General features: G+C 38.0%; 2 protein-coding genes and 1 long non-coding RNA gene across 12 annotated transcripts; 2 read left to right on the forward strand and 1 right to left on the reverse strand.

The window, feature by feature from the left end:
* Positions 1 to 1,698: 1,698 nt before the first annotated feature.
* On the forward strand, positions 1,699 to 30,789 carry usp25 (ubiquitin specific peptidase 25). 9 transcript variants are annotated; one of them, XM_065260757.1, is made up of 26 exons: positions 1,699 to 1,945; positions 4,378 to 4,455; positions 4,970 to 5,114; positions 9,475 to 9,598; positions 10,391 to 10,553; positions 11,148 to 11,234; positions 13,192 to 13,329; positions 13,603 to 13,679; positions 14,755 to 14,828; positions 15,199 to 15,350; positions 17,117 to 17,244; positions 17,329 to 17,424; positions 17,504 to 17,668; positions 17,762 to 17,964; positions 18,221 to 18,291; positions 18,558 to 18,786; positions 20,255 to 20,515; positions 20,588 to 20,730; positions 21,210 to 21,383; positions 21,921 to 22,016; positions 24,553 to 24,731; positions 26,184 to 26,262; positions 27,957 to 28,036; positions 28,232 to 28,355; positions 29,176 to 29,371; positions 29,489 to 30,789. In XM_065260757.1, the coding sequence occupies exons 1-26, from the start codon at positions 1,904 to 1,906 to the stop codon at positions 29,665 to 29,667; spliced, it is 3,483 nt and encodes a 1,160-aa protein (XP_065116829.1). In that variant the 5' UTR covers positions 1,699 to 1,903; the 3' UTR covers positions 29,668 to 30,789. The 9 variants fall into 9 exon arrangements, with proteins under 9 accessions (XP_065116829.1, XP_065116841.1, XP_065116834.1 ...); XM_065260769.1 differs by having other exon boundaries at positions 21,237 to 21,383; XM_065260762.1 differs by having other exon boundaries at positions 20,591 to 20,730.
* A 14,059-nt stretch (positions 30,790 to 44,848) lies between these two features.
* Positions 44,849 to 101,586, forward strand: LOC135743171 (uncharacterized). Of its 2 annotated transcripts, XR_010530490.2 has the most exons (5): positions 44,855 to 45,521; positions 82,298 to 82,348; positions 96,131 to 96,352; positions 96,486 to 96,523; positions 96,735 to 101,586. It is a non-coding gene; the product is annotated as an uncharacterized lncRNA (long non-coding RNA). The 2 variants fall into 2 exon arrangements; XR_010530489.2 differs by having other exon boundaries at positions 44,849 to 45,521; positions 96,131 to 96,523.
* A 20,787-nt stretch (positions 101,587 to 122,373) lies between these two features.
* wscd1b (WSC domain containing 1b) lies at positions 122,374 to 134,130 on the reverse strand. The gene is made up of 9 exons (XM_065260735.2): positions 133,597 to 134,130; positions 131,161 to 131,722; positions 130,819 to 130,933; positions 128,841 to 129,025; positions 128,149 to 128,270; positions 127,833 to 128,004; positions 127,597 to 127,761; positions 126,981 to 127,181; positions 122,374 to 122,999 (listed from the first exon to the last, which is right to left on the reverse strand). Exons 2-9 carry the CDS (start codon positions 131,570 to 131,572, stop codon positions 122,647 to 122,649), a joined length of 1,725 nt encoding a protein of 574 aa, XP_065116807.1. The 5' UTR covers positions 131,573 to 131,722; positions 133,597 to 134,130; the 3' UTR covers positions 122,374 to 122,646.
* Between the last annotated feature and the right edge of the window lie 10,049 nt (positions 134,131 to 144,179).

Raw genomic sequence — 144,179 nt, forward strand, 5'->3', positions numbered from 1 at the left:
ACCACCCCTAAATCTTTATAGGTGCAGTGTGTAGATTTTAGTGGAATCTAGCGGTGAAGTTGGGAATTGCAACCAATGGCTCATTCCACAGCTCATTCCTCCCTTTCGAAATGCCACCACAGGACAAACATGTCATAGTCTGAGACAACATAGTGACGAAACGCGTTCTGTGGAGCGATTTGTCCGTTTAGGGCTACTGTAGAAACATGACGCCGCAAAATGGCGACTTCCATGTAAGGGGACCCCATCGGTGTAAAAACCTCCTCATTCTAAGGTAATAATAACATAACAGTATATTATGTAATCTTTATTCTCCACTGATAATTATACACCACTGATAATATAGTTATCTAAATAATATTGCATTTCTGTCAAGAGATACTAACATTTACACACTGCATCTTTAATTTAGGGCTGAAAAATGGTTAATTGCAAATAATCGTTTGCAGAATAAAAAGGTTTTGTTTACATCATGTATGTGTGTTTGGGTGTATAATAATTATGTAAAAATAAATACACACAGATGCAAGTATATATTAAATTTTTTTATAAATACTTAAATCGATTTTGTGTGTGTGTGTGTGTGTGTGTATACATAATTAGTACACACACATGATGTTAACAAAAACTTTTATTCTGCAAATGATTAGTCGAGATTAATTGTTTTGCAGCCCTACTTTAATTTTTTATTATTATAAAAAATATTTCTTGTAATTCAAATTATCAAAGGCCATCCAAACCCTTATAAATGTCCAAACCCTGCCTGTCGTTTCATAGGTCAAAACACATAAATTATATGTAATTAGCTATTATTACAAAGAATGATAGCGATCAATCCAAAGCTAGCAAAACACAGTAGATTTACAACACATTTGCTTCATATTTGGTATGTGTAGGGTCAGACTTTCACTTTTACATAATAGAAAGAGAAACAGATATCACTGATCTGCAACTTTCACTTTCATTTTATTGATTTTACCAAAGACATTTAACTTTAGCCTGTGTACTGTTTGGGTTGTTGTTTCATGGGTGTGTTTGAAATTAAATAAATTTTTAAAACTGACCTGTGAAAACATCTGAATGCCCTTTATTATTTGAAAGGCTTATAATTGGTTTAGGTTGGCTTTATTATAGTAATTAAATCTTTGAGAGATCCTGACTAATAGCTTCTGAGGTCTTGTGTTTTCTTTGTGCATGCGTGTCATATATGGTGGTATTTATGTCACAGGTCTGTGTGTGTTTAATATTGTTTTGCATGTTGTGCAGGTTTCGATGTGTGTCATGTGAGGGCATTTTCATAATTTTAATATGGTGCACTTGGGCTAGTGTTTTTACAAATTTTCAGCCAATTGTCGAGTGGGCATCAAGGTGATTTTATTAAAAATAAAATAAACAATATGACAAAACAAGAATTCAAATAAGCTAAAAATCAAGAGATTAGCGTTTGGTTGTTCTTTAAACAAAATATATGTTTAGTCATACCGGGCTCTAAAATATTGCATTGAGCAAAAACTGCTTCAAATATTGTTGTAGACCATGGAGGGCTTTGAAATTATAAAGGTTAAGATCTATTGATTTAGATCATTTTGATTGAGCCTGACTTTATATTGCTTTGTTTGTGCGTGCGTGCGTGCGTGTGAGAGAGAGAGAGCGCGCGGTGTGTTTACGCTATCACTCTGACGTAGGCGTCCCTGTGTGTGTGTGATGTCAGACGCAGCTAATGGATGTCAGAGTTGTCAGATGAGCGTGTGCTGCTCGTGTTCGCTATGGCACCGTTGCAGCGCGAATGAACGCGGGTTTTTTTTTCTCATTTAACCTCTCCCATCTGAAACTCTTCTAACTCCCGTATGCTCTGTGTTGTACTTCCGAACCTGATTTTATTTCGCCTGGATCGGAACCGGCCATGACTGTGGAGCAGAATGTCCTGCAGCAGCACTCTCAGAAGGTAATGCGCGCTCACCGCCCGAACACGCACACCCGATCCGGTTCGGCCCAGTTCGGTTCGACTCGGTGTCATATGTGGGTTTGTGGGCGCGCGCAAAGTTTCTGCGGATCAGTTTGATTGCTGCGGCCTAGCGTTAGCATCACAGTAGCCGCGCCCCACGCTTCTGTGTTTGTTTTCATTAAGGGACGTTAACGTTTATAAACTTAAATTAGAGTAATACATCTATTAAAAGATTTTAAAGGTTTAATACAACAGATAACTGCAAATAAAACAGCAACATACTTAAAATAAACGCTCGAACTATCGAGATGTGTGCTAACAGCTATCAATGCTAAACTTTCATAACATGACACACTGAAATCTCAACCAAACTCGATTAAATCTGACTAAATGCTCAACAGAGTCTCTTTAAGTGTTCAAACGTGTTATGATAACTCCATGGTGAGTTTTTGTTTGGTTTAGTTGGGTTGTTTATGTTCTGAAACGTAATTTTTAGAAGATATAGTAGTCATGTTTTGTGCCCTTGTGTTTGTAAACATTAGCCTTATTACTGTTGGTTAGTGGCTTATATTTGAATTATTGTGGGTTTAAATATCTTCTAGTTGCAATTCCAAGTCTAGCTGATTTGTCATGTAGTATTATTTGTAAACATTATGATTTTTTGCTAATTTGTGTTTATGTAATCTCTAAACAAGCCTTCTTGTTAATGTGCGTCATGCAGCAGTGTTTTGTAGGTTGATTACATTTGTTTGTAAACATTAGACGTATTGTCTGTTATAATATGTGCCATGTATTAGTGTTTAATCTGTTTACTGCAGTATATATTACAGTTTAAACTAAAGGGTTGTTTTACATCTCATTAAAAACTCTGATCATGTATTTAGTTACATTTACGTATTATGTCACAGATTATTTTGGTCTCTATGTAGCAAATTAGAAACAGTTGAGTTACATACAGCAGGTGGTGGGAAATCCTAAACTGCGCATTTCGAATGAACTGAAACTAAACGGTCTTTAGCTTTTACTTCCAGCCCCCCTGATTTGGCACCGAGCTTGTGCGGCTTTATCATGTTACTGTTGAGAAATGTATGTTACTCTGCCCAGATCATCCATGCTACAGGAAGGTTGGGAGGGGTAGCCACCTTCAGCAGCGAGTGTCAGGACATGCACGCTCCGCACATACCACGCTTCATGTCATATCTTGAACAGAAAAGCTTGAAATGCGTTAGAAGGTCAATGCAGCATCCTTTAGCCCTTGGCATTGAGATTGTTATGCAACCATGTGACCCAGACATCGAACTGGCTATTTTTTTAGCTTTTAAGAGGAACGCTGGCACACCCCAGAAAAATGCCACGTATTGTGGTAGGAATAAGTGGATCTTTGATAGAGGTTGCAGAATTGTAGTTTCCCTGTATAAAGGCCAAACTTGAATAGTCTGATGAATAGAAGAATCAGTCACTCCTCATTTCAGTCTTGGGAGGAGTGCTGTTGTTTCTTCTCCAGGCTGACACAGGCCGTGTTTGACTCATGCCGTGTCTGATCACAGCCATTGCTGAGATAAAGGGTTGTGGCTGTACTTAGCCTAAGTCTCGATGTGTTTTCGGCCCCTGCTGATTGCCAAATATAGTGGGAAAATATTTTTTATCTGCTGATACCGATATATGCGATATCAATGCATCCTTAATATTAGGCTGCTTAGCTTTGACTTAAAGGTGACATATCATAAAAATCTGACTGTTTCCATGTTTAAGTACTATAATTGGGTCCCCAGTGCTTGTATCAACATAGAAAATGTGAAAAAGAACAACCCAGTAACTAAGTTTTGATAAACCATTCTCTGCAAGCATGTGAAAAAAATAGGTAATTGAAATTTGGCTCCCCTTGTGATGTCAGAAGGGGATAACACCACCCCTTAATCTGCACTATCTAACCACGGCACTGCCATTTGGTGCAGAGAGAGAGTTAGGGAAAATAATTGACAACACAACTGAGTTTTAATTTCAACAAACCACCGTCAGTGTTTGTATTTCATCAGCTCATTTGTATTTAAAAGGACACACCCAAAAACGGCACATTTTTGGTAACACCAACAAAGTGGCAATTTTAACATGTTATAGTAAATGATCTATATAGTATATGTGAGCTAAAACTTCACATATGTACCCCTGGGACACAAAAGTCTCCCCTCAGGGTTCCCACAGGTTCTTGAAATCCTTGAAAGTTTGTGAATCTGGGGGGAAATTCAAGGCCCTCGGAAGTTTTTGAAAATATACATAGATACAGGTCATTGAAAGTGCTTGAATCTATTTTATGCAAGAAGTTTTCTGGAAAAAAATCATTATTATATTAGGGAACCCTGTCCCTTTAAACACATTACAGTTCATAATGAATCTTGTGTTTAAAATGTAACCAACTTGTCCTTTCTTCTCAGCACCAGCAGACATTACTGAACCAGTTGAGGGAAGTTACTGGAACCACAGATGTTCAGCTGTTACAGCAAGCCCTACAGGTGGCTATCATATATCATATTATATCATATATCACATGTGTATTTCTCATATTGTTTACGTGAGGTCGGTTTGATCAGTGCCTTTTAAATTAAATTAGTTTCTTAGTAATAAAAGACATTCGGACTAGGGCTGTCACAATGATTAAAGATTTTCTTTTTCCGGGTGGATCATCAAGGCTATTGGTCCTCCTAGTTGTCAATCACTGCAATGATTGCACATATCTCTTAAAAAATATAAGGGGGAGCTGCAGCGCCTGTATAAACGAGACCAGATCAAATTATTTTAAAATATGTGTTAAGTTGTTTGTGTATTAATATGTACTGTCAGGTAAACCTTAAAAATGATTTAATTTAAATAATCACAAAAATATGTAAAAATCATTTCATAAACAAATAATTTTTTTGAGAATTAAATGTCAAAGCAATAAAGCAGACAATTAATCGCCATAACCGTCACAATTTATTAGACGGCCCTAATTCGGACATGACCTAACCTGTGCCTGTTTGTGTTTAGGTCAGCAATGGTGACCTAGCCGAGGCGGTTGCCTTCCTCACGGAAAAGAATGCCAAGGTACCGCAGCAAGATGAAGCCACATACTACCAGACAGCTCAAATCACCAATGATAGATACATCAGCGTGGGCAGCCAGGCTGACACAAGTACGTATTTAAATCGCAGAACAATGATTGGCTGGAATCCAGGGGAAGGTTACGTTGCTCTGTGATGGAGTGCCATAAAGTGCTATGACGCAGATGTAGAACCATCTGTAAGTGTTCGGTTCCCGAGGGCCTGCAAACTGTTTCATGTCATGAGGATTTGATAAGATTAATGCTTTCTTGACAACCTTATTCAAAGTCTTTTATTGAAAGTACTCAGATTTTACTTGCTGGAGTGCAAGTTTTGGGAAGCTATTGTTTGGTGTCTGACCTTTGATACAAAGGGACTTGAGGATTAATTCGATTAACATATAAATGCAACTGTAGGTTGTCAAATCACTACTGCGTTAAATCAGCTAGCTTACTAGATCGGCACAAGTGTTGTTAAATTTCCTCTTTTGGAAAGAGACTCATAAATGGAGCATTATGTAACCCGTAACAGTGGGTGTTCTGGCAGCACAATTTTTAACCACAGACTAACAAACCTCAATCTCAGAGATCCAGAGTTTTAAAGATTTATCTTGTCAGCTCCCCCCGTTTGTTTCAAACGATGATGAAACACACCGCTGTCCTAGTTTTGAGAAAATGCTGACGGTGAGTTTAAGTTTGGCATCCTGTCGTACCTTTTTATTTGTGCTCCTGGCATCGATTTACTCTGCCAGTGACACACAACAACAAAGCGACCTGAACCGCCGATAGCCTCACCAGGGCTCGCAAAATCGCTAGCCCGACGTCCCGGGGCTATTGTGAATTCCTGTCGGGCTACCGAAATCTCCGCCCTGCCCGTCGGGCTATCTTGGGGAGGAAATAATAATTTAATGTTTTTGCTTTGTCTCAGATTTAGTTAGGTAATTATATTGTATGTATTTTGGCCGCGCGTCCTCTTGTCAGTCATTATCTTCACGTAACAAGTGAAACTGTCAGGAAATGAAGTGAAAGCATAAATAAACCCATCCTTTAATGTGCACGTCTGAAATGCGCGCGACCCTCTGCCCGCGCTTCTCCCGGCTTCGCTCTTCACGAGCTCTTGTGGTCAGCGCAAACTCAAGTCATTTAAAAAAATAACATTATTTCATTATAACCTCATAGACTAACATTGTTTCAGCGTTTCTTTTTTCTTTCTTCAGTTAGTAACTTAAATATGTGAGAAGGAAAATATATTTGAGGGATTTCCGATCGATTTGACACGTCTACGCTATTAAGAGAATATAATGTTAGAAGCTTTTGATAGGTGACTAAACAGCAGTGGTAAGATATGTTTACCTAAAGCGAATAGAATGTTTATTTGTTAATTTCGTTTTACCTCAGAGTCTAACATTATTCTAGCGAAAATAAACGGCTATGGTAAGATCTGTTAACCTAAAGGGAATTAAATGTTTATTCCTTTTTAATAAATATCTGTTTTAAGTCTTCTATATTGTGTTAAAGTCACTGGTTGTTTATATATTTGATAAAATACCATGTTATCTAAATACAATGTGTGATGTGTTGAGGTATAATCTATTAAATTATATTAAAAACAACCTGTGTTATAATACATTCATATAATATTTCAGTAATATAACAATTAAATTATTCTAACGCTAGGGAAACGTTAAAATAACCTAAAAATAACATTAGGGGAATGTTTATTTTCTTTAAGAAAACATTCCTTGCTATTAAACAGTGTATTTTTTATTCGGGCTAGTTGTATTCATTTCGGGCTACCAAAAATAAGAGTGCCTGCCCGAAGGGCTACCAGGGATTTAAAAATTTTGCGAGCCCTGCTCACCAAGTGAACTTTTGAAGTCCCACTGTGGGGAAAATCAAGTTTTTATTGTTCTTTATTTGTCTGTGTGGTGTTTTTAATATGTTTTAAGACAAGCCATGTGCAAATGTATCATTCAATGTCATTGCGGAGTATTTTCTCCATTCAATTTGAGACCGGTTTAAAATCGCCTTGGTTTTCAACATCACACACATGTAATAATCAATCATATCAACACAGTTGAGTTACAGATATTATGCATGGATGCCGCATAGACTCGCGCTGAAATGATTGCAGCACAGCTGCTTGAGCTCTGCTTCTGTGCTGCTCGCACATTCAGGGTGAGTGCTGTAACCTGTTTACATCAACGCTTAAAGATTAGTGCTGCAAACGCACAGTTCACGCATGCATTGTGTGAAACTGAACTTAGCAGTTGGGTGATTCTTGTGAAATTAGACTTGCGAGGTGTCATGAAACATTTGAATAATAAAAGTAAATGCTATCAAAATAAGAAGCATACAGTTATAAACATCTCTTCATGCACTATTTTGCACATGATTTCAAATAACATCATAAAAAACAATTTTGTTGTTTTTTCCACATTTAAGGGAAACATTTTCATTACCGCAACGCGTCCATAACTGGATTTAGGTTCTTTGACATGGAAATATTTATAATTAAAAAAAATCTAAAATTAAAAGCTTCAGTGCATGTTATACTATAAACATTTAAAGTAAAGTAATGTGGTATTTGGTGATCATTGGTAAATGTAGTGACAATAATAAGGAATATAAATGTGTCCAAGACCAATTTTCTCATCCTCCGCAACAATTTTCAATCATTGTTTAAGCACTCAAGAAACTAACATTTTTAAAAAACATATATTTGGAAGGGACATAGTTGACTGTGACACTCAAGATGGCTACCAGGTAAACCGTTCTTATATTTTCTCTTCAAATAAAAGTTGAAATTTTGTTTGTCATAGTACCTAGACAACTTTTTAGTTCTCATTACCGAAACATGAGTTTGTAAATGCATATATTTAATGTAATATCGTGTTGCGGTAATGATAATTTTTGATAATGATAATCTAAAAATTGTAAATAATTCTAGGAAATATTTTTAAAATGCTCTAAAAATAATGATTATAGTAAGTTCATAAGAAGAAATCTTATATGTGCAAAAAAAAGTTGGCTTCAAGGGCTTTTAAACATTTTTGATGCTGGAAATCTGAATTTCGTGAGAATCACCCAATTATGTCTGAAACAGCTGAATGTGGCATCTATGTACCCTGTGGTCCAGGGTGCGAAAGAGTGGAGGCGGGGACTAATTCACATATTCATATTTATGGTCCGAGCTGTGCGATTGAGTAGAGGCAGGTACTAATTTGCATATTCATAACAATCAGTAACAACATAAACAAACAGCTTTCGTGGAACACACGTAACTTCCGGTAAACTCCTCTAAGAATGAATAACAATAAAGTCCTTTAAGAGTGGTTTATTTCTGATAACAAGCAAAATAAACAACAAGTAGATTATCTTAGTTCAAATCATAGCTAAAGCGTATCAAAAACTACACTAAGCTAATGTTACTGTGTAAAGTGTGTACTATATCAGTGGTTCCCAAACTTTTTCAGCGTGCGGCCCCCCTTGTGTACGTTGCATTCCTTCGCGGCCCCCCAAAGAAAATTTGTGACAAAAAGCTGTTCTAAAACTCAACATTTTAATAAAAAAAACATTAAATTATACAAAAAAGTAGTGCTTTTGGTTAGTAGCCTTATTTTTTTTAGGTTTAATTACTTAGAATTCATGATAAATTTATGTACTTCAGAAAATGTCATAAAACTGGGGCCCCCCCTTGCACCATCTCGCGGCCCCTCTGGGGGCCCCGGCCCCCAGTTTGAAAACCACTGGTTACTATATAACGTATACAATCTTCACTACATATCGGCTGCCAAACCTCCCATCAAATAGCGGTAATCCAGGATCGCAGTCTTCCCTCATTTTTAGGAAACCAAAACTTTTGTTATTTTTGACGAGGTATTTGTTTTAGAATTCAGTTTAGCAACTAACGTTAGTCAGACCATTAAACAAACAAGAGACAGGAAGTTAAGTTTCACCCAGACGCGTTACGGATTAAACCATCTATACTAAATAAGACAAGATAAATTCAAGCTGTTTTAAAGCATGAAGAAATGCTGTGACAGGTAAAACTTTTACATATGCTGTTATAATGCTCAAAGATGAGTTTGAAATAATACAATTCTTTACTAGAGGGAGACTTTAAATACACGTGAGGCTTTTTAAGAATTCAAAAAATTTTTAAGTCACCAAATTGCCCCAAAATGCTGTCTTTCGCACTTAAAAACAAAGGTGCTTAAAAGATTCTTCACAGGGATGCCATAGAAGAACCTTTCATCCCTTTCATCGCTACAAAGAAACTTTTTGAAACAATAAAGTTTTTGGATGTTAAAGGTTCTATATGGAACCATTCTTTGGTTCTTCTATGGCATCGTGAAGCATCACTAGGTTTAAAAACAAGCTCTCATGTGGTTATTGATGGGCACTCGTTGTTAGCAAGTAATATGATATTAAAACTGACTGATCATTTCAGATGTAATCGATCTCACTGGAGACGATAAAGATGACCTTCAGCGAGCCATCGCTCTCAGTCTGGAAGAGTCCAGCAGGGCCTTCAGAGAGACGGGCATCACCGATGAAGAGCAGGCCATCAGCAGGTGCGCTATCACAATTCTCTGCACTTTAAGTTCTGTGTTACACACACTTTAAGGGAATTACCCAATTAAAAATAATTAGCAATGTTTTACTTATTCTCATGGGTGTATATGCCTTTCTTTCTTCAGCCAAACAGAGTCTGAGTTATATTAAATATACTTGCTCTTCCTAGTTTTGAATGCATTGAATAGTGAACAGGTTTTTTAGTCACGTTTGAATGTAAACAACACTTTAAGGGGCTGGACACACCAAAACTTTTAAACGCGGCTGAAAATGCCTTGAGGACGCGGAATGCCAGCTGTTTTTCAGCTGAGTCCCAGCTTTCTTCAGCTGAGTGCTTTGGTAGCTGTGATACTTCAGCTGCGAGCCGGTTGGTTGCTGTGGTAATGTCCCGCCCCTCCTCCACTGTGATTGGGCGGCCGTGTGAGAACTGACATTGACGAGCGGAGCTTTTCTCCCAAAGTTGAATCTCTTTCAACTCTTGACGCTCAGCGCCGAGCGCGGAAAAACCGCCGAGCGCCGGTTTTCAGCGCGGAAGAAACCCGCTAGCTGCTGGCTTATTTGAAAAACGCCGAGCTTCCATTGGAAACAATTGAAAACATGCGCCGGCCGCGGGCGTAAAAGTTTTGGTGTACACAACCCCTAAGTTATGTAGGCGGCACACAGGTGCCATGCTAGTAATAATTGGTTCTTGTGTGTCTCGTGACTGCGTTAGTAAATTAAGGGCAAATTTTTATTTTTGGGTGAACTGTTTCTTGAACTGGTTCATAATTGTTTGCATTTTTGTGCACCAGAGTCTTGGAGGCCAGCATTGCAGAGAACAAAGCCAGCTTGAAGCGCACGCACACGGAGGTATGGAGCGATTCGCCCAATCCACACGACAGAAAGCGGCTGGAGAACTGTCCCGTAGGGCTGAAGAACGTCGGAAATACGTGCTGGTTCAGTGCGGTTATACAGGTCAGTGGCAGCTATAAGCCTTGCATTCAGTCAATGTCATCAGACACTGACTAACAAACTCGCATTTGCTTATTTAATGAACTGTGAAAACCATTTAGATAGAAACAAATGACAAATTAATCTATAATTAATTTATAATGATCATACTATTCTATTATAGCACACAACCCTAATGGGGTGCAAACTGGAATAGTAATTTTGCATTGTGATGACTCGATGTTTTACTGACAGCTGATTGTTCGTCTCTAACATGCTGTCAGAACATGAATCGTGTAGAGACCCGAGTAATGACTGCTGAGTGCTGTCACATGATGTTTACCTCTTCTGTGTAACCCGACTCCTGAAGAAGCCCCCGTTCTTGCGAGAACGGCAGGCAGCCTGGCGCGCACGGCTTTCTGGATTTATAGATCTCTATAGAAGCTCTAAATATCAGTCTATCGACCTGTCAGTCATTTTCAGTGATCAAACTTTAGTAACACTCTGATTGGGCACATAAAATGACAAAATTGTGTCAATAAATCATTCAAGGTTGTGTTGACACATTAAAAGCTGGTACATTCTGTTCTCAAATAGTGATGTTTATTTCTTTTTCAGTCTCTGTTCAACTTGCTGGAGTTCCAGAGGCTGGTGTTGCATTATTCACCCCCTGCACGGATGCAAGATTTGCCCCGTAATCAGAAGGTAAAATGTGCATGTACCAGAGGAGCTTTCTCATTGAAACACACTTTGAAGTCTGGTGATCATACTCGACTCGTTTGTTTGTTTATTTCCTAACGCCATTGCATCATCTATGCTTATATTCATAACGAGAACCAGTTAGTCTTTGCAATTTGTGATTTTCAATTCACCTGCATGTCTTTTGACTGTGGGAGGAAGCCTGGTTTACCCTGAGTAAACCCTTACTGACAGACAGAAACATGCAGACTTCACACAAAGACCCAGCCGAGGTCCGCCCGACCCACTTTGAATGTTGCTGTAGTAGTAGGTTTTCACCCAGGTGATTGGCTCGTGAACCAATGAAATGCTTTTAAAGTTACTTTGGCCGATATGCCCCATTGAGAGATTGTCCTATTATCAGCCTTTGAGATCGATGGTCCACGATAGTATCGGGAGGCGAGGCAGTAGTTTAATTATTAATTTGTTTATTTTTGACTCATTTATGACAAGCCACTTGATTGGTGGACAAAAAAAGAAGCTGGTTTCAGAGCCCCCACGGGTCCTTGAAATCCTTGAAAGTTTGTAAATCTTTGGGGAAAAATTCAAGCCCCTGGGAAGTTTTTGAAAAAGACATATATAGATACAGGTCATTGAAAGTGCTTGAATCTATTTTATGCAAGAAGTTTTCTGGAAAAAAATCCATATTATTCCCTGTGTAGTCAGTGTAGTATAATATCATAAAATTCTAGACTTTTTAAACACACGTGCTAAACTGTTTACTTTAAATGCTTAAATCTTCTGTATGCGAAAACGTCTCGGGTTACGTATGTAACTGTTGTTCCCTGAGAAGGGAACGAGACGCTGCGTCTCCCTTGCCATACTTCCTGCTTCCCTGTAACGCCGTCTTTGGCAATATTTCAGATAGCAATATACTTCCTGGCTTCTGCGTCACCCTGTCTTTGTCGTTAACCCTCACCATTGGTTAAATTTGATATACAAGTTCAGACGCACTTACCCTTGGAGGCGACCCTCAAAGTGTCACCGCAGTGACGCAGCGCAAGTTCCCTCGAAAGGGAACTGAAACAATGTATCTTAAAAGGTAACACGATGTAACCTTGCTCTCACATGAAATGTGTCCCCACATTTACTCCATGAATTTGAGGGTATTGGACCTGGAAAGTCCTTGTAAGGTCCTTGAATTTGAAGTTAACTAAGGTGTGGGAACTAAAAGGTGCTAAAAGGAGTCCATGTGGCGTGTGTTCAGATGCGTGCGAGAAAGAATCCGCGCACATTACAAGCACTGCAAAGTGATGATAATAATAATAATAATAATAACTTGCCAACTATCATTATGAAAGCCCACTATCGGCCATATGTCTGACTTTAGTCGATACATGATAGAATCGTCTATTGGCACAACCCTACTTTGTATTTCATTTGCTACATGGGTGCCAGTTGTCTCCTGCCGGCTGTTTAAGAGGAAGGGTAGTGTAAAGTGTCTGTCTCTGCAGCTGCTATCTTTGTAATTTCTTGCTGACTGCAAGCCCTGAGTTTGTGAACAGGGTCAGCAAACATGGCTGCTAATCTGAGCTTAGTTTTATCTCCTGTGAGGAGACCACAGCGCCTTGGATTAATGTGTTTCTCTTAATATCTGTGTTTTTCTTCATCTTCTGGATCAGTAGAGCGGGTCTTGTCTTTGCTAGACTTGCCAGACTAATCCTATTTTTAATGAAGGTTTGAGGAAACTCTAGTCATGATGAAGGTTTCTATCATCCTTTTGTGGGATTGAGAAGTTTTAGATTGTCTCATAAGCTGTAACACGGACATAGCCAGAAGTTTGGCTGTGGCTGCTTGTTTCACTCCGTATGGGAAATGATAGAAACGTTACACTTGTAATGTCAAATGCTTTTGTACAATATATCACATTCAATACAGTCCTGTTCCAATAGTTAAAAGTTCAATCTTTTCTGCCTTTGTGTAGGAACACAGGAACCTGCCGTTCATGCAGGAACTCAGACGACTGTTCTCCTTGTTGGTGGGCTCCAAACGGAAGTACGTGGACCCATCTAGAGCCGTGGAAATCCTCAAGGATGCCTTCAAGTCTAGTGAGTCTCAGCAGGTAAGCTTTGGCCATCACTATGTCCCTAATCGAACAAAATACATACTCTAAAAACATCCTTTATAGAGTAAGATCTGACCAATAACAGTATACGTTCAGTCTTAAAAAAATTAATAAAAAATATGTAATAAATAAATATAAAAATCGAGGCTATTAATTGATTGTGGTCTGGTGGGCAACATTACAGACTTTGTGTGGGCAACCTGGTGCATGTTGGAGACCACTGATGTAGGTTGTTCATGATTTTAAATTATTTGGTTTTTCTTTCTGCAGCAGGACGTGAGTGAGTTCACCCATAAACTTTTGGACTGGCTGGAGGATGCATTTCAGATAAAAGCAGAGGAGGACAGGTGAGACATTACATGTGCCACAAGGGGAGCTGCTGGTCGATATACAGTTTCACACGGCCTCCTTCTGTATCTCTCTCTATATATTTGTGTTCTCTCAGGCTGGATTTAAACTGCATTTATTGATGCCCATGATGATTTGTTGTCTGTATCCCATTTTTTGGGCGACCTGCTTACATCATCTTTTAAAAGGAACTCGTATCCAATATCTACATATACACTAAACACTTGGCAAAACAATTGAAGATAGGCATACTGACCCGGAACAGCTTAAGGGAACACAGCAACTGTTTGGGGCTTATTCACCATATCCCCCAGAGTTTGATAAGACTTTTTCATCTCTGTGCGTCCCGTAACTCTGTCTGACACACCCAACGCTAGCCTAGCTTAGCACAAAGACTGGAAGTAAATGGCTCCAGCTAGCATACTGCTTCCAATAAGTGACAAAATTATGCCAACGTTTTCCTAGTTATATGTTTTGATTTGTATAGACACAGCTTGTACAAATAATAAGGTCATATGAGACACAGCCATCTTATAACCGTTACCGTATACATATTGGGAACCATATTCTCAGAAGGCGAAGCACTGCTACTTGGGCGGAGGTGCCATTGTCCTCCATTGCGCTGCTAAGAAGAGTCATGTGATCGCGGAAGGTGTCCATCTGAGTTGACTTTGCCAGCGTTGCATTTTCAATGATGCACTACATCGATCTGTCGGGAATATCCGATATGTCCTCTTACGTTGAGGATGTGAATGCATGTATCTGATTCATATCCGATTTATTTCCACATATGAATAAGGCGTGAAACCGTTTTGAGAATATCAGAGTCATATACGATCTGTGCCACATGAGGAAAAAATCAGAATTGAGTCACTTCAAACATGCAATGTAAATGCAGTCATATTGGTCGAAATGATGTATGATCACACCAGATATTTGTCTGGAACCATTGGATATTAATGATGTTAAATGCGGGACATTAACCTGCATTACTTCTAATAGCACTGCTAAATTCCTACTGTAGACTCTCTGCGTGACCCGACTTCACTCCATGTTTGTTCTTGTTCTACACAGGGAGGGAGAGAAGCCGAAAAACCCAATGGTGGAGCTCTTTTATGGTCGTTTTCTGGCCGTTGGTGTTCTGGAAGGTGGGTGTATTGTGAAGGAATGTTATCTTCTTATTATCAAAGTCCTTGCTTCAGGTAATGAAAGGTGACCTTGTCTTTATTTGACTCTGAAAAGCGGGGTTGTGATTGATCTCCACGGACCTTGACGTATGAGTGACATTGTGCTTATTAAACATGACAGCACTGGTTAGATACCGATTGTATAGTTTAGGACCTGGTTCATGTTCGGATTATCGCTCTTTGGGGCACATGTGTTCCTGTAGCTCAGCTTGTAAAGCATGTGGGTTTGATCCCAGGGAACACACATGCTGAAAAAATGGATTAAAACGTCTATCATATGCATGAATAAATATGTGCATTATGGAGTGTATTTGCATGTGTGTTTCAACAGGAAAGAAGTTCGAGAACACGGAGATGTTTGGTCAGTACCCCCTCCAGGTGAATGGCTTCAAAGACCTGCACGAGTGTTTAGAAGCAGCCATGATAGAGGGAGAAATCGAATCTTTGCATTCTGCTGAGAACTCTGCCAAATCGGGGCAGGAGGTTTGTAATAATATCATGTCTTTATTTTTCACCCTGGCTCTTAGCAATGTCCCCGTGATCTCTTCAGATCTTACGTCTCTTTCAAATGCAATTCTGAGATGTTAAAGACATGTGACTTCTGACCGAGATGTTATATAATGGCTTTTCAGTCATCAGAGCCGCCCCAGGCAGATCCCTCCACAGCTGCTTCCTGCTAATTACTTCAGCCGAGTGCGAATAAAGGAGGAGATTCTCTTGTGTGTTATTCTGAGGAGCGCAGCAGTGCTTAGGCTGGGATTTTTAAAGCCCAAAGGACGATTTCTCTACTAGGGCTCAGAAAGTGGTCACCTCGGGTCAATGGTACTCATCCCATGAGGTGGAGCGAGGATGGGTCACATGAAGCAAGACTAGAAAGAATGAAATTTGGGAATTAAAACGATAAGAAAGAAAGACTAGAAATGAAAAATAATTTTAAATTTTAAATGCATTACTACACACTGCAAAAAATTATTTTCAAGAAAAAAAAGTCTTAGTATTTTCGTCTTGTTTTCAGTAAAAATATCTAAACATTCTTAAATTAAGATGATTTTTCTTGATGAGCAAAATGACCCAAGAAAATAAGTCTAGTTTTTAGACCAAAAATATCAAATTTAAGTGATTTTGTGCATAAAACAAGCAAAGAAATCTGCCAATGGGGTAAGCAAATTTTTCTTGAATTTTTCTTGAATTAAGTGTTTAAGAAAAATGTTCAAGATGTTTTTGAAAAAGCATCTTAATTTAAGAATTTTTAAAATATTTTTACTGAAAACAAGACAATCATTTTGAAATCATTTTTTGCAGTGCAGTATTTGTACTACTGGTCGCATGTAAAGACTGTAATTCTTTTTCTTCTGCATCTTTGTCAAGATGCAGTTACACTTGCAGACAGCTATTAGGCAGTGTCCACAGGCATGTTTTTGGGGTAACCTATAGTATCAAGGCAAAAGGCAAAGAAACAGCAGCTTGTTGTGTGTACGTTGTTGAAGTATCATCAGTGATGGCGGCAAATAGACAGCGACCTTCGTTACAGTCTTAAGTTATTAAATATCGCTCCATAAACATCTTTATTTTTACCATCGCAAGTGAAATGCATGAGAAAATGCAACACTATGGGTGCATCCTAATTCGAAGACTGCGTTCTCCGAAGGCCAGAGGCTGTCCCAATTCGGAGGCTCATTGGTCCTGTCCCAAATGGCACACTTCATGTGGACTTTCGGTCTTGTGGCCTTAAATTGCGCGTTCTCGCTTGTCCCTTTTTTTGTGCTTTGAAGTGTGCTCATCAGCGCCTCCTTTGCCCCCTTGATGCGGTCTTCAGCGAAGCCCACAATGCAGCAGGCTTCACGCACTTTACCAACCCAGAAGTCCTTGCAAAAGGGCAATCAGACGGCGGAAGGGAGGAGTTCACACTGACGGGCAACTTCTCTACCCATTTCCGGTGTGATGCTCGAGTCTGTCCCAAAATACGACTTCGGTGCACCCACGTGGACTCGCATCAAGGGTCCCTAAAGTCTAGACTATGTGATGTCATCAAAGTGTGGACTCTGACGAGGACCACAAGTCCGGAGTGTGCCATTTGGGACAGGGCCATTCAAAAGCCGCCATATGTGGCCTCCATATTCTCGTGAAATGAAGAATCCATCACAGCCTTGGCTATCCCAAGATTCAATGCGATGTGATGTCTGGGATATTTTTCCATGTTTAAGTGCTATAATTGGGTCCCAATAGTAATATATTGCTTTTAATTCCAGCACTGGTTTACTGAACTCCCACCCGTCTTGACCTTTGAACTATCGAGATTCGAGTTTAATCAAGCCTTGGGCCGACCTGAGAAGATCCATAACAAGCTGGAGTTTCCCTCCATGCTGTACATGGACAGGTAAGCGTAAGGTTCATCTTTCTTCTTCTTAATAGATGCTGGTGGTGCTTTTTGTGGATCTAAGTGTTACGTGGTTCATTTCAGATACATGGATAGGAACAGAGATGTTACACGAATAAAACGAGAAGAGATCAGAAGACTCAAGGAGCACCTGACAGTCCTCCAGCAGCGATTGGAGAGGTTTGTTAGCTCGATTTATTCTCGGCTAGAGCTAAACTAATATAGGAAAAAGCTAAAATGTACTTTCCTACTTGTGTAGATATCTGAGTTACGGCTCAGGGCCCAAGCGGTTCCCTTTGGCCGATGTTCTTCAGTATGCCATGGAGTTTGCATCTAGCAAGCCGGTGTGCACCTCACCTGTAGAAGACTTTGATACAACAGCACCACCTGGTGGCACAACTGCACAGGCGCCACCTGCAGCAAGGCAAGAACTAGCAGATGCTCCCTTAATAAATACCCACATTTCTCAGATTTTTTAAATATTTGTGTTCATTGAAAATGTTTTTTTTTTTTGCAGCGCAGGGGAGCAGCCTGATGCAGCTGAGGGTTCAGGTGCCGGTCCACAGGCCCAGCAGCGGGTACATAAACCTTTCACTCAGTCTCGTGTCCCTCCAGACCTACCCATGCACCCCGCCCCTCGACACATCACGGACGAGGAGCTACGGGTGCTGGAGGGCTGTCTGCACCGTTGGAGGAGCGAGGTGGAGAACGACACCAGGGGTACACATGCACATGTACACGTTTATACACGCATATGCTTTTGTTTACTTGTTGGAGATTGCACAAGCACATCGTCACACATGAATACTTGCACAGTGTACTTGCATACACAGGAATACATTCACATAAAACAAGTACTTTTGGAAAATGTGACATGTTTGTTAAGTTTTTTTATTTTTATTATCTGTTTTTTTATTGTGTACTGATTGTTCTGGGCTTTGCACATTGACTGACTTCCATCCTGTGTGTGTATCAGATCTGCAGGCTAGCATATCCAGAATCCACAGGACTATTGAGCTGATGTATTCGGACAAGTCCATGATGCAGGTGAGATCTGTAGTGCAGTTATGTGACACTGAAATGTACAATGCAGTACATTAACAGTTTTTGTGCTCTCTGGGAATCAAACCTGTGATCTTAGCATTGCAGGAGTTGTGCACTACCAGTTCAGTTACAGGAACAATCTGCAGTAGCTTCACATTCTTCTGCATAAAAGCTTTTCTAACTTTCTTAAAAACGATGAAACAAAAACATTTAAATTCTCTGCATTGTTTGTTTATTCCGCACATGTTTTTTTGTTGTTGTTGTTGTAGGTGCCATACCGGTTGCATGCAGTTCTCGTCCACGAGGGTCAGGCTAACGCTGGTCACTACTGGGCGTATATCTACGACCCACATCACCGGCGATGGATGAAGTACAATGACATCTCTGTGACAAAATCTTCCTGGGAGGAACTGGTCCGAGACTCATTTGGTGGATATCGCAATGCCAGCGCTTACTGCCTTATGTACATTGATGATAAAAAACCTTTCCTTATTGAAGGTAACACCATTTTCGTATGCTAATTATTGTTTTATTTTATTATTAGTTTGTGATGTGTGTTTGGGAATTTGATAAAAAGTTTAAAAGAGAAGTTATAAAGTAGTGCTGGGCATGCTGGGCAAAGATTAATCTCATACAAAATAAGTGATTTTTTGCATAATATATGTGTGTGTACTGTTTAATTATTTATTTAACCACACACACATACATATATTCATTTCGGAATTTTCATTTATATATATATATTTTATTTATTTATTTATATACCATATAGAATATATAGAATTATAAATAAATATATAAATAATTATATGTATATATGTATATTTATTTATTTATTTATATAATTTATTTATTTATATTATTTATTTATATTATTTATTTATTAATTTATTTATTTATTTATTTATATTATTTATTTATTTATTTATATAATTTTTTTTCTTTTTCTTTCTTTTTTTTAATATATATTTTTATTTATTTATATAAACATGTAAATGTTTCTTAAATACATACATGAATGTGTGTGTATTTATATATACATAATAATTACAGACAGCACACACTCATAAATTATGGAAATAAAATCTCTTTTATTTTGAATGCGATTAATCGTGATTAATCTTTGCCCAGCACTATTAAAAAGTATCTGCGTTTCCATTAAAGATTTGTGCAAAACTGTTAGTTATTTTTTTTTAAAAATTGACAAACTAAAATTACAAAACTATTGTGAAATGACAGTGATTAACCAATGTTATGAGACAAAAACGTAATTTTGTGGTCTTGCGATAAGTCATTACAAAAACCATGGCAAAGGTTTTTTTTAACTTCACACAGCGCCCTGAAGACCGATACGAAATTATGCGAAATTGTTTGCCGCGTTTAAGCGCATTTTCTAATCGCTATTTCAATGTACGCTATTTCAAGGCATAGTTCACCCAAAAATGAAAATTCTGTCATCATTTTCTCATCTTCATGTTGTTCTGTATGAATGTATTTTTTCTGATGAACACAATGATGAACAATCATAAATGATGGTAAGCACACAGCTGATTGTAACCTTTGACTTCCATAGTAGGAAAAACAAATATTATGGAAGTATTGTGATAAATGATGATGAAGATATTTTGATAAATGATGGTAAGAACACAGTTGAAGGTATGCATTGAATTTCATGGTATTTGTTTTTCCTACTATGGAAGTCAATGATTACCATCAGCTACTATCATTTATTAAAATATCTTCTTTTGTGTTTATTAGAAAAAGGAAATTCATGCAGGTTTAGAACAGAAAATGAAGACACAATTTTCATTTTTGGGTGAACTATCCTTTTAAAGGGTAATAAAAAATGGCAGTTTCGAAAAAGCTTTAGTTTAACATATACCTTATGAATTGAGCGAAATAAGATGTTTAAGAAATAAACATGGTCTGCTTGGATTTCATATTGACTTTATTTAACCCCTTTAAGTAATGTCTCCTGCTGCCAATGCTCTTATCTCAGAGGATTTTGATAAAGAGACTGGGCAGATGTTGAATGGTTTGGACAAGCTTCCTCCTGATCTGAAAGACTACGTGGAGGCAGATAACAAGCTCTTTGAGAAAGAAATGGAGGATTGGGACGCTCTACAAGCCCGCAAACTCCAGCAGGAGAAACTGGCTCTGGCTGCGGCCGCGGCGAACGTGGCCGTCCAGCCCATGAACACCGAACCCTGCCCTACAGATGACACCGGTGAGCCTTGTTTTTAAGCTTTGTACTTTTGGTTTAAAATGTCCAACCGTAACTCATTCTGTGATCCTCCAGCAGCTCCCCAGCAGGACCCGGAGTACATGGAGCAGCAGTCGCCCAGCGGAGACTCCAAACACCTGCAGGAAGAAACCGAAAGAGCCATCAGCAAAGCTGCTGCTGAACACGACGAGAAAAGCCCAGAAGTGCTGCTCAACACCGTAAGAAACGCACATAAGCTCTTTTAAGAAGGGTTAAACCTAAACACTTATTTTTTGGTTGGAGCATTAAAAGGTTCTGCTGTTGCGTAGTTTGGATTCAGAGCCAACTTTTGTTTTTATAAAGAAACTGCCAATTTTTATATTGCAGGACATTAAGTAAGCTGTAGATTCTCACGCTATGCTATTCATACTTTTATTTTTTTAAACACCATGGACTTTGGGTATTTGGTTCTGATTTGTCAGAAATATCCAAAGAAACTGTCAGTCCATGCTGTGATTCTTGCACTCCTGCATCTTTAAATCACATTGAAGAATATATGTAATGAATCAAAACAGTTTGTATCCATCATGTTGTCACTGAAATAATCATATTGAAAATATGAAAGATGATCTAGATTTATTTACCCATGAGGACACAAACTCGCTCCCTTGGTTCTCGCCAAGCTCCTCGTCTCTTCTTCTCTTTCTGTCTCTCTCAGTCTCAGTCATATCATCCTGACCACCAGGTGACCTCTGACCCCTGCCCTCCCTCTGACCCTGAGCAGGACGACTCCGCCTCCTCTCCGCCCGCGCCTCAGCGGGTGGTGGAGGTGGCCATTCCTAATGTAGGAACCTTCGTAATTCAGTCGAAGGAGGGAGGTTATGATGATGAGGTAGAGTTCCTGGAGGCCCAAACCCTCTGGGTGTTTGGACTTGAGTTTATGTGCACCCCTAAACTCCCAGCATCGCCCTCACAACCTGCTCTGACATGGCAAATCCATTTCAGAATAACATTGTTTGCAAGTTACTCCACGTTTCTGTTTTTCTCCCACGGTCGTGTGATGGCATAACTTGGAGATGATAATGCTCTAAAATGTTACATAACAGGAAACGCCTTTTCTGTCTGTCCTATGTTTTAGCATGTAGCATGGGCTTGTTCATGTTACGTTATCATGTTGCTTTGCAGGTTGCACAAACTAATTTTGGCTTAGTTGATTGGATAAAGATACAATAACAGCATGATACAATTTATTTCAAGTGCTGTGGGCATGATCATGATTTGGCGTTTATAAAAAGCTAATCTCAGTTAATTTTAGTGGGTTGGCCTGATGAATTCATTGGCTGGTGGCTGAGCTGTGGTGTGATTGGCATGCAGACTGGCCAATGAGTGTTTTGGAGGCGTGTAGTAATATCCTTCCCTCCTTGGGCAGGCGATGATGACCCCAAACATGCAGGGTGTCATAATGGCCATTGGCAAATCCAGGAGTGTTTATGACAAGGGTGGGCCTGAAGCAGCGTTCTTCAAGGTACATGACCTGCTGCATGCCACGCCCCCCCATGTGCATATTATTAGCTATTTGACCACACCCCCTCATCCCGAGCATCTCATTATCTCTGAGCTCAGTTTTGTTTACTTATTCTTTAGAGTCGAGCACAAATTTAATTTTTTGTTGATGTTATAGGTTTTGCTTATAAACACCAGAGATGGAGTTGGAGATGTACACTAGTCAGTTGTGATTGACTTGGTTAGTCTGATAACTGCAGGAAAACTTGACACGTTTTTCAATTCTCTGATGTTTAGTTGACTCTATTAACTCTTTCCCTGCCAGCATTTTTTTTTAAGTTGCCAGCCAGAGCCAGAATTTTTTGATTTTTACAAAAGTTGAATGCCTTCTAGAAAATGTTGTTGTTTAAATATATAAACATACAATATATCAAATTATTACACGGCTCTCTGGAATGCTTGATTCTGATTGGTCAGTTGAGACATTTGCAGGTTCGTTCTTTTCAAATAATAACCGCTCCAAAGTAATAACGCATAGCCGGTACTACTTGTACGAGTAAAATCGCTCCGCGCCAATAAAGATTACTGTTTGGCGCCATCTTGTGACAAACACTGGACAACTACAACATTTTGACATTAATTTAACATGTACGGAAAAAACAAAACATTTAAACAGTGGATAGAAGAACGAACAACGACAAGAAACAGAGAGACTGAACTTGACAAAATAGAGCATGACAGCTACGAAGCCAACACACAAAAAAATACAGAATGGGCATTAAAACTTCTCAAAGACTGGCTAAAAGAGAAAAAAATGGAGACAGACAAGTATGAGGCAGAGGATCTTAATAAGGTATTACGATCATGTTATGCATCTGTGCAAAGTTTCGCGGAAGGATAAAAATGTTAATTTAAAACAAATATGCCAATAAAATGTTTCAAATTCATATTCATGTCCAGTTTTTTTCTTATGTGGCAAGTAGCCGTGTAATAAGCGGGATAATGTAGAGGCAGCCGGTAGTTATTGGGAAATAAGCCCATTCAGTGTGATACACAGTCGGGGCTTATTTCCCGATAACTACCGGCTGCCTCTACATTATCCCTTACTTAAAAAAACAGACCCTCTGCTTTAAACAAAAAAGTTAAGTCCTACCTTTATTTGTTCCCTTTTTATCACCTCTCAAATATGGGTAGGTTTTTTTACAAAAATACAAAATTTTGAGCAAAAAGCTGAGATAATTGCATTTTTGTGAAGGACTTTTCAAAGATAATCCGATTCAGAGCGATGATCAAAACATACACAGGGCTCCAGAATGCCACCAAAATTTGAGAGAGTGCCACTAGATTTTTCATCCAGTCGCACATGTGCGACTAGTAAATTTGACCTTTTTTTGTGATGTGACACTGAATTTAAAACAGCACATTGTACTTTCTGCATCTATCATCAAAGTATTTATTAGTAATACAGTGTATTACTTAGTAGAAATGTGAACATTTGGTTAGCATGTTGATTTACGGTATGTGCCCCTAAATTTTCTGGTTGTGCCCCTAAGATTTTCAGTTGGGGGCCACTGTGCTCCTATTGAAAAAAGTTAGTCTGGAGCCCTGATAGACAGAGTTTGAACTGTTTGACCTAAGGGGTTGCTTCTGGGTTTTATTAGTTGTGTTAGAGCGCCACCTGGTGGATAATAGCAGAAAAACGAATTGCTGGAAAAACTTGTCATTGGCAGGAAAGCGTTTTCTCTTAATTGACGAGTTAACTCTTCAGTGGCGGGGAAAGAGTTAATGGGGCAGCTATCCCGAGACTGGGGTTTCTGCAGAAAAAAATAGGCTTTTCCCAATGTTGGGGTGTTTTCAAACTGAAGTAGTTGTTAAAAATAATGACGTATGGCTTGATTGGATGGTTAAAAACGCATAATCCCAGTTTGAAAATGCCCCAAAATTGGGAAACGCCCTTTTTATGTTCCGCAACAACCTATACTTCGCTATCCCAGCACCTGTTTGCTGATTCTAAGTTTATGGCAAGTTATCTTTAAACTTATCTGGCTAACCAGATCTGGCTAAAAAACAAGATGGAGCACTTTTATCTTAATTATGTTTTGTTTTGTAGTCTGCAGGTTGCATACAATCCTTCATGCTGTGTACTTTTATGTTAATGTTTTTGTTCTTGATCTGCACTAGTTAAAGGTGTGTGTTGTTGAGTAATGATATATATTGTTTTGCTGACCCTCCACATTGTGTTTTGCAATGATGTCGCCATCTACCTTCAGCTAAATGCAACTGCTGCCAAGCAAAGAGTATTTTTGATTAAAAACAAACACTGCTATGTTATTGTGGCATGAACAACATGTACTTTACGAACAATATATGAACAAACAAAAATAAGACCAATGTGCTGCATGCAGACTGTGGCTTCCGTAGCTAGCTAACGTTTGTACAGAGTTTTGTTTTTTTATGATCTTGTTTAGAAAATAAGTAAAATATCTTATTTTAAGTTGCTTTCCTCACCATCTCCCGATGTCTTTTATTTACTCTCTTTTTCTTCATCTCTATAACAGGCAATGAAAGTCGAGTACACACGATTATTGAGGCTTGCTCAGGAGGACACGCCCCCTGAGAGAGACTATAGGCTACAGCACATCATAGTTTACTTCATACAGAACCAGGCACCTAAGAAGATTTTGGAGAGAACTTTACTCATGCAGTTTGCAGACAGAAACCTGGGCTTTGATGAGAGGTACAAGTCAACCTTCTCTCTACATTTCAGGCCTTTAAGGGGCGGATCACATTTCGCATCTAAAACCGCACGGAAAAGGCGACCGTCGGTTGGTTCTTGTCACATGACCTGCGGTGCGCTTGCGGCATTCTGAAAGTTGAAATGTTTTTAACTCGATGCGGTTCGGACGCGCCTGGAAAAAACGAGCATGTCGCACCGCGTGCGCGTCATGACCGTATTGCTTCCATTATGAGCATTTTAAATAACGAACTTGAGCGCGCAAAAGACGCGAAATGTGAGTCGTCCCTAAAGCTACTTTTATTTATTTCAGCTATTAATTTTATTGGTTTGTTATAGTAATAGATTGTTGATTTTTGCGTACTGCAACGACATTGGAGTCCGCATTCACCATGGCTGTGTCCAAAATAGCCCCCTATACCCATATGATGTGTGCACACCAAAAGCGAAGCGAATATGTGCATCACGTCAATCGCACTAGATTACTTGTAGTATGCCTTGTTTTTCGCGCAACTCCCGAAAATGAAAACAATGCCGTATTTCATTTACTGATACAACCAGACGTATCAATAAGCTCTTCACTGATTGGCTTGTGCGACAGGGCATCATGCAAATTTTTTATGATCGAGTTATGAAGAAGATATGATTGAGGCAAGTACCCCGATCACACATGCATTATTTGAGGGTGATTTGTAGTGTTATCCGAAACCATAGTGGACATTGTTGAGTGCGCTCAATCCCATGATGCACTGCAATAACAAGTCTACAGCCGATTTATATTATTCACAGCTAACTGTCTAAATTCGCATTCACTCCTTCAAGTGCACTATGGTAAAGTAATATGGCATAGTGAATGAGGATATAGGGGGCAATTTGACCACATCCCATTTTATTAGAACCTCATGCTTGATGATGCTTATGAGAACCACCTGAACATAACATGGATGTACAAAAAGCACTAGTGTAAAAGCGCATTTAAATTGAACTTGTGACCGCATCAAACAGTCTGCACATTGACAAATATGAAAGACAATCATTAGCCACACACACAAACTGTATCCTGATGAAACTGCTTGCTGATAACCGATTGATTTTCGTTAAAAGGAACCCAGCTTCGTCTCTGAGCTTTTCAAGACTGACACAGACACGGCGATTATTAGCTTATCACAGCGGCCGCTGCCATTCCCAATCGTTGCGTAACCGAACAAGTTCAGCCTGCATGTCCGAAAGGCTTTTGCATTGTGCACAGCCCTCACACATCTCCAGAGTAGACGTGATCCATATTCATAAGAAAATCGATTTCCTTCTCGTTTTTAGCAGCGTAATTAGATTGATGCAGGAGCGGCCCCAGATGCATTTTGTTTTGTGAAATAAAGTATGATTCATGGTCCTTACAGTTTCCTGTCTTGTGCCACACACAAGCTCTAATGTGATGCCCGTGATCTTCCTCTGCAGGTGTAAGAACATCATGAAGGTTGCACGCGCTAAACTGGAACTTGTTAAGCCTGATGAGGTGAACATGGAGGAATACGAGGTGAGCAAAGCCATTTTATTTTATTATGAGCTGCAGGGATATGATATATTTTTTGTAGGCAAAACCTGGAAACCAAAAATTTGACAAATAATCAGTATCTTTAGGGAAAACGTATCAAAATGATCTTTTGGCTTCCACTGCTACCGCTTGTACATTGCATGCACTAAGTTTAGTTTTCTATATCATATCATATCATATACAACAGTTCTTTCTGGTTCTCGAATCTGATTGGCTAAGAGCTATGCAATATTCTACTGATAACGGCACTGTAACCGCTTCACCTTTCGTATCATTCCGCCACCTAGTGAATGGAGGTCCTTTAAACGGGCTCATCTCTGAATGGAAAAACTGCACGCACACACCGACAAACACAGAAGCGCTGTTTTTAAACACTCTCCGTGTGTCTCATTTCACTGGCTCATAAATCAGTCTGTGAATCCCAATTGGAAGCGACTATTACGTCAAAGATCAGCGCTCTTGGATGTTACGTTAAACTTAATGGGAGTAATGTCAAATGGATGATTAACACTTGGAAAGAGGAATGTAAACAAAAAATTTTTTCTGGAGCGATATCTCTTCTCAGAACGCGAAAACACCGTGGAACTGCAGGTAAGCACAGCAGCTTTTAAATGTGGACATTGATCATTTATTTAATCGTGACGTGACTATTAAAACATGTTATGAGATATCGCCACTGATATATTTATAAGCAGCATGCAAAAACATCTCTCTGACACTTATAAAAAACAGTTTATATAGTACTGACCAGAACAAAGTCTAATAATAATCGAGTGCTCGTATCGCGTTAAGATTAAATGGGAAAGCAATAGTAACATTATATAAGTATAGTTTTATTAACTTATTAACGTCAAAACAATAACAACACAAAAGTCACTAAATATGAATAAGAAACCAAGAATAGTTTCATTATGACACCAAATACTGCTGATTTGATCTCATTTTTGACCATCAAACACAGACAGGGCCAACATCAGAGCCAGGGAATCCCTTTCAGAGATGTAGCCCAGATAGGGCGGTGGTCAGCGGGGCGAGTGAACACTGACGTCCGCTCATGCTCTGGTTCTCGTACCGAATCTTACTAAGCAAACGTTTAAACAGGCGCTATCTTTACTAATCGACTGCAGATTTAAATATAATACATATACATTCTCGACTGAACTAATCTTAAAATTACATTTTGTGACCAAGAAAGGGTAATATAAAGAAACGGCGAATCCGTCCATTGACTTATTATGAGATTCAAAGCAGCCAAAATGTTACCTGTCATTCTGGCCCCCCTCAAATCCGTATTTTCTTATCTATGAACATGTTTTCAAATGTTTTTATAAAGTTTAAACATGTTTATAAAAGTTATGGTAACTAATTTGTAAAATTGTCTTGATGGACAAAGCGTGTTGATAAAAAAAATTGTTTTTTTGTGATATTCCAATTTTTCCCACCTTTTATCAAGGAACCAATGTGAAGCTAACTTCCAGGTTGCCCTACAAATACATCATCCCTGCAGCTCTCTATTTTATATTATATATTATATTAATATCAAAGAATCAAATTTGACAATATTATATAGTCAGTGGATTTAAATTATGCGATTAACTTTCATTTTAGTAAAGTTCTTATGATTAAAGATATGTGGGCAAAATGTTTTAATGAATGACTCATTTGTTTGGGAACAGATGTGGCATCAGGACTACAGGAATTTCCGTGAGACGACAGTGTTTTTGTTGATCGGCCTGGAAATGTTCCTTAAGAAAAGGTAAAGATCCTTAAGAGCCAGTTAAATAAAAGGGTATACTACACAATGTTACCAGTAGATGTCACCCTATTCATTTATATCAACTGTAGCTTTCAACAAAGCGGATGTTTACACACAACATAATGATTTCCATACATTTATTCATTCCATCAATGATCTTTGTGCAGTAAGTTCCTTTTATTCTTTTCATTGCAGTTACGTAGAAGCATTAATGTACCTGATCTACGCCTATCAATACAACAGAGTGCTTCTGGCGAAAGGGCCGTACAGAGGCCATAATGAGGACCTGATCGGCCATTACCGTAGAGAGTGCCTGCTGGTGAGTGAATGAACCAATCTGATCCTGCTCATACTGTGTACTGGGCTAAAGCTCATCCCTGCTCTCAAATCAGTGCTAAAACACAACATCTCAAATCTTCCCAGCGACAGTGCACGCTTTTCTGCTTGGAATAAATATGGTTAGCTTTGGAGTGCATTAAAGTGAGATATTTTGTTTGTGGTATGGAAAATGCAATTATGAGCCAGTGAAGTCTAAAAATGCATTTTTTCATTTAAAGGAGAGGCCGCGTTTCATAAGTTATGGCATTTGGATGCAAAAGGTCCATTTGGTGCTGTCATGAATCAGCTTCAATAAACATTGCTTGGATTGTAATTTACTGCAGTCCTCGCCTAGCTCCAGTACAGCTTCTCTGCACTCGGTGACCCCCGCACGGCCATTGTGCCCATAATGTAATCATCAGTACTGAAATAGGAAGCATACAGTGCTTGGAGTGTAAACACATTAGCGGGAAGCACGTCGCTGTCCTTGATTCACCTTTTCTGAAGGCCTTGGCTCCATCTCAAATCGTGCTGTTTACCCTCCGCTCCCTTTAATTGAAAACACTGCTAACATTGACATAGCTAATGCACTGCAGTGTTTTGGAGCATTATAGCTAGTTGCTAATTCCGGCGCGGGACGTCGGAAGCGGTCGTTAAGTTTCCGAAGCTCATTTAAGTGCCCTGGCGAGAACGTCAGCTTTTACGTCAATAAAAAGCACTCTCGGACGCTTTGTCGAACAGGCTTTCGTTGATTGATTTTTGTTTCGAGTTCCTCTACCCACGATATTGAAAGAAACAATGTGAACGTTTGTCCCATGCAGAGGCTGAACGAACACGCAGCCGCCCTGTTCGAGACCGGCGAGGAGAACGAGGTGAACAACGGTCTGAGCATCATGAATGAGCTCGTGGTGGCCTGTATTCCACTTCTGCTGGTGGACGAGATGGAGGAAAAGGACATGGTGGCCGTGGAGGACATGAGGAACCGGTGGTGCTCGTATCTTGGGCAGGAAATGGAACGTAAGTCCATCTTGCACACAACATTGACACCAGTTTTAAGGTGTATTAGGAGAGAAAGAGAGCAGGTGCTTGTTGTCCAGTCTGTGACGCCAACTTTCTTCTTCTTTTCCACTCCAGCTAATCTCCAGGAGAAACTGACCGACTTTCTTCCCAAGCTGCTTGACTGCTCGTCCGAGATCAAAAGCTTTCCCGACCCACCCAAGCTCCCATCCTACTCCACACTAGAGCTGTGCGAGCGCTACAGCCGGGTCATGACATTGCTCACCCAGAATCGAACCCCCGCAGACGGTAGATGAGCTGCGCAGACGTCATTTCTCCCCACTAATACACGCCTTCCTTAAAGCAGGGCTTTCCTGAATCTACTGACCCTCGCTTTCTCTTTTGCTGCTAGAGATTTTATCTTTATTGGTATTAATAATGTTATTTTGAGAATTTTTAAAGTGGAAAAGGTGTGGAAAGAAGCACAGAAGACGACGAAAGCATTTAAAGAGAATATCACGACTGTGCTTTAGACATTTTGCGCATGCAGCTTTAGCTTTGTGAAACGAGGTTGAGGATTCATTTCAATCATTTTGTTTTTATTTCACATCAGAAGCGGAACATCCTGCTGCTTCGCCCCGGTTTGTTACAGTGTTATCATACAGGTTTTTTTTTGTGTTTTTCTAAAGTATGGTGTAACAAAAACCCGGAGGATTTTGGACGGGCTCGCAGACCCGATAAGTGGGACTTTAACATGAGTTTTAAGTGCTGTGGTTGGCAGCCACGGTGCACACTGTGGCTTGTTAATACATTGAGAGAATAAAGTTTTATTTATGGCTCTTTTAGGCCAGATACATATTTTTTTAAACGCTCCTAATCTTTATTGAACTTGGCATTGAATGAATCTGTGCTGTGCTACTTTGGGTATCTCAAAGAGAACAGAGTATGTTTTCCTTAGGGACTTGCATAGATTTGAGTGCGCCTTTTTAGACTCGTCCTGAGTTCGGTTTACCATAAAAAGTTTCACAGATGCAGGAACAACCGAGTATTGAATATATACACTACTGCGTTCCCAAAGAAATGATTGGAGTACATTACTATGCTGAATTCGTCTCTAAACAGTCCATCGCTGCGCCGTCATAATATAACGTCCAGAGGTGAAATGCTGTGATGCATTGTTTCTAAGTTCACCCCAGTGTAATGGAAAATGTGGGATTTGATGCCGAGCATCGACTAGGACTGGAATTTTAGCATTCGTGCTGGTGGAAAACTTCCTGGATGGATGCACTCTACTCTGGAAGAGATTATCATTGTACATATTTACTCCATTATGTTTGTCGAAGAGTGTGATTATTTTTTTTTTCTTTTTGATCAGAGCAGCTTGTTCAGCGCTTCTATTAAAGCTGAAACAAATAAACAAAACGAAACCTACTCTAAAAGCATGATTTTCTTTGATTTATCACCTTACATGTAAACAAAATGGGGGACAGGGTGCACACTTGAGACCACACCCACTACTACACTTTCCCGGTGTCTGAAATCGCATACTGTTACAAAACGTACTAAATTAGATGAAGTGCCATTGACGTGCTATAAACTCTGTATAGTATGACTATGGGTACTGTAAATAAAATTTGGACATCTGCCATTTTGATACGACAACTCCAATGTAACAACTGTATTTACATTTGAATAGAGCCGTGTTTCCGCTTTCTGACATTTTTGAAAATGAGGACGCCTTTCTTTCTTCATAGTGGATAGTAAAATAGTAAAATGTCCATCGAATGCATACTTCAAAATCTATCTGGAAGTAATAGGTCATCCCGGTACTCTTCTTCTATTCTGTTTTTTGAATACTATATTTAGACATACTAGTCACCTAGCCTACAATATAGTATGGAAGTAGGATTTCGGAACACGGCTTTTTATTATTTTGAAAATAGTTCAGATACAAGTAGTAATTCTAAAAAAATAAATAAATAAATAAACATGTACACCGTAATGGTTTACATAAAATAGACTTTCTGAGAATAGTTTTATTGTATTTGATTTCTGCCAGAGCCATGTGCCCACTGAAAGGCACAGTACCACTTTTAGCATAGCTTAGCACAATCCATTGAATCTGATTAGACCATTAGCATCGCGCTAAAAAATAACCAAAGAGTTTCGATATTTTTCCCATGTTTAAAGCTTTACTCTTCTGTAGTTACATCATGTACTAAGACCGACGGCAAACTAAACGTTGCGATTTTCTAGGCCGATATGGCTAGGAACTATACTCTCATCCGGCGTAATAATCAAGGACTTTGCTGCTGTAACATGGCTGCAGCAGGCGTGGTGATATAACTGCCCGAAAATAGTCCCCTTAGTTACTTTTAATATTTTCAAGTGCTGCGTTATATCATTGTGAAAAATAGGTAAAATATCAAAAACTCTTTGGTTATTTTTTTGCGCAATGCTAATGGTCTAATCAGATTCAGTGAGTTATGCCAAGCTAAAAATGGTACCGCCAGACCCGGAGATCAGTTGATTCCAAAACGGTAAAAATCAAATGTTTAACTCTAGGGGAGCTGGAAAATTAGTATATTTAAAAAAAGTGGAGTGTCCATTTGTTACCCTTATACTGCACTAATATGACGGTAAGATCCAAACTACACTAAGACGCATGTTTGAGCCGTCTCAACTGAAAATAACTTGCATTGGCAGATCTTAAAATATGCCAGTCCCATTGATTTGTCTTAAGATACACATTGGTACCATTTTTTTTTTTTTTTAAGGCATGCTTAAACATCTTCATTCAACTAAGGCCTTGTCCTGGCTTTAGCAAAGCCTTGTCTGTGAAACCATGCCAAAGTGTGTTATTGGCATTATTACAATGGATATTCAGGTTTGCATTTCATTTCGAAAGATCTGTTTCGTGTGCAAATCATGTAGAATTACATTGTGATGTCATTTTGCACGAAACAAACTTTTATGTTGCCGTGATGGTGGTTATTTTGTTGAAATAAAAAGCTATTGTTTATTTTGTCTCAATATATGTAGAGGAAATGATCCTGCTTAGACACGAACATGGTTCGGTATGCTCTTTACATTATGATTTTATGTAGAAAACAGTAAAACACAAAAAATGACTTTAAACAGATTTGATAATACATTTGATTATTGAAGATTGTGATTTCTATTATGAAGTGCTACCATAATATTTTGTGAGTGTGACCCTTGTATATTAAATTCCTCAGCCGTGAATATGTTTTTTTTTTTTTTAAGAGCGACTATTGTCCGATTCACGTTTTTAAATTTCCTTTGGTGTGTAAGTGTGTATTATTACATGTTAACGATATGCAAAAGGTACAAATCCCAAAGTAAACGATGGCGCGAGTTATCGTCTCCAATGTAAATCTCTTTTCTTGGACTACAACAAACGCACGGATTGTAGGTAACAGTTTACTTCATGGGAATGGTGATGTGGACAAGACCGACTTTATCATAATTCCTCCCACTTTGGACTCACAGCCTGTAAGTTAACTCCTGTTAGCATTGCATTGTGAGCTAATCTTTCAAACATGGTAAGGAGCGTCACGTTTCCAGCTGATGTCAGAGGTATTCAGGCCAATCAGGGACACAGAGCTTTTCAAATCCGTGCGTTTCAGGAAGAGAGTGAAATCTGGAGCTACAAAAATATACGGTATGTGAAAAATTATGTGTTTATTTAACCATAAACCATGCAAACACATTGTATTATACAAAATAACGTCGTTTTTAGCAATGAATTAGGTGCTCTTTAAGCTTTAAATTAGTCTAAAGTTTAAATTTCCTACTATGACTATCTTAACCTGTGAAAGGACTGCTTATATCCCATTATCTAGCCATGCCCAGACGACCAGAACTATAACTTATCTTGTAATTGAGTTTTTGGCCTTTTCTTCAGAACAATGAATCGTTGCTTTCTGATTCCTTTTGGGCCTTTTTTTTATTAGTTTGTCTTCAGACAGAATACTTGTTAAACATGACTTGTCCCAACTGTTGACTGTCACACTCCACTGATAACAGCCTGCCTGTTTCCATGGTGATATTTCATTGTCTGACTGTCTAGACACCCAGTGACACCTGACACGACGGACCCGGGGGTCGCAGTTGGCCGTGCGAGTGAAAAATCGAAGGCTCAGCTGCCCTTTGCGTCTGGTCTCCTAATTGAAGTTGTAGGTCCACGGAGACAAACACAGAAGACATAGCGGGAGTCTTTTTAAATGACTGCTGCTTTTAATGTGGAGCCATTTATCACAACAGGGTTTTTCCTTTTAATAGAAATTGTATTATTTGCTCAAACTCATGTTGTTCAATGAAAGACAATTTTTAGAGATTTAAAAGATTATTTATACGCCTCTTTCCATTAAACCCTATTAATAGACAGAAAACACCTCAAAAAGGTGTCAAAATTAAAGGGGCCATGTCACAGGACTTTTAAAATGTCAAATAAATCTTTGGTGTCCCCAGAGCACATATGTGAAGTTTTAGCTCAAATATTATATAAATAATTTATTATAGCATGTTAAAATTGACACTTTGTAGGTGTGAGCAAAAATGTGCCGTTTTGGGTGTGTCCTTTAAAATGCACATGAGCGGGTGCAAACACTGATCACAATGATGGTGGTTTGTTGAAATTAAAACTCAATTGTTCCGTGAATTATTTTCTCTCTGCACTAAATGGCAGTGCTGTGGTTGGATAAAGGGGTGGTATTATTATAATAAGAGCTCCTTATGACATCATAAGGAGAGCCAAATTTAAACGACCTATTTTTTTCATATGCTTGTAGAGAATGGTTTACCAAACCTAAGTTACTGGGTTGAGCTTTTTCAAATTTTCTAGGTTGACAGCAGCACTAGGGACCCAATCATAATACTGAAACATGGAAAAGTCAGATTTTCATGCCATGGCCCCTTTAACATGGCCCCTTTTACAGTTACTTATATATAGTAACTGTAAAAATTTCTTTAGAAATTACAGTATTACTGGCAGCTGTTTGCCAGTAACTTATTGTAGATTTAAATTAAAGGTATTGTGGAGGATTTTCTTTTTCGGGGTGGATCATCAAGACTATTGGTCCTCCTAGTTGTCAATCAGGAGTGTTGCGCAATTGCATTTTTTTAAAAGTGGAGAAGGCAGTTCTTTTCTAAAATTCGAGAAAATCCTCCGCTACACCTTTAATGTTATTTACTGACAACAGTTTGTTCAAAGTTAAATAAAAATGAACAAGTCTTTATCTTTACAGAATAAAACTGTAAAAAACAGCCTCATGCAAAGCTTTCTGGTAACCAAAATCTGAAGGAAAAAAACTGAAAAAGGTTGATGAGGATTTCTGGTTCCCAGAATGACAGACTTGTTAATGTTTAATGTTTATTTAAGTTTTTAAAATCTACAGCAAGTTACAGGCAAAAAACGGCATACAACATTTTTTTAACAGTGATATGACTCAGCTAATGTATTCGTAAATCGTGACTATGAGTATTTATTTATAATAACAGCTTTAACTTTAAATTGGTTTACAATAGTCATAAAGATTCATCTATAAGGTTTCCTTTTATTACACTGTAAAAAAGTCTGTAAAAATAACAGTATTACTGAGTATTACTGGCAACTAGCTGCCAGTAACTTACTGTAGATTTGACATTTATGTTATTTACTGGCAACAGTTTGTTCAAAGTTAAATGAACATGAAACATTTCAGTCTTTATTTTCTACAGTAAGTTGCTGGCAACCAGCTGCATAATTACGTATGTAGGCTAAATATGGCTGCTTCTGTTTTCTTAATTTTTTGACTTCCAAATAATTTGTTATTGTATGCCGCAAAAAATCTGATTTATTGTAGATGTCATTTTTACTTAAAATATACGTGTCACTCTGTGTTATTTTATTTAGACATGTAGGAACCTGTCCAAAATGATCTTATTTGATGAAAGCAAAACCAGCAGCGGATAACCGGATACTAAAAAATCCACGGCCCCTCGAGGAAGACAGAGGCTGAGAAATCGGCAAGAGTGGGTTCAAAGCTGTTCAATAGAGAGATTTTTTGTACTTCAGAGTTTTAGTCTTCCTGAACTAAATATTGCCTCTTTAGTCTGCTAAACCTTGTGAAAGAATGACGCCACCTTCAGACTAAAATAATGAAAAAGCAAGGAAAGTGAGGTTTAATAGCCCGCCCGTCCATTTCCTCCACACTTTAATGATGCTCTGGTGGAGTTGTTGCTGTCTGGGTGTCAGAGACCGTGATTTTACCCCAGACGCTGTTGCCCAGCGGGGGCCCGGCTATATTGAGGCGGGTCAGTACGAGGGGTGCTTTTGGGACCCTTTCAAGGTGCCTCTTCCATGGAAACGCAGCTGGCTGAACAAGATTCCCATCAGTCGAAAAATAAGAGACAAGCTGGGCTCTGTCTCCACTGCTGCACAGGCCATACTGTTACCAGGAGCCCACAGCCAATCCCATTGTCTAAAATAACTATTTTCCTCAACCAATCACAGGGTTCAGTGTTGAGGAGCATTATGACATCACATGATAATGAATCGTAAAGCTTTTCAAGAGCTGATTGGCTCTGATACTGCCCCCGGAGTCAACATCTTTGATGGAGGGTCATCCTTCTTTACCATCCATCCATGTCTGGGTTTGGGATCGCAGATCATTGCGCAGTTCGGTCCCCTTGTTCCCTAGCTCTGCATTTGGTTTTATTGTGCATTAGTGCTGACCCTGACCGATCACTTTCAATCACCATAATTCTCTGATTACAGGAAATATGGCATGAGATGGATGAATAGCTATTAGGTCATTTCGACCCTGGACGTGTTCCAGTGTTTCACTTACCTCTGACGTCCCGTCAATCTCTCTCTCGCTTTCTCTCACTCTCCCTTTCAGATGCAAAGCTGGCAACTGATTCCTCACCAAATGCACTGTTTAATGAAAAACATTTGTGAAAGACCAATACACGACATGACAGATCTTGAAGAACCTCTCAAGCACAGAAAATCTGTCAAAAATTATTTGCTAAAGGATACTTTTAAATATTGAAGCTGGTGTAAAATGTTTGACAAATGGGTGTACTTGACATGTTGTTCAACTTGTGAATAGTAAATGAACGAGAATAAACATGTTTAAGAGTGTCAGCTATTATAAGAACAACCTCGAACATAAGTTACCTGAATAACCTGAACATTATAGCCAGTAATACATAAAAAAATGCTCATAATGTACGACATGGAGCTCTAAGGTTGATCTACCTTGTTTTTGCAATCCCAGCATGTCCTCAGTAAAGCATTCTAAAATGTTTTTATTTCTATGTTCTCAGACTGGCTTATATTACAAGTCCCACCCACTAAGAATAGAAGTACTGACAGACATGTAAACTATCCAATGATCGATAAGACTTTAGATGCGTAGCAGCCAATGAGATTGAGACGTTTAGATTTAATTACATCGATTCCCCTGCTTTAGGTTGTCCAGCGCCAATAAAACCTCTAAAACGAAGACATCTCACACAGGTGTGTAGTAAGAAAGAGCTGCTTTATTTGAATATTGAAAATGACTTTTTACGCGAAAAAATAAGCACTATGCGGCGTTATTAGGTACACGTACTTTATCTCTTTTTAAATGCGTTGTGAAGGCTCGTGCGATAAAGGTGTCGGACAAAGCATCGCGCAGGCGTAGTCTTCCCACAATACGCGCCAAAGTTAAATCATCCTTTCATAAAATATTGTGCGGTTAATTGAGATCTGGATGCTTTATGTAACTTGCAAGACGTTTTGCATTTTATTTTACGAGTATAATAACATTTGTGTTTTGTATGCGATTCATAATGGGACAACAACAGCTTGTTGTGATGATTTGTTGACCTAACGCCCTCACTTGACAATTAACGTACTTTAAATACTTCTAACGTTTAACTCAAATGACGTCAAACTGCAAGGATATCACCCGCGAAATCGTAGCTGACAGCTCAAATGATAATTTATCAGTGCGACGGTTTTCAACATTGGTATGTAAGTTACTTGCTCACTTACTTATGCAACAAATGAATCCTTTAAGTCCTTTTCGTTAATTCCTGATAGCAATTACTGACGAGCAAAATAAATAACAAGTAGATTACCTTAGTTCAAATCAAGGCTTAAACGTATCAAAAACTACAGTTAAACTGTGTAAAATTAATGTACAGATCGTCTACCAAAAATCCCTTCACATAGCGGTGATCCATGATCGCTGTTTCCCATCGTCTTTAGAAAAAAAAACATTTGTTATTTTTGACAGTATTTGTTTTTAGAGTTTAGTTTAGACACTAGCCAGACCATTAAATAAAGAGAAACAGGAAGTTAAGTTCCGTCCAGAAGCGTAACCATGACAACGCTAGTGCTTAGGATGAAGGCATCTATAGAAAAGAAATGGATAGATCAGGGGACCTCAACTACTCTTCTTCGAGGGACAGATTTTAAAATTGTAATGCGGGCCAAACTTTTGCCCCTTTTACTTTTACCTATTATTTACATATTATTATTAATATAACTTATGTTGTTTTTGTTAATTGTTGTTATAGGTCATATATTAAAATAGTTAAAATATGAACACTGCACAAAAAGTTCAAGTGTAAATAATCAACACATGTATTTTTATATAGCACTACCTGTAATGCAGAGCTCTTAAACTTGTTTATAACGATTTTTACTTTGATAACTAGTTAAATTTCAATTATTCACATCATATAGACAGTCCTCTCCTAATGGATGCGATGCGACTGTCGGTGTTCACACTATGAAATTTCAGTTTAATTGTGAAAAGTGAAGAATATATTTATACTTGATTTACTTCAGTAATCAGCCGTTTTAAAGTATTCAAGTGTTACTGATAAAGTTAAACAAAAAAGGATTAATAATTTTCACCTGGCACACAGTGTTTTGTTTGGAATACACTGAAATACATCACTTCCAGTCGGCATGTCACATAGGGATGCACCGATACCGATACTGGTATCGGGTATCGGCCTCGATACCACATTTTCTAAAGTACTCGTTAAAGGTCCCCCGATACCTGGAATCGATACCACGGTCTGAGAAATGTCTATGTTTGAGCGGCGTGTAAGGGGTTAATGTCTCTTGTGTTGTCCAAAGAGGCAGAGTTTACAACAAACTGGAAAACTAGTCCTTTGTTTTTTTGCTAAATTATATTACTAAAGCTGTTACCTGTAAATTTAAATCATGTTTTTTTATTAAGTACTCCGTATCGGTATCGGCAAGTACTGAAATGCAAGTACTCGTATTCCAAAAAAGTGGTATCGGTGCATCCCTAATGTCACATGCGGTGTAGTGGCACAAGTTTATTTTTTAAATGCAACCAAAGCTCAGATTGTATCCGATAATTATGCACCTGCAGATGGTTGGCACCCCACCCAGCCCTTTTCCAACTCTCCTTTCGGTTTATCATTTGTCACGTACATGTAGAAAGGTCAAAGTAACCACACTGATTTTTAATCAGACAAAGATTATTGGAGGGCTGACTTTGGCGTGCAGGCTGCCGGTTGACTAGCACTGGGATAGATCATGCCCATGTGAACCAATGTTTCAGTAGATAATTATGTATTTTGAACTTGATTTTGGAGCTGTTAAATTTTAACTTGTTAAGTATTTGAATGGCATGTGAAAAACCAAAATCTCATAGCTTATCAGTGAGTAAAAGCCACTTCAGGATGCATGATAAATGCTAACAGGGGAAAGTCATCACCATTGGTGAACTCAAAGAGTCACGTGCCTGTCAATTATACTTCATTATAAAGGTTTTGGATAATATCTATATCTAATATTTCTACTTGTTCCTTTAAAACATGTATTTTTTATATGTTTATACAGTTCAACCTTTCTGTCTCTTGTAAGAAACTGACCAATTTTTTAGGAAAAATTATGTTTCAATGATTTGTCACCTGTTTAATGTATACTGTAAAATATTACCATAGTATTATTCAGGCAGGTACTTAACATCTTTCTTTTCTTCACTGCAGACACTTTAAATGATGAAGTGTGTGAAAAGACTCCACAGCCACAGCCTCATTAAAAGTGATTTGAATTTTTCACATTCTCAGCTTGACTCTCCTCAAATGACCCGACTGCCGCAGTAACTGATATCTGAACTTTAAGAGCTTCTGGTGAAGGTGAGAGAAACACTGAACACATTACAGTTCTTCTATTGTTCCAATGTACTAGTTAGTTGCAAACAAAGTCAACATGAACCAACATTTGCAACCCATTTTTAATTCCATAATGAGATGAATAAAACCGCATGCTCAAGATAATAAAACGTAGGGTGTAACATTTTTTAATACATTGGGATTGGATCATGATAATTAATCTCTGGGTCTGCGTTAAGAATGGAATAATACTGTAGTTTACTAAATAGTGCACATATAACATGCGTACTGCATTCCAATTCTTAAAAATAAGTAGGTAAAACATTACGTATTATTTTATGATAAAACCTTACAGTAGTAGTATGATACATTATTGACCTCATCATGTGGAGTCATTGATTCAGCAAATGGTGTCTAGTTATTATAACGTAAATAAACTTGGTAATTTGCATGTTTTATCCAATTTTGTGTTAAATTCATAGGTTTTGGTCTAAAAAGTCTAAAAAGATATACTAGCTGATACTGCATTTGATTTGTCCATCATACTAGACATTCACGAGTTTGCATGAACTAGTAATCAGTAGGGAATGAGAAAAAGCATATTTGGCGTGCTGTCCTAGGGGAGGGCTCCGAGCTTGAAATTTTAGCCCAAACTCAAAGTACCCCCCCCCCCCCTCTTTATCTGGGATAGATGAACTAGCTGAGAGTGAGGTGATGGGGTGGAGGAGGGATGCTGCATAAAATGTCACATGACAGAGGTGAGGGGCGGCTATATATACTGTAGACACCTCTTTGCACTGATTGGTTGGATTACATGACCATGCTCCTCCCAGACTTAGTTAAATAAACTTCATTGAAAGGTCAATTTGATTGCAATGCATTGTTGGGAATGAAATACAGTTTGGTATGTAGTGCTCTGTTACATACTCACTGTAGGTTTAGTAGGTTTAGTTGTTTGATAAAGACAAATAACTAGAGGGCTTGTTAACTTCAAACAAAAAATTAAAAGTGCTATAGAGACGGTACTCTGATAAGGTTATAAAGATTATACATTTACATTTGAGGTAACATGAACTAGTAAATTGTACTGGGCAGTAAGACTATGAACTTGAGCATGTTAAAGGGACATTCCACTTTTTTTGAAAATATGCAAATTTTCCAGCTCCCCTAGGGTTAAACATTTGATTATTACCGTTTTGGGATCCATTCAGCTGATCTCCTAGCCTGACGTTGTCATACTCAATTCTAGTCAGAATTTGAGTCTGATACCGCTCCATTGAGTTAAAATTATGAGGCGTGTCTCAACCGAAAAATGCCTCTCCACTCAATTGGATAGACCTATGACCAATCAGAGCAACGGAGTGTGTAACGTATGTTGAAATGTCGTCTTCTGCAGCCTGACTGAACTGCTAGTAATTTCGCTACAATGATACTAACATCATTGTGATTATACTAAGTCTGAGTTAGCGAACGTACATCAACACCAACTATGTTTACAACATTTCATTTATATCACAACATTAAGTATTTACTAAGTCATACAGTAAGACTCTCTTACCATTTGTACGTTAGGTGAACTTCATCCACGACAATAGCTACCCATTACATTGGCTTGAAAAATATCGGAGCCTAGCATGTCCCTCCACTTATTCAGCAGTCACGATTCCGGGCTTCCGAAAAAAAGCTGGCAACGACCGCTAATTATATCCATCACGTTGTGCACGCCGAGTTGCATCGCCGTGATACCCATTTCAGTTGCTTCTTTAACTTTGTCCTCCATAAGTGCGACCAACTTTTGCCGAATCCCGTAGGAAGGACGGCGAAAACATAAACAAATGCCTTGATCGCGTTTCTCTGTTCCTCTTTTTAAATCAATGCTCTGTCGATATCTTTTAGAACAGACTCAATGTCAGATTCCACACATATGAATTCTCCAGCGGCAGCCATTTCATTGTAAACAGATTGAACACACGTGCTCTTTGGTGACGTGGTTGATACGTTACTGTTGATCATCTGTCCATCATCGTATAAAGCCCGTCCTCACAATTTGATTCGTCGGCCAGTTTTGGGACTCGCATAGTAGCTCCTCAACGGAAAAACGCCAGACCGATCTTCCCGTTTTTCAAAATGTGGTGGGCGGGGCTAAGATCGTCTGGCACCCAGGCTAATGATTTTCTGGTCTGGTGCTAGCACATTTAGCATAGCTTAGCACAATCCATTGAATCTGATTAGACCATTAGCATCGTGCAAAAAATAACCAAAGAGTTTCAATATTTTTCCTATTTTAAACTTGACTCTTCTGTAGTTACATCGTGTACTGAGACCGACGGTCACCTTTTTTTGGTATAGAAAACACGTTTTTACCAAAATTAGTCAAAATGCATTTATTGCGTGTTGGAACCAAACTCTTCATATAAATGTAAAATGATTTAACACCCAATGCTATCTCCTGGCTAATTCGTATTAATTTGTACAACCCCATTCATACATTGTTGTACTTTTACCTCTGTGACATTGGGGTTAGGGGTAGGGTTAGTGGTGGGGTTTCGTTATTGTTTTTTTGATAATTATATAGGGCTGGGCGATATGACTCAAAAAATTATCGAGAAAATGTTTTCCATATCAGTCGATATCGATAATTATCATGATAAATAACAAATCTTTACTCCTGTCAAATTTAAAGGCAGATTTTTGCTCCTGAATGAAAATTGTAAAAACCAGACAGTTAATAATGGTTTTAAACTACTTTTTATTCAGAACATGACAAATACAAAAACTAAAATCTTGTTTTAATGCATCTGTATTAAATGTAAATCTATTTGTTATGAAATCAACACATTTCTGACACAAAAGCAGCAGACTACTGTCCCTTTAAGACCCAAGACAGACTGCTTTAAGTTTCAATATACTGAGTAACAGCTGTTTATGTTCACTTAAACAAGAAAGAAAACTTAGTTCAGTGATCACGCGTGTGTTATACATATACGAGCTATACACGCTGATAAATGGATGTCAAGGGTGTCACTTTGCTGTGGGAGCGCACATACCCAAACACTATATTCACTGCAGTGGTGGATCTGCTGCTTTTCCTCAGTTTCCTGAATTTGTGAATGTCCTGTAAATATACTTTTAAAGCTGGGCGGACGTGTGCGTGCGCAAGGCGGACGCTGAATGAAAGTAAAGTATACTGCACGCACCTGTGTCTGCTGTGTTTGACGAACCCTGTTTGCGTGTCCAACATTACACACAAGAAAATGTTTCCGCGCATTTGGATTCCGTGATTCCGTCCGCGTTATCCGCATCGCGAAAATCATAGGTCTCTACTAATAAATAAATAACTTGCCTCATCTTCCACTCCTTCAAGTCTGACTGTCACTGTGATTGTAAACCAAGAGCGCGTGCCGCATCCGGAAGTGCTCGCGCAACATTACGCACAGTGCTTAAACATTATCGATCACTTATCGAACTGTCCTTATCGTTTTATCGAAAAAGTTTATATCGGTAAAATTATCGTTATCGAATTATCGCCCAGCCCTATAATTATATGTTTGTACGATTAACTTTGTACAAATGTATACAAATTAGACTACTCCTAAACACTTATGAATTTTTGTAAAATCAGGCTGAACAAAACCAGTTTTGGCACAAATCCTTTGTCAGTGGGTAGTGATTAGTTTGCCAAGTCCTTTGAGCATGCTTTCAAATCAAATATGAATTGCATAATTTAACACTTTACGGGTGGTGCTGACCTCTTTGAGTTGAGCAAATTTTAGGAATTTAAAATAATGTTTAACACTTAAAAGCCACAATTACGAGGTTGTCAAACTACCAACCCATACCTGTATGTCACAGACTGATATTTAGAGACCAGGGGTCTTATTTATAAAACTGTGCTAAAAGTCTACGTACGCACAAAAGCCAAAAATGGTTTACGCCAAAAAATATTAAGACTTATAAAACAAAGCAATGTTCCCTTTATAAATCAAAGATCACCTGCAAGTGTGCATACATGAATCATCCTCTGATCCCGCCCTGCAAGCCCATTGTCCCATTTAGGGGTGGGCGATATGACCAAAATCTTCTATCACGATAGGATTAATTTTATATCATGATAACGATATGTATCACGGTAGAGTTTTTTATGTTTTAATAAGGTTTAAATCTTTAATACCATAGAAATGTTCATAATTCTCACAAAAAACATATACAAGCATAGAAAGAAGATAAAAACAAACAAAACTCAAGCTCTCTGAAGATACACAGTCAATAAGAATGATAATAAATAATTATGCATATATGTATAGGCCTATATATATTTTTATTTAAGGTAGAAAAGTGATTTAATCAGGAGCGAGAGATTTTTTTCTCAATGCTGTTTGATTAACACGAGTGACAGACAGGAGCAAAATTAGGTAACTTCCCCTTTAAGTCCAAAGTCCGGATCCAATACACTGTTACACATGCGCTTTCTCTTTTAGCTGTTTACTTTCTCTTAAGACCTTACTGGTCGTGTTTATGATGATGCTTGCAAAGACGGGAATTTTGACGCATATGTGTATTTAAGGCCAATAAAGCGGGAAAAATGCTCACGAGCTTAATAAGCAGAGGTCGCGCGACTTGCGCGCTCCTCACAGACAGAAAGAGCAGCGGTTGCGCGACTTGTCCGCTCCTGACACACAGAAAGAACGCACGCATACAGATCTGTTGTCTGTGTTTCAATGGCTTAAAATAACTTGTTTTAAAACTGCAGTGCTTAAATACGTGTACAAACGTTACGTTTTCGCGACCACACGCACAGGAGCGTGACGTGGGCACGTAACCTCGATAGAAACGATAGTCCAAAATCTCTACCGGTTGACAAATTTCTACCGGTTAATTTTGTCTACCGGTTTATCGCCCACCCCTAGTCCCATTAAGTTTGTTTTTTTATAAATCACCGGCGTATGCACATTTCCAGCCTTGTTTTGTGCCTAAGCACGCTTTATAAATGAGACCCCTGATATGTGGCAGGTGCAAAGAGGTGAAATATTAAATGTGACTAAAACAATCAGAAATTTAGATTTTTAATATACTTTGTTGTTGTTGTTGTTCTTGTTAGTTCGCTGTGCAACTTTTTGATTTTAAAAATATGTCAGTAAATGCTGAAAATAACTAAACTAAGAATAATAATCACTATGAGGATTGATTATTGTTAGAATCATGTTAGCTAATGCGTAAACTGTTAACAAATTCAACATTATCTTAAGGTGTTACCGAAGTTATCAAAGAAAAGTTACTCTTTCGTAAATACGCGTTAAACACTTTAAGACCTCGGGCGATTTTTGTCTTCCCCTCCCGGTTCACCCAGTGTCACTTTCTCCAGACACGTCTCTTTAGCGGTTACGCCTGCTTAAACATGCACACACAGGGCTCTCTTACACACACTTGCCGTGTCTGACCCTAGGGTCACGCTGAAGTGACTTTGAGCCCCATGTGTAACAGGGCCTCTTTGAAATCGGGCCTCACATTCCTGCCCGCTCTAACGGGGGATGTCCTGCTCGCTTCCAGCCAGAAGGAAGTTTCTGCCGTCGGGGATTATGCGCAGCTTCCTCACCCAGAAGCTCTCGTCTCCTCCCACTCTTAAAAAAGCAGCGCATCCACAAAGCAGAAAGCGCCGTGAACCAAATACCTGCCTGTCCGACCGCCAGCCTCACCTCTTTTCCGCCCCGCTCGTCTGCGCTCGTGCACTCTCAGGGAGGAGGCGGCCGCTCTCCGTCCGCTTTTGTGTGGTTGTGCAGAAGTGCCGCGGATGGGAGGAGGAGGAGGGGAACAGCTGCTCCCCGCACAGAAGCCGGTTTCCCAGCCTGACTGGCAGCGAGAGGCAGCCAGTGCCGGCCCGTTTCCCCCGGGGGCCCCGGCTTGGTTCTCCAGCCTCCACAGCTCCGGGAGGGACTTTTTACAGCTGCATTGAAACACGAAATGGACCGGAGCAAGTAGGATTCTTTCTCTTCCCAAAGGCCGGGAGCGTGTGTTCTCAGTGAGTACTATTCTTTCTCTTAAAGTTACGTGGACACAAAGGAGCGTGCTTGATTTCAAGCCGAAATCAGCGCTTTTTTTTTCATTTGCCGAGCTATAAATGTAGAGAGAACCATCAGAAAGTGCTTTTTCCTGTGAGAAACAACTCGGGCAGTTTATCAGTCACGTTGATGTGCAGGTTTTTCGTGAAAAGGGAGCTTTGTGCTTTTGAATTGCAGCTGGGCTAAAGGGTCATGGCCAGAGGCATTGCTGCTTTGTGTGTCTGTGTGTGTGTGTATAATCTGATAAAGGACATTTTATGAAACTCTAAAAAGCTTTGTTATTACTTTTGTGTTTTAACAGGAGTTTTGATCCATCTGAAAGTTATGGGACATGGCTCATGCTTTGAACTTGGCAATAAAACTTTGCTTAAACTGTTTGAAGGACTGTGTGCTCGCACAGTTACACACCTCATATCTGCCAGGGATTGAATCTGTGCTGCATTCACAAAGTATTTAGATGAGATCACTGAATGATTAGACTGTTTTACAGAAAGTATTAATCTTTTATTAGAATATGTCAGCATCTGTGCATTAAGGCCCATGCTTATCTTATTAAAAAGTCATCAACAGAGGCTAAATTAATGGCTTATATTGAGCTCATATGAGCAATCAAGTTTTATTTTTCTCATTTCCTTTTCTCAAGAAACTTCACACTTCAGCTGTTTCTGCATGTTTAAGATAAAATCTGCCTTTCATGTTAAATTATAACACTACTGTGTTTTATTCTTGCAATCTAAACCACGATGGTTGTCGTTATTTGCATTATTTAGTTTTTTTTCCAGACAACCTGTTTGTCCCTTCACCTGTTATTTTCCAGAGCTCGGTTATTGTCAAATTTCTAAAGCTCCAGTGCACTTCTCTGCTTCCCTCACAGATGACCCTGTGTCACAGGAATGAGATGTTTGGACAGGAATTATCACACGGCTTTCTCCTCTAGAGTGCTGTTTCGGAGGTGTGGAGAAAGAGAGAACGCACAAAAGAAAAAAAAAATAAGAGAAAGATAAAAGAACAGCTTTGGTTGTGGTGCCAACATTGTTTTTTTGTGATATGGGACAATGCAGTTTAGCTGTCAACAGGACAGAGAGCGATCGAGAGAGAAAAAGAGAGAGAGAGGCCACCATCAAATCTAGTTCTCTATTTTCGGTATGTAGGTCAGCGTCCTCTGAAGTAGTAGTACTGCACACCTTCTTAATGAGGACTTCTGAAGACTTTGTGGCTGATGGGTTATTTTTGGCTGTTCTATATTAATGTTTCTTCAGGGTACATCAAATTAATACCAGGCCTTGTGTTTTAAAACACAAAGATGTCTTCTCTCCTCCAGTTCAGTCCAAAATGTTTGTTCTGAATGTGCTATTTTTTCTGGGGTACTGAGAATTAAGCATTTCTTTATTAAGTCATTTATCACCATTTGTGTGCTACTGCTATCTATATTTTTGTATAGTACCAAGCAAATTTTAGATACTGTATATAATTTATTAATATTACAAATATTTAGCCAAACTAATTTTAATGTCTTTTGTGGTCTTCTGCATGTTGGGAAACCATAATTTTTGCATTTCTGGTTCTGCTGTGAACTTGAAATGACATGTCTGTGCTTTTCTCGGATGTGGTCAGCTACGTTTATCAGCACTGCATTTATGTCAGTGGAAGTGCGGTTTGATGCTGTTGAAACGCTGCCCATTCGTTCAGTTTTGATTAAAGTCATTCTGTGCTGAATTTTTTGTAGTAGCGTAGCTTGGAGAGAAGATCAGTTCAGCCCTAAACAAGCAACGTTTTTTTTTAACAAACCCGATTTTCGAGGAAAGGAAAAGGGCATTGTTATTTAGTGTGTGTGTGTCGGCTGCGGTTGTAACTGGCTGAAAGGTGGATGCGTACTTACTCTCAGGTGAAAGCTGAGGGCCGAATGTGTTTAACTGCCTCGCTGGCTGTAAATTTGTCACATTGTCATTTGCTGGCTGGAAAGCGAAAACCACAGCTTGCCACAGATCTTTATGAGCTGTGAGTTTCCAGGTGCTGTGTGGTCTTAGGGTGGTGGTGATCAGGAACTGGGCCTGAATAATGTTTTTTTTTAGGTATTGGGTTTCGGGGTTTGAATGGCAGGTTTAAAGATAATTTCTGGATGGGTCTGTGTGGATCATGGAGCGAGCTATAAAACTTTCTGGATGGGAGAAATCTTATGTCATGAGGTTTTTTATTAAACTGTTCAGTATTCAATATCTTTAATTCAGTAAAAAATTATTTAAGCATGCACTTATATAAGCATAGTTATAAAACCACAGTTTTATTTATATCTTTTAAAAGATTTAATAATATATATATATATATATATATATATATATATATATATATATATATATATATATATATATATATATATATATATATATATATATATATATATATATTAGGGATGCTAAACAATTAATCGCGATTAATCGTTAGCAGAATAAAAGGTTTTTTTTACATTACATAATTGTGTAATCTGTGTATAATAAATATGTATATATATAAATATGAACACATTCCTGTATAATTTTAAGAAAAAAAATGTATATATTAAGTATTTATATTTATATATAATATAAATATTACATAAATATACAAATGCATATACACATGTAAACATTTCTAAAACATATACATGCATGTGGGTACATTTATTAATACAAAGTTATTATACACAGTTCACACACATATATGATGTAAGCAGAAACTTTTATATATATATATATATATATATATATATATATATATATATATATATATATATATATATATATATATATATATATATATATATATATATATATATATATATATATATTAAATCGTAAAAAATGTTGCACACTGTACATTCTTCATCTATCATCAAAGTATTTATTAGTAATAATGTGAATATTTGGTGAGCATGTTGATTTACGGTATGTGCCCCTAAATTTTCTGGTTGCCCCCCTAAAATTTTCAGTTGGGGGCCACTGTGCTCCTAGTGAAAAAAGTTAGTCTGGAGCCCTGATATATTTATAATTTATTTTGAATATATTCAAAAAAAGAACATCAAACTAGAAAATAAATTCAAGTATACAAATCACACAAAAACTAAAATCGTAATGAGTAACAAATTATTTTAATTTAACTATATTCAATGGTTATTTTATGGTTATCGTTTTATTCAGCATATCCTGATTGAAAAATTACTATTATTAAACATAAATTTATGTTACATTGTGTTTGAAACATAAATCTTTCCCACTTTCCTTCAGGCTTCAATTCATCTGTTCTGTTGGATTTTGACACACCACAAATTATATGTCTGCATACAGTTTTTACTGTTAAGGTCCCTGTTTTAGTTTGATTTATTAAAGGAACACACACACACACACACACACACACACACACACACACACACACACACACACACACACACACACACACACACACACACACACACACACACACACACACACACACACACACATTCTGGTTTCCATGTTTTGTGGGGACATTCCATAGACGTAATGCATTTTATACCATACAAACTGTATATTCTATTCCCCTTACCTACCCCATTCCCTAACCCCAACCATCACAAAAACCTTTCTTGTACCTTAGATTTTCAATAAACATCATCTTGTTTGATTTATAAGCTTGTTTCCTCATGGGGACATCAAAATGTCCCCACAAGGTCACAAAAACACTGGTATTCCTATCTTTGTGGGGACAATTGGTCCCCACAACGTGATAATTACCAGGTACACACACACACACACACACACACACACACACACACACACACACACACACACACACACACACACACACACACACATGTTTTGTTACTATCAAGAAATTATCAAGAAATTATAAAGAAAGCTTTTTCTCTTTTTCTGTTCGCTCTTACACACACACACACACACACACACACACACACACACACACACACACACACACACACACACACACACACACAATTGGTGTCCTGGAGGGCTATAAAAGAGGTGATGTCATGTCTGAAGTGAGACTGTGTGTGTTTGCGCTGATCCGTCACTCATTCAGAACCGTCTGAATGGCTCGGGTCGCTTTGAAAGAGAACCAGAAAACCCCTGAAATCCCCAGAAATTCATTGCTGAAAGTGCGTTTTTGTTAGAATTGAATTTAACTCGAGCCTCTATAAAAGCGTGAACCTGGTAGCTCGTGCATGTAAGGGTTTATATCTTTTCCTGGATGCTTTATAAAAATAAAATTGAATTCAAGAAATGAAAGTATGTAGAACGAATATGAAAGAATGTCATAATAATCCTTAAAAGCTAATAAGATTTAAATGGTTTTGCTTTTCAGCTCAGTTTAATCTCTTGCACTAAACTAATATCAACATATTGGATGGTAAAATATTTAATCATAAAGAGGAAAAATGGATTTTAAAGATATGAATCTCTGTTGCAGGTTTGATGTTTTTTGTCCGTAAGTTAACAGTGAGGTCATATTTGATTATATAAATCTTTAGGGGGAAAAGTAATATGTCCTTTTCAAGAGCTTTTCTTATTTGCTTTAAATTTCCTGTAGCCGGTTTCGGCAAATCCCTGAAGAAAAGGGTTGAGAAGAATATTTGTGATAGTAATCTACTACTAAGAGCTCTTTTTGTGTTTTGATACAGCTGGGAACTATTAAACACCCCCCCCCCCCCCAAAATGTTATTATCTTGTTTTATAACAAGTATAAATGATTTTGTATTAAACGTTTTGCTATTCTAAAAAAAATGATTTAGATTGTATTAGTCCGCTAATTCACATGACATCACTTCCTCCTCATCGGCAGGTGTTTGGTTACGAGGCTCTGGGGTGAAACGCATGTTGTTAAAATCCTTGTTTTGTTCTGCTTTACTTGTTAAAGTCCAGCCGTCTTTTGTTCTGGCCTCTCTGATGTCCTGTAGGACCAGAGTTAGGGTCCTGTAGGACCTTTTTTCATTGAAAGCACTCTTCACCAGTGGCTTTTGACTGCTGTCTGAGGAGAGGGGAGTATTTTGGACACAAAAGACAAACACAAACATTCATTGTGAGACAAAAGGTCAGACTGAGTCGCACAGTGAGAGGTTAAACTCTTTTATTGTTTACATGCAATTAAAAGCTTACTGGTTTCTCATGCTGTGTCATAGACTTAAAGACTTCACGAAACCAGAAACATGTTGGTCATATTTTTTCCCAAAAATTAAAGAATAAAACGATAATGCATAAGTACGATGATGCAAATAAAAACAAGAATGATGGGATTTAATTTTAAATCAGGATAGTATGCGTTCTTTAGATCAATGCTGAATAAATAAAATAATCTGTGTATTACTGTAATGAAGTAATGTATTATAGAAATAAGAATCATCATAGGAATTAAAAAATAAAAATTATGTCACCATTGCAAATATATTTTTTGTGTGTAGGGGTGAAATGTGACCTTGGCACATTATTTGAGATTCATGAAAAGACTGCACTAAAGTGTAAAAGCAATAAATGTCCTGCAGTTTGTTTTTAAACTTATGTTTATGGAAATTTAAGTGATTGCCCCCCCCCATTGTCACCATCCTAAATACGCCCAGTGATTTGAGCTTGTTAATGGTGTAACATCTGTAAACGGTGACGTAACGTCCGTTAACGGTGATGTAACATCCGTCCATATAATGTCAGGTGTGTTGTATTTGAATCAAAAAGTGGATACCGGGGAATGCATTTGTAAATCTCTCTGTGTGTTTGTATGTGTGTGTGTCGGACCAAAGTGCCCTTGAGAGGCGGCTTTAAAGGCACTAAAGGGAGATGTGGGAAGTGGAAACTCAATAGCGGCCACGGCTTCTGTTGCTATTGTGCTCATGAAGTCTCCGGCATCTGTAGACAGCAGCCTGTGAAGTAATGAGTCGTCTGGGTTCATATTGACCGGTCTGATGCGGTGGCCATGGGGACGATTACATTTGCTATTGAGAGTGAAAGGATTACACATCTAAAATAATTGAAATGCAGGGAATGAATTGATGGAAGTTGAAAATGAGGCAACCCGGCCTCCCTCCATCTTACCTTCTGCTTTTATTAACTGATGTGATGTATGGAGAGCAGACAGAGATTTTATTTTAGCTTATTTTAGGTTTACTTATGTACCAATAAAATATTTCTTTAGTTAACTGTCAGTTAGTTTTTTGGTTAACATATGGCTTATCTGCACATTTTACTTTTAAAAAGGTTTTTATATAAACCCATATGACTTGGGGTTTATTTTTTTTGCATTGAGCACAAAAGTAGATGAATAACAACATTAGAGAAATATTGTATTTTGTATTTTGCTTGTGAAATCCTCTTGTGTGTTTCGAAGGAAACAGGGGGAATAAATTATGACTTAAGTTTTTTTATTTTTTGGTGCATTATTCCTTTAATCAATCTCAGGCTTGCATTTGAAAACAAAATCAGTTATTTTTTTTTTAGAAAGGCTCCAGGTTTACACTAGGGTGACGCTAAGACTTTCTGAGAATAGGAACCCGATCCGGGCCGGGCCTTTGGGGAGCAGGGTTAGGTCTCTGTTTACGGGCCGTGTGATTGGTTTCACTTACAACCGTGCGGAGGAGCAAACATATGCGTGTGCTCGTAGGACAGAAACCTCTGGAGGGGTCCACAGGCCAGAGGGCGAGCGGGACACAGTCCTGAGGTCCTAAACCGTAGCCGTCTGCTAGCAGTCGAGCGTGGTGAACTCTATGCCCTGGTGTCAGTGGGGGTAGGGGGTGGGATGCTTCGGTCGAAGTCCCTAGACCACACTGTAATAAGATCAGTCCTTAATGGTGGTTGGGGTATATTTGAGATGTAGTCCGTATTGGTTATATCTAGAGTGTCAGTTGCATAAGTCGTGGCTTCTGGACAGCCGAAGTTTGAGTGTATTTTTAGAATAAATAACCTGTGATGTCATGTTGTTATTTTGTGTTTGTATGCTGTGTGTTGGACCCGTTACATCTCAAGGTCAACAGAAACTCTGCTTGTTTATTAAGTTGAGTCCATAAATCCTATTACAGTCCTCTTGACCAGGGGTTTTGAAACTCTGGGTCGGTACCCACTTGTGGGTCGCACCGTTGGCCAACGTGAGTCACGCAAAGTCACTTGGCTCTAGCTTAGTCCAACTAATAACAAGCAAAGACAATGATTTTGATACAATATAAAGTATTTTTGATATTGCAATTAAACTTTCGAGCTTAAATTTTGTTTAACGTGCTGTGTTTTTGAGGTGATTTTATTGCTTGTTAATGAGTTTCGTCTATTTTCTACATTCAGCATTTCAGTTCAAATGAAATAATTCAGGGTTTAGTTTATTTGTGATCCTGAAAGATATATATTTTTTAAGTATTTGTTTGATCATTTAAAGATGTATAAATGCATTAATATGCTCATTCATGTATTTATAAATATTGCAGCTTATATAAGTTGATATTTATGTGACACACAATTTACCTCTTAGTGAATGCTAGCAAAATGTTTTTTATTTTTTTTATTTTTGAAAACAGACCCCTGTATTAAAGGTGCCGTAGAATGTAAAACGTGCATAGATGAATAATAAGAGTTCTGTAAATGTTTATGAGATATCGTGAGCCTCAAACACGATTGTTTCCTCCTTCTTATGTAAATCTCATGCATGCAAAGATCGCTGGAAAATAGGCCAATCTTAACATAACACAGACTGTGGCGTTATAGTTGTGATGTACGCCCCAACATTAAATTACACATTAAAGTGATTCCAATGTTGTTACAATGCTAAAAACAATGATGTGACGACTGAGTTAGCGCTAGGGGTGTAAATCGGACAGTTCATTACGATTTGATACAATAAGGCTGGGCAAAAAATAGATTTTTAGATTAATCGTTTTTTTTTTATGTGGTCGATTCAAAAATCGATTCAAAAAGCAGAATCGATTTTTTTCTTTCATATTTATTACGCAAACATTGAACGTAAGATTAATGTTATCTAATTACTAGTCTTTTTCACTAGATGTCACCCTCTTTTTTGCCTTGCGCGATGTTACCAAGGAGCGAGAGTCGAGTCTGTCATTCATTCATTCAGTGCTTAAATTGGCGGTATCAGGTGCTTCATCAAAGTTGATGCCACCTTCACATAAAAAGTCAGAGGTATGGAAGCATTTTAGATTTCGCAAGCAAGACCACGACGAGTGTCGTGGCTTTTAATTTGTTTTTATTAATTACCCACTTGTAAACTGCTGTTCCCTGTTCTTTTTTTATTAATATAGTGTTTGTATTAAATCTATATTCATTGAGTTAAATCGAGAATCAAGTATAAAATCCGACCTGAGAACCGGAATTGAAAATTGAATCGAGAATCGAAATTGAATCGTTTCGATAGCTTGTGAATCGAAATCGAATCGATCTGGAACATCTGAATCGATACCCAGCCCTATAATACAATATTGAGTTTCTCCGCCAGCAGTGCAATATTTGCCGTAAATGCTTCTTCAGTGCAATTATGATTTCATTTGATTCGATTAATTTATTGATATTTTTATATTTTACATGCCTAGTTAACTAGTTACATTTTTAATAACTTACAAATGCAACCAAAATATTACATGAACGTTTAATTAAATTCTTTAAAAATGGCACAATCTCTGTCCCAATTGGAACATTTACAACTAACTAAAACAAATATACACTTTTAAATAAAGAAAAAGGAATAATGAAGGGGAACAGTCAAAGTCCTTCAGTATTTTGTGCCAAAATGTGCAATAGTGACAATCACTAAGGTTAGGGTGGCCATTTGTGCCAGTTCCACCGGACACATCCCGAACATGTTAACATGAAGTCGCGTTGGTCGACCGCATACGTCATCAAGGTTTAATATTTCGGGTTTTATTTCAGAAAAGCAACCGCTACATTTCAAGGTACGAATGAAACTACAATGATTGTATGTCTTAAAAGAAATAAATCTTAATTTTCTAATGTATTTTAATTGAAATGTTAGAACCTCGATGACTTCTTCGGTCTAGCAACGTGACTTCCGGAGAACGAACCCGAAAACATGTTCAGGACGTGTCCGGCGGAACTGGCACGAATGGCCACCCTAACTAAGGTAGTTGTAGAAAAACGTAAATTAATATAAAAATAAAGCTGTTAAACTTAAACATTTGATCTGTCACACAACTTCAGATCTAACAGTCAAACAAGTTCTGCAGTGGCCTCTTTTGAGATATTTTTCTTTAAAAAAAAAAAAATTAACTGATCAAAATGTTCAGGAGAGCGGACACTGCATTTTACATGGACAATATCACCTGCAGTGCTAAACACACGCTCGTCTTCTGTCTCTTTTCACTACAAGCGCTTTGTTGCTGCATTGCATTAATTTGCTGACACTAGCAGACGAAAATAAACAAAAATGTGCGCTTTGGCGGAAATGGACGTTACGTCAAGGAATGAGGACATAGAGACTGTCAAAATTAAAGTACCTCATATTTTATGTGTGGCATCGATGCATTGTATCGTTAGAAATATAACCGATGTATCGTTACACCCCTAGTTAGCGCTATATGCTAATGTTTAAGCTGAAGTTCTACTATAGACCGTTTCAGCAGTAACAACATAAACAAGCGGCTGTCGCGGTCCGCACGTAACTTCCGGTAAGCTCCGCTAAGAATAAATAACAACAAAGTTCTTTAAACGTAGTTTATTTATATAAAAAGCAAAAAAACAACACACAGATTACCTAGGAAACCAAAACATTTGTTATTTTCGAGGAGGCATTTGTTCAAGTTAAAAAAACGAAACTGGAAGTAAAGTTCGGATCCAGACGTGTATCACGTGCGTGCGATGAAACCGTCTATTGACATTACCACTCAGAAACGTCCATTAATCCCCAAACAATTGATTTTTCTTCAAAATGTGTATCTTTTTTTTGATACAGGCTCAAACATGATACAGGTTTGATACAATTTTGCACACACACAGAGCTACTGATCTGAGCTCAACGTTATTATTCATGACCCTTTCAAATAAGGTAATAATAGAACATTTCGCAAACAAATAGGCAAAAATCCTAGGGTTGTAAAAGGGCATGTAAAACCGTTTCTGGATCATTTTTGCATCTAATAAACTATTTCGATATTTTAGAGAACAATGTAACACATTATATAAAGGCATTCTTTGGCACCTTTAATGCAACTTTAGTAAATCAAGAGTTCAGCACAGTCAAATATGAAGCATTTAGTCCCTATGGATAAAGGCATCTGCTAAATGTGTAAATGTAATAAAATAATTGAATATGAACAGCTCATTTACAGAAGCTGCTTTATTTTGATTTATAAGCATGTTTAATAAATATATTAATAGGTTTTTAGGTTTCTGTGTGTTTCAGTAGATTATCAATGCATTGGCTTTAAAGTATTCAAGCACCTTTCTGTGTGTCCAAATCTCTGTATTATCTCTTCTCCCATGCTTTCAGGGTTTATGGGTGTCAACATGGTATCACAGGAAAAGAGGTGATCACCAGATCATCTCTGGCTGAGGAACCACAGCCTGTGTGTTTGTGTTCGGACATGCGTTTGTAAGTGAAGCATGCGTGTGCATGTGTGTTTGGGTTGACAGGGTGCTCTGCTTGACATTTGGTTTGACCCTTGAATGTGTGTGTGTGTGTGTGTGTGTGTGTGTGTGTGTGTGTGTGTGTGTATCAGACTTGCATATGGCGGAGATGCTGGTTAAGAAAGAGGATGCACTGGGTCTGTATGAAGAGACAGGGGGCAGAGAGTCATTTTTTGTTTCGTTCATAGCCCCTCTTTTGACTTCCATGCTGACAGGATCTTGCAGTCTCAGGCACTGATGTTATGAAGCATTCAGATGGTAATTTGCTCTAGGGAGGGGGGGCAGATTCTCACACAAACTTGATTTGTCCGTGAATAGCAGCTAGTGTTTGCTCTGACCTCTCCACTGCCCAGAGACACCAACCATACACACACACACACACACACTCACTCACTCACTCACACTCTCTCTCTCTCTCTCTCTCTCTCTCTCTCTCTCTCTCTCTCTCTCTCTCTCTCTCTGGCTATGTTTACATTAATGCGTTTATCCTTTAAAACGCGTTACTTTTGCTACGTTTACGCCTTTCATCTACACTACATCACCGTTTTCGACCCTCATAAACGGATTCGTTCGCAAACGCTGAAGACCCTGTTTTAGTTTGAGAACTCAGACGTTGCTCTGAGTGTAAATGAACATAGACGGAGTCTTATGTAAACGAACAGCTGATGTTAACGTGACAGCGCATCATTTTCAAAGTAAAAATTATTTTATTCATGTAAATGTTGGTTTGTTACGGAGGTTTTGCCAAAAATAGTAAACATCTATAAACGCTATATCGGATAGTTTTAACATGTATCCTTATAGATAATGTCTGTTTTATATGAATGTTTGAGTATTGTTGGGTTTAATGTGTTTATGTTTTGTTTAAACGTAGTTAGCTTATGAAAGATAGACTGTAATTTTAAATGCCATATAGGCGTTGCAAAGGCCAATATGAAGGGAGAATTGTAATGGGTCAGACATTATTTTCCAGTTTAATGTAAGTTTTGTTTGCTACTTTAAAATGAATTTCGTTTCAGATAATTTGTCTCTTAATTTTAATCAATGTTTTGTTGATAAGTTTTGTGAATATAAATTAATAAAAACAATAAACTCAACGTCATTAATATATAATGCTCGTTTAGACGCTTGGCTTTTAGCTATTTGTGTGTTGCTAGCGGAGGACGTGCACGGACCTCGCACACTTTTAAAAATTAATTCAATAAGCATTTCTGGTAAAGGCTAAAGCAATACTTCACCTCTTACTATGTTTGATTGAAGTTTGAATTTGCTGATTTATTTTTGCTTCAAGTTCGCTACTGTTCAGTACTGTTCACTTGAATGCTTTCTTTTTAAATCATAAAGACCTTTCTGTTTAGTTATAAAATAAAAATTAACCTATCAATCATATTAATATGTTGTAGGGGGGAGCTAGAACAGTATAAGTGTTTATGTTTTGTTTAAATTTAGTTAGCTTACGAAAGATAGACTGTAATTTTAAATGCCATATAGGCGTTGTAAAGGCTAATATGAAGGGAGAATTGTAATGGGTCAGACATTATTTTCCAGTTTAATGTAAGTTTTGTTTGCTACTTTAAAATGAATTTCGTTTCAGATAATTTGTCTCTTAATTTGAATCGATGTTTTGTTGATAAGTTTTGTGAATATAAATTAATAAAAACAATAAACTCATCGTCATTAATATATAATGCTCTTTTAGGCGTTGCGCTTTTAGCTATTTGTGTGTTGCTAGCGGAGGACGTGTACGGACCTCGCACACTTTTAAAAATTAATGCAATAAGCATTTCTGGTAGGCTAAATTAATACTTCACCTCTTACTATGTTTGATTGAAGTTTGCATTTGCTAAAATTTATTTTTTGCTTCAAGTTCGCTACTGTTTAGTACTGTTCACTTGAATGCTTTCTTTTTAAATCATAAAGACCTTTCTGTTTAGTTATAAAATATAAATTAACCTATTAATCATATTAATATGTTGTAGGGGGTAGATAGAACAGTATAAGACTTTCCCAAACACATTTTTATAGGTTAAAAAATAGTGTCTGTTGTAGTGGCCGGCAAAGGAGCTATGAATTTTTGTCAATATCGCACACCCCTAGGCTGCGTAAACGTGCAGGTAAGCTATGATTAGAGTAATAAGTTATTTTACACTTTTATGCGCATGCCCAGTTACATGATTGGTCATGTTTCATGCGTTTATGGTGGTGTATAGTGTGGATGAAGATTCTTTTTAAAATGCCAGTATAAACGAGGATCGTTTTCATTTTAAAATGCCGTTTTAAAACGCAAATGCTCTAATGTAAACATGGCCTCTGTCTCTCTCTGTCTGTCTCTTTATGGCCTCGTACATACTACGAACTTTCAGGAGTGAAAACCGCATTTATATGCGGGAGTGAATCCCCTAAATGTTCGTTACGTGTCTGTACGGAACAAGACTCACTCCCGAAAATCTGATGATTGACACAGAGATAACCATAGCAACGTTCTGCCTTCTCACATTTATCATTCACAGCTTTGACCAAAATAATTTTACAGCGTTATGTTTTGCAATAAACCTCCGTCTTGGCGTTGTGCATTGTACACATTTTTATAGGCTGTTCCACAGCGGGCTGTCTTGCAGTGTTGCCAGGTCCTCGTCTTTTTTGTATGTACGAGCCGTTTTGGCGCATAACCGTTAAGGCTTTTGGCTTATGAAGCGATCAAGATTTTGGTGTTAATAAAGTGTGAATATTTTGTCCCAATATTTTGATTTTTGAGGTAAAGCATTTGAATTTATTTTGGGTTATCTTTGGATTTTTCTTGTTGGCTGTTTTTATGCAAGATCTGGCAACACTACTCAGCAAACGCTTGTGGCTTATTTTCTGCTCAGCACATACAGAAGACTTTTTCCCCTTCTAGGCATTAATTTTTTCATAAGAGAGACCTGTCATGTCCATGATGCATTTTTAAACACTTTATTAACTACTCGTTGTTCAGTTCGGTTATGTATACACTTTGCAGAGTTTCTTTAAATGCGGTTGTCACTACCTGCATTTTGTGGGAGTTAATTCGGTCGTAGGATGTGGTTGTCAGTCCCGTAAATTACTGAATTGTGTGTGTACAGAACAGGATTAAGCATTAAAAGGTGGACTGACAACCGAATTAATATGCAGTGTGTACGGACCTATGTCGCTCTCATACACACACACGCACACACACACACATATGCTGCGTCAGAAATCGCAAACTTCCATACTATATAGTAGGCAGAGTAGTGCTTTTCACTACATATGTATACACACACACTCTCTCTCTCTCTCTCTCTCTCTCTCTCTCTCTCTCTCTCTCTCTCTCTCTCTCTCTCTCTCTCTCTCTCTCTCTCTCTCTCACACACACACTCTCACACACAAACACAAACACATGGTTACTTTTTTTACAAACACACACAAACTTATTCTCTGTCTCTCACATATTATGTATACACACACATTTTCTCTCTCTCTCTCTCTCTCTCTCTCTCTCTCTCTCTCTCTCTCTCTCTCTCTCTCTCTCTCTCTCTCTCTCTCTCTCTCTCTCTCTCTCTCTCTCTCTCTCTCTCTCTCTCTCTCTCTCTCTCTCACTCACGCACGCACACACGCACACACTCTCTGTTTCTCTCACGCACATACTCTGTCTTGCTTTCTCTGTCTCTCTCTCACACGCACACACACATAGAAAATATTATCCTGCTCTTATGTAACGTTTCATTGTTTTTCTCTTTCTGTTAAACTGAGTTCGGCACCATTTTTCCTTTCTTCCTCCTCTCATCCTCTTCATCTGTGGGCTGAAGATTGGAGGATTCTTGTTTAAATTGATCTCGTATGTTGCTTTACATTAAGAAAATAATCAGAATATGCTTATGTATATGGGTTTGTTTTAAGGCTATTGGGTTCTGTATATTAGTAATTTATTGATTTTTGTATTAATATTGTAGTAAATTATACACATCCAGTACATGAGATTGATAAGAAATAAATTTCTTTAGCAGCTTGTGTTTGTGCCTCAGGCTTAGTAAAGTGTTCCTGAATATCTAATGTGACCTCAGGCTGTTTTTTTTCTGAATAATAACGTTTGTCCGGGTTGAAATTGTTCTCCGGTCGGTTATGGTCTGCCACGTCATATTATACACCGTGATTATGTGTTAATCAGAGCGCTCTAAACACACACATATACACTTTTTTTTATTATTTTACTTTTTACATGCTTTTGTCTGGGAAAAGCTTAATTTAGTGAATAAGTCTTTGAACTTTGCATCTATTTCTGAATTATTTTATATTTATAGGAAAACAACAACAGTGATAGGTTAGATAAAATTCAAGTAATGAGCAAGCAAATTTATTTATTTATTTATCTTTTATTGTTCATAAAAATTGCATTATTTTTTGCAATTGTAATGTTTAATAAGCATTTTATGATTAAATTGTTTGTTATGGCCATGCACAGACCTCTCACTGTGTCTCTGTGTAGTTGCCAAGGGCTGAACCAGACAATGAATCTCAGCAGATGACCCCAAATTACCAACAAATTTTTCTGGCTACAGTGACATTGTCTGACCTTTCTGCGGTTATATCCCGAGACACCCTATCTGAGAGAAATTAAACAGACAGGAGAAGTCACCGGAATCCCCCTTTTAAATATGACTATGACATCCTATGATTATTCCGACAGAGGATATCTGGTCTGTGTCTTTTGGATTTTAGAGGCGACGTGTCATCCTTTCTCTGTTTAAAAAAATTGAAGATCAGTGCAGTCTCATGCTCGAAGCAGTGTGTGTGTGTGTTTCAGCAGTTTAACCGTGTGTGTTTAGATGCTCCAGGAGCTAAAGCACCCTCCTGTCTTTAAAAGAGAGCATTTACGGGTCTGCGCATAATTATATGATCCTTGTGCTGTGATTATAGTGCTGGTCTTCTGTTCCCGTAAAGCTGATCTCAGATCAGGAATGATAGAGTTTAGCTTACTCGGAGCGTTTGTATTATGTTGGATGGTGTTGTGAGTTGATTTGCACAATTTTATTTTTTTATAATTAAGTTTTTAAAGTGTATTCATTACAAATTGCCTGAGGGTTGAAATTGTGCCCAGGCATTTGCAAAACTTGACAGCAGTAATAGTTAATAAGCTGTGTTATTTACCGTCAGTGTGTCAAGTTAACAATGCAGCTGTTACAATGCGTTAAAGAACAATGCGTCTGCCGCAGTAAAGTCTGAATGCAGGTGAACGTATGTTTGACCTGCAGGGGTGGGTGGGGCTTTTAATGCCAATGAGACCGCTATTGTAAAGGGAAAGAGACACCGGGGATGTTGCCCCGTCCAACCCAAACAGTCAGGGAACATTCAGAGGTCCTTATGGATGTGATGCTGTGGCTTTTAATCAGATAATTTTCTTTTCTTGTTTTCTGTTTGCATTTTTTCCTGTATATTATTTTAACATCTTAAATAATTGGAGAGTGGGTTTATTATTTCAGCTGGTAACTAATGGCACATGTTGAAAGCTGACAGAAAAGCGCAAGTCTCTCGCTGTTTTTACCAGGTGCCCTTTAAATGTCTCGCTTTGACTGTCTGTCCTTTTCTCTCCCGGTCCTCTGTGTCCTCTGTCTCACTGCACCATTTAATCTGTTAGGTACTGTAGAGGTTATATAGATAATTGTCAGCCCATATCAAATGTAAATCTAAATTCAGACTGGGAAAATATTTTGTCTGATTAAGAAATTCAGTTTTTGAATTTGTTATAAATTTGCATATGATTTCATTTCAGATTTAATTTCCATAAATCAAAGTGTAATTTAGAACAGACTTATATCATAAAAAAATTAGGTTTCATTTGATTGTGGATCATAGCAGTGATTTTGAATAGTCTGAGCATTAGTTGTGTGTGTGTGTGTGTGTGTGTGTGTGTGTGTGTGTGTGTGTGTGTGTGTGTTTGTGTGGTCTAATAGCTGTCTGGAAGAGATTAAACTCTGTGTTCACGCTGTCTCAGTGTGTTTTCTGCTTCTCGTCCCACCCAGGTGGATCTCTGCATGTTCCCGTCCTGATCACCCCATTTATTTACCCCATTTAGACTGTGTTAGACACTTCAGCTCCTCTGTAGTCTTTCATACTTTACTTTCATATTATGTCCATATTTAAATGAACAAAATATCTATCTAAATGGAAATGGATTAGTGAACAAAAAAATGGGACTCATTTGAAAAATATATGTTTTTTAAACAGAAATTAAACAGTTATTTTTTCCAAACTGTAAGGTCTCTAAGGATTTGCTTTTAAAATTCTCCAATGTTGCTTTATAATTCTGTTATTTATATTTCAACATAAATTGCAAAATATAATTTTTCCTTCCTGTAACTTAATTTCAAATAGAGCATGTGTGTATATTTAACATGCTGATAAACATTTATTTGATTTAATACTTAGAAAAAAGCCATTTCTAAATTTGTTTTACAATTAATTAATGCATCATAATATAGTTGTATAATTAAATATTGTTAATAATTACAATTAAATAACAATATTGACTATCATCATTGATATTGTTTAAATTAATAAGCATTACAATAAAATTATTTCTATTATAATATATAAAGAACAGTTTATAAATAAATACAATTTAATTGAAGACTTGCTTAACAAACTACACATTTTAATAATGATAAAATAAATTATAATAAAATAAAATATATGTTGCTAATTTATTTGACATTTTATAATATTAGCAAATCTGTATTATAGAATTGGCCTGCAAATAATCCTTATTAAATCTAAATTGCTTTGGCAAATTCCTTCCCCCTGAGCTGCAGTTTTTATATTTAAGAGCACATTTTTAATTTTAATCAAAGAATTGTGGTAAATCCCCCTGTTCTTTTTATTCAGAGAGTTTGTCTCTTCCGATATATCCTTTATTTCTGCTTTCATGCTGTTGATTTTCTGTGTCTTGACAACAATGACATTGTCTTCTCACTTGGCTGGTCTCTTTCCTTTCTTTGCCTTTGAATTTGCTCATTTTCAGCCGTGGTTTTGTTCGTTCTCCACGTCTTTGCGTCAGATGGACAGCGAGTCTCTGTTCTTATTTAAATGATGTAGAGAGACATTGATCTCTGCTTAAAAAACACATTTCATTCATAGAGTTTCCAGATATTTGAGATGAAATGCACCATAAAATTTTATCTATAAAAATTATTTATCTCCCTTGAAATTTAATGTGTGTGCAAATGTGTTTTTCTTTGAAGCTATTTTATTTTGCTTAATAAAATTAGGTTTTATTAGAAGTTGTACCTATAATATTTGCATTTACAACATGTCATTTTAAGAAAATTAACATCAAAATCTATAGCTTTTGGTCTTAAGAATCCTGACATCACAAAACTTATCGAAGGAAAAAAGAATTATAGGAAGTATTATACAGTGAACTATTGTATTTGTATTGCTGTATTTAATAATATTATATTTTTCGTGGTGTAAAAAAATCTGTATTTTGTTAAGTAATGGATTTGAATTTATATTTAAATTATAACTATAGTTTTTGTGTAGTTTATAGGTATCGTTTTTTTTTTATGTGTGTGTAACACAACCTGAACTCATTCAAAGCATAAAGCATGAAATATATTCTGATGTGTGGTACCACACATCATTTTAAGCCTGTCTGCTTGCAAAGTTCATAAATAAAGTCTCTTTATATAAAAAAACTCTAAGTTTTATTTATTATTATTGATCATTTTGTGAATCAGTCATTATTGCAAATATATCAGGTTCAGTGAAAATAAACATTTTCCTTAAAGCAAAAATGTGAAAGGATTTAAAAGGTAAATATGCCTGTGAAAATTGAGATGTTTCAAGCATCACTTAAATAATGTTATTTAATAATTTTAAATAGAATTTAAAAAAATTTAAAGCTTTGTTACTCATAAGAAAGGGGTTGAATTTTTTTTTCAAAATATTAAATAAACAATATTAGTACCTAAATATATGATCATATTTTTTAGATGTTCCTAAAATGCATTCCTGAAGTACACTGTAAAAATGTAAATGAATTTAGAAATGAGGAGCAGTGGAGTCTGACCAGATCAAAAAAATGCTGGCTAAGCTATCTGTTTCACACGCGCACCGACAGAAGGTTCGATATGCATTCGATCGATGAATGAAAAGGCACAATGGCAAAATCGGACGGGCTGCTTTTCAAATCCACGTCCCCAGTGTTTCCCGCAGTCTGCAGTTCCACGGCAGAGAGCAGGGGTTATATCAAGGCTGCTCTCTGGACCGTGCAAACGAGTCTAGACCAATGACCTGCTGAATAGCTCCCTTTGAAGAGCACGCAAGTTTGGTCAGGATGAAGAGAAATTGAGGCGGACCCTCTTTTGAGTGCGGAGCAGCCCGTGGCCGCTGGGAGGTAAGGGGCAGGGGAGAGCGACAGCATCTGCTTCCATGGTTACTGGCCGGGCATGGAGACCCCGCTATTGTGGAGAATCCGTTCTCATGCTCCCAACAAGGAAATGTCACGCATTTTAAGAGCGACCGGTCCGAGACGCTCTCTTCATCAACCAGACGCTTTTCTTTCCGACCGTAATCAAATGGGTAGCACGTGGTGGTGTGGAAGAAACAGAAAGTGTGTGTTCGCTGGGGGGTGTCGGAGAGGAAGATGTTGTGTCACATGTTCTGAAAATCAAAATCTTATTTTGGAGTAAGATATTTGAAGTGAAATGCGTGGCTGGGGGTGGTCGGAAGATGGTGGGGGTATTTTTTTGTCTTGTTGTGATGATGGATTACCCCCAGAAAGGGCCAAAGGTCAAGGTTTATATTGTGAAGTCACAGTCTTTTGTTTGTTATGCGGAGGTCATATTTATGTAATTTGGTTTTCGTTGCGTTTTGCTTGGGCTTGGAAGAATTCACGCTTGACTGTAAAGTTTTAGCTTTTAACTTTATCATAAATTATTTATTGTGTATAATGTTATTAATGAAGTCATTTATCAAGTTACTATATAAATGCATTGGGCACTGTTTGAAGAGGCAGGCAAATGTATGATGATGGTGGCTGTCGGGTGGATGCGGATGCTGTTGGCTTTGGTGTTTGTCTTTCTGTGGGGGTTGTGGTGGAACGCTGAATTTGGCCATGCAGCTGACGCCTGCCCTCCCGTTGAGAACACAGCGGGGCCAGATGGCAGCGGTCTACCGAGGGTTCAGGCACAGGATTTTGCCTGGGGATCGTGGGAAAGTTTTAGGCTGAGTTCACCTGCTCAAAGAACAGCTATGGGATTAAAACCAGCCAAGATTAAGACTGCAGTCCTGAACACAAATAGATCATCGGAGCCCTGGAATAAATTCACTTAGAACTGTGCTATTTGTTTTTTTAAATAAAAATAGGGAATGACTCTGAATATAATAAAAAAAAAATAGATTTAATACCCTTTTTTTAAACATGCACGTTCAGACCTATATTATGTGCGAGGTGCTGTATAATAATGACCTTTCTTCCCCCCATTTCTTAGCTTTCTCTTTCAACACCATTCTCGGGGTACAGAGAAAACCGGATGTATTATAGGACCTGTATGAAAAAAATCCAGATTTTTTTTCATTTTTGTGATTTTTAACTATTCAATTTTAAAATATGTAGTCATGTAAAGTAAAGGTAATCAAAAAATTAGAAGTAAAGTCATTGAATGATTTATTTGTCCTTAGTCTTGGATCTATTTTATTAAAATATAATATGAATGTGCAGGCTAAATAAAAACAAATTCCCTAAAACAAATAATGAGCATTAGAAAAGCAAAGATCAGTCATTTGTAAAAGTAAAAACACCTGTGATATTTTATGTAATTTCTGAAATTCGAGAAGAAATAAAAAGGCAGTGTTCAGTAAACTTGTAAACTCTCTCCAAAGAAATAAAATAAAAAATGCTAGATTATTTTTAACCCATAGCCCATAGTCAAAAAGTCAAAGAAAATCATGTTATCTTATTTCTGTCTATCATAATTTGAGAAGAAATAAGACCGCATTGTTCAGTAAACTTGTAAACTCTCTACAAAAAATAAAAATGCAAAAAGAGTCAAAAATGGGCCACAAACCCAATCGTTGGGTTAAATTAACCCCAAAAAGTCTCTATTTCACCAAGATATGGGTTAATTTATATCCCAGTAGGTGGGTTTTGTCCCCTTTTGACCCAACTTTGAGTTAAATATATTTGTTAGACTGAACTCTCTCCATAAAATAAAAATAAATGCAAAAAGAGTCAAAAAGGGACAAACCCATTGGTTGGGTTAAATTAAGCCAAAAAAGTCTATTTCACCCAGCTATGGGTTAATTTATATCCCAGTAGGTGGGTTTTGTCCCCTTTTGACCCAACTTTGAGTTAAATATATTTGTTAGGCTGAACTCTCTCCATAAAATAAAATAAAAAAATGCAAAAAGAGTCAAAATGGGACAAACCCATTCGTTGGGTTAAATTAAGCCAAAAAAGTCTATTTCACCAAGCTATGGGTTAATTTATATCCCAGTAGGTGGGTTTTGTCCCCTTTTGACCCAACTTTGAGTTAAATATATTTGTTAGGCTGAACTCTCTCCATAAAATAAAAAAAAAAATGCAAAAAGAGTCAAAAAGGGACAAACCCAATCGTTGGGTTAAATTAAGCCAAAAAGGTCTATTTCACCCAGCTATGGGTTAATTTATATCCCAGTAGGTGGGTTTTGTCCCCTTTTGACCCAACTTTGAGTTAAATATATTTGTTAGGCTGAACTCTCTCCATAAAATAAAATAAAAAAATGCAAAAAGAGTCAAAAAGGGACAAACTCAATCGTTGGGTTAAATTAAGCCAAAAAAGTCTATTTAACCCAGCTATGGGTTAATTTATATCCCAGGTGTGTTTTGTCCCCTTTTGACCCAACTTTGAGTTAAATATATTTGTTAGGCTAAACTCTCTCCATAAAATAAAAAGAAATGCAAAAAGGGACAAACCCAATCGTTGGGTTAAATTAACCCCAAAAAGTCTATATTCTACCCAGCTATGGGTTAATTTATTATAACCCAGTAGGTGGTTTTTGTCCCCTTTTGACCCAACTTTGAGTTAAATATATTTGTTAGGCTGAACAGGTTTGTTACTTCTTTAAAGTAATAAAGTTTGTTATTCAAGCTAAAGGCTGTTTGTGTATGCCAAGCAATGAGACAACTTTACAATAATATATGTGTTAGATAGCATGACATTTGTGTTATACAGTAAGCATTGTTAAATATTTAAATACATTGTCAATATTAAAACAATAAAATTAACACATTTGCATGAAACATGTTGTAGCAGATAGGAGAACTGCAATACTAAGACAAGGATGAGAGCTCGTCCTGCGTTGAGTTTTACCGATTTCTTCAGCGGCTCCTCATCGTGAGAGGTGGATCTTGGCATGGGCTCAGGAATTTAGGGCAAAAGGGATTGGAGGTGAAGACAGAGAGCACTCTGTTACCAGAGCCACGTGAGGACACTCATCTTTGTGTGCTTCATCCAAGTCCCTCATGAAGCAGCTGAACACGGGAGCCATGACGGGGCGTGTGCTTACTGACAGGACGGGGGTATCGTGGGTCAAACTCAAGACCTCCAGCAGCTGAGAGAGATTAAACACATCTGCACGATGCTGAGTAATGATGTACTTACGCTTTGAACTTCACGAATATTTTAGAAACCTCACTTGAGTTATGTCATACAACCATTGAATTTGTTTGACTGTACTTGGGGATTTAGCATTTTGGTTTTTACCGTCAAGCTATTAGATCGTTGAGGGGGTTGACGTAAATCATCCATCGTGGGGTGTGGAAAGTTATTGTTTGGAAGGGTAAACATCAGTTAACAGTGGTTCCTGTGGATCATCTGGTAAAGGTTTGTGCTTGAGATACAAAGATGTGGGTTCAATTCCCAGACATATACCAATAAAAATGTAAATCTGTAGGGTAAAAATATCTGCTAAATGCTTTCCTCCTGTAGGAACCCTTTCTGAATTCGGCACTACTAAATAGTTTGATGAGAAAATAAAGATTTGTTTTGGCATAACGTCTTTACAATAAAGAAATCGTACAAATCAAGTTGAACTAGCAGACAGCTTGGCATCTCAGGGTTAACGTAACAAAGTCCTGGTATGCTTTTCGTAAGTATTTTTGGCCTAACTGAACCACACCACATGCCGCCAAGTTCCCAGACCTCCCAATGGAAACAAATTTAGGACTTGATCTGACAAATGAAAGGCTTTATCTTGACAGCTTCAATTTCTTACTCAATGGCGAACGAATGTCTATGTTGATCACTCATAGCTTGGGTACAAAAGGCAGAGCTTCCTCGCACGTCAAAGGATTACTTGTGTTTTGATTTGGAATCCATAAGTGTCTCGGGGATCTATTGCGATGGTGTGTAACTCCTTTAGGATCATTGTTCTCAACAAAATGGCCCCCCGGGGCATGTGACACTTTTCTCAATGGGCCCTCATGAAGGGTTTACCGGGTTAATGGCAAACAAAAGTAACTGAGAACATGTAACTCAACAGGGGGTTCTGTGCAAACTACAGGCAGCCATAATCTCAAGCCAGTCACTTCCTGTTTGCTTTACATACAATCGAGAGTTTGTTAAGATGGTGGCCACATGTCGATTCGGAAGCATTATTGATTACTTGATTCCGTATTTTTTGTCAAATATTTTTGCAAATCGACAAAAAAATAAATGCACAGTAATGGTGCAAGTCTGGGGTGCGTTTCCCGGACAACGACGTAACTCGCTGCTGAACCACCATAGTACGATGCATAGTTGGAGAAACTAACTCCCTTGTCAAGACATAGTAACTTTGTCGCACATTCGTCGTTTGAATCATGTTGGTTCAACAACATAGTTGATGATGTCACGTGGGAGGTGGAGTACAAATTAATCTATTCAAATCGATTTAATGTCAGATTACTGCTGTAAATAACATATATTGCACCGGACGACTGATTTTGTTATCTGTTGTTGTTTTTTAAAGATATTTAATTAATGCGCAAGTTCCCTCTTACGTCACTCCTCCAAGGGATTCCCCGGGGTCTTAAAGCTCGTAGGTTTTCAAATGCAGCGCTTTAATTCTGGTTACAAACTTAAAGACGTAAAATATTTTGTATATATATTTATAAAAAATGATGGAAATAGAATGCACTACGTTTTTTGCTTATTTTGTTCAAAAGCATGATCAACGTAAGTCTACATATTATAATAACAAGGAACCACACAAGTTTGCGATGCAGCTTGCGAATGTTCGTTTAAACTATGGTTTTCGGAAAACACCAAATCGTTGAACTTTGTCAGTAACGATGCTTTTGGGAAACGCACCCCTGATCTCAAAGGAATTCGTATGATTTCGTACAAAGTTAATCATACAAAAACATATGATTATTAGAAATAAACCATTAAGGAAACCCCACCCCTAACCACAATGTTACGGGGGAAGAGCAAATCGTATAAAAGCATACAAATGTAGTTGTACGAATTAATAAAAATTTGCCATCTAAAATGCGTACGAATTGCCATGAGGATATTAAATTAACTTAATTTACATTAAGCTTTATCTTCGTAGTATGACCAGCACTTTGATTTATTGTAAACCTGCTGCTGAAGATTTTACTTTTCACATAAACCTTCCTCTCTCACCTTTATTAGACATAATGACCGTCAATGAGCTGTCATTGTGATAATCAATAATTCAGTGCTTGCAAACTCCTTCAGTTATTAAGAAGAGAAATGGGTTTACTCTTTGTATGCAAATGCGAGCTCGGTAATACTGTCTCTGTGCACTCAGAGGTGACGGGATTTGCGTCGCACAGAATGCAAAACAATTTTGGTTCAGCAGTTTCCTGCACGGTGCAGGGGTGAATCATAATTATGCCTCCCCGTATCATTCCCGCTGTGCCCTTACAGACTTCTGCTGAATCAGCGATGAATCCGGCAGCAGAAAATGCCATGATTTCCACGGTTAAACGCTTTTTATCATGGCTGCAGAAAAACAGGAGAGATTTTGTGTGTGTGCCTCGAATCTGTATTGCCATGTTGTTCATATAAATTTGGATAAATTGTACCCAGTTTTGTTTGTTTGGATGAAGATAAACATCTACAGTAATAAGGTTTATTCGCCTGGTCTGTAAAATCCCTAGATGAAGTCAGAGACCACAACGCAATGTTTTCTTTGGTGAGGATTTTGAAAGCACTGAATTTGATATATTCTTCTACATAGCGCAGATTGCGTTTTGGTGGCCTGTATAATTGAAGATGATTGCTTTAAATGAGCCCTAAATGTATATTTCAGGTGTGTAATTGTTTCTGAAAGCTTAAACACATTTGAGCAGTGTCGCAGGTCTGCTGTGTATTCTAAGAAGGGAAGCATCTAGAGACAGGAAGTCCCATAATGAGCCTTCTCACCTCGCTGGAGAACCGAAAATAAATTTGTGTTAAGGCAGGTTAAAACATCCGACTAATTCCCAAGCGCTGTCACGTTATGATGGCGGAAACATTTATTAAATTATGAGCAAACATTTTCTCTTGCGGTTTTCTTCCATAGGAACACAGATTGCAATAAATTCTTAATAAGTTAAAAGCCACCGCACCAAAATAATTTAATTTTCATTATACTATTGCATTATACAAGCTGGTTGCCTGCAACAAATAGCCCAAATTATTATGTAAGATTCCCACTGGATGAGGACGCAGCGGAAGCAGACGCTTATGTACAATCGCCGCTTATACTGCCGATGTAGTTTATATAATTATAAGACATTTTTTTTTGGATTACAGTATTACTGGCAGCTGTTTGCCGGTAACTTACTGTAGATTTAAATTTGTGTTATTTACTGGCAACAGTTTGTTCAAAGTTTAATGAACATTAAACATGACCAAGTCTTTGTCTTAACAGAATAAAACTAAAATAACAACCTCATGCAAAGCATTCTGGTAACCAAAATCTGAAGGAAAAACAGATAAAGGTTGATAAGGATTTCTGGTTCCCAGAATGCTTTGCATGAGGCTGTTATTTTAGTTTTATTCTGTAAAGACAAAGACATTAAAGGATTAGTCAATTTTCTTAAAAAAAATCCAGATAATTTACTCACCACCATGTCATCCAAAATGTTGATGTCTTTCTTTGTTAAGTCGAGAAGAAATTAAAAACATTCCAGGATTTTTCTCATTTTAGTAGACTTTAATGGACCGCAACACTTAACAGTTTTAATGCAGTTTAAAATTGCAGTTTCAGAGTACTCTAAATGATCCCAAACGAGGCATAAGGGTCTTATCTAGCGAAACGATTGTCATTTTTTGCAAGAAAAATCTAAAATATGCACTTTTAAACCACAAATTCTCGTCTTCCTCCGGCTGTGTGACGAGCCAGCGCGACCTCACGTAATTGCATAATGAAGTCGAAAGGTCACGTGTTACATATATGAAATGCACATTTGCGGACCATTTTAAACTGACACAAAGACATTAATTAGTATCATTGGACATACAACAACGTCTGAACGGTCCTCTTTCTCCACACTTGTAAACACTGGGACGTAGTTTTGATACGTCATCCGTGACCTCTTGACGTGATGGCGTATTACGTGAGGTTGCACCGATGCGTCACAGGACCGGAGGAAGACGAGAAGTTGTGGTTTAAAAGTGCATATTTTTCTTGCCAAAAATGACAATCGTTTTGCTAGATGTCTTACCTTATGCCTCGTTTGGGATCGTTTAGAGTCCGTTGAAACTGCAATTTTAAACTGCATTAAAACTGTTAAGTGTTGGGGTCCATTAAAATCCATTAAAATTTGAAAAATCCTGGAATGTTTTCCTCAAAAACAAAATTTCTTCTCGATTGTACAAAAAAAGACATCAACATTTTGGTGAGTAAGTTAACTGGATTTTCTTTTAAGAAAATTTACTAATCCTTTAATGTGTAATGTCTATTTAACTTTGAACAAACTGTCAGTAAATAACATAAATTTAAATCTACAGTAAGTTACTGGAAACAGCTGCATAACTACAGCAAATATTTACAGCAAAGTTGTAAGAAAGATCCTTTGCGACTTTAGAGTGAGAATTAAGTTTTTAATAATAATCATCATCTTTAGTATAAGCTAGATGTAGTATAAATCATTGAAATGTGCTTTTGCTGAAAGTCATATGCAAGTTTCGGCAGCGAGTCTTTGCTGCGCAGCTCGTGGTTAATTAAATTGACAGTACGTTGTTAAATATTAACTAGAAAAATGAGCAGTTTTACCATGATGTCACTTGCGTTTCACAGTCACCATATAACTTTTAACACTGTGTAAAGAAAATAAATACTGTAATAAATACCAGAAAACACACTATGGCAAGGAGTTGTTTTTCCCTGAAACCTTAAAAGCACGTTTAAATTATTTGGATTGCATTTTATGATGTAAATGTAATATAAACAAAGTTTGTGTTAACCATGACGTGTTATATTCCCGCGGTCTGCTAATGAAAACATTTGTCTGTTATTGCATAATTGATGTATGTTGTGCGCTCTGTATTTCGTATATATTATTAAAAGCTTAAATATTTTTGAGATATGATCGGTAGTGGAGTAGTATCGGTATCGGCAGATACTCAAACATAAAAAGTGCCACCGTCCTTATTATTGAACATAATAGATATCTCGGGTAAACCCAGCAGTGTGTTTTTTTTTCTTAGTGAAATAGGATGTTTTTTAGGGCTGGGCAAAAAAAAATCGATTTTTCGATTAATCGTTTTTTAAAACATGGTCGATTAAAAATCGATTCTCAAAGAGCTGAATCGATTTTTTTTTTCATATTTATTTCCACAAACATTGAACGGAGGAATGGAAGCATTTCAGATTTCGCAAAGAAGACGTGTTGTGGCGTTTAATTTCTTTTTATTAATTACCCACTTGTAAACTGCTGTTCAGTGTTCTTTTTTATTAATATAGTATGTGTATTAAATCTTTATTCATTGAGTTGAATCGAGAATCGAGTATAAAAACCTACCTGAGAACCGGAATCGAAAATTTAATCGAGAATCGGAATCGAATCGATTTGATAGCTTGTGAATCGAAATTGAATCGATCTGGAACATCTGAATCGATACCCAGCCCTAATGTTTTTATTAGCAAGTTAATAGCATTGTGGGAGCGCTATTCTAATAGGTGATTATCCCTTCAAAGAGGAAACTTTTGAGGTTTGAAAACACATTTCAATACAGTCACCCTTTTTATTTTGAAAATCGGTGGATCAGTGTTTCTATTGTAATTGGATAACCTGTCCCAGGTTGTAAAGCTGCCTAGAAACATATGATATTTTACTCTTAGTAAAGACTTTATATTACAATTATTGATTGACATTTAAGCTCATTCCTATGAATAAATGCATTAAATCAGCTTTAGTTAAATCAATGATTTACCTGTTTTTTCTCATTCGCTGTGCTCTTATTGGCTGTTTGTGCGCTCTGCACCAGCTCCCTGCTTCCCTTTTCCCCATCAACAGCCTTGCTTCTTAACCTGTCTCCGCCCACAGAACGCAGAGGCAACCAATGTGACTCCCCGAAAAGGTGTCCACGTTTTCTACGAACCCACCCATCCGAACTGATTGGCAGTTGGGTCAAACAAAGTCATTTTCTTGGCTCGTTGCCTGGCAATCCTCTGCAAGTATTTAAAGGAAAACAGAAGGCATGGCCTCTTCATGCCGAAGAACCTCGAATTTCACTGCACAAAACCTACTTGTGCATTTAATGCGGTTATTTTTTTGTTTAATGTATCTCTTGAGAGACTAAAGCTAACTATTGCACGACTGACAGCTAATTACAAACCGCAGTTACATTTCATTAGATATGAGAGTTTAGATGTTTTGCATACGCAATACATTATAGTAAAACCGTTGTTTTATGGTACAAATGTCTAAACATGGGCAAATGTTTAAACATGGGCAAAAATGAATGCAGTGACAATGAACACCTGACACATGATTCATCTTTAAAACTTAAATCTGGATGATGTACAGTATCTGCCTGTCAAGTTTGTCATTTTATTTTGTGAGTAACAATTTGGCTGATTTACATAGACGCCTGTGGTTCGAGGGAGAAGAGGGCAGCACTGCAGACAAACGCCATGTTGCCTTCTCATATCTTCATCTTTAACCGCAAATATACTTCAGTAATGTGAAAGTTTCCAGCTATTCCATCACCCTTGTTGACATTGTTTATAGAGTCGGTGAATAATTGCCATTCGGGATAAGAGCACCCATTGCTGATTTTCTGTAGCCATCTGGTGCCTTCATCTCTGTGCTGCGAGTTGGTTCACCCCGATGGAGGGACCGCATTACGACTGTTTCACATTACTGCGACGTCTGTCTGATTTTTCCCCCCTGTCTGGTTTTCAGTGGTTCGTTCTGTCCTGCGGGAAAACCTCTCTCTTTTCTGTGGATCTTTTTTTTTTTGCTGGGATCAGTTGAACTTTGACCTCAGTGCACCGGATCTTTAGATATGAAATTGCACTTCTAGGTTATTTATATACAATGTCTTTTTTAAAAGGTGCACTCAGTTATTCGAAAGTACTTCTGCTGCATTTATTATCATTTCTGCTTGTCAAATTATTGTCTCCTAGAATGAATCGTATGTTTGTTTTTCTCACTTATGTTAGTCTTAAGTTATGTAAGTGTTTGCATTTACATTGGCGATGCATAACGATTAATCACGATTAATCTATAGCCGAATACATTTTTTTATTTTATTTTTTTATCATATATGTGTGTGAACTGTTTATAATAATTATGTATATATAAATATGCACACATGCATGTATAATTTTAAGAAAAAAATGGAAATTTATATATTAAGTATTTATATATAGTATAAATTATACATAAATATACAAATGTAAACGTTTCTTAAATATATACATGCATGTGTGTGCATTTATCAATACAAAGTTATTATAGACAGTTCACACACATATATGATGTAAACAAAAACTTTTTTCTGCTATGGATTAATTGCGAATAATTGTTATGCATCCCTAATTTACATGTAATCAAACATGATAATAAAGCATATTCGGCATGCTGTCCAAGGGAAGGCCTTTGATCTCGAAATTTTAGCTCGAAAAATCTAAGGTTTTGTTTATGTTGATCTTAAATTTGTCAGATGATTTGGACAGAGGTTTTGTTAAGGGTTCAAGTTTTACTGTGCTTTTAACTTCATGTGCAAATGTGCAATATTGAATGATCCGTGTGTGTGTGTGTGTGTTTGATGAAATATAAACCTTATTCCTGTGCACCGGTAATATGTATACAAAGTAATTGTGCATAGCCTTGAACTTGTTTCTACAAACTCCGAGTTCATTGAGTTTATTGTATCAGAGTAGGTGCTCAGGGACACATGCATAAACTTGAACAGATCCTGTGGTTAGATGCAGAACTGCTGACTGTGTTTGTGTGCTTTAAGAGACTATTGAGAAACGTAGCCATCCAGGAATAAGGGTGTATGGGTTCAGTAAAGAGTTATCAAATCCAAACCTTAAGTATTATGAGCTGCACTATAGGTAAACCATAAATAAGTAACAAGTTATTTTTTTATTTTTTAATGGAGTGCTTTATTGATCTAATTATCGAGTAAAGGATGTTACAATGTTGAGAAGTTTCTCTGTACTGTATGTCAGGACAAGCATTCATGAAGAGTTATGGCATGCCCTTTAGTCACATTAGTTCCAGCAGGTCCAGTTTCTAATCCAGAGGTTTTAATGGTTAAGGTGAGGATTACAGTGGGCCTATAAATATTGGACACTTCAGCCACACCTAGAAAGTATGCATTTCATAGCATTAGATAACTATTTATCAAACCAAGTGACAGGACAAGTAATGATAGATGTTGTCTCAACCTTATTTTTTGAATTATCTTAAAGGAACACTCCACTTTTTTGAAAATAGGCTTATTTTGCAGCTCCCCTAGAGTTAAACAATTGAGTTTTACCATTTTGGAATCCATTCAGCTGATCTCCGGGTCTTAGCCTAGCTTAGCATAATTCTTTGAATCTGATTAGACCATTAGCATCACGCTCAAAAATAACCAAAGAGTTTCGATATTTAAAACTTGACTCTTCTGTAGTTACATCTTGTACAAAGAATGACAGAAAATTAAAAGTTGCGATTTTCTAGGCCGATATGGCTAGGAACTATACTCTCATTCCAGCGTAATAGTCACGGACTTAAAGCGGAACTCCACCCTACACCCCAACACTATATTTCATCACATTTATGTAGTTGATTGTGCTGCCATTAAATGTACTAACTCCATAAAAAATTATAGCTTTTAACTGATACAGTAATGGTGATTTGACGCGTTATCAAATGCACGACTACATATTCTGAACGTTCTGGATGGGTGTGGATCTTGAAGCGAGATGATTGACACTAGCTGCACAGGATGAGCTAACGTTAGCTTGCTTTGCTCGTGTTCATAATAATAACATGTTAACAACTTTCTACATAGTATGTTTACTAGGGCTGCACGATGTGAGGAAAAGTTGTGATGTGCGATGACATTGTTTAATGTTGCGATGACGATGTGAGATGCAATAAATATTTTATATTTTTTGTTGTTTTAGGGGCCATTCACATGTCGCGCCTAAAAACGCGTGGAAAACGCTAGACACGTAGGTTATTGTCACATGATCTGCACGCTGCGCTTGTGTCATTCTGAAAAGTTTAAATGTTTTTGAAAAGCCTGGAAAAACTACCGCGTCGCACTGCGTGCGAGTCGCGACCGCGGCGCTTCCAGAGCGCAGATACTGCGCGCCTACATTTGAAATAATGAACTTGAGCACGCAATAGACGCAACATGTGAATCACCGCTTCCACAGTACCTGTGTTTGTGGCGTCATCTCTCCTAAATCCAAAATAATTCCATGATATAGCTGAGGTGCTGTTCCTTTTCACCACAAGGTCGTCGTCTGATGACACATTTTCCTCACTCTTCTCTCCTTCCTCCGCCATCGTTTTTGCTAACAGGCACAGCGTCGCAGCTGACACCTCACAAATCAATCTGAGTGTAGCTGACTTGGGGGTTCCCCTGATTGGCCTAATAGCATGAACGCGCAAACCATCCGTGCGTCCCAAACTGCCTACTTCCATACTATATAGTATTCAAAGAGTACGAGAGGTAGTGCTTTTCGCCTACTATATAGTATGGAAGTATGCGGTTTGGGACGCAGGGCATGTCTTCAGGACTTAATGTGATAGGTCAAACGTTTTTTACATGCGCTTACCATTTTCCCCTTATTCATCGCGTCAAGGCTGTCTGACGATGAAAATTCGATGTATCGTTCAGCCCTAATGTTTACCGTAGTTACACAAAACAAGCAACAACTAAGCCAAATGATGTTTTAGATATTTTTACCATTTTACATTACCCGAGTCCATGGGAAAACTGGGCTGAAAAACAGTACTCGAACTCCTGACGAAATTGCTGGTTCTAGTCATCTTTTATCGAGAGTTTTGGTGATTTCCCCTTCAGAGACGGTAAAAGCGGATTTACTCTTTGGTTGGGTTCATCTGCTGGCTAACTTTAAGTTGACTTGAGATGATTTGAGAGTAGGTTGAGTGGTAAAAGAAGCTGAAGGCTGCATCGATCAGTGGTTAGTGGGTGGAGCTAATGATTCAGTTTCGCACAGTACAATCTGGTTAAATGTAGGGCTGCACCGATAGGATTTTTTGGGCCGATACCGATGTAAACAGACAACTTCTGGCCGATACCGATATTAAAATCGTGTATACAATACTATACAGTTGGTCTATAAGCTAGTTTATTTCTGCATCAAATTATTTCTACTGAACATGGATTGGATCTAATTAACATTCAACTGAACAACATAATAAGAGAGGCACAAATTAAGCTAAAATAAATATAAGGAGACAGCATGACAACCTTCAAAGGTGGTTTTTGCTATTCAGCATTTATTTTATTAACAACATTAACTAATTTTTTACATATAATGGATTTCTTTATGCAGTTAATTAATAAACAGGCGATGGTTTCAAATTCATCAAAAATCGGCTGATAAATATCGGCGGCTGATACATTGGTGGATCACTATTTAAATGAGTCCATCAAGGATTGTTACGAAAATTCCGCTTCAACACACTATCAATCTAATTTATCAAAATCATGCAAATTTCTTTTTTTCTCAAGTAAAATTCAAAATAGAAATAAATAACCCGTGATAACAGGCTAGAATGTCTAGGGTTCAATTCCGTTTTAAGGAATCAAGTATGTCACGCAGCGCCCGAAAATAGTCCCCTTCATAACTTTCAATAGCTCGCAAAAATAAAATGCTAATTAAATTGCAACTTTAAATTTTCTGTCGTTCTAAGTATACCATGAAACTACAGAAGAGTCAATTTTTAAATGCGAAAAATATCAAAACTCTGGTTATTTTTAGCGATGCTAATGATCTAATCAGATTCAATGGATTAAACTAAGCTATGCTAAACTCGGTGGTACCGCCAGACCCGGAGATCGGCTGAATGGATTCCAAAACGGTAAAAATCAAACGTTTAACTCTAGGGGAGCTGGAAAATAATCCTATTTTCAAAAAAGTGGAGTGTCCCTTTAATTGATTCAGATGTCATTTATACATCTCAATGTGTCATAGTAAAGTGACTCTTATGGGTAGTTCATATTAAATAATTATAATGTATAAAGTTTTAAAATACTTTGCTAAATTTGTGAATAGTACATTGAGGGGTTCATTATAAAATCTGTCTGCTGATCATTGTAGCGCCTGATTGACTAAAAATTATCATTCTCAAAACTGTTTTGAATGCAGTTTGCGTACTGCAGTTTTAGTTTATGGAGGATACAGCAGACTACCGCAATCTGGCATGCTTTGCTGGAACTGGACAGAGTTGCTTCCCCATTGTGATTCAGATACCTGAATTGGCTATTTAAAATGCTGAAAGGTGCTTGATTGCTTGGCACATCTGGGTAGATGCCCGGTATAACACTCTTCTGCATCATTTCATCATAATTTGATGATTTATTGTTGCCATGATCACTATAACAAGTACACAAGTGTATTTATTCTGCTGGCAACAAGCTTCTTTTTGTACAATAGTTTAACTTGCAAAAATTATGTGTGGAAGTGTGGTTTTTAAATATGTGCCACTTAGTTTTGAATATTATTATTAAAAGCAATGACATCCATGCATTAAAAGTGACATGGGTCTCCAAATTGTGCCGTTTGTAATGTATGAAACCAACAAGTAGAAAAAAAATCCCTCAAAGTCACTTTAGAGCAGCCGTGTCATATTTACAGTTATTTCAGTCATGCAAGACTAAAGTCCAACAATTAAACCTGATACCAACTGTACCATAACTTTTGTTTCTTAAGTTTGATCAAATTGTGCTAAAACACCTTTCAAGGTCGCACAGGTTGAAAGTCATCTCATGACTCTCTACCGAGCTCCTCCCCCAAATAATCATCTGTGTTTATTGATGGATGATTGGTTCTTTTAACCGGAAGGCGGGACTTCCGTTGCCAGAACCGCAGTACTGAGCATTGCATTGTTTTTTATTCCTAGTAAAAGCAGTGCTGGATCATGTTGTATACAATATCTTTGATCATCCTTTTGTTATTTGCTCCTCACCTCATTTCAACCTCGTGGCTGTCAAGTATTTTCATTGATGTTGGTTATAAAGACGCTAAACATCGATGATCTCATGTGAGTGATTTTTACAAGTACTGCAGGAAACACCCACAGTTTCCTTCTGTCTGCCATTACTTTAAAAATCCTGGTGGGAACTTTTATCAGCCCACCACAATCTCTTATCTACAAACTATGATTGTGACTCAGTCGATGTCTGTGTTTGAAATAGAGCTTTACTGAGTCACTCCATTCACAAACACGGGCAACAGGAGATAGATTACTATGGGGTGTTTTACTACCGTCTGCAACCGAATGCATTCTTATCCGAGAATGACTTTAGCAGCCGTCAAATGGCATGATACGAGCTTCGTTGAAATATTATGAAGCATCTTATTTCCTCATTTTAATTCGGTGTTCGACTGCAGCTCATCTTGCACCCCTGCACTGTTTTGCTTGTCCTTACGACGGGCATCGTGCCAGGTGAAGGTTGCCATGACTCCCTTCGCCACCCTCCTTTCATGCCCCAGTAAGGTGGCGAATTTTTGCAGAGAGGTTTTTAATTTAGACAAAAGATGTCTACTCAGCATCGGCTGAATGCTTCAGGTCTCAAGCTGAGCATCATGTGACCCGCTTGCGAAGGTTTTGTGAAAGTGCCAGGATTGAAGAATGGAGAAACTTGGATGCGAGCGAGTTTTTGTCCTTACTTTGTTTTCCTATCGTGTTTGCTTGCTGAGAAAATGGCGGACTGTTTTGGGCAGACTTTCACCTGAGTTTAACCTGGTAGGACTTTGGCTTCTTTTCTTGATAGAGATTCTTCCCTAGACAGGTTTTTCGAGGTAATGTAAAAACTTTAACACTCATCGTCCATCAGACGTACGGTAGTTAAAACCATCGGCCGCGTTGCCACGATTTACGTCTGCCATAAGTTGAACGTTTACATCCAACTAACATCAGTGACGGGTGTCACAATCAGAAGACTGCAGCTGTTCGTAAAACGCACAGTTTTACAATTTTAACAGCTTTTGTGATGTATTTTGTGATGTAGCTTGTCAAAGCTCACCCCGTCCTTAGAGAGTCACGCTTGGCGTTTTGTGGCAGGGATGTGTTGGAACAAGCTGTTACTGCCAAACCTTTCAATATTTTCCCTGCCAGAGTGGTTGTTTAGCAATCTAATCTTTTACTTGAATCAAAAGGTATAAGTTTTTTTTTACCATGATTTATTGAATTTTTCTTTGGTTAGACATGTTTGAGAAATTGGCAAATTTGGCTATGTACATAGTAGTAGTAATGTTTTTGGCACTTGGATTGGAAGTAAGTTACCTCAATGTCAAAATCTAAACTGGGAAGTTTAATGAATTTGAAATTGACTTATTTGCCTTTTTGAATCCCTTCCAACCACTTGCAACATAGTGGGGCGTTTTCCAGTACAGAGCATAAGTGTAGTCCCAGACTAAAATGTTTGTTTGTGCCGTCTTAACTGGATTCAGCTTGCACTGACATATCTTACAATATACCAGTGCCATTGTTTTGTCTGAAGATGAACACCAGTATTGTTTTTCGTAAGGTATATTTGTAAAAGCTACTTAATGTCACAATATAACAAAGGCCTAGTCCTGGATTAATCTAAACCCTGTCTGGGAAATCGCCCCATATAGGGACTGTTTTTATATTATAAATATCCTGTTTCATTCGAAATTTATATTACAGCATTGAACTTTGTAAACAACTTTCATGTTAACTTTTAATAACGCATTTACATTCGTTGTCTGAATAATACTACGTTAAAGAGACACTCCACTTTTTTTTTAAATTGGCGCATTTTCCAGCTCCCCTAGAGTTAAACATTTGATTTTTACCGTTTTGGAATCCATTCAGCTGATCTCCGGGTCTGGCACTAACACTTTTAGCATAGCTTAGCATAATCCATTGAATCTGATTAGACCATTAGCATCGCGCTCAAAAATAACCAGAGTTTCGATATTTTTCCTATTTTAAACTTGACTCTTCTGTAGTTACATCATGTACTAAGACCGACGGAAAATTGAAAGTCACGATTTTCTGATATGGCTAGGAACTATACTTTGATTCTGGCGTAATAATCAAGGACTTTGCTGCTGTAACATGGCTGCAGGAGGCGCAATGATATTACGCAGTGCCCGAAAGTAGTCCCCTTGGTAACTTTCAATAGCAGGGGACTACTTTCGAAGAGTCAAGTTTAAAATAGGAAAAATATCGAAACTCTGGTTATTTTTGAGCGCGATGCTAATGGTCTAATCAGATTCAATGGATTATGCTAAGCTATGCTAAAAGTACTAACGCCAGACCCAGAGATCGGCTGAATGGATTCCAAAACCGTAAAAATGAAATTTTTAACTCTAGGGGAGCTGGAAAATGAGCATATTTTTTTTAAAAAGGTGTAGTGTCCTTTTAAGTATTAATTGTATTTGTATTAGTATAAGCGTGGAGTATTTTCTGATCTTGTGATTTCTCTTCACAGCATGAACGACAGAAGCAGTCATGGATTAAAGCATCGCTGAAATTCGATCAGGTCAGTCAAATATGATTCGATTTTTTTATCTCTTCTACCTTTACACCGTCATGTTCATGCAAGGGACTATTACTGTGGTTTATCTGATTTGCAATGGTTCCTCCACGAGACATGAGTATGACCTGGGATTCAGTTTCATATGAAGTTTTTGACCACTTGTCATAAACCCGTAGATCCGATCTTGTGGCGTAATCGGCAACCCAAGCTCGATTCTGTGGGTTTCTGTCGCTGTGGTGAACTCAACGTCCTGTTTGAACTTTTGGTTTGACACTGAGCCCTGCATCTTTTATGTGTAAGCAGTAAAACTAGATTAACTAGGCTAATTTTAGCTAATGAACCTAAATGGTGCTTTTTTATTGATTTATAAATAGAGTTTTTGTGAACTCATGGACCTCTTAAAATCCTTCGCAGTTTGAAAAGCAGTGCACTATATCATCCATAGGGACTCTGGTGGAGTGTCGTATATATCATGCGAAAATTAGAATCGTTGCTCCCCTGAATGTGCAGAGGATGTTATTTTTGGCTTGCGAAGGTCCAGAGGAGCATCAGTATGGACGTGTGCATCCAGGATGAGGTAGTAGGTTGTATGGTTTCGAATGACACCATGGGAGTTAACTGTACAACCTTCTAGCTTTCCTTGGAGTACACTTATTTCATCAAGCAAGACTCTTTCTCTCCACAAAGTGCGAAGCTTTAAAATGGACCATGCACATGGACCGGTGTCTCTTAGATCCCTTAATAGGGATAAATATATGGGTTGGAGCATGTGTGCTAACTGTAATGCAAGGTGTGTTTGTGTGTAAATTACAGCATAACAGATCTTGGCTTTTTTAATTTAATAAAGATTCAGAGTAACTCTGCTTGCTATATTGCCAGGTTGTCAGTTTTATTGTCATTTACTCATAGACATTTATTTAGTAATATAATCCACCTGCATGTAATGAAACAGGGAGCCTATTTAAACTAACCAGAATCAGCCGACTGTACAGTCTGTGATGTCATATCATCTTGTCTGTTTTCCCTCGAGACGTTGGTTATGCAGTGCTTTTAATAGCATCCATTCTCAAACTAAAGCACTTGAATTTAAAAGCGATCACATTTTTTTTATTTTATAACAACACAAATTATAATTATTATGAATTATATAATAGTACAAAGTTATTTTATAGGTTTCTAAGATGGGTTTATTATTAGAAAATAGGAAATTATCTGGGGTAAGAGAAAGGGGAACAGAACATGGGTGGCATTAAGCACTTTTGTCCATTATGTTGACACCTTGGCCCTCTTGGTTATTGCTTTTGATGCAAAGACACTATTTTATTGCTTGTACATTGTGTGTTATTTATATACATAGAGAAGAGAGACCATTGGAGAGACCACTATTAGTTTTGGTATGCATGCCAGTGTTGTGTGCATAGAAAAGATTTACTGGCTATAAATATTTATTACCAGCAATGAAACAGAATTTTGCATATTTGTAAGCAAAAGAACTTTAATGCGACGATATTTAGATTTTCGTTCTGTATGCGCTAGATGAGATGATTTCTTTCTTTTGTAAGCGAAACAGACCACATAGCCTTTTTGTTTGCAGCATGACCGCTTTTGTTATTTTGAATTAAATGAAGTAAGGTTCATATTATTTCCAGTTCACAACTGGAAATGAAAGTCAAGTGCATTGCAAATCTAGTAGATCATCCAGATATTTTGTGCTCCATATTACTATAAACAGTATACTGTGTACTGCAGCAATAGTAAAAGTTGAATCTTAGTATGCGTTTTCCAATGTAGCCATGGATGATAGTCCAGATGTACTGGACCTTGGCCCGGTGTTGTAGTCGAGTCCGAGTCAAGACCAAGACCAAAGATCGATTGTTGAATCTGAGTCAAGATTGAGTCCACATCGAGTCCTAGAAAGTCTTGACACTTGATCTTTGGTCTTGACTTAGACTTAAGCAGGGCTCAAAATAAAGGACTGTCCAGTGGGCCGGGGCCAGTGTGAGAGACACTTGGGCCAGTAAAAAGTATATCGGGCACAATCGGGCCAGTGCTTTGCCCTCGGTCACTAAAATATATGTTCTGCCTGTGGCCGTTTGTCTGTATGTATTCTTATGCAATGTTACCATCGAGACACATTTAAGTGTTGGGAAAGTTAAAGGATTAGTCAATTTTCTTAAAAAAAATCCAGATAATTTACTCACCACCATGTCATCCAAAATGTTAATGTCTTTTTTTGTCCATTCGACAAGAAATTAAGTTTTTTGAGGAAAACATTCCAGGGTTTTTCTCATTTTAATGGACTTTAATGGACCCCAAAACTTATCAGTTTTAATGCAGTTTAAAATTGCAGTTTCAAAGGACTATAAATGATTTCAAATGAGGAATAAGGGTCTTATCTAGCGAAACGATTGTCATTTTTGGCAATAAAAAAAAAAAATGCACTCTTAAACCACAACTTCTCGTCTTCCTCCGGTCCTGTGACGCGCCAGGGTGACCTCACGTAATACGTCATCAGGTCAAGAGGTCACGGATGACGTATCTAAACTACGCCCCAGTGTTGACAAGTGTGGAGAAAGAGGACCGTTCCGACGTTGTTGTATGTCGAATGATACTAATTAATGTCTTTGTGTCAGTTTATTGTTTAAAATGGTCCGCAAATGTACGTTTCATATATGTAACACGTGACCTTTCGACGTGATACTAATTAATTACAAAATTACGTGAGGTCGCGCTGGCTCGTCACACAGCCCGAAGACAACGAGAAGTTGTGGTTTAAAAGTGCAGATTTTTTATTTTTCTTGCCAAAAGTGACAATCGTTACGCTAGATAAGACACTTATGCCTCGTTTGAGATCGTTTAGAACCCCTGAAAACTGCAATTTTAAACTGCATTAAAACTGTTAATTTTTGGGGTCCATTAAAGTCCATTTAAATTAGAAAAATCCTGGAATGTTTTCCTCAAAAACATTTTTTTTCTAGACTGAACAAAGAAAGACATTTTGGATGACATGGTGGCTGGTGAGTAAATTATCCGGATTTTTTTAAGAAAATGGACTAATCCTTTAACTTCTCAGCCAAGTCATGAAGTTTCTTGTACCTTATTGGTTTTTGTGGACACTGTTGCATGTTGCGTCAGCTAGTAGAGCAAAAAGTTAAGGGCGGCAGGACCTCTAATTACGAGGTCAAACGAAAACATACTTTTTTTACATCTTGGAAGCAGACATTTACTTGGGTAAAAAACGACGAAATAAATGATGCAATGTTTTGCAGTTTCCTATCAGTCTCCAGGTAAAGCATACAAGTTAGGAGCCTTTTTCGTTGAAAAAGTTGTGAAATTTAAGAATTAGAGTTTACATTTAAAATGGACAATTGTCTTAATAAATGAGTAATAAAATGTATGTTTATACAATTATATTTGACTTTTGAATTATTATTTTAAATATGTGACCTGAAATCTTTTTTTTTTGGTGGGCCTGTATAAAAAATTATTTGCATTAAGCCCTGCCTAAGTTTTACTCGACTACAACACTGCCTTGGCCTACTAAAATTGAACACAACCCCTCTTGGCGTAGCTGTCGGTTGGATGAAAGCATCTGCCAAAATAATAAATATAAGTCTAACTGGTGTGTCTGTGAAATTTGCATGTTTAAGAAAGTTCCCACGATTAGTGCAAAAATTGAGTTTCTGGCATCAGTTTGCATTCTTACCAGTCCAAAAGATTTGTTTATGCACTGCTAAACTTCATAATTCTGTTTCCGACATGTAGTTTAATAAGCGTTTGTTCCCATTTGTCAGTGGAGTGTTGAAGCCACACAGTTACAGCCTTGTACAGTATGTCTGCCCGACGTTTTGTTTTGCTGTCTCTCTGGTGTCCATGCCTGCAGTCTGTGAAGCCCAGCTCTAGTGCAGTATTTTCGTCTGGCCTGAAAGCCCCCATAAGCACACATAGGGCCCCACAGCAACACAGCCAACAATGTGAAAGGGACTTAACTGCTATCAATTAAGCACAGACAAATGAGCAGTGAAATAAACGAGGATTCAATAGGCAGACATGAGAGTCCGAGTCATTGATTCCTCTCTCACATGATGGCAGGCTTGGAACGAGCTTAGCGCGGGGCCTCCGTGGCTTGAAAAGACTCGAGACACCTCTACCCGCGGCTTAAATCCACTTCAGTAGCCTTTACTGTGGAGTCAGCTGTCTTACTCTGTCATCCAAACCTATATGCGGCTGACTTCTAAATTTTGCAGGGGCTTTCCTGGGATTTCATTTATAGAAAAACAGTAATCGAACCTGTTAAGGAGGCTCTGACATTTAGTCCTTGCGTTAAATTCGTATTAGGCGTGCACCGTTAAATGTGGATAAACACTAATAATACATGGCCGATAACTATTCTGAATCGCACAGCCGATATTATTCACAGCTATTTCATGTACTAAGGCTTTTGATCAGTAAGTCCTTATCGATCTGATATCACTGTTAGTTTGACTCGTTTATAACATGCATTTCAAAAAGCAACACTCGTTAAACGTAATCATTATACATATTCTTTATTATCATGAAAACCTGGTAAGGTTTGAAGAACAGCAATATAAATATATTCTTAAGTCATTTCCCGGAGCTGCGTGTCACAGGTGCGTGTGTGTGGTTCTTGGTCTACAGCGCATATTGAGTTTCTGCACGAGAGCGCCCTCTGGCTTTTGGATGTAGCGGCATTTCACCGTAATTAATTGAGAAGCATAGCAAGCATTATCAGCCAATATATCAGTGCACCCCTAAATAGTTCACCCAAAATGAACAATTATGACATAATTTATTCTAACCTACTTAAAGCCTCACATCATTCTTAACCGTACTGAACTATACGATTGTTCCCAATGGTCTGCACTCACAAAACACATTATGATCTGTACCCGAGTACGCTTGCATCAATAAAAAAGAAAAACCCATATGTATGCGCGATGGAGTTTATGGGTTAATAGGTGTGTTTCAAATCATGCGTCGAAAGGTAATGACGTCGAAAGATCACGCATGACTAATACGAAATGCAAGGTTAGCAGGAACTCTTAATTTCTTATAATCATGCCATTAAATTGCGTAAGTTATTGTTTATTTCTTGCGTTTCAGTATAGAGTGAAGAGAAAGGTGTACTTTGTGGTTGAGATTACTAAACACAATTCAACAGTGCGCACTTGATGGAGCTGTTTAAAGTTTGACGTCTGCCCAATATTGGGTTTTTATGTCAGATCAACATTGGATTTTGACGTTGGATCAACATTGGATTTTGACATCGGATCAACATTGGATTTTGACGTCGATCAACATTGGATTTTGATGTCGGATCAACGTTGGAATTTGACGTCGGATAAACGTTGGAATTTGACGTCGGATCAACTTTGGAATTTAACGTCAGACCAACTTTGGATTTTGACGTCGGATCAACGTTGGATCTTGATGTCGGATCAACGTTGGATCTTGATGTCGGATCAACGTTGGATCTTGACGTCAGATAAACGATGGAATTTGACGTCGGATCAACGTTGGAATTTGACGTCGGATCAACGTTGGATTTGGACGTCTGATCAACGTTGGATTATAAACAACCACTGTAAACAATAAACTTCCACAAAGACATTTATTAGTGTCATTTCACATTCAACAACTTCTGAGCAATCCTCCTTCTACACACTTGTCAACACTGAAGCGGTAGTTTCGCAAACGTCATGTGTGACCTTTTGACGTGATTACGTAATACGTAAGGTCGCAGACGCGCATCCCAGGGCTAATGCAAGACGAGAAGTATGGGTTAAAAATACATATTTTGGTATTCTGGTGAAAATTACACTTGTTTCACTAGATAAAGCCTGGAATACACTGCAGGATTTTTGACCTCTTATAAGATCATTAACTTATCACACTGTGTGACATGGATTGCTTAAACTCCGGTACGACATGCATGTAGACTGTACGATGATGACACGGAAGCTTCGGTGGCTGCGTCACACGTTAGCGCAATGTCACCAGCATGCGCTCGTGGTAAACAAATACCAGTGCGCAGGTCATAGCAGCAAACACACTGTCAGAAAACTATCGTAGGCTATGTTTGGACGCAAGACCGGGAAAACGTCCGTCTTTGAACCTCGCTCACTGTACGACATAGGACCACCGATGAAGAGCCACGATCACAGAAATCGTGACGATTGTTTCACAATGGCAATCTTTCGTCTGGGACAGCCAATAATTGTGCAGTGTATCCCGGGCTTAAGACCCTTATGCCTTGGTTGGGATCGTGTAGAGCCATTTGAAGCTGCATTTTAACTGCAATTTGGACCTTTAAACTGTTGAGTTTAATTGAAGTCTATATGGAAAAAAATCCTGAAATGTGACTTTTTTTTAATCTTGGATGACATGGGGGGTGAGTAAATTATCAGAAATTGTTTTTTATGAAAGTGAAATAATCCTTTAATAACGGTAAATTTAATCACTAAAAAATGCTTTAAACTGTAGTTTCTTCCTCTAAGGACTTGGAATTCTGTATCGTGCATATGCTTTTTCATGTTTGGAAATGGCCATCACTTTGAACTGCTGTTTTGTGGAAAACACCAAAATGAACTACTCTTTTAACTTCATAGGAGCAGTAAGTTGAGCTCAGTGGAAAACCCCTACCTTCGGTTTTCCCAAGCTTCCTGTTTAAACTGACAGAGAAAGTCGGACTGCATGTATTTTAGGAGAGATCGTTCCATCTTCACCTCCGCTCTCGGATGACTCTTCCAGATGTAGCGGAGCAAAACCGGCTCAAAATCCTGCTGGTTCAGCAAAAGCGAATCCAGCTGGCGGCGACGAGTCGCTTACAGCTGTGCTTAAATTTATATGATGGCTGAACAAATAAACGAGTATCTAATGGAGAGAAATTTTGTGGCTTTTGTTTCAGTAAGGCGTGGGCCCACAGAAAGGTGAAGAACTTCCTAAAGGGTTTTCTCGGTTAATTCAGGTGCTGAATTGGCGCTTTTAAGTTTTTATTAAATCTATAAATACGCTGGTGAATATTGTGTGCATTTGCATGTGCAATCCCACACCTAATGTTTTTTAATAAGCTGAAAGCACGTAATGTCATAGTATTTAAACCTAAACAACACACCTAGATTTTGCTTGTGGCCTCTATTTTCCTCGGCTTTAAATGCCTTACTCAACATTCTCTTGGTTTATTCGACATGTCAATTTACACTTTGATGTAAAGATAAAACAAATACTTGAAAACTTTTGTTATGTATGCCAGTACAGTTACAAATGTTACGCTAAAAGCACACAACATGTAGCTGAAGTAATGAATGTGTACGTAAATAATGTCGTCACTTTTCGTACATGTCGTACAACTTTTTATTGTGGCCATTTAGTAAATATTATTTAGAGGAAATAACGTGGAAATAACGTAGATATAACGTAACGCTTTTGTAGAAAATAATGTAGGGATTTAATTGGATTGTGCCATCAATATTAGTGGTGTTTTTCCCACCTGTGCAGAACATTTTTACATTATGACAATTGATGATTTACATTATGACAAATATTTAACTAATATATAGCAAATATTTATTCTGTATATATAAAATATACGGCCAGACCAGTGATATTTATATATGAAACCAAAACTGCTTTCTTGTAGATCAGACATTTTTGTTCAAAACCCCTGCTGGTTTTGTTTCTGATTATAAGCGCCATGATGACCTCTGTCCAGAACAGCAGAGCACAGATGAACCTGACCTCCTGCTCCCAGACCACAGCTGCATCAGGAGCCGCCAAACGTTACCGTGGTGATGAGGTGATGAGATTTATGACAGATGAATAAGAGTAATCTAAGCGTGGCAGACAGAGGTGATATTGATTTGTCTGGAGTCAGAGCTGAATGGTGCTGATGACACTTCTTTCCGTCGATATGCATTTGACCTATGACCCTGAAGGAAGAATCAATGAGTTCGATCGGGAGAGGCGGAGCCTGTTCGATGGGCCGCCGGCCAGTCAGACGAGATGTTATGTTGGTTAAGGCCAGCAGTGTTTAGCAGACTTTTGATCTGTGTGTGTGCTTGGGTCTCTGAGGTGATTGTTTCTGAATGTTAATGTTGCGCAGAACTGAACCTATTGAAGTGTTCTGAATTCAGATAAAAAGGAAGAGGAACCCAGTATGACTATTCTGTAGTGGTTTTGCTGTCCAGGGTCATATTTGGCTTTTATCGAAAGCGACATTCAGTCTATACATTATGCGGGTTCGAACCCATAAACTTTGCATTGTGGATGCTATTTTCTACCAATTGAGCTACAGGAACTTCTGCGTTTTTTTGGGGGGGGGCATTGTATATTAAAATATTGTTTCACTAACTTTGAATTACAGAATAAAAGAAAACCGATATGTAAATGAATCAGAAGGCTTATAGCGTATGTGTTGTGTAGCAGCTTAAGCTTCAGTTTATCATTTGTTGTTCGCCTTTGCGTGTGTCGCTGTCTGGCACTGTGTATATGTGTGTGCGTTGATTGATCACCATCTTTCCCATTTAGTCCCTGCAGCCAACCCCCCCGCCCGACACAAACACACCGTCTATCAGACTTGAACCTGTACGCTGTCCACTTATAGCGAAAAACCAGTGTTACGACTGGCCAGGATGGTGTGAGTTTAAAAGCCAAAAATGTAATTTGTGTGCATTCGCACTTTGTTGCGTCTACGCGCGTGTTTGCGTATCTCTGCATTGCAGTAGATGAGACGTGTGTTTTTACCTTAAGCTCGTGATCAGTGGTGTATGTGGTGGGCAGCCGGCGCCCTCGACCCCCCAACTATGGGGTCACGGCTCTCACACAACCCCCAGTGCGTGGAGAGAGGTCGTAGGTCATTCAGGGCCACTGCCAGACAGATAAAAATGCGTCTGGTTGTCACGCATAAACGTTGTCTGGGTTTTGTATTTTCGTTTAAAGTCGCATTTATTTATTTTAGCTTTGCGTGATTTTGTTTTTTATATTTTGCACTTGGCATATTGTTGTTGATTTTTAAGTTGTTATTGGTTTTGTTTAGTCCTTGGTTTAAACGCCATTGTTTTGTGTTGAATTGTCTTGTTTATTGTATTAAACTTCACGATACGATAAATAATAGTACCATATCGCTTGTTTAATAATTTCACATAAATCGACGGATCGCTTAACTGTGGCGGTCGAACGCATCGTGGGGGATGGAAAGGTCTCTCGAAACAGTTGTGGAAACGTTGTCACAATATTGTGACAGACAGCTTGTCGTGTGGCTGTAGAAAGAGCGACGCCATTTCTGCCTGCTGGCTGGCTGCGTTTTTTCGAGCCTTCTGAGAAAGTGAGGGATTGATCAGTGCAGAGGGGAAGCGAAGCCGAGATGAAGAGAGGGAGGGTGAGACGTGAAGGGGGGGGGGGCTCTCGCTGCAGAATCCACCGCTCGCTGGCACTCAGTCACACCGAGAGAGCGAGAGCGGCTCTCGCAGACAGCCCAGGTACACAGGTACAGAACCGCCCGAGACAGGTGTCCGGACCGCGGGAGGAGGCAGCGTTAGGGTGAGTTTCTCTCCAGCGTAAGGTGTGTGTGAACGAAGGGCGGGTGACAGTGGGAGTGATGGTTTTGTCTGGAGTGTCTCCCTGTGGTCACATCTCAATGTCTGATGAAGTCCACCATACCTCGTTCTTTGTTCTTTGTCTCACTTTTACTTTCTTTATTGAAGACGACAAAGCAGGCGCGGGTTTAAAGGTGGACGGTGTGCGTTTGACACACGTGGCGTCCACACTGTCTGGTCCCTAAAGGATGCTTGTTTGTGGGGGGAGGAGTCTTAAAGGTGTGTGCGCTAGATGTGCATTTGTAGTGTAAATGACATGCGTGTTTCGCCCGCCGTGTGCACTCACTAGCAGTCTGGGTTTTCTGCGTCTGCGCTCACAAAGTGGCAAAAAAGACAACTTATTTCTGAAGGCTGCCGGGGGATTGCAGGCGCGTGCAGCTGGGTGGGTGGCTGCATTTGGGGGGGTTGGTCTTGCGGGGAAGGCGTGCGTGGGGTGGTGGGGGTTTACATAGAGCTCTAATACAAACCCTGTTAGATGCTGTGCCGGCATCCGGTTCGTAAGCGGCATTGTCGTTTTATTTCTTTTTTATTTGGTTGCAACGTCAGGTTATTGATCAGTTGTCGCTTTTTTGTTTTTTGATGTAAAGGAGTCAGTCGAAGGACGAACATATAGACCCAGACAGAAAGACAGACAGACATGCGCACACACACAGACAGACAGTCATGTCTGATGGTTCAGAGGCCAGCGGTTCAGCTAGTAAGCGCTCACTAGAGATCCTCGGGATGAGGAACACACGCTGCAAGGACAAAGAAGAATTAAGAGTGATAATGACCGAAGCTGGGGTTTTTTAAACGAGTCGGGCTTGATTTGAAACCGTCCTTCGTCAAATTAGTCGTGTAACTGTTGTAATGATATTTTGTTTGCCTGTCTGCTTTTGTGTGTATGCGTTTCGGTGCATGGCGGGGCGCTAAGCTCCTGTTGATCTACCGGGAGAACTTATCTGCAGTGAAGATAGCAAAGACAAGATTTTATTCATACGGGCCAAATTTCCCAGACAGCGAAGGACATGTGTATGTTTTCTGCCTTTCCTGCCTCAATCGTGTGCGGACACCCAGCTCTCCTCCTGGTCCCTGAGACCCTAACTTGTGAGCTTTGTGTGCAAAAATCACAGGTTAAGCTCTTAGGACCTGGGCAGAGGGCATAGCGCTCGAACTCTGCATGGTCGACGGAGACGGACTTAGGACAGATGTCTGCGCTGATGAGTCTGAGCTCATTGCGTTTCTTTTGTACGTTTTTTTTTTTTAATAAAGACTCAATCCTGTACATCCGCTGAGATGTCTTTTAAAAGCTGGTGAGGGGTACAGGAGAGGGTCGACGTGCTAACTGCTCTGTCTGGCTGGCTGGTTGATCGACACTACATCTACATCAGTCCCCCATATTAGACGCTTTTTCGCATCGAATTGATGAGTTTTCCCCAGTTCTTACATGGCCAAATAATAACCTTTTGGTCGTGATAAATGTTGTATTTTGTTACATTAACCACATCAGAGTTTTTTCTTGTACTGTATATCGAATTGATATCCTTTTGTAAATAAAGAGTATTTCTTCAATAAAGGTAATTTGTTCCTCAAAGGAGGTCCCTGCATTTGTACTATTAGGAAAAATATCATCTTGGCTCATGCATTTGCTTAAACCAAATAACAAAAGATCTGTCTGATGTATAGCTAACAACTCCTTCATCTGTTTTATTCTCTTAAAATGAGCAACATATTGAACCAACATATGCTGATCCCCTTTTAATTTATACATGTAACGGTCTCCATGAATTGAATTTGTATGTTTTAATGCTAATCTGGGTTTAGTTTAGACCAGAAATTGCTGTTTTAAGGAAAACAGATGTTTTAATTAATTTAATTTAATGACATAGTATGCAAACATCCATGTTTATGGGGGTCTAAATAGTTTTTAAATCATAAAAAATGACATTGAAACTTCAGAAGTGCAGTAGTTTTAACGGGGCCTGGTGGGCGCAGTGGGCTTCTTCCTGTTTTAAAAACTGAAATCACTACGTTATTCCATCGGCTTTGTTCTGTACCTCCCTGGAGTTGTTAACTTTTTAAAACCTAATTTTGCTAAATTACCCACATTAGAAACATAGTTTCAAAACATTTGATTCCCCCGTCTCTCTCTCTCTCTCTCTCTCTCTCTCTCTCTCTCTCTCTCTCTCTCTCTCTCTCTCTCTCTAATTATATTTCCCCCTGCTTGGTTACATGCTGAACAATGGCGGATGCCAACTAATCAAGCTGGTTCTGTGCCACGAAGCTCCAAGCAACAGCTGAAGTTCTGCCATGCTCTGTGCATACCAAGCAGTCAGCCACGACCGCCGAGCGCCATCCCGGTGCCCACCTCAGGGTCAGACAGTTTTATTAGGATCTGTCTGACACTACGCACAGACTGGCAGTGCCAACACATAGATTAATTTTTCTATGCATCAAACCTTCATAACAAACGCGCACACACAGACCCATCAGCCAAATGAAAAAAACGAACAAAGGCCGGATCCAGTCGGGAGGGGAGACGGGAATGAAGATTTTGTTATTTTATAACAGCTCCAGCAGGCATCGGGTCTGATGTCAGTGGCGCGGTTTCGTATTTACATTTTTGGCTGACGCACGTCGGGGCGCGTTTTTATTTGTGTCTATCAGTGCAAAACATAGTTAGTTTTCTGGCTGAAAAGTTTGGCTGACATTTTCATTCGGAGAGAGACAGACCCGTAGACAGAAAGATAGACATGCAGGCATTGTGAATATAAATTATTCTTCAGGTAAAATATAAATTAACCTTGTAATAATTTGGCAGTGCAAACAGCATTAAATAAAGCTTTTTAAGCATGACAGCAGTTTGTTTCTATAGCACTTTTTACAGTTTTGCATTTTTGTAAAACATCAAGCATATTTACAGTAATTTTTTTTAAGTGTTATCAACAGAGGAAAAACTGTATTTTTAATATATAATATACATTTTAGTCAAATATAGAATATGTATTTACATAAAGAAAATCTTCTGAGCCACAGTTCCTAGTCATATAAAAATATTAGAGCTGTCAAAAGATCAATCGTGCTTCATCGCATACAAAATAAAAGTTTGTTTTTACACAATAAATGTGTGTGCACTCTTTGTAATTATTTTGTATATATATAAATACACACACATGCATGATATATTTTATATTATATTATACATAAATAATACATATTATACATAAATTAAAATGTTCTTGCATGTATACATCTATGTGTGTATTTCTATTTAAACATAATAACCACACACAAAAATATTATGCAAACACAAACTTTTATTTTGTATGCAATTAATGGTGATTAATCTTTTGACAGCCCTAAAATATATATAAATAAATATATTTTAAATTCAGAATCAATGTAAAGTTTTAGTTTAAAAAAATCATATATTTGTCTTTGTTTTAGACTGCATGGAAAATTCCAGACCGCAGAGGACCGCAAATGAAAAACGTTTATAGACAGAGTGTATGAGTGTGTGTGTGTGTGTGTGTGTACTTCCTGACAGTGTGCTGTTTAAATAAACGTAACATTTGTCCAGGATAAAAGCCACTGAAACTAGATTAGGGACCGAGAGATCGGTTAGGGAAACTGTAGGAATCGAATAAATCGACAGGATTACAGGATGTTGGTTGTTATTTTGCATGTTATCAGCGCAGGTGTGGTTGTATCAGGTGTATATGCAGAGATGGGTCTCATGTTTGTGTATCCAGACACCAGAAGATGTACAGGTTCCTTTAGGGATTTTCACTTTAATTCGCTTGACTGGTTAAGTATTGCGTTAGCAGCGCAAATGAGTTCGATTCCCAGGGAACACGCGTGCTGATAAAATGTATAGTTGCACTGCAAGGCGCTTCTGCCAAAATGCAAATTAAATGGTTATCCATGATTTTTTGACTAGGTGTAGATACTCTATCACTTTGGTCTAAGCCCAAAATGCATTTATTAAGTAATGGGTCAGTTCATATACGTCCACACGGGCGGTCACTAAACTCTTTCTTCGGTCTGTGACCGCCTGTCTTTCCCTGTGATGTCTGCTGTACCGCTGTGGAGGCGTTGCCAGGGAAACGCAGTATCTGGCTTGCGGCGTGCTGGAGTTATTGAACCACAACTGGCTTTTTGCTTTAGAGGATAATTAGGCTCTGTCTCACAGGTTGCTGTCGGCTGATGGGACTCCAGTGAAACCTGCTCCTCCTCCTCAGCAGAGCTGTTAAGCCATCGGACGGCTCTTAGCGGCAGCCGCAGGTGCCACCTTCACCTGGACGAAAAGCCGCGTGAGCCTCAGACACACAAACACCTGAGCCAGACCAGTTTTTCTTCTTCGAACGATAAACCTGTCTGTCATCCTAGAATGAAGCCACTATCTGTTTTTGCGGTCTGTCACTCTATCCTTTGCAACAAAAAAAATCATTTATTGCAGAGTAACGTCTGTGATCATCTCTAAGGTGTTATTTTTGTCTAATTGCTATAATTAATGGTTTTAATTGCTGTAATTTTCCCTCTTTTAGGTGTACAGAGCAGATGAGGTACTGTTTTCAGCTTGTGGGTAAGTCATGCTATTGCTTGCTCATTTTGTATCCCAGTAACTATTAAACATTTTTAATGCTATAAATATATGCACACACCACATATTAATTTATTAAACGTAAAAAGCACAGTGTTCGGTGTATGTGTTGTTAACAAGGTGAAATATGTTTTGGCTTGTGTGCTCAGACGTAATGGCGGTGATATCTCAAACCCTTAATGTTCTCCTACAGCGTATACTGCAGAAATGAAGCGGCGCGTGTATGTGTGTTTGTGTGAAAATGTGCTGCGGCGGTTCCAGCAGGTGAGTTTGACACACAAACACAGTCCTGCATTAAAAGAGGCGGGGAACAGAGACGGACCCCACGACCTTCTGCTTTCAGACGCTGTCCTGCACAGCAGTGCCTTAAACACAGACATAAAAGCATACATTTACACACAAACCCCCCTACATGTATACAAGCACAACTGTGTATTTTAAAATGTTGTTGTGAATGCAGATCTTTTAATAAATTATCTTTTTTAACACTTTGCAGTATCTTTGTATATTTCTGTTTGTAAATTTGAAAATTTTTGGATCATAGGCTTAAACCAAACGGGTAGAAAGGTTGAAAGGTACAGCAGTTCACCCCAAACTTAATTTGTAAACCTGTCTTTAAAATTCAGGTTAAAATCTCATAATGTAATGATGAGATTAGGAGCATCAAAGTTTGATTTTAATCATTGATTTCAATCTTTACTTAAGATATCAAGGTTATATTTACACTTATAGTTTTTTTTACATTATATAGTAGTAAATCATAAAAATAAATGACTTTAAATGATTTTAGTTTTCATTAAAACTCAATGCTACCACCACCACTCATAGTCGCAATATCACAGCATTAGTTACATGTGTGAGTGTGTGCGTGCACATCCTCCCTGACTTCGGGAAGCGTGCGCGCGACCCAGTGTGCTTGCAGACGTGTGTGTGTGCGCGCGCGCTCGCGCGTCCCTCTCTCTTCCCGTAGAGCGACCGGCCAGGCTGCAGATATCATCCATCTCCTTGTCACAAAGCGCTGGGGTTGCTGGGTAGGCAGCAGACAGCCGCTCGGCACTGAGGATGGGAGCTGAATCCTAATTCAGAGTCCGCTCCTCTCCCCCGCCTCCCACGATGGAAAATCGTTAACCTCGGGATTGGAGAACAAAGCAGAGAGCTTTAGCCGACTGTTATCTCGAAACGCCCCTGCAACAATATGTTTTAAACAAGTCAGAGTCTTGGAAAGGAGACAGTGAAAATCAGCCAATATATACTCAATTACTGCCTTCAGTATGACTTACTGTGAGGTGAGGTGGGCTGATGGCAGGATGGATTTGAAAAGATGTCAAAGATATAGGATCAATGTTGGCTGCTGCTTTCTGAACAGCCCAAAAAACAAGAATTAAAAGAAACTTTGATGAAACGGATCCTCAATAATGTGACATCCAAGGAGTCTGGCATTTGCTGCTTAAATAAGGAGTTATTTACAGATTCGCCGTTTTTGTAAAGACCAAGGAAAGCTGTCTCAGACGGAGAACAATGCAATGTGCTCAACCTGACCTTTTTTTTCAGTGTGATAAATGAAACGGCTGTATATAAACTGTAATGTTTAATAACCCCTTCAATTTTTGAAGTTTTCTGACTGCTAAAATGAAAAAAAATATATAGTCAAAGAATCAGATTTAATTTCAAGATAAGTGGTTTAAGTAGAGAGGTAATTTGACAACAATAAAGCAATTTACAGTTTGAAACACTGGTAATGCTATATAATAAGGTTGTATTTGTTAACATTAGTTGGTTACTATACTTACCATGAACTAACAATGACCAATATTGAATCATTAATTTGATATTCAACATTTTTATTTCTGAAGTTGTTTCTCTTATGCACAATGAACTAATTATCAAAAAATGAACAATAGCATTGATATTAACAAACATAAACTAAGATTAATTAACGCTGTAAACCTGTACTGTTTATTTTTAGTTTATGTTAGCTAATGCCTTAACCCAGTGGTTCTCAAACTCAAGGTTCCCACGGGTCCTTGAAATCCTTAAAAGTTTTTAAATCTGGGGGGAAATATCAAGGCCCTGAGAAGTTTTTGAAAATGTACATACATAGATACAGGTCATTGAAAGTGCTTGAATCTATTTTATGCAAGAGGTTTTCTGGAAAAAAATCCATATTTTTCCCTGTGTAGTGTAGGATAATATCATACAATTTCTAGCCTTTTAAGCACACATGCTAAACTGTTTGCTTTAAATGCTTTTATCTTCTCTATGCCAATGAAAACGTCTCTGGTTACGTATGTAACTGTTGTTCCCTGAGAAGGGAACGAGACGCTGCGTCTCTCTTGCCATACTTCCTGCGTCCCTGTAACGCCATCTTTGGCAATATTTCAGATAGCGATATACTTCCTGGCTCCTGCGTCACCCTGTCTTTATCGTTAAACCTCACCATTGGTTGAATTTGATATACACATTCAGACGCACCCCTGGAGGCGTCCCCAAAGTGTCACCGCAGCGCGAGTTCCCTCCAAAGGGAACTGTAACAATGTATCTTAAAAGGTAATATGATGTAACCTTGCTCTTACTTGAAATGTGTCACCACATTTAGTCCTTGAGGTTGAGGGTATTGGACCTGGAAAGTCCTTGAAAGGTCCTTGAATTTAAAGTTAACTAAGGTGTGGGAACCCTGAAAAGTTTTAGCATACCCCCAAAATGAAAATCATGGCAAAACGGTCTCTAACTTAAAATTTGAATTAAACAAAACATATTAAATGATACAATGTAGTGCTGATGGTTGGTAGCTATGTTTGTCTACGGTTTGTTCACACAGAATTTATTATGAAGTTAATAATGACATAAAACTGGGGCCAACCTAGCACCATTTGTGCCCCCCCAAGTTTGGGAACCACTGCTTTAATGAATGTTAATGGGTTTAATATTATTGTATAAGTGTTACATTTATGCATTTGGCAGACGCTTTTATCCAAAGCAACTTAATGCTCCTGTATAACTCAGTGGTAGAGCATTGCATTAGGAGAGCAGAAGGTCATGGGTTCAAACCCAAGGAACGCACATATTGATAAAGTGTAACGCACAAGTCACTTTAGATAGAAGCATCTGCCAAATGCATGAACGTAAAAATATATAAACAAGGTATTTTTTCATTATACATTCTATCAGTATGTGTTCCCTGTGAACCCATGACCTTTTGCGCTGCTAACGCAATTCTCTATCAATTGCGTTACAGAAATATCTTAAATCTTTAATGTTATATACTGTGTACTATACGTTGTAAACGCAGGGTCCTTTGCAGGCTTTCAGTATAGACAGCTTTATTTCAGCCTCCTTTGTTATTAGAAGAGTTGAAGTCACTTTCATTGGTCCTGTGATCTGTTTGCTCAGGCTGTTGGCCCGGACTGTGGATGTCTTGGACATGCAATTCTGTTACAGCTCTTGGACCTCTTTGTTGTTTTGAACTCGTTGGACCCTTGTGAGTCTGTAGGCCTGGGAAACAGATCCGGTCTCACACACAAAGGAAACTTTGATTCAAGGGTGAGTAAAACAAACGCTCTGCTTGTACGTTATCTAAATCTACTGGCCTTTCTTCTGAAGTCGGTCCCGAGGGATCTCTCATATGAAGAGGAAAGAAAAACGGAATTATCTTCGGTACAAGCGAAACAATCGTAGTGCATGAATCCTGGAGTCCAAAACAAACAGCTTTGAGCGGGAGAAGGAAGATCGAGACCAGCAGGAGAGCGGCTCTTCATATGTTATCTGGAAATTCAGGTCTGTTGATCTCCACAAGAATAAACTCTTTAACCCGAGTGTCCACGTTGATTGGCCGGCTTGTAAAGGAAACAGTAAAAGTGTTCCTGTGGATTTTGTGGTAGAGCATTGCGTTAGCAACGTACTGTAAAAGGTTGTGGGTTCAATTCAGGGAACGCACATACTGATAAAATGTACATAGCTGTATAATTTAACATAGCTGTCAAATGCATAAATATAAATGCTAATTGGTAAAGTGTGAATCTAGGTTTGATTTCCAGGGCACACCGACTGATTAAATGGACTTCATAAACCATATGTGAGGAATGCTGTCGATTACCACAAGCAAGCAATTTTGATTCTGCAAACGTCAAACTGGAGAGACGTGTAATGTTTTTTCCTGTTAATAAATCAAATAAAATGACATTTTCTTATGGCCACAGGGCACACAAAGAAATTGTAGTTGGCACATGAAGTGAATATGACAATTCAGTAGTAATCATTTCTACTCATCCTCATGTTGTTCCAAAGCAATACATTTTTATTAGACATTTCGCAAAATGTTTTATTTTAAAATGATTGATGCTTCTTATCACACAATAAAAAGTAAATAATGACACACTGCAAGTCGAACTTCCAACTCAAAGAATTGTCTTTCATCTGTAACTTGTCTTTTAATCTGTTTATTATGCACAATATTATCAATTCTGTACTGCAACCTTTTCACTTTTCAGAGATTTTCGCCGTTTTGATAGGGTTTTTATCGTGTTATAACATTTTACGTCAGGCGCTGCAGACGCAACAGTGCAGTCGCAGACGTCATCAGCACCTGAGCGCGGGCTCCTTGCTGCTGCATTTTGCTATCTGACGAATTAAAAGGTCGTCGGAAACGCTCACAACATTTCCAACCCTCAGTACGGTAATGTGCAGAAAGAAATTGTATGGCTTGAAATGTGACAGTCTCAACGTTATATTAGTAGATGTCTAAATTCATCGGAAAGCCTACAACGCCAAAGTTCACGTGGGTGCGGATCACATGCTCACACATGAGGTAAAATTTTCCTTAAATCATATTCCTCTTCTAATTTTGTAAATAAACATATTTTTAAAGTTGTATTAGTTGCGTTTAAATTAAAGTTGAAGACAAATAACATGTAGATTACAGCATAATTGCTTTTGTAGCATTCAACATTAAAATCAATGATGTGATTGTTGCTTATGTCATTTTCATTGTTTATATACTTTATGGATTTTAAATTACACTCATTTGATAACATTGTTGTACAAATGAAGTAATGGCACAGTAAAACAAGTTAATAAACAAAATGTAAATAAACAAAAATGCAGTGGTGCCCGGTGACTTGCAAAGCTCGTCACAACATGTATGTAAGCCATCGTGTGTGGCTCATCAAAATATGTGTTAGGTGCGTAAACTTACGTGCATCATCACGAGTAATGTCAAAATACGACCCTAGCTACAGACGCTAGAAGGGGTTTATGATAAAAGAGACGCTTGCGTTTGCCAGCCCAAATAAAAAAAACTATAGTATATTATAGTAAAATTACCAAAGAAAAATGTAGTAAAATTACTCTTGTAAATACTATAGTGTTTTTGAACCATACTATAGTAAATGTACCAGTAAACTGTATTAAAAGTACTATAGTAATTTATAGTAATCTAACTAAAGGAAATTAAGTAAAATTACTCTAGTAAGTACTATAGTGTTTTTGAACCATACTATAGTAAATGTAATAGTAAACTGTATTAAAAGTACTATAGAAATTTATAGTAATCTAACTATAGGAAATGAAGTAGATATACTCTAGCAAATACTATAGTATTTTGAACCATTCTATAATAAAGTAAACTGTATTAAAATACTATAGCAACTTATGGTAAACTTACTATAGGAAATGTAAAATTTCTCTAGTAAATATAATATCCTATAGTATAATGTTACTACAATACTCTATAGTTTACTGTAACTAAAGTATACTATGGTACTTACTACAGTTTATCAGTTTGCTAAAGTTAATACTATGGTATGTCTAGTAAATACTTTAATTTACTACAGTTTGCTACAATTTACTATAGTAAATACTAAAGTATACTACAGTATTTTTTCATGTTGGAGATACTGGCTTAATCTCGGTGTAATCAGAGTTTAGTATTAAGTTAGTTTATTTTGTCAACGTGAGCGTCTCTTTTATCATAAATCCTTTGGCGAGTGTGCAGCAGGCATGTATTTTGACAAGACGCATGATGCACATGGTTAACATGACGCAACAAACACAAGACTGTGAACACGAAGACACAGCAGTAGCTTTGAGCACCTTTTTGCTTTAATAAAACTGTTACCACACAATACAAATATTTAAGCAATAAAATATGTATCAACGCAACTTAAAGAAGCAAAATTCCTATAAACCTTCCTTCCGTTGGAAAAAAATACACATACTGATTGATTGCAGCGTTCATAGCTGTATTTTATTGTAATAAAACAGAATTAAGGACTGTAACTGTTTTATAATTATGTACAGTATGCAGTCAAAACTGTGATAGCTGATAATCACATTGACAGCCACAGCTGGCTGGTGTTGAGGTCACGTGTCTCCTGTCATTCAGTGACTCTTCTTTTGCTGAAGCTTTATTGCCCACACCCACACAGCTGTACGTCAGACGCCAGCGCTCACGTCTGACAGCCGAACCCAGCCAGAACATGAGATACAAAACATGTATAGCGTGTAAACAGATGGAGTTACCCAACTGTGGCGGGTGGGCTCATGTGATGGACTCTTTTTGAAGTAAGTGTCCTGTTCAGAGGACAACTGTGAAAGTTCAGTGGTCTGTGAGATGAAGTCCGTCATCATGTGGACTTGCAGTTATTGACAAGATCCGTTTCTCGGTTCTGCAGAGATCAGACTAAATGTGAACGTCGACTTGGGGACGTGCTTGGATTGTGTCACCCCCAAATTGTCCCCACTGTCTACAATAAAGAGCACCTAAAACAATGTTATTTTGTGTATTTGGTATAATACAATGTTTTCGCATTTTATGGTTGAAAACACATTATTTTCTACATATCGTACATTTTTGCAGCTTCAGATTTCAATCTTTACCTGAAATTCATGGATTTGAAAAGCTCTGTGTCCCTGATTGGCCAGCTATCTGTGTCCCTGATTGGCCAGCTAATCTGTACGTTGTGATTGGCCTGAATACCTCTATGTATGACGCTCCTTACCATGTTTAAAAGATTTGCGCTCATCCAATGCTAACTATGATAATTTCGTCTTTACTACATCACCAATCCCAGGAACTATTGTCTACAATCCGTGTGTTTTTGTAGTCCAAGAAAAGAGATTTACATTGGAGACGATAACTTGCGTCATCGTTTACTTTGGGGTTTGTACCTTTTGCATATCGTTAACATGTACTAATACACACTTACACACCAAAGGAAATGTAATATCGTGAATCAAACCATTGGTGATCTTTAATTCTGACAGAAGCTTAAAATGTTTTATTTATTAATATAAAGTTATTTTGTTAGTTATAAGCTATATGTGTGATGTTATACATTGTATTTCCAAAAAGTAGCTTTGGACTGTAACATAAGTGACCTAATGTGCAAAAGTTCAGCTGACCTACACTCCCACTTTCCCAGTATAAGTATTATGAAATTTGTGTTGCCATGGCAGCGAAACTTCTGTGGTGTTATTGGTCAGCTTAGGTGATTTATCTGACCCCAGGCTCTAGTCGACCGGTCACACTGATGAAAAATCATCTCTTCCCACTTTCTGAAACACTAACCTCTGACCAGCAATAAAGCAACACAGATCTTTGCTTATGTAGTATTACAGACCAATCATTTTTAAGCTCGGTAAAGTGACATCTACGCTTAAAGACAGACATCTGAAATATATGTTAAAACTGTTTTCTGGAAAAAAACGCAGATGTCCGTGGTTTTCAAGAAGGATGGAGATAGCGCAGGTGTAATGGCAACTTCTAAGAAATTTGATCTCCTACATATGGTTTCCTTTAAAAGCCAGCAGTTAAAATCAAACAATGTGTTTTCATCTGTAAACCTGATGGTTGTATGTAAGCTACAGCTAAGCTACAGGTTAAGCAATGTGTGCAATGTGAATGTTTTTAATTTGACAGTCATACGATTTAGGAGAGTGATGCTTTGTTATTTTTAATAAAATCCCAGATGCTTTATTGAAGTCAAATGCAGCCGTCAATGAGAAAGCACTGAGCTCTCTCTCTCAGTCTCTCTCTCTCTCTCTCTCTCTCTCTCTCTCTCTCTCTCTCTCTCTCTCTCTCTCTCAATAAAAGAAAAACTCTGGGGCCATCTGGTGGACAATCTAATAAATGCATGAGCTGTGTATTATGTTTTGCATAAAAAGGTCGGGGTTAGAATTATTTTTGACCGGGGCTAATATGGTTAAATTGGGTGATTTTTGCCATTTGTTTAGAGGACAAAATTAGTCTAGCTTCACCCTATATTTATTTATTTATGTGCTATTTTCTAAAGTTATAGAACAGCTAACAGCTATAAAATATAAAACAAAACTATACCAAAATATAAAAGAATGGATAAAGCCCCTACATTAATTCAATATTAATATATACCATAATAATATATTTAAGCATCTGAAGGTCTGACCCTATATAAATGTCTACCCACTGAAACTTCCGCTAGAATAAATCATGCCTTTAAAATGACTCATTTCATAGCCACGCCCCATAATTTTGCGCCCTCATCACATAACTACGCCCATAATTCATTATCCTTTTTAAAGACTTATTGGCTGTTTCTCAATGAGGTTGCATTTGTAGGTTGCATACATCATTTCAGAATATTAACAATTAAAAAGTTGACTATTATTCTTAGTTAATTTTAAATTGTTGCAATATGCTAATGACTTGCAAATGTAATGCAAGTTAACTTAAATAAACCAGGCTTGATGACGTATGCAGCCTGCATATGCGACATCCGGAGGATGCAGCCTTCCGTTTAAAAAAAACGGAATTACATTTTTAAAGGTCACGTTCTTGCTGATCCCATTTATTAAACCGTAGTTAGTGTGTACTGTTGCTTTAATAGCATAAATAATACCTGTAAAATGATAAAGCTCAAAGTTCACTGCCAGGCGATATATTTTCTTTAACAGAAGTCCCCGGTAGGCTGGTTTGGACTACAGTCCTCTACTCCCGGTTGAATGACGTCAAAGTAAGAGTTTTTTACTAAACTCCGCCCACAGGTATATGTCAGTCGCCACCTAAGCTAACGGCAAGCTAAGCTGCTGTCGAATCACAACACATTAAAGGTGCAGTGTGTAATTTTTAGAAGGATCTCTTGATAGAATTGCAAAATAATATACAAAATGATATTATCAGGGGTGTATGAAGGCCTTTCAAATTGAACCGTTATGTGTTTATTACCTTAGAATGAGACGTTTTTATCTACATACACCGAGGGTCCCCTTACATGGAAGTAGTGTTGTTTTTGGCAGCCTGTTTTCATTTTAGTTTTAGTCTAGTCTTTGTGTCAAGCTGTCATTTTAGTTTTTATTAGTTTTAGTCACGTCATACTCTTTTTAGTCTAGTCAAGTTTTAGTCGACTAAAATTCTTGCCATTTTAGTCTTATTTTAGTCAGACTTATCCATTACTATTTAAGTCTAGTTTTAGTCGACGAAAACTGATGACATTTCAGTCTAGTTTTAGTCAGTGAAATTGTATTTAGTCTCTTTTTAGTAATCCAATTCTATTTAACCCATATAGTATAATGACCTAATAGTATTATAGACAAAACAATATTTTCTTTTAGCCAAACCCATTTCAAACAAAAGTTATATTATTGTTACCTTATAGACCCAAGAATACATCCATTCCAGACATGGAAGATGCTCTGATTTGAATAGATATTTATTTTACTATCCTCTGAGTGAGTGACTTGACTGTTCGTAAGAGTCTACATAAAAGTCTACATAATCAAAACAAAAGTAGTCTAAGCAAACACACACACACACACACAAGGTCAAATGGGTCACACACAACTATAGGATGTGTGAGAATAGAAATATGCTATTGTTAACATTTTTAATTGTATTTTGACAGCAGCACAAACTACAATCATACATATGTAATTATATATTATTATAGTTTATATTTTTGCATCTGTACGTTACCACCAGTGTACCTAATGGACTTTGGCTTAATCTAATGTGACAAAGCTGATCTTAAATGTCAGTATAAATCCAAGCAATTTTGGAGAATTACTTAATTTTTTTAAAGTAAATTAAAAGTCAGCTTTAAGAAAACAGCAGATGTCTATTACAGCCCTATTCGGACGGGATTAGTTTTACAGGGGGACCTCTGAGAAAATCGTGCTTCTCAGAGGTCCTCTGTGTTTTTAATCCCGTCCGAATCGGCCATGTCTGTGTTTTTCTCTGACGACCTCCGTAAGAATTCCAGAGCAATTTACCTACTGTTTTTCGCCGAACTCAGAGGTCCTCTGAGAAATTTAATCCCGTCCGGATGCAAATGTCTGTGTTTGCCCGCAATATCTTTTGAAAACGCGGTTCATTTCGTGTTTTGGCCTATGTGATCTGCCGTAAGGTCTTACTAATGTGCGTATATTGTATTTCCTGAGTCCCATTCATTCAGATATGGATGTTTTTTCGCATTCGGCAAAATAAAATAATTAAATCAAGACAAGCTGAATATCAAACACTGTTAAAACTGGCCACTGTAATATCATTAACGTTATAAGAAACTCCGTTCAAAGTTGTTCAACTCCGGAATGGGAATGTTAATTAATAAAGATAATAAATTGTTATTAATCATTATTTCTTCATTTCTTTGGGTTTATTATAAGCAGACATTTTTATAAAACATGTAGGCTAACATTACTTTAGTGGGATTTGTATATTTTATATTTATTTGTTAAAATTAAATTAATAAATTACATGTTCTGTCATAATTTTACATTTAAAGCAAAATATTAAACATTACAAACACGCGTATCCAGAGCACGTGCTCTTCTGCAACGCCCAAATGCATGAAACAGACACTCCCATCTCTGGAATAGCCTGCATCAATCCCGTCCGAATCGGTACATAAAATCACAGACGTCGTGGGGGACACGTTGAAACTCAAACGTTGTTTGGAAAACTAATCCCGTCCGAATAGTGCTTAAGAAAAGCAAAGTTGGTATGTATGGTTATGTTCTCAACAGTACAGGTGTTTGATTGATTTAATACTCAAGTATTCAGCGAAGTATGTTTTGTTTATTTAAATAATAAATAAGTGTAGTTATTAAGCATATACAAAACAACGAATGTCTTTAGCATAGATTTACAATGTTTCAAAACGCAACGCAGCACAATGTCATTTAAACAACTGTTACATGATATAAATTTGTACATTGTTATACTGGTGGTGTCAGCAATCAAAGCTGTAGATTTTAACAGGCTTGTTGAACTGACCTGAAAGTGATGCACGGGATTTATTTTGGACTTTTCTTTTACATTTGGAGCCAGAATGCTGCATCTTCCCGGTCGGAATCGCCGCGCGGCTACAGCGTTTCTCATGTAGTGGAAGCGTTTTTTTTTGCAGCATTTAGTGGAAATGTGTTTATCTTCAACAGCGACTGCCATGAAGAGTCGTGTCCGTAAAAGGGAGAGGATCTTAGGTGCACGAGCAAGGCTTGTGGACCAACTCCGCTTCACCTCTGTAACCGCCCCCGTTTCTCCGCTTTCCGCATGTCTCGCGGTTGCCGCGTACACTGTTTGAAATGCCCATTAACGTGCAAATGGAGGCGTATGATATCAAAGCATCGCGAGAGCAGACTGCTCCGCATGCTTTCTACTCACTCTCGCGGTACTTTCATGTTTTGATTGATCTACGCAGCGCCAACAACACACGTGATCACCTGCAGTCAGGTGGTGGGGGCGCGGAGATGCTGAGATGGGTAAAAGACGAAATAACGTTATAACATTTCGTCTCGTCTCGTTTTGGTCAACGAAAATGAAGAGACATTTTAGCTTAGTTTTTATTTTGTAAACCACTTTTAGTCTCGTTTTTATTCGTCAACAATATTGCATTATACATTTTATTATAGTCATCGTCACATGACCAGCATTTTCGTTACGTCTCGTCTCGTTTTCGTCACGTGAAAAAGGTTCGTTGACGACTATATTTCGTCATACTTTTCGTTGACGAAAGCAACACTACATGGAAGTCGCCATTTTGTGCCGCCATGTTTCTACAGAAGCCCTTAACGGACAAAGTGTTTTTACTAAGTTGTCTCCGACGATGGCATGTTTGTCCGGTGGCGGCAATCGTAGCTTCTCTATGTGTTTTAAAAGCGAGGGGTGAGCAGTGGACTGAGCCTTTGGTTGCAATTTGCAACCTCACCACTAGATGCCGCTAACATTTACACACTGCACCTTTAAACAAACTACACAATCAGAACTCTACGTATTTCTGAAGGAGGGACTTCATAAAACAAGGAAGGCATCAGCCCGTTTTGCTAACAGTGAAAACGCTAGCCTATACAGAAAAGTAAATTGTGTGAAAAATACTGTGTTTTTTACACGTGAAACATGAACACTTGTTATATTGAGCACTCTAAACACAATCAAAGCTTCAAAAACACAGAAAAAAACGGGACCTTTAACATTATCACCACCTTGCTGTGATTAAGTGCTGTAAGTACGCATTGTGTCCAGCAGGGGGAGCAGCGCGTCTTAAGCAGCCTTCAGCAATTAATATAAAAACTTAAAATAATGTGTAATCTGAGCAATTAGGAAAGAAAACTTGTTTTCCATTGTTAATTTGACAGTAATGTTAAAGGAAGGTTTGAATAAATTGAATATCAGCATGAGCGTGAAATTCAAATTGTAAACTTGGTGATAAATGAGCAGCAGCTCATCACACAGGCAAACACACAGATCAAATATATTCCTCAAATGTAATCTGTCATATATGAGTCCCACGAGTCCTCAGGCTGCATGAGAAATGCTCAACTAATAGGAATTGATTCGAGACTCAGCTCTCTTGCTGTATTTTCCCAGTGGCTGTGCTGATGAATGTGACTTGTCAGTTTCTCTGATGAAGACAGATGCACTCACAATATCTTCTGCACAACTTCACCTCAGTTTGATGCATTTTAATGGCTTTGATTCAGAAAGGAAATATTATCATACTGATCGAAGCAGTCACCGAACAACACAAGCTCGTGTGTGTGCATGTGTGTGCTTTTGTTTGTTATTTTCACACAATTTAAAAAGTGCACATAGGTGCCACAGCAAATCATATCCTTCAAAACAGGAAAAACATTATGTAGTAAGTGTGAGTGAAATGTTGGGGACAGCTAAACGAGAACTTTGCATTTGCTGTATGTATTTGTATTAGCTTAAAGGGACTGTATGTAGGATTTTAAGTGTTTTATTAATCAAAATCAATGTCTTTATTCATAAATATGTCCTCGTTGGTGTCAAATGACCTCTGCCAATGATCTGACTTTACATTGAACGGGCAAGTCCAAGGAGGCGTCCATGTCGTTCTGCCGTATTGATAAACTATAATAGCAGAGAGGGACAAAAAGCACCCTACCAACGCGTTTCCACAATGCGTTTTCATTCAGAACACGTGAACCAGCTGAAACCGACAAGGAGATCAGTGACTGAGTACATAACGGCTGCCGTAGTTGCAACATGCATTTGGAAAAGCGAGGCGCTAGAGAGCACTGTTTGTTTGAATGCAAAATACAATTTCACCACTAGATGGGGGTAAATCCTAGTTACTGTCCCTTTAAAAGTGGTTCAACAAAGATGGACAGTTTTAAGGTTTGTTAAAAAAAGAAATTTTAAGTTTTTAATGGTCACATACACAAGCATAATACAGTATGACATGTAGTAAAATGCTTTGTCTGAATTCTCCTTACAATTTACAATTGAAATTATATAGATTAAAATGCAAATTGAACCAAACATAAAATAGTAAAAATATTTAAACATTTAAAATTAAGGAAATTAAGATGAACAGAATTATACCGTATACTATTAACTCAGGCAAACAATATAAATTTTATTTATATATTAATATACATATTTTATTATACATATTTTAAATCCCTGGGTGTTTCTTTAACTAATAGGCAAAGTGTGATAAAAACCGTTGTTTTCTTATGAGTTTATGAAATGAACCCCTAACCCCGTCCCTTCTCCAACTTCAAAGGGGCTAAAGCAAATCACACTAAAAAGTATACAAGTGGTTGTACGAATTAGCCAATGTGTAAAATACAAACGAATTGGATTTAGTTGAACATGACACCACAACTGAGGGACTGCAATCAATTTGTGTAAAAATAAATGTAAAGCATTTTCACACAATAAATATAGAAATTATTTATTTTAATCTCCAAATCACAATAATTTAAATTTTTTATTTTATAATGGGTTTTTATACTGTAATACAAGTCTGTAAAAGTCTGTAATTTACGAAAGGCTTTGAAAAAGCAAATATAAATAAAGGATTTATTTGTTAAGGTTTTAATGTGACTTTCTTATTACAAAGAGATATAAAATTTGAAAAAATAAAAAGTAAATCTGTAGTTTTTAATAATCTAATGTAAATGCATATCATTTTTATGTTTTTTCATAAACATAGACAAAACTAACTGAATCCAATAGGGATGCACGATATATCGGCCGACATATCGTTATCGGCCGATAACTGCTTATTTTTAATATTATCGGTTATCGAATCCAATAGGGATGCACGATATATCGGCCGACATATCGTTATCGGCCGATAACTGCTTATTTTTAATATTATCGGTTATCGGTCTGATAGCAAAATTAGGCCGATAAATGAAAGCCGATAAATGATGGATTATTTTGGTTTGTTGAACCACTTCACTTGCTCATTGCTGGCCAAGTGGAGTTTTGATTGGTGCTTTCTGTGACATAGCACGAAGATGACACGTGTTGCGGGCTTAAGAAGAGTATGCTAGTCTAGTGCAAAGACAAGATGTCCGCGGTCTGGGAGTTTTTCATTGTGAAATTAATATGAATATTTATCGGCCTATATATATATATCGGTTATCGGCCCCCAAATACAAAGAGTTATCGGTATCTGTATATTTCCATATCGGTGCATCCCTAGAAACCAATGTTTGTATTCTTACATTTACTCTACATTTATTCATTTAACAGAGACTTTAATCCAAAGTGGCTTTCTTTGCATGACTGCCAAAAACCTTATATACTATTGTATGACATTATAATGATTTTCTAGACGTTTCTGGTTGTAAAATGGTACCCAAACAAATATGTGAAAAACAGCTATCTGCTCTGTCTAAAGCACATGATACACACGATTTTTGGCTGTCCCAAACGAAAGATTAACTTTGTCAAACAATCGTGTGTATTTTTGTGATCGTGGCTTTTCATCGGTAGTCCTATGTCAAAGAGAGGTTCAAAGACAGCCGTTTTCCCGGTCTTGCATCTAAAGATAGCCTACAATAGTTTTCTGACTATGTCAGAGATTCAGCATGATCAATGCATAGTGTGTTGGCTGCTACGAACTGCGTACCAGTATCTGTTTACCACTAAGGCATGCTGGTGATGTTGCGCTAACGTGTAATGCAGCCGTCGAAGCCTCTGTGTCATCATCGTACAGTCTACATGCTTGTTGTACCCAAGTTTAAATGAGTGTAAATCCTGCAGTGGATCCTGGGCTTAAGTTAAAAATGGACAGGTGGTCATGTGACTGATCAAAAGACTTGTTTGGGTTAAACCACACAGATGGTAAAGTCACATTATAATATTCCTGTTATTTGTAATGTTTTCAGCTTGTTTGAAAATTTTCAATTTAAAGGAAACATGAGAGTCATTTGATCTGAAACAAACATATACACTCAGGTTGCTGCGTTTTTAAGTTCCTTTGTGAAACACAGATTGGATGGATTTGTAAACTCAAGACAGACATTTTTATAAGTGTGCATTTTAATAACAAAGCCTAGACATTTAGAATGACAGATGATATCCTGTATGGATTAATGATGTTTCATCCGATCAATCTTTCAGGAGCATTTCTGTTTTTGATTCTTGTTCATATCTGCACTGGATGTTTTTTAATAAGAGTGTCAGGCAGTTTCTGTGACAGCTGTCTGGAGCGGTGGGCTGCACGTGTGCATGCGCAGCATACATGTGGTTGTCATGGTGATCAAACAGCCGTTTTGGCACACCGCAAACAGCTTGACATGACTGAAGCTTGACAGAGCTCTCAGTTTCCGGGGAGATACGCTTTGCTCTAAACTACGAGCGGACAGATGTTCCTTTCATAAACATAGAAATGTATCCCAATTTGCATGTTAAACCCTTTTGTTTATGTATTTAATGATTGCGTGATCCCTGTGTTGGGAGTTTAGACTGAATCTCTGCATATGTGTGTAAGCACACCGTTGACAGTACCAACTGACTTCCATAGTATGAAAAATAAATACTATGGAAGGCAATCAACTGTGTGCTCACCATCATTTAGCAAAATATTTATTTTGTGTTCAACAGAATAAAGAAACTCATACAGGTTTAAAACGACATGAGGATGAGTAAATGACCGACATTTAATTTTTGGTTGATCTCTACCTTTTAGGAACAGTTCGCCTAAAATGGAAATTCATTTACTCAAGCTCGTGTGACTTTCTTTTAATGAAACGACATGAGCAACATTGTTAGAGAATAACCTGGGAGTGTCAATCTCAAACATGACAAATAAGCACCATTAAAGTATCATAAAAGTAATCAATACCACATGTGCACTATATTGCTTGCAAGATTCCTGAAGTGAAGCAAAACATGTTAGGTGATGAACTTAAATGTAAAATAATGTTCACTGAGAAACCTTGAAGTTAATGATGTTTGGTTGCAAGATGTGTTTTGAAACAACATTAGGATGAATAAATGCTGACCGATATTGGTATTATACTGTATTGTCATACCCCATTCACCCAGGTGAAAAAGAAGTACACTTCCAAAGTGTACTTAAAGTGATCTATTTTTGCGCAACTAGTTGTACTTAATATACTAAAAATTCTTTAGTACTTCTTGAGATAATCTTAAAGGATTAGTCAATTTTCTTAAAAAAAAAATTTGCACAGAAAATTTACTCACCACCATTTTATCCAAAATGTTGATGTCTTTCTTTGTTCAGTCGAGAAGAAATTATGTTTTTTGAGGAAAACATTCCAGGCTTTTTCTCATTTTAATGGACCCCAACACTTAACAGTTTTAATGCAGTTTAAAATTGCAGTTTCAACGCAGCTTCAAGGCATTAGGCATTAGGATCTTATCTAGCGAAACGATTGTCATTTTTGGCAAGAAAAATAAAAAAGCACTTTTAAACCACAACTTCTCGTCTTCTTCCGGCTGTGTAACAAGCCAGCGCGACCTCACGTAATTGCGTAATGACGTTTGTGGACCACTTTAAACAATAAACTGACACAAAGACATTAATTAGTATCATTCGACATACAACAACGTCGGAACGGTCCTCTTTCTCCACACTTGTAAACACTGGGGCGTAGTTTCGATACGTCATCCGTGACCTCTTGACGTGATGACGTATCGCGCTGGCACATCACAGGACCAGAGATAGACGAGAAGTTGTGGTTTAAAAGTGCATATTTTTTATTTTTTTTGCCAAAAATGACCATCGTTTCGCTCGATAAGACCCTTATGCCTCGTTTGGGATCGTTTAGAGTCCTTTGAAACTGCGTTGAAACTGCAATTTTAAACTGCATTAAAACTGTTTAGTGTTGGGGTCCATTAAAGTCCATTAAAATGAGAAAAATCCTGGAATGTTTTCCTCAATAAAACATAATTTCTTCTCGACTGAACAAAGAAAGACATCAACATTTTGGATGACATGGTGGTGAGTAAATTATCTGGATTTTTTTTTAAGAAAATGAACTAATCATTTAAAGGACAAGTTCGGTATTTTACACTTAAAGCCCTGTTTTCAGATTGTTTATGGTCAAATAGAATGGTTTTGACTGAAATTTCGACATATGTGGCTGCCCTGAGAATTTTCAGAGGTTTGTGTTTCAGCTCAGACCTCTACAATGGGTTTAATGGTGCACTGGAACAATCCTTTCTAAAATGCATTAAACTTTCGTTTACAAAGACGTGAAACTCACCGAGTGGTCAGGGGTGTTCACTGATATGCTCACACAAAAATCACTGCAAAAGATGCTTTCCAACAGCTGTTTTAGCATTCGTTGTTAACTTGTGGACCTATTTTTCCAAACGCCTCACACCCGTACATTCTTCCGCTTAGAGCTTTAATAATAGACACTCCAGCCCAGGTGGTGGCACTAATCCCGGCTCGGAGTAATACCGTACCTCACAGCACAACTAATACAAGTCAATGGAGTTGGCAAAAACTACGATAAAACCTGTTGGAATGCGTATTTTGCAGCGATTTTTGTGTGAGCATACCAGTGAACACCCCTGACCACTCGGTGAGTTTCACGTCTTTGTTAACGAAAGTTTAATGCATTTTAGGAAGGATTGTTCCAGTGCACCATTAAACCCATTGTAAAGGTGGGAGGTGAAACATAAACCCCAAAAATTATCGTGGCAGCCGCATATGTCAAAATTTCGGTCAAAACCGTTCTATTTCATCATAAACAATCTGAAAACAGGGCTTTAAGTCTAAAATACCGAACTTGTCCTTTAAGATCATTTAAGTGTACTTCACATTGCTATTTTGAGACACAATGGGGTGGATTTCTGGACAGGGATTATCTTAAAACAGGACTAGGCCTTAGTTAAATTAGGATATTTAAGTCATTTCTAAAAGCATAATTTATGCATCTTGAGACTCTTGCACTGATATATTTTAAGATATGTCAGAACACATTATTTTTCGATCAAGACAACAGTAACATTTAAATTAGTGTAGGACTAAGCTAAAGCCCTGTCTGGGAAACCACCCACTAAAATGTGCTAAAAATGTATTTAAAAACTTATGTAGGTACCACTTGTAGTAAACTTGAACCCATCTTTGCATGAAAGTTGAGTTCAAGTTTAATACAAGTGTTAACTAAATAAATTTTTAATATAGAGATAGTAGCTTAAAAGTGCATTTTAGTTAATATTCATGGTTTCTCAAAATAGCAGAAATAAGTACACTTAGATAATCTTAAGAACATCTTAAGCCGTACTAAAGATACATTTTTAGTATATTAAGTACAAAATTAGTGTGCGAAAATAGAGCACTTTAAGTACCCTATGGAACAAGAGGCAGAAACAGCGCCGTAAGGGGCGTACCGTACTGTAGTTACTGTGGAAAAAGCCTATGAAGTGAATTTAAATACATCATGTGTCTCTTTAGGGGATCTTTACGATATGAGTTTCATTGGACGCACAGATTCCGGAAAATCCATTGGGAGTGTGAATGAACCAATTGTAAACGATACCCGGACAAAACCCAGAACCATTTTCCGCAATTTCTATATAAAAGGGCTTTAGTAATGCTTCCAATATGATCATCTACAATCAAGTCACAAGTTTCACTAGATTTCACTATCAGTGTAATAACCTCAGGCCTCAGAGAGCCGTAACGCTCTCTTTTCTAAGACTGTATTTGCTCTGCCAATATTCCAGACATCAAAAATGCCCTTACAACAAGGGACAATGTGAAAGAAACTATATTGATGGTTTCTCTCATGTTGTAAAATGACCAGTGACAGAGTGACTGCAGTATAATTGATGTGTGCCCTCTTTCTTTCTCTCTGTTTAATAATACTGGCAGCTAAAAGTCACACACTGTACTGTCTGAAGGTCGATAATGACTCTGCTGAGCTGGTTTGTCTTTGATCTCTTCTGGGAGTTTGGCACCTTTGTTTTTCACAAATGACCTTGGTGAATTGAAAAACAGCTGAATTATTTATTTGTGGTGATAAAAGGTCCTTTAGGTTATAAAAAGGTATGAAAGAAATGTTTCTTTAACCCAGAATTTCATTACATCTACTGCCGGTTACTTTTATTTCATGTTTCTAAAGTGCTACAGAGGCTTAGATATTACGTTTTTGGTAGACGTTGACAATTCTTAGTATTTTTTTCTGAAATCCCTCAGGAGATAAGGGTATTTATCCTAGAATTACATAGGTTTTAGGCATTTTAGGAGTAACTGGGTTAAAGAAAATTTGAAAGAATGGTTCTTTGAGGAACCAAAAATGGTTCTTCTGTGAACCAAAAATGGTTCTGGCTGTGAAAAACCTTGGGCCTCATTTATAAAATGCTGCGTAAAAACCATCCTACATTTGACCTTACGATCATTTAACAAAAATGCGTACGTGTGATTCATAAACCGAACGTACGCGCAGAAAACGTGCGTACCCCTTTCAAATCTATAAATCGCAAATTAACTTGAACTTGTGCGCGCAGCCGAGCAGTTTCAGATCTCCGCCTTTAAACGATGCGTAATTAATGTCAAACATATAAAAGAGCGCTTATCAATGTTTAAACCCAATTTCAAACAGCAAGAATGGCTTATATTTCCAAAAACCTGCAGCAATCAGACAAGAAAAAGTGCGTACGTCTGCTCAGACCCTGACGTGGCGCTAAGCACTTTTCCACGTCAAAGACAGTTTTTATAAATATGGACTTTGCCGTGGATTTTTGCCTACGCACACTTTACGATCAAATCTGTGCGTACGCACGCTTTATAAATGAGGCCCCTTACTTTTTAGAGTGTATGTAAAGAAACTTTGACAATATAAAGACATTAAAGGGAGCATTCACAAGACTTTTTAAGATGTCAAAAAAGACTTTGCTGTTCCCAGAGTACGTATGTGAAGTTCTTGCTAAAAATAGCATATAGCTTATTTACTATAGGATATTAAAATTGCCAAAAAAATTGTAGGTGTAAGCAAAAATGTGTTCGTAAATGTGTCCTCTTAAATGCAAATGAGCCTATCTCTGCACTAAATGGCAGTGCCGTGGTTGGATAGTGCAGATTAAGGGGCGGTATTATCCCCTTCTGACATCACAAGGAGAGACAAATTTCAACGACCTATTTTTTTCACATGCTTGCAGAAAATCGTTTAAATTAAGTTATTGGGTTACAGGTTGATAGAGGCCCTGGGGACCCAATTATAGTATGAAAAAAGTCAGATTTTAATTATATGTCCCCTGTGACATTAAAGGAACAGTATGTAGGATTGTGGCCAAAACTGGTATTGCAATCACAAAACTTGTGGCTAAAACTGGTACTGCAATCACACAGCTGGTGGCCAATACATAAAATGACAACATAAACATCAGTTGAGGGCTGCAACTCCACTTTTTAAATGACAATATCCTTGCCGGACCACTGTTGTCAGTGATATAAGTATTTGAAATGAAAATGATTTCTTAATGTCTAGTGACATGCAGGGCCATTTTATGATTAATTGATATAAATTTCTTACATACTGTTTCTTTAAATAATGTGCGTATAAAGGGACGTAACTGACAGTCCTTTGAGATGTAGGATTGTATTTTGCAATCCCACTTAAATAATAAAACTATGTTAAATAAACAACTGATTGCATACTTTAAAATTGAATATTCTTGCCCCTATTCTGGACACTGTTCTCTCTATAAATGTAAGAATATGGGATTTTATAGTGTATGAAATAAAATAGATCACACAGCTATACACAGATTATCATATATTGTACATGCAATTGCATTTTTGCTAAATAAGACTGTGCTTCAGTACCCCACCATCTGTTTGGTATTTATTTGGTAATAAACAATTTATTTTCATTAATATGGATGCAGGGAATCTCACGCCTCACCTGCTGCATTATCTGCAGCCCATCCCCTATAGACGTTCCTTATATAATGTCTGATCTGTTAACTGAAATATTATTTACTTGCTCAACTGAACGGGACAAGTGCAAAGAGAAACTGTGTTTATCTACGGTGGTGTTTCCTGTTATAGTCAACCAATTGGTGAGCAGAATTTTCCTGCTAGTCTTTTGTTAATACCTAAATACGTCTGGATGACTAATCATTCATATGGCTGTGCTACAGAAGGGTCATTTAACCAGAAGTGGGTCTTGCTGAAAAAGTATCATTAAAATGTATAAAAGGTTGCTCGTAAGATTCGCTGTATTTGAACATGTGCCGTGCAGATTGTAGTCATTCAAAGGGTGATGACGCACCAAATCAAAGCATGATAGCAATTAAATATTACGCACAATGCAACGCAACCATCTCTGTACTTATCTTAAAATATATAAGTGCAATTGTTTTGTCTCAAGATGCACATTAATGTTTTTTTTGTTAGGTATGTTTGTAAAATATACTTAAATGACCTAATATAGCTAAGGCCTAGTCCTGGCTTAATCTAAACCCTGTCCCGTTTACGGAATAACGGCCTTTATTCTCGACCTGAAATTTGCTGAAAGCATAACACTAAATCGAAACAGACATGGTTTAGAGGATTATGTTTGTAGCAGAGTGAAGCGCAGATGTTGTTTTATCTCGTGCCTTTGCTCAAGGTGACTGGAGATGTCGCTCCTCTCAGGCTTTCATCGCAGTCCTTTGAGGTTTATAAGCTTTACACAATATAAACAGGTGGGAGTCCGTCTTAATGAATGTAAATTCCTTATCGTGTTTTTTTTCTTTCACCTGACCTCTAACAGACTAAATAATACATGCATATTAGCCACTTGAAGCATGTTTCTGAACATCGTTTAGAGTCCTTTGGAGCTGTGTTTAAATGGCAATTTTAAACTGCATTGAAAATGTAAACTGTTTGGGTCCAATAAAGTCTATTAAAATGAGAAAAATCCTCAAAAAACGTATTTTCTTTAGGACTAAACAAATAAAGACATAAACAACTTGGATGACATGATTGTGAGCAAACTCAATTTTTGAGTTGATTTACTTAAATATTTTTATGTAATCAGTTTCCAGAAAAGTTTTGAGTAGGGGGGAGCGGGGCACAAACTAACGCTTTTTGGTTTTGGCTTAATAATTAATTTATTAATTTATTTTGAGTTTGATTCATTATTTTTACACAAGCAACACACACACCTTTGCTACAAATGAACATTTGAAGTTTGTTTCTACTTACCATTCTTGGACAATTACACCAAACGTGACAGAACTGCAAATGTTACAACTTACCCCATAGTTGGGGTTCATTATAATAGGCAGGGGGGGTAGTTGCTAAAAATTAAGTTTGCAGGCAAAAGTTCAATTATAAATGGATACAAATGTCTAAATATGTGAGAAAAAGCAGCAAAATTATGACAAAATATTTTTTTATATGTGACCCAGTCTGTAATAACCATACTAGAGTTTCAAATATCAAATTCTGAGATAATGAGCATCATGATTTAAGCCATTCATTTCATTATGATTTTAATCTTTGACGTGACCTTATTCAATCAATATTAAAGATATGAACAAAAATACATTTGACACACGATTTTTGATAAGACAGCCACATTTATTTTGTTGGCAGCCTAATGTGTAGCCTATTTAAAACAGCGGCAAGAAGTACGCTAACGTTTTATATAACGATTTCTTCAACATCGCAAATCTGTTTGTGTAGTTTTGTCCCTAACTGCAGCGCTACAGGAGGGAAATTACAGAACGTTATGAAATCATTCAGTTGTGTCACATGGCCATAGACTGTTCCAGCAGGCTTACCGTCACACACTATTTAACAGATGGACGGACTGCTTGATGTGTTTTGTGATGTGTTTGGCAAAGAGACATGCCACAGTTATTTATGTCAATCTGTCCGATTCTTATTGCAGGAGACAGCCAAAAATGCGGTGCTCACGTTTTAGGCAACATACTTTCGAATTCTTTCCAACAGTTTTATTCAGTTTCATTCGGCTATTTCAGTCTCACATACATCTTTAAGTCACTTTTGTTTATATTTGATCAAGGGGCAAATATAAATCGTGAAGCCAACATGGAAGTGACTTAAACTGCAGTTCATCGACTGGCCACTAGAGACTGGCTCCAAAAAATTCCCATAGACCTCCATGTTAAAATGCCCAACTTTACAGCAGAAATAAATGTGTTTACAGCCCTTGTACAAAAAGTAGGGTGACCATACGTGCCATTTTACCCAGACACGTCCTGTCCAGGATTTCAGGTGCATTCTCTGGAAGTTGCATTTGTCGACTGCATACGTCATTGAGGTTCTCACATTTCAGTTAAAAAGATTTAAAAATTTGCATTTCTTGACATACAGATTTCATTCTTACCATGAAATGTAATTGTTGCTTTTCTGAAAGAGAGATATAAACCTCAATGACATATGCGGTCGACAAACGCGACTACGAAGGACACACCCAAAATCCTGGCCAGGATGTGTCCGGGTAAAATGGCACGTATGGTCACCCTAATAAAAAGTGTTTGGGGTCTATATACTGTATTTTTCGGTCTATAAGCCTCGTTTTTTTTCATAACTTGGCTGGTGCTGCGTCTTATATGTATAGTCAGGTGCGCCTTGTAAGTCAGTATGAATTTATTTTGACATTTATGAGGCAAGGGACAACATTACCGTCTTTAGCCGCGAGAGTCCGCCATATGCTGCTTATGTAATTCATTGGATTCTGTAATGTGGAATGACGAGTATGCAAACTTCACGCTAGTTGGCTTGTTTGGTTAATTTAGCCTATTCAACCTTCCAGGTAAGTTCTGTATGCTATGGTTTTTTGTTTAAATAACTGATAATATTACTTTAACATACAGACATCTATTTAGCCTGCTGTTTCGTTCTGCTTTTGTTTAGTGGAATAACTTAACCTTTCCAGATTAAATGTCTGTTCTTCAGCTTGGATTTTGTGAAATAATTTTCTAAATAAACGCGACGTACAGTCCACTGTGACTTATATATGTTATTTCGTCTTAATGACACAATTGTGTAGCTAAATTTGCCCTTCATGACAACTGTGAGGGGGGTGATTTTTTTTAACTTATATGTTATTTTTTTTGTAGTTGGCTTCAAAAATGCTCCTCACAATCCTATGGGTGATGTCACGGACTCTACGTCCATATTTCTTTACAGTCTACACTAAAAAAAAATATTCATTCAATTTATTAATTTTTTTTAAGGTAAGTGGTTGCAATCAATTTATTTTAGCTACATTTAAAGTAAAAAGATTAGTAAAGTAAAATAAAATAAAAACTTTTGTTTAAATGTAGCTTAAATAAATTGATTGCAACCACTTACCTTAAAAAAAAGATTCATTCAATTTATACATTTTTTGTGTATGTATTTGATCCAACAATGGGTTAAAACAACTCAGCATTTTGGGTTGAAACAACTCAGCATTTTGGGTTGTAACAATACAGCATAGGTTAAATTACAACCCAGTGGCTTGGGTTTGCCTTTTCTGACCCAACACTGGGTTGAAAATAACAAACCGTACCACTTTGTTATTCAAAAGCTCAAAAAACCTCCCATGCTATTGTACTGCTCTGCAAGAGTTTTTCTGGCTTTTTGCAAAAATAGGTTAAGTGCTTTGCTCAAGGCCACTATGCTGACTTGGGTTACTAATGTACCATAGGCAGATACATTTATCTAGAAAAACGTAAAATTTCTCCATTTATAACCACAGTTTTGCGCAAATTAATATGAGTGCATCATAAATAGATTTGATGTTTGTTGTTTGCTTCTGTTCCCAGTCAAACCAAGGCACTGCTCCTCTCCTGTGGCAGATTATTAATAGCCTAAATGTGGAGCTTAAAGCATTCTCATAGATTGATGTCTTTGATTTATTATGGTCATAAAACGATTTGAAGGACACAAGCTGTTTTTATGTGCATGAGCAAGATGTGTTGCTTGTTTTATGTGAAAGAAGCATCTGTCTTAAGTGGATGCACCTGTTCCCAAGATACTTTAACCCTGAGATGTCACATTCAAATAAGAAACGCATGTGAAAATAAATGACCAATGAATAAATATCAGTGTAAACCTTAAGACAAACTATCGGAATAGTAGGCATTAAATTAGAAGAGCTGCTAGCAATGGCAAGATGAATTGGTGAAATTATTTATTTTATTTGCTTTAAATAAAATGATCTTCTTTAAGGTCAAGAATAAAATGAATCAAAAATGTTTAAAGTTATCAGAATTGAATCAGTTTAATAAAATAATATATAAACAAGACTTCGGGCCCAGTCTGCGACAGCACAACCAAACCAAAGGAAAAACAAAACCAATTTCTAGATCTGTATCTTGTGTTTGTACTCAGGCACTTTGTGAATCGGTTTCATCCCCTCCAGTAGGGAGCAGTAGTTGTGTTCATGTAGTCTCATCTGGGCATGTACTCTTGTGGTAGTCCGCTGAGGTTTCTGTCTCTGAGAGCTTTATCTACAGTCTGGATGTATTTATCTATACGGGCTCTCATCTCGGAGGTGAACGGGTCAAAGGTCAGGCTACGAGATCCAGAGCGTTTAAAATGTCCGTCTCTGTTGCTTTCCGTGCAGAGGAGTCTTTCCTCGGGAATGCTGATGTTTAGGAATGAAGCAATGGTCTTTAACTGCGTTGCGAGATCTTTTTGAAGTTCCTCAAAGTGCACCACCAACAGGCGACGGGCGAACTGCAGCCAAGCCAAAGCGTGAGACATCCACCAGGAGGAATAACTGTCTGCAAACTCCAACCAGTCTGTAACAGAAGCAACAACATTGTCAAAACTAAACACATGCATAATGAAATTTTGCAAACTAATACACTGTCAGAAATAAAGGTACGAAATGGTCTGTATGTACATTTAAGGTAGCCTATAAAGGTGTACTTTTTGAAAGGGTAGCATCCTAGTGACAGTACCTTTATTTCTAAAGGTGTGCTCATCACTAAATTCAAATTAACCCTAAAAAATTATTTTTGTCTTCATTTACCCAATTGGTACGACTTTACTTGAAGGGGTGTGTATATGACTAACATGACACCTTCATAATCATGACATGACATGTGTCATGAACATGAAGGAGATTTTATGCACATTTACAGTATGACAACTGTCATTAGGTGTCATTCGTTCAATTATGTTATTTTTAATGCAAAGATGACAATGTTTGAGATGTTTTTGTTATGAAATAAACTAATACATTATAACTTGTTATAAATCTGTCATAAACATGACATAGCAAAATAATGATCAAACTTAAAGGAATATTCCATTTTCTTAAAAGAAAAATCCAGATAATTTACTCACCACCATGTCATCCAAAATGTTGATGTCTTTCTTTGTTCAGTCGAGATGAAATTATGTTTTTTGAGGAAAACATTGCAGGATTTTTCTCATTTTAATGGACTTTAATAGACACCAACAATTAACACTTAATTCAACACTTAACATTTTTTTTCAACGGAGTTTCAAAGGACTAAAAACGATCCCAAACGAGGCAAAAGGGTCTTATCTAGCAAAACGATTGTCATTTTTGACAAGAAAAATAACAAATATACACTTTTAAAGCACAACTTTTCGTTTAGGTCCGGTCCAGCGCGACCTAACGTAAATGCGTAGTGACGTAGGGAGGTCACGTGTTACAAATATAAAACTCACGTTTGCTGACTATTTTAAACAATAAACTGACACAAAGACATTAATTAGTATCAGTTGACATACAACAACGAAGGAACGGTCCTCTTTCACCACATTTGTAAACACTGGGGCGGAGTTTCACGGTCGTCCTCTGTGACCTCTTGACGTGATGACGTATTGCGTCGGGTCACGCTTGCGCATGACGACCGGATTTAAACGAGAAGTTGTGCTTTAAAAGTGTATATTTATTATTTTTATTGTCAAAAATGAAAATCGTTTTGCTAGATAAGACCCTTATGCCTCGTTTGGGATCGTTTAGAGTCCTTTGAAACTCCGTTGAAAAAAACTGTTAAGTGTTGAGTTAAGTGTTAAGTGGTGGTGTCCATTAAAGTCCATTAAAATGAGAAAAATCCTGCAATGTTTTCCTCAAAAAACATTATTTCTTCTCGACTGATCAAAGAAAGACATCAACATTTTGGATGACATGGTGGTGAGTAAATTATCTGGATTTTTCTTTTAAGAAAATGGAATATTCCTTTAAGAAACTACCTAGCTTAATGGCTTAACATTACATTAAACTTTCATTTAAATGTCATTAAGTGGTAATACTCAATAATTTTGAATAGTTTAGCTAAATGCAACCGACATGTCAAAAGATTTTACTTAACTTTATGTATGTGCACAATACATAAAAAACTGACAACTAACAGAACTTGTTCTTTCTTAAGAAAAAAAGAATATTTAATTTAATTAGTTTTTCTAGTGATATGGACCCAACGCTGCATAGCTTTTTGTTTTCATTTCATTTTAGGTGAATCGGTCAACCTGATCTAACAAATTTCTGTGGAATAGTCAGAATTCTTTGCTAATTTTTCCGTGGCATTCTCTAACACAGTCAATAAAAGTCGCGAAAGGTATACCCTCCGCGTCACATATTGACGAATGGTCAAGTGTCGTCAAATATTGACGACATGGGGTGACCATGTCGTCAATATTTGACGACACTTGACCATTCGTCAATATGTGACGCGGAGGGTATACCTTTCGCGTCATTTTTTGACGAACTGGGGACTTCAATACTATTATGTCCGTTGCATTCTCTTCTCCTATTTTCTTACCATTTTCGCGTCGGTTTAGGGTTAGATTACGCAAAATTAAACAGTGTACGCGAAATTAAACAGTGTCCGCGAAATTAAACAGTTGTCACCTGGCGTGGGGTTAGAAACAGTTGTCACCTGGCGTTGGGGTTAGAGTTAGGTTTGGGTAGGGATGTCATTATGTAAATCTAACCCTAAACCGACGCGAAAATGGTAAGAAAATAGGAGAACAGAATGCAACGGACGTAATAGTATTGAAGTCCCCAGTTCGTCAAAAAATGACACGAAAGGTATACCCTCCGCGTCACATATTGACGAATGGTCAAGTGTCGTCAAATATTGACGACATGGGGTGAGACTGGGTTGCATTCTCAGGGATCTCCGCATTTTTCCTTGTCTTTTTCCGTGGCATTCTCACGGATTGGTAACTCAACTGTTTTGTCCTATTTTCTTACCATTGTCGCTTCGGTTTAGGGTTAGGGTTAGATTTACATAAAATGACATCCTTACCCAAACCCAGCCCTAACCCCAACGCCAGGCGACAACTGTTTAAAGTTTAGAAAATATAAAAGAATACATCAGAAAAAAATAGTATAAACCAATACTTAAAGTGACATACTAACGCAAACACCAATGTAACCCTAAACCGAAGCGACAATGGTTCGAAAATAGGGAAAAACGGTTGAGTAACCAATCCGTGAGATTGCCTTGGAAAAAGACAGTCCATGGCAGGGCCACAGAAAAATGCGGAGATCCGTGAGAATGCCACGGAATAATGACCAAAAAACTCTGTGACTATCCCACGGAACTTTGTGTGATCATGTTGGGTCTCCAAATGCAATAAAATATAATTTTATAAATTTGAATTATTATTATTATTATTATTATTTATTTTATTTCTTAAACTGGAGGAAACTTAAAAAAACATTATGAACTGAAGAATATTCATGATGCTGTTATAAAACTATTTGACAGAGTATTAACGCTTAATGACATTTTAATGACAAATTATATTTGTACCACTTTAGTTGAGGTCAAGAAAGATATTCATGACGGTGTGATACAGCTATTTGACAGAGTATTAACGCTTAATGACATTTTAATGACAAATTATATTTGTATCACTGTAGTTGAGGTCAAGAAAAATATTTATGGTGGTGTTATACAACTATTTGACAGAGTATTAACGCTTAATGACATTTTAATGACAAATTATATTTGTATCACTGTAGTTGAGGTCAAGAAAAATATTCATGACGCTGTTATAAAACTATTTGACAGAGTATTAACACTTAATGACATTTTAATGACAAATTATATTTGTACCACTTTAGTTGAGGTCAAGAAAAATATTCATGACGCTGTTATAAAACTATTTGACAGAGTATTAACACTTAATGACATTTTAATGACAAATTATATTTGTACCACTTTAGTTGAGGTCAAGAAAAATATTCATGACGCTGTTATAAAACTATTTGACAGAGTATTAACACTTAATGACATTTTAATGACAAATTATATTTGTACCACTTTAGTTGAGGTCAAGAAAAATATTCATGACGCTGTTATAAAACTATTTGACAGAGTATTAACACTTAATGACATTTTAATGACAAATTATATTTGTACCACTTTAGTTGAGGTCAAGAAAAATATTCATGACGCTGTTATAAAACTATTTGACAGAGTATTAACACTTAATGACATTTTAATGACAAATTATATTTGTATCATTGGTAAAAAGTGGTCAGTTATGTTTTCTTGGCAATGTCATGGTGTCATGACAAATTATGATGTATTGGTTTATGTCAAGTTGTCATAACAAAGATATCTCAAACAATGTCATCTTTGCATTAAAAATGACATAATTGATAAAATGACACTTAATGACTAAGTTGAAGATTCTCCTTCATGAAGATGTCATGTCAGTCTTATGAACACATCATCTGTGTATGTGGTTCATATGCAGTGCCAAAATAGACGTGGTTTCCTCATTGGTACCTGTACTCCTCCAGTGAATGTCTGAAGCGTAGCCCAGGTGTCCGGCACACTTGCGGTTAAACTCGGCCATGAGAGAGCGGTATGGGTTACGCATCAGCAGGATGGCCGAGTCGAACGTTTCAATCTCCCGCTGACCGCTTTCGTGAGTTTTGACGCAAATGACTCTTCCGCTCTGCCAGTGATCCTTCTCTCCTTTAAAACCTGCAGCAGGGATAAAAGGAGCTGGGAAAACTACCCGTCTCTACTTTTTGTTGCTACTTTTCTAGTGTTTCTCAATTCCAATCAAAATCTTCATAACATTTATTTATTTATTAAAGGCGGGGTGCATGATCTCTGAAGGGCAATGTTGATATTTGAATTCACCTAAACAAACCACAATAGGATCTGGACCTTCTTTTGATAGCCCCACACATATGCAACCCATGTTTAGTAGACACGCCCCTTACTGCTGATTGGCTACAAGTGTGTTTTGGTACTCAGCCCAGTTTAAAAATCATGCACCCCGCCTTTAATTTAGCAGATGCTTTTATCCAAAGCGATTTAATCAGCTGGCTTCGAACTCACAGAGGAACACAGCTAAATTGACCAAAGATGTGTGTGTGTGGTAGGATCCTACCTTTGTTGTAGAGAGAACCGTCAAAGTAATAACTGCCGGTGTAGAATCCAGTTCCCAACTCGATAAGATGACGCAGCCAGGTGTTCCCAGCCCCTGGAAAACTGGACAGAGCTACAAGACTGCTGGACCTCTGGGGCAGAAAGCTCCTTACTTTGCATTTTGCATCTGAAAACAGGAATTCTTAAATAGCAAAAATTGTTGTTAACCTGTGATAGTTTGGATATGCAGTCTCTTACCTAGCACAGGAGTACTGTACACTTGGAGATAGTCCAGGTCATGAAGGGAGGTGTGGTTTGTTTGGTTACCCCTCCCACACACGTTATCATGTCCACTCCTCTGCATTGTAAAGATAAAGGAGGAGTGGCTGCAAAAACAGCCCTGTCTTCCCAAAAGGGCCAATGGCAGCTCCTGACAACGTCACATAGAATATAGATGGGGTTAAAGACAGAACCTCATATACCTTATGAAGAGATTCTTATCAGTATGTGAAAGGGTGCTAGGATTTTACACTGCATTTTAAGTAAACTTAAGCTGAGTATTTGTGAATTAAACCTGTTCGGTGCAGATCTCAATACACTGCTGAGGGGTTCGCGTAAGTTCAGAGGTCTGGATTAGGACATCATCTGTTAAATTTGTTGGTATCTTGAAACATCCGTGGTAGTGCACAGTTCTGTCTGTGAAACATTGAAAACAGAAAAGTAGGTACGTCTTGCTCAAAGCATCAAATTTCAAATTTATTTCTTATTTTGCATTGCCACAAAGCAACTTTACATTAAATACTTCTCTATTTTTAAATCGTTTTGCCTTTATTTGATAAACAGTATGTAAGGAGAGGACAGGAAAGTACGGGGTGGTGAGAGGGGTACGGGATCGGAAAAGGACCTCAAGCCGGAATTCAAACTTAGGTCGCCAAATATTTTGAAGCACTGCGCACTACATCATTGGCTACGACCCGTAAATGCATTTAAGTGCAGGCAGTAAAGATGTAAAAAAAGGGACAGAAGCTTGTGAAATATAAAATACAAGATATTAATGCTATTTTTTTTTTTGCATTTCAGCCCTGTTCTTATTATGTTATCTTACTATTTTTATTCTGGACTTTTTTTGGCACATGATTGTGTCCTGTGGCCAGGCTCCCACAAACATTTGTTTAATGTCATATTCATATTAAACATGTAAGATTTCTTTCCAAGGACATGTGAACTAGTGTTGGTCTGTTTTTATGTTTATGCAACGTGACTCACATCGTCTCTGTCCGGGAAGCCGATCCTCAACCCTGTAAACAGACAGACGTCCCACTCCTCCGCAGGGGGGACCCTTTTCTCCCCGACAGTCCAGATTACAGTCCTCTCCCCGAGCCCGACGGGCACAGATCCTGTTCCCACAGTGACACTCCGCTCCATATTCCAGTCCAGCATACCGGAACCCACTGTAAAAGCAAACAGTCATCTTCATTTACATAGAGAAGAACGTGTCATTTCCATTCGTTTTTTTTTTTAGCTCAATCAGACCAACACACATACTGAAAAAATTTAGCTTGAATGCACTGCTAGTCGCTTTGGATAAAAGTGTTGACCAAATGTTAGTCAAGATTTTCTTGTTATTATATAAAATGTATCATTCAATTAAATTTTTTTTCGAGATATAAATAGTGCATCTATAATATAATTTTGTGAAATATTAATATATTGGAAATATTGAAAAAAAATTCTGGAAGGCAAAGACTTAACAAAGTGTAGCTTTCCACAGCATACTCTCAGAAAGAAAGGTACAAAAGCTGTCACAGGGGTACACCTTTGTACCTAAAGTGTGCATATTAGTACTTTAAAGGTGACATAGAATGATTGAACGGAGTATTTATCCTTGTTCTGTGACGTGACATGTAGACAAATTTTTTTTGTTTGGGTCTGTAATACCTTAGAAGCTTCCTAAAAACCTCTCTCAGGTAGCTCTATTAGGGTGGGGGATTTTAAACAAGTGGTTTTGCACCTATTTGGCTCCCCCTACTGGCTTAACTTGCAATCTCATTACTGATTGGCTGACTTTGCTGCCACTCAAAAAATGTAGCCAATTATTTTAAAGTGGAGGGGCAGTGAGATGCCTGTGATGTCATAAGCATCAGTTTTTCAGATTGGGACGTTTTCTGGCTGACATTTCTAAAAGAGGAATTTCTATGAGACTGAGATGTTTAGCATGTTTAGCACTTTTTGTATGTTCGTGAATGCGGGTAGACTACCATTATTCAACAAAGACCAGGTAAAAATGGTTTTTCATTCTCTGTCCCCTTTAAAGATACATATTGACACCTCAAAGGTAAATATCTGTACATAAATGGTCCGCGTAGTAATACCACTCCGGGCCGGATCCGTACCAGATCTGTGCCAAAGTTGGCAACTCCGGTGCGGATCAGGCCCAGAGTCATTTGCTGTATGGGGTAACCCAGTCACGAAATTACGTTCCTATTGTATAGTCACGTAAATTTTTTATTTTTTTCCGTGATACTTTCACGAATTTCCATGTTTTTTCATGACCGTATCACAAATTTCTGTTTATGTGTCATTGTCACATATTGGTTACCCAACAGCTTTTTCCTATTTTCAAACCATTGTCGCTTCGTTTTAGGGTTAGATTTGGTGTTTGCGTCAGGATGTCACTTTAAGTATACACTAAAAATTTTTTTTTTCATTTTTAGAAAACTTAATTCAATCATGTTGAACTGGTGTACTTAATTAAATGAGGTAGATCCAACAATTTTTTTTAAAAGAAAAATCATTTTAAGAAAACTTAATTCAATCATGTGCAACCAGAGATTTTTTTCAGTGTAGGTTTATTCTGTTTTTTCGGATTTTTTTTGATTTTTAAACATTGTCGTTGGGTTTGGTTAAGGATGTCATTTTATGTAAATCTAACTCTAAACCGAAGTGACAATGGTAACAAAATAGGACAAAACAGTTGATTAACCAACAGTGACAATGACACGTAAACAGAAATTCGTGATACGGTCACGAAAAAATGCGGACATTCGTGACAGTATCACAAAAAAGAATAAAAAAATGTATGTGACTTTAGGTAATTTTGTGAGACTGGGCTGTATGGGTAGTTTCTTATACTGTAGCTCAGTGTTTGTTGGACCTAATTTCGCCTCCTGCTTCTGTGAATAAACACTGAACTCACTGTTCTTAAATACAGCGTTTCTTTCATTTCTCCTTCAGAAGTCATTACCTCTCTGAGCAGGTGTCCTGACACAAGGCGTTGGTCATTTTACGGAAGTCATAAAGAACGATCCCGCCAAGCGCGTGCTCCGTTTCATTGTTTATGAAACATCCGATGTAGGTTCCTTGTTAAAAATGATTCAGAGAAAAAATACACACTCTTGAAAATAAAGGTTTTACAAAGCATTCATATCAGCGATGCTATAGAAGAACCATTTTGGGTGCCCCAAGAACCATTCAGTCACAGCCAAAAATGGTTCTACTATGGCATCATTTAACGACTTTATTTTTACTATAAAGGTATTGAAAACCACAAAGTATAGTTACAGGTGCTTTTGAAAGTATGACTTACCTTTTTGTCGTCGTTCCTTATGTAACCGACTGTGTTCAGAAAAGGTTCGCTGTTCATCTGTATTGCTATGAAACCAGTGGCGTCTCAGATGTCTTCCCTCCAGGTTGTGAGATGTGAGATGGTTCTTAACTGTTCTGCTGCTCGACTGTTCAACAGGTTGGTTCGCCACATCCCGGATAACTCTAGCACCGTTCCTCTTGTACAACCATCCGACAGCAGGTACATCCAAGACCCTAGGTGGTGCCAGTAGAGAGGGGATCGGGACGCTGTCCGTTTCTCTTTGAAATGTTACAACACTGTAGCGCTGAAGCATTAACACACTGCCTGCCATGATATAAGCCACGCCCAGGAAAAGAAGCAGCAACTGTGCCCGCCTTAAGAAGTGCAACAGTCTGTAAGATGGTTTGGCCATCCTATTTTTCTACTGGTTTAGACCATCCAGACAGATCTCAGTATAAAGAGCAAATAAATTTTAGCTCAGTAGCTCTTAAATTCATCCTTTAGAGAAAGGTTTTTCCTCTTGTCTACAGCATCACAGAGACTACACGGGAGAGCAGCAGCCCTAAAATAAATAAATCAAATCTGTCAGTAGAAACACGAGTCGGATGAAAACATGACAGACAAAAGACAAGTAGAATCAATACGGGTTTTATTATGTTTCCCCTTTCGATTATTACTAGACTTAAAAAAAAAAAAAAAGATTCTGCAAGATGAAACATTTATGTAGGACAACTTTTCTTAGTCTTGGGTTTATTGTATCTCTTCACGTCTGGTGGTTTGTGGGATGAGAGCTTTCTGTCTATCAGAGTGATGGGTTGAAATTTCGGCCTGCAGGAGAAGAGAGCTGTCTATCCCGATGAATGTCGTATTGCAGATAAGAGTCATGCATTTAAAAGCATACGCTCAGAAAAAAATTGCTTAAAGTTGTTACTTTTGCCAATTAACTAATCAGCATTATAATAAAAAATAATGTTGTTCACCGCTTTGTAAACTGCACTTTATGTTTGCTCATGGATAAAATTGATTAAATGCTCTCTCTCATTTAGTGGCTTTGGATGATAATAATAAATGTATATGTAATTGGAAACTGAAATAGATTGAAATCTAAGATAAGCATGACCATTCACTCCAGCAAAATAGGTGCCTCTGTTTTGTAAGTAATGGAGAATCAATCTTACATCATTATCTCTTCATAGATGAAGCTTCTGATATCCAACAAATGTCTACGCATTACAATGTTTACCATCATGTTTGATGGATTGGCTTGTAAGTCTCTAAGGTCTTTGCTCCAGGAGAATTACATAGACGGGAAAATAGCATTAATAATTCCTTGATTTGGACTGCAGTAAATGTTATTGAAAATGAAAAACAGTAAATTATGAATATTAAACCATTATGATGTGGCTGGAAAGTAAAAGTTTATGTGATGATTGAAATTGTTGTTTGGACAGATGATTTTATCTTTCCCATTTAGCAATTAATGTTTATTCCATTTATTTGAAGGCTGTGTATATTCATATTATCACATATTTTCCTGCGTATTTAATAGTCTAGACTATTTTAATCTGACAGAAAACAGCGTGCTGAGGAAACGGCTCAAAAAAATATTTAATGCTTAGGTACCCTTGTTTCTATAGTGATTGAACAAGGCAGGCAAATGGGCACAAACTACAGCACATGTTATTACATGCAAATACTGAAGAGGGTTTGAGTCATCAGTTATAGCACTGTATGTTGTTAAGAGATAAAAGAAACGGTCCAAAATCTACAGTAACTAATATCTTCTCTGGAAACTTCAAAAAAGAAAGAAAATAGGGATTACAACACACACACAAAAAAATACTATCTACATTTTAATGCGCTATTCAAAAGATGCAGAATTGTATATTTACATTCATGGATTTGACAGATACTTTTATCCAAAAAGATTCAACTACACATTTAACCTTGGATACCAATCCGTCACTTTTGCGTTGCTAACGCAATGCTTTACTAACTACAAGAGTACAGATTGCAAGTAATTTAGTGCGTTTACGCTTTGGTTAAGTAATTCATCTTTAAAACTTTACGAATTTTTAGATGCAAACCGACCGTGTCATCAAATTTGAAAGGGAGCAATAAAGTTTGAAATGCTTAACAAATAGGCTACAGTCTTCAAAGCGCTTTCAGCACCACGAACAGCTCCTATAGGCTACTTCACTTACTGATAATCTGCACCCTATTTAGTGATCATCTGGACTAATACGACATGAACCGAAGACGATGTTAGGAAATATGTAAAGGCTAAAGCAAAATATTTTTTTGAAAGGCGATCACTTCCTTCTGCTTCCTAAATAGCCCACAGTAGTCTACTCACGTTGGCATTTCGGACGCATCTTTCAGATGCACATCACAAATAAAAAAACGCATATAAATACTGTTAAAAGTCATGTTTACCTCTGATGTGGCGTTTCAGATCAGATGCTCACGGATGTGTCCGGCTCAAAGCACGCGCGTCTCCAGCGCTCCGACGCGCGCTCGCTTCCGTAGAGAAGAGTCCAGTCAGTGAATCCTCACTGAATTGTTAAAACATCGATTATCAAGTCAAATACGTAAGGTATGTTTAAACTGCATCATGACTATTCAGCATCTTCTTCCTTGTTGGGTGACTTTCTGTGTCTGTAGCTGCCGTATGAGTCTTAAGAATGAAATGAGCGAGTCGTGCCGAATATTCACGAATAAAACACGAGCTGTTGTTCCCATGCAACGTGTAAAACACGGACTGTACTTTGAATTTATTACAGGCGCCAGCCTTGTTAAACACGACACTACTTATAACTAACATGCAACCTAAACTGTGAGGAAGGTTTTTAACTTTAACTAAACTAGGGTGTAAAAATAAGGTAGCCAATTTATCGTGGCAAAAAAGTTTAAAGAGCACCCATTTCAATGCTAAAAAACTATGTATTATGGTTAAAAACACATTATTTTCCACATACCGTAAAAAAAATTTAGCTCCAGATTTCACTCTCTTCCTAAAATGCCTGCTGGGTTAAGCTTGCCCCCCGGTGTGGTTTTTGTAGCATGCTGGTTTTAGACTCTGCATTTTACTGAATTTGCGCTCTAACACTATTTTACCCTGTTTAGTAAATCTGGTTTTGATACCCCAATCTGGCAACCCTTGCTGTGCGCTTGCGCAGATGTTTGGTTCGGATTATATAGAATGTATGTAAACCAACATTTTAATCAGATTATAATGTTTAGGGTACATGTAAACTGTATTATCGTAACCTTCAATCGAATTAAATTCATTCGAATTGACAATATTTTGTGCATATAAACATAGCCAATGAGAAGAAATGGTTCAAGAACCTTGGACTGTAACACTGAAAAAAATGATTCATAGAATTTAATAATTTTTTTTAAGGTAAGTGGTTGCAATCAATTTATTTAAGCTACATTTAAACAAAAAAGATTAGTAACGTAAAATAAAAATATAAAACTTTTGTTTAAATTAAATAAATTGATTGCAACCACTTACCTTAAAAAAAATTATTAAATTCAATGAATAATTTTTTTCAGTGAAGGTTCTAAAGGCTGTTTTTACGTATAGACCGTTTCATCGGACTTTACTTCCGGGTTCTGTTTGTTTAACGGTCTGACTAGTTGCTAAAACCGAACTCTTAAACAAATACCTCGTCGAAAATATCAAATGTTATGTTTTCTAGGTAAAGTACGTGTGATTTATTTTGCTTGTTATAAAAGGACTTTTGTTATTTATTCTTAGTGGAGTTTACCGGAATCTACGTGTTGACCACGAAAGCCGCTTGTTTATGTTGTTTGAAACCGTCTATTATGTGAACGTACACGCACGGTCGAAGGCATGGCCTTGCCAAGTACTTGTATGGCCCTGTCCCAAATGGTGCACTTCATGTCTCATGGCCTTAAATTGCGTGTGCTCGCTTAGTCTACGAGTCCGTAGGGTGTCCCATCTGTAATTTTTACACTCCGAAGTGTGCTCATCAGCGCCCCTTTGCTCCCTTGATGCGCTCTTCGGCGAAGCCCGCACACAGAAGTCTTTGCGAAAGACCAATCAGACCAATCAGACACCGGAAAAGAAGAGTTCACACTGATGGGCAACTTCTCTTCCTATTTCCGGCGTGACGCTCGAGTCTGTCCCAAAATATGACTCCAGTGCGCTCCCGCGTCAAGGGTCCCCAAGGTCTGCACAACATGATGTCATCAAAGTGTTAACTCTGAAGAAGTCCATAAGTATGGAGTGTGCTATTTGGGACAGGGCCTATGTGTACACACAGATCGTTCAACACATGCGCACTGTGACAAAATGCAATGCACTGTACTCAGACCCTTGCAAATGCGTAAAAATGGGACTATACTTCGGTCTTAAGGATGTCTTTTTTGACTTTCACCTAAACGAGTTTCCATCCTAAATATGTACTATGCACAGCTCGTAGTAGTACTATTACTTGTCGTTCTATCAGTCTTTAGTTTAGAGTAAATGTGTCTACAGCAAAATTAAACCTCTGCCATTTTTTTGTGCTTGTCTGTCAGAGTTATGTGCATTGATTCAGCACTCACTTTAAGGTTCTTACCGCTGTGTGGTTTTTAATGAATGTATGGATCCTGTTTTAGCCTAATGAGACCCGACAGAGAATATCTGACTCTTTCATGTGGGTGTCAGTTGGTGTAAATTTCAGCTATGCTGATTCTTGAAGCCATCAGAGAGGAGGATGGTGGTTCAGTCTAGAAATCTGGAGTTCCCTTTGGTTCTGGAGATCTTTTAATTTTTTGTGTCGAACAGAACAGAGTCTTTCTTCTTGTGCAGACAGGAGAAGAGTACATTCATCTGGTAAAGACAAACACGGACAGACAAAGCCCAACTGACTCGAAAAAAGAGCAAACAATCATCACAGAAATGAATTTTTAGACACAAAAACATCCCACGGAAGTGAATTGACCCATTTATGGACTTCTGAATGTCTGGCATGTATTTTATACTGCTTAGCATTCTCACATTAAGGCTAAAAAATGGTCATAAAATGGTCTCAAGCTGTCACCTGGGCAGTACACTTTGAAAGCGTCCTAATATCTACCATACAGATAAGTATACATTTGGTACCAATATGTCCCCCCAAGGTACTAATATGAACTCTTTAGGTGCAAAGTTGTACTTTTTAAATATGTACCCCCAGAGTGACAGCTGGGGTAAATATTTTGACCATTTCTTCTGACAGCATAGTATAAAGGTATCACAACCCCCCTTTTCCATATTGCATTCATAAATCTGATATTTTTATGATGTCCAACTACACAACAGCCATCTGTACGAGTCAGTCCTGCTGCTTGTTTTTCTCACACTCGTTTTCTTAATCTGTTTTTGAAGTCTGTCCCTCAAGAACACCGACTGCAGAACAGTGCGCCGTGTTTTCAAGTAATTAAAAAGCACTGATGTTCAAGGTCAGGGACCAATCAACGAATCGATTTCATTTGGTCCTGGCAGAGAAAATCAGACTTAAATCTCTTTAAGTCCCTTGATGACGGCACACTTTAGGGCTTCAGGCACATCCACAGATTGAATCGGTTACCCCGAGCATCTCTTACCGATGAGAGCCATCTTCATTCTCTCGATCTGTCTGTCTATCACATTCTCACTTTTATTCTCTCAGGTTTTTGACTGATTAAAAACAGCAGCTGTTGTGAGCGTCACAATCCGTCAAACAGATTTAGTTTTTCTGGTTTGTGAGAATTGTGCATCTCATTTTTATATTTATGCTTAATTTTTCTAACATTAAGAAATTACATTAAAGCAAAAGTCAAAAGGTTTTCTTGTTGGAACTAGCATTTGGTCTGGGATGGGAGTCTGGTGCTCTTACAGGGAGACTCTTCATCTCTTGAGACTTTACCGAACAGCACTAGCATGTCTCTGTTACATCTATAAGAAATGTTATGACCAGACTGACATTACTCTGTAAAGCACAGCACGATATGTTCATCTGAAATGCATTAGGCAAATTCATATAGCACACATGTCATTCACAGAGTAATGGTAAGGTACTAGGGACTGATTCTGAGTGAGTGTATTAGAAAACATTAAAGCGCAGCATAATTGACTGGAAAGGACACTTAATGTCTGCACAGAGATCTGTGATACATGTCTGATGGTATAGTCATGAAATTTTTGATTTATTTATTCGTGTTCATGGACACAACCTTTCTCTTTTTTCGTGTCACACAGCACAAACTTCTATAATTTTTTTTTGTGTCCCCGAGCATGACTTTTAAAGGTAGGGTATCACATTTTAAAAAATGCTAACGGTAGCCGACTAGCAATGAAATCACAATCCCACCCTCCATTCAAATCGCCATCCAAAGTCACGCCTCTTTCAAAACACATGAACCCGCACAGATCAGACGGTCACATCTCATGTCTCATTCACCAGTGAGAAAACTTTGCAGTACAAATTGAAAAACATGACCAAAATAACCAACATAAACAACTGGTTTACATCAGAATTAGTTAAAGCACACTTTCGGTTGTCCGTAAACAAACAGAAATTTCATAAGCAACACAATGTTTCATCAAAGTAGAATATCTGAATTCATCTCAATACGAACATATCGCGTACCTACCTTACCAAAATAAACAGTGCAACAACCCTTTCAGACCCTTTACCTCCTGCTGCTGTTTGCATCTCGTGGTAAAGCAGTAAAGTTACCGATGTTAATTTGGGCTTTTGCTCTTTGCTGATCCAGGCAGTTTTTGCTGTTGTTGTTATAAAACATGTCTTTCGTTTTGTGGCTCCTGTGCAGGTTGTCAATTCAGTAGAAAAGTTTGCCATTCTCTCCCTCTGTTTACAAACGGGAGGTGAGGGCACGTGAACGGGCCGATGACGTATGGTGTCTGCGTGAAGAAGCTGGTGCGGTGGCATTCAAATTACGCTTATGGATGAGGGACAAACAAGGCAACGTCCGTTCGGACCGAGATCTATGATTGGTTGAACATTTTTTGGTCCTACGCCTTTCACAGATGACATAAACTTCTACAAATACATTTAAACAACTTAACATAGTGATTGCTATCAGGATGTGAGGAGACTTTTAACCAGTGTCACAAGGTGACCACGGTAGGGCGGAACCCAAACGCGGCAGAGATTGGTTCTGCTGAAGATGGTTTCCGCCCGGACCCAATTCTCAAACATATTCTTACTTCCTGGTCCCCCTGAAAACCCAAATTGCAGCGAACGAGCAACAGGTGCAGCGACTTAACGTGGCAACCCGCGATTGGAAGAGGAAGGAGGACGGGCAATATAAATAGACCTATGAAACACAAAGAGAGGAGAGTGATTTCGGGAAAGCAGTTGATTTCCGGGGTAAGCTCCGCTCCGCCAAGGGCGGATTGAACCTCCACTCCTCTAAAGACGCCGTTGATCCGGGGATCGCTACGGCGAACGGAAAGAAGACGGCTGAAGGAGCCTATAGGAAGGAGGAGGACGTTTACACAAGGAGCCCCGCAGTTGAGCTGGTTGAGTTGCGGTCATGTCGTGTGGCTGTAGGGTTGGGCTGTGTATTGTGGTGGTGCAGTAGGAATGTAGCATTGGAGCAGTGAAAAGTGTATGTGGAACCCGTTGATGACAGCTTTTGGCTTACGTGTTACACAAAGGAAAACCAAACAGTGGGGAAACCGAGGAGACGAAGAGAGAAAGTAATAATCATTATTGTGAGTACTGAAAGTATAAAGTGATACGTGTACATTAAGCATACTAGTTTGATGCATGTGTGAGTTGTAGCAACTGACGTAGCGGCCCCATCACGGAACGGAGCGGTGGGAGAGCCGGGAACGCAACACTTCTGGGAATTGGGCATCAGCTACTTTTCAACCTCTGGCTTCTTCATTGTAGTGTCCGGCAGATTCTTCAACCGACCCCACGAAAGACTCTGGCCTGACCTTATTTGTTCACCAAGTGTGTCGTGGGTGAGTCTAGATTTACAGAGTGAGTGTGTTCACATGATTGTATTGCAGTGAAGTGCTGTGTACTTGTTGTCAGAAGCTACCATTGATTGGAGTCGGCCATATTAGAACGAAGAAGACGCTGTGTGGCGAGCGAAGAGTCAGCCTATCATACGTTGTCCAACAACTCAGTGTGGAGGCCGGTGAGACACTACGAAGTCTCCGGCCTGAGCAACGTGTATTACGGTGGTGACGGTGGAAAAAGGGTACGGGAAGTAAAGATCGTACGTGAGTACAATTCAGAGTGTTGGTTTGCCTGTGAGTGAAGCTATTGTATTGCTGAAGCCTAGTTGGCTATTAACTGCCTGTCACGGAGCCTCTCCAAAGGTGCGCCCCTGTCCCGAGTTCAGCAAAGCCCACGGATGGGAAGGAGAGGGCAGCGTTCAGCTCGGCAGTGACGGCATTCATTCCCCTAAAATAAGGCCCTGGGAAAGGAAGATTACAGACCAACTACCCACCGTACCCATCGCTTGTTCACCACCTGTAAGTAAGAGAAAGTCACAGTTAAAGGTGAAGTGTGATTTTGTGTTACAGCCCTGAGCCCTCCAAAGGAGGAAAACGACGAGTCAGTTACCTGAGAAGTGTTTACCGTATCCACTGCTACCAGCCACCTGAAAGTAAGACAGTCACAGTTAAAGGTAGAGTGTGATTTTGTGTTACAGCCCCAAGCCCTCTGAAGGAGGAAAAGGCACGGCCAACAGCAAAGTGTGGTCTTGAGAGCTCCTTTGACGAATCCTTATCGGATCCATCGCTAGCGGCCAACTGTAAGAGAGAGAGACAAAATCGCCATTAATCATAAAGTAATCATTCTGTGTTGTAGACGGGCATACGTGAAAGGAGAGAACGGACCATAACTACAGCTTGTTACACCTGAAGTTCTGCCTCCAGGATACGGAGGACGCCACGGATACTAGGAAGGAAACTCCAAGCAGTCCCCTCCCCTCCCCTTAGAGGAATCGTCATTCGGAGGCCAGAAGAGGCCCTTATTTTTTAAGTTCCCCTTTCCCCTTCCCAACTTACCTTATTTTTAAATAATTTAATAAAGCTCATTTTAATTTACTTGTATCTCGTGTGTCTGGTCATTGGGGTGGCTTTGGGAACCTCCTCGAGGTGGAAACTAGGAAGGGGCGTGACCCTTTTAGATATCTCGGGTCCGCTCCGACCTGTGACACCAGCATAACAAAAAAAAATTCTGAATCAAATTAGATACCCTGCCTTAAACTTCGGGGCCTTGATTTAGCTGCTTTACTTCCTGCGGCCCACCGAAATTGCTACTGCACAGACTCAAGACCCAAGATGTCAGTGCCGTATCAGGACACTGGCGGCTTCACCTTTCACCAATTGAAGAGAGATCTTTTTTTCAGTCTATGGTTTAGATACTGCTTCTATATGTTCTCCTGTTTACTTAGTGATAGTGCATTGCGTTAGCAACCCAAAAGGTCATGGCTGTTTCTCAATATGCGATCTTGCGTCCTTGTGTCCTCACTTTACGTCATCATTAACTGGCGAAGTTCAATTCCAATTCTCAAGAACGCAAGTACAGAGGACGCATGAAAATACCCGGATGTGTTCTTGATATCGAGTATGCATCGAGTGCAGACTTGCGCGCTGAAATCTGGGGAGGTCAGGTGACCAACAGGAAGATCGCACACATCTCAATTCTCATAGGTGTGTTCTGTGTTCTCGCGACCTTCTGAGTTCATTCTTCCAAGGTCGCCTGGCAAGACCAATCTTCACAAGAATTCAAGTCTGTTCTTTGCGTTCTTGGAATTGAGAAACAGCTCGTGTGTTTGAACCATAGGCTGTAAAAAATATGGACGTAGTGTCCGTGATGTCACCCATTGGTTTGTGAAGAACTTTTTTGAAGTTTAAAGTAGGCGGTGCCTGGCGTCGCCAACTTGGCCACGCGTCAACACGCATCACTCGCAGATAACCGAAAATATAGTATAGAGACGGGACATGGGTGAAGCTGAGGTGAGTGGTTGCTGAAACCACGCCCGCCTAGTTTAACTCTTGTGACAGCAGTGGCTGTTCAACAGTCACTCAAGTGGCCACGCCCTTAATTATGCAGAACTTTAAGGCTTAATATAATTTAAACGGGTGAGTAACAAAAAAATTCACCCCCTCACAGTTGTCATGAAGGGCAAAATAAGCAATATAGACAAAAAACATTTTTTTTACCAGAATGTAAACATATTATTTTCTACTGTAAAGTTCTGCATTTTAACATGGAGGTGTATGGGAATTGACTCCCTTTTGGAGCCAGCCTCAAGCGGCCAGTCGATGAATTGCAGTTTAAGTCACTTTTGTATTGGCTTCATGAGAGAGATCGGAAGGTTGCCTCTCGGTCTGAACCCAGGGAACGCACATATTGATTAAAAAAATTATATCTTGTAAAGCACTGTAAGTCACTTTGGAGAAAAGCATTTGCCAAATGCATAAATGGAAATACTAGATTGTAGCATCATCATCATATTATTGCTATGTGTTGTGGTGGAAAAATATGTATATTTACATTAACGGAGGAACCAGATGTATATGTAGAGACCAGAGCATTATAAAGATTGGGGGTATTTTTACCTCACCAGGTTTATTGAGAAGTATCAAACTGACCTTGAACCTTAATTTAGGTGACGTGCGTGTACCTCTTCTGAAGTAAAGATTGTATGAAGCTAGTAGAGCTCATCAGGAGTTTTTGTCTCTTCTTACCGGCTGCCTTATGAATGAGAACAATCTCTCTCTCTCTCTCCCCCCTCTCTCTCTCTCTCTCTCTCTCTCTCTCTCTCTCTCTCTCTCTCTTTTGCTTTAAGGGATCCTGCAGTGTGACTCTCTCATCTGGATGGCAGTCATGCTCGCACTTTGTCTTAAATCCAGTGGGAGAGCCTTCAGGTCCTACACAAAAAACACACACACACACACACTGAGGCTTTTGGAAAATAGTGGCCTAGAATTTAAATGGATGAATATAATAGACCAGGCTGAGGTCTTTGGCCGCTTCTGCATGAATCCAATGCGAGTGGTTCTTTATCTCTACGGCATTTGAAAAATCAAACCTGACATTTCATGTGGACTCGTGGGAAATACAGGTAAACAAACAAAATATGTGATTTAAAGCCAACCAAGTAAACAAAACATTTGGAGGCGAGGTGATTTCTAATATCTGTAGGCATCAGCTCTCATCGAATGATTGAAGGGCTTTTATTTCAAGTTGTTGTTTCTTGAATGTAGATCAGTTAAAGATACAGTTCACCAGTTTTAAATTTTTTTATTTATATTTTCGAAGATTTTATGCTTCATCACAATTTTCAACATACACACTGTAAAAATTATTTGCTGCCTTAATTTTTTTTATGCCCAAACACCAACACCACCTCACAAATCTCTCTATTTTATAATAATTTGTCCCTTCCTCCTTGTTTGTTAGTATGATATTTTAAGGCAAATGGAATCCTGTCTTCGAAGACCCAGCTATAGTCCTTTTTAATTTGTTTGAGACTAAAAATCATATAGTATAAAGAACATTCAGTGAAAATATAACCTTGATATCTTTAATACTGACTGAGTACCTTACATGCCAAAGATTGAATAAATGCAAACTCTGATGCTCCTAATCTCACCTTTAAATCATGAGACTTTAACCTGGATTTCACAGACAGGGTCACAAACAATAACCTTTAGATACATTTTGAATACAGTGCTGTAAGTGTTGAAGATTTGTTGGAAAAACACACAGTGTATCTGGAAGCTGAGACGGTAGTGATATCTGCTCTCTGCTACATTGGTTTTAATGAGAGGACACATGACTGGTTTACGATTGTGCCGGGTAAATTGTAATGGTTTCCGCTTGGCCTTTCATTGAGTTTAATTGGCTCTTTTCAAATTTTGTGGCTCTGCGTGCCATTGGCTCTGATTAAGAGGTTTGACGGCGTGAGATATTTAGGATTTGACGTTACAGGATTTTTAAAATCCTGTCCGTTTATGAAATCAGGTTGCAGTACACACATAAAGAGAATCTTGATAGATTTTTTCCCCTCAGTTTGAAAACATGCTCACACTACAAGATTTGGAAATCATGAGGCATCACATGCTCAGTGAAGTATTATTATTGTGCCATAGCGAGCACTTTATGTGACCTCATGCGCAAATGTAAATATAAAAAGATTGTGACACAATTATTATTATTTGTTAATGTTTACATTTGTACACTAGCAGTATACGCACCCAGTGTGTTTAAAACCAAAATAAGCTTTGTACTTATTTTACGAGTTGTCTAATTCGTATAAATTCATACAAAGTGAATCATACAAACAAATTTGATTATCATAAAAAAAATAATAACCCGAATGTGTTTATACAAAAAATATGAATTAGCCACAAATACGTGTGAATTGCCAAGAGATAACATTTGTCCACCAGACACATACTGTACAGCATTTTTGCAGTCACTATTTCAAAAGGTCTGTCATTCACCTCTGTCTCTCATTGGCTATTGTGAAAGTAATGATGTAATCATCCCAATTTTAAATGCCACAATTTGCTTGCAAGCATCGGGAGGTGTGAGATTTGATGTGTAAATGTCACACATTACATGATATTCTGACAAATGACGTTGGGTTTTGACGTCAAGTTTTGACGTCGGTCAGACGTTGGAATTTGACATCAGTCAAACGTTGGGTTATGACGTCATGCCGACATTGGGTTTTGACGTCAGTCAGACGTTGGGTTATGAAGTCAGTCAGACGTTGGGTTATGACATCATGCCGACATTGGGTTTTGATGTCAAGGTTTGACGTTGGGTTATGACGTCAGTCAGAAGTTGGGTTATGACATCAGTCAGACGTTGGGTTATGAAGTCAGTCAGACATTAGGTTATGCCATCATGCCGACGTTGGGTTTTGATGTCAAGGTTTGACGTTGGGTTATGACGTCAGTTAGACGTTGGGTTTTACAGCAAAAAAGTCAAGTTTTGATGTCAGCCAGACATTGGGTTATGACGTTAGTCAGAAGTTGG

Source organism: Paramisgurnus dabryanus, chromosome 10 (assembly GCF_030506205.2).
Source record: "Paramisgurnus dabryanus chromosome 10, PD_genome_1.1, whole genome shotgun sequence".
Taxonomy (NCBI): Eukaryota; Metazoa; Chordata; class Actinopteri; order Cypriniformes; family Cobitidae; genus Paramisgurnus; species Paramisgurnus dabryanus.

Coding starts and splice junctions, on each gene's coding strand:
- wscd1b (XM_065260735.2), bottom strand. CDS start 131,572: ATGGCCAAACCATCTTACAGACTGTTGCACTTCTTAAGGCGGGCACAG. Junction 129,026..130,818: donor CAGGACACCTGCTCAGAGAG/GTAATGACTTCT, acceptor TTGCTTTTACAG/TGGGTTCCGGTATGCTGGAC. Junction 128,271..128,840: donor GCTTCCCGGACAGAGACGAT/GTGAGTCACGTT, acceptor AATGTTTCACAG/ACAGAACTGTGCACTACCAC.
- usp25 (XM_065260757.1), top strand. CDS start 1,904: ATGACTGTGGAGCAGAATGTCCTGCAGCAGCACTCTCAGAAG. Junction 20,731..21,209: donor CAGAAGTGCTGCTCAACACC/GTAAGAAACGCA, acceptor TGTCTCTCTCAG/TCTCAGTCATATCATCCTGA. Junction 28,037..28,231: donor GAAATGTTCCTTAAGAAAAG/GTAAAGATCCTT, acceptor TTTTCATTGCAG/TTACGTAGAAGCATTAATGT.